The sequence below is a fragment of the Rattus norvegicus genome, chromosome 7, assembly GCF_021556685.1.
Source record: "Rattus norvegicus strain SHRSP/BbbUtx chromosome 7, alternate assembly SHRSP_T2T, whole genome shotgun sequence".
In the NCBI taxonomy this organism is placed as follows: Eukaryota; Metazoa; Chordata; class Mammalia; order Rodentia; family Muridae; genus Rattus; species Rattus norvegicus.
Window position 1 is genome coordinate 120,478,696 of NC_141540.1, and position 130,340 is coordinate 120,609,035.

A 130,340-nucleotide genomic window follows, 5' to 3' on the forward strand; every position below is an offset into this window, starting at 1 on the left:
CTGTGACTCAGAGTTTGGTAGATGGGGTGACAGCATGTAGTCCTTGGAGCTGGCAGGACAGCAGATGGGGAGGCCTCAGCTCTCGTCTTCGTTCCACCAGTCCCTCTTACCAGAAAGGTCAGTGACATGGACAATGGTCTCACTGAAAGGTAAAACGATGTGACAGATCCCAAATAATGCTTTCCTCCTGCTGCCTGGGCTCGGAAGCCCAGAACCTGTTCTTTCAGGACACCATTTTTTGTGGAGGTCTTGTGACTCTGCCACTGGAAAGAGTGTGAGAAAGCCAACCCCACTGTTGAATGCAGCATTGCACAACATTGCTTGGCCATTACCAAAAGATCGACTTCTGTGGGCAGCAGGGTGTGGATGCTGAAGGCTGACTCCCTTGTCCTCTTAGGCTGAGGATGAGGGCAATGGATTTAGCCACATGGGGTCCCCACTGTCATCAGGTCTACTGGATTTCTTCATTAGTTAAGCATCTACTATTTGCCAGGCATGGCCTCAGCTCTTTAGAAGGTAGAAAAAAAGGGGTTGAACAGGATTGTCTTTTCTAGACTTGAGAACTTTTCTAGACTTGAGTTCAGAGGTAACTTTTTGAAACATCTTTTTCTTATAACTTTTGTGATTATCTTAAATTTACCTATTTGTCTGTGCGTGAGTGCCCTAAGTATGTGGAGGTCAGAGGTCAGCTTTCAGGAGTCATCGTCTACTTCTACCATGAAAGTTGTGGGAACTGAATTAGGCATCAGAGTTTAGTGACAAGCACATTTACCCACATGGAGTCACTGGGGTGAGTGCAGGTAGGGTTGAAGAGCTGGAGGTGACACCATGTGAAGGCCAGGGGTAGGCAATTGGCTGTGGCTCTGGGAATACAAACCTAGGACTCACGGTACAGCGATGGCACTTAAAACCACGAGACTGGATGAGGTCATCTGGGCAAAGGATTGTAGATCGACCAGAGAAGAGGCCAGACTGTAAAGTAAAGCAAATGACACCTCCACCCACGCCGGTCTCTAGAGGTGTCACGTGAATGCATCCAGAGGACACAGTTCCAGCACTGAAAACCCTGGCGGCTCTAGCTGTGGGCCCCTAGAGCGGGGCTTACTGGGGGCGGGGCCTTACTCGGGCGTGGGCGGGGCCTCGGCTCCCGGCGGCCGCTCTGGGGCTTGCTGGCCGCTGGGGCGGTGACGTCACTGCATGACTGGGTTTTTATGAATGAAAGGAATCCTGTGCGTGAGTAATTCCGGGAAGCTCGCCTTACAACTGCGCGCGGCTCCAGCCCCTTGCGCCGCCTGCCCCATAACAAAACTCCGAGCGGCACTGCACGGAGCCGGGTTCCTAGTGAACTGTGGTCCCAATCGGAGAGGAGTGGGGCTCGAGAGCGGTTTGGGACCACCAGCGACAGCCGCGACCCGCGCGCACTGAGCGCCCGGCCTGGCGGAGAGCGGTAAGGACGGGTCAGGGACGGAGACGGAGCTCTAGGAGTGTGCGCTCCAGGTCCTGCCTGGGCCGCGAGTGGTCCTGCCTCTTCAGCGGCCCCTGAACATCAGCTCACCTAGGGGCCTCTGAGGGGCTGGCTGGGAGGCGGTGCGTGGGCCCCGGAGGAAGCCCGGGCGGGGGCGGGGGCGGGGCGTGCACGTACGCGACTCGATGAGAACAGTCCCTGGAGCCGCGCCCAGCACCTTGTTGCGCGGTTTGTTTACGTCTCCCGGTGGCCTGCGTGCGCGCGTGTGTTCTCTGGGGAGAGCCCTGGGCTCTGCGGACTACGTGCACACGGTGTACTTCGCGTTGTGTGTGTGTGTGTGTGGCCGCACGCGCTCCCTGGAGACTGATACTAGCCCAGTGTATGTTGAAGTGGGTGCGCACCGGTGTCCACTGGAGCAAATGCGGAATAAGGACCCGAGGGAAGGAAGTAGCCCGGTCGGTGGTCACACCAGGTCTGGAATTTTTCTCCCTCCCCTTCCACCCTCCGTCATCCTCCCCCTTTCCATCAGTCGGGACTGCCCGGCCCCTGTTGTCTCTGGAGTTTCCCCTGGCTGGAGCCATGTGACATCAGTGTTTATTCCTCGCCCAGCTCTGGTGCCTGCCGCTTAGAATAGAGCAGAGGTTAGCGAGCCAGTCTTCTCCTGGCCACCTGGTGGATCTGGTAACCTAGTACATGGAAGTCCTTCCTTAGCTTCAGGTCTTCTGGCTCTCTTAGTATGGACTGTTCATCCCTAGATTGTCCCGTTCCTCCAGTCTCAGGAGAAACAGGGAGGGCCAGAAAAGCCTGGACAGATTGGGGAAGGCAAGGCTCCCAGACTATTCTGGTGGCTACTGAGGCTGGTCTGGGCGTCTGAGGCTGGGTCCTGGAGGATGAGGTGAGGCCGGCTGTCATACTCCTCAGATTGGACTCCTTAGACTGAACCTCTGTGTGGACTACTGGACCCCAGGGGTAATTAAAGACCCCAGAGGCCAGCTGGCACATCTGGAGTCTACCCAAGACCAGTAAGATCAGCAGCCAGTGCTAACCCCTGGTCTTCCTGAGGGAAGGGTTAGTGTGGAGGAAAGCGCTGCAAGAAAACACCTGTTCTGGGAACCCCATGATCCCACTCAGACTTTCCCTCTTGGTCCCCGGCCCCCACCCGCACCTGAGGGTTCTCGAATCTGAGGAAGTGTCAGCTGAGCTTGTTAAGGGGGCGGAATCAATGATATTTTAACTTTGAGCCCAGTGAGTTCTGCTACCACTGTGAGGACTCCAGGGTCGTCCCCCCTCCCCCACTTCTGCAGCAAGATGGCAGGAGAGGCTTTGAAAGCTGAGATGCACAGCCTGTTTTCCAGGGGAAAGCAGAGTCAATTCCAAGGCCTGGAGCTAGAGGTGTATGTAGAGTTGGGGGTTGGGGGTTTGCAGCCATTACCACAGAAATCATGTGGGTCCATCCCCAAACCTCATCAGGAAACACCCCCCAGTAGTAGAGCTGGGAGTCAGAGGCGAGGGGAAGTGGCTAACTGGCTCACCGACAGATGGAAGCTTAGTACTGGAAGATTCTGTTTCCCCTTGAGTCCCTAGGGGTCTGATAGGGCCCAGGAGTCCTAGATCATACTTTTTTTTTTTTCTCTCAGAGCTGAGGACCGAACTCAGGGCCTTGCGCTTGCTAGGCAAGCGCTCTACCACTGAGCTAAATCCCCAACCCGATCATACATTTTTTTTTTTAAAGAGCATTTTGCCTGCATGTATATGTTTGCACCGGGCGTGTGTGTGTGTGTGTGTGTGTGTGTGTGTGTGTGCGTGCACACGCGCGCACGTGCCTGTTGCCAGCAGAGGTCAGAAAGAGGGTCTTGGGTCCCTTAGAATTGTAGTTATGGCCAGTAGTAAGCTGTCCTGTGGTCGCTGGGAACTAAACATGAACCTTCCTCTATAGGAGCAAGGATCGCTCTTAACCACTGAGCCATCTCTCCACCTTATTTATTTTGGAAGGGAGGACAGATTTATTTGAGCTCATGGTGTGTGTGTTGGGGATATCCACTCACTGTGGCAGGAAGGTGCTGTGCTAAGACCTGTTCATCTGTGGCAGTGGTGGAGCAGGCTCGCTGGCTCCCATCTCAGCGCACCTGGAAGCTGCTGGGCCAGGTGCTGGGCGCCAGGCTGAGAGGCTGACCCAGAGATTGCCTTCTAGGAAACAAAGGAAAAGAACCAAAGTAGATACAGTGTAGCAGCCGGGATAGGATGGGAGAAAGGGAAAGCCACTGTTGCCAAAGTAGCAACCGGGCTCCTACTTGAGCTGGAGTCAATCATGGAAAGTTTCTGTTGCGATGTGTCTAGGGACTAGGTGGCTGGTGGTGACTCTGGAACCCTGAAGACAAGGGCTATGATTCCTCTTTGGACCTTCAAGGCTCAGCACAGGACCTGGCACACAGTAGGTGCTTCCTGGATATGTGGCTAGTTGAAGAAATAAGCAATGGACCCATGTCCTTGAGCTCTGTGACACAGACAGAAGGAATTTCCCCCACATGAGCAGGTCCTATAGGGTGCAGGGGAGTTCGTCCTTCACACACACAATGCCTGTCTTCCTTTTGGCCAAGTCATTAGAAAATCCTATCTGCACATTTGTTGGTTGTAGTGAAAAAGATGCTGGGAGAAGGGGGGAACATGTCAGCAGCCAGAGGCTCCTCTGTGGCCTCTTGCAGCTGGTAGCATGAGCCCTGTGGTTTTGATTTTTTTTTTCTCCCCAAAGATTTTTTTTTTCTTTTTTCTATTTTTCGGAGCTGGGGACCAAACCCAGGGCCTTGCGTTTGCTAGGCAAGCGCTCTACCATTGAGCTAAATCCCCAGTCCAATCCCCAAAGATTCTTTAAAGCTCATTTTCTATAGATGCTTGTGCCTTAGTGAATGTATGTGTACCACATGTGCAGATGCCTTCGGAGGCCAGAGGGTGTCAGGTCCGTCCCTGAAACTGTAGCTGCAGGCAGGTGTGTGATCCACTTGAAGTAGAGGGCAGAATGTAGGTCGTCTGCAAGAGCAGCGAGTGTTCTTGACCACTGAGTGACTGATTTAGCCCGATTTTTTGTTTTTATTATTTTATTTTATTTATTTATTTATTTATTTATTTATTTATTTATTTATTTATTTATTTTTTTGGTTCTTTTTTTCGGAGCTGGGGACCGAACCCAGGGCCTTGCGCTTCCTAGGTAAGCGCTCTACCACTGAGCTAAATCCTCAGCCCCTTATTTTATTTTTGATAGAGGGTCTTTCGTAGCTGAGCTGGCTTTGAACTTCTGGTGTTCCTAACTCTGCCTCCTGAGGGCTTCGCTCATCATGTATGTGGTGACCACACCCCACTAGCACATGGTCTCAGAACATGCCAAACATGGTCAAGTTTGTAGGTTTGTGTCTCGAGTGACCCCTTTGATGCTATTGGAGCTGGAGGTGGAGGCAGAGAGGGTGTGTGCAGCAGTGGTGAGGCCACTGTGGTCTTGGTCTGGCTGGAAGAGGAAGTGGCACTAGCTGAGCAGGTGGAGGAGAAAGATCAGGGCTCATAGGCTGGTTGCTTGTGCTCTCATGCTTCTGCCTCCAGGAGGCCCTCCCTGGTTTCCTTACCTTTCCTTTCCTTCCCATCCATGCCTCATTCTGCTAGGGGCTTTGGAGCTTTATGCCGGGCCCGAATCTGACACTTTAAACTCAGACATTGCCATTGCTGGGTGGTACCTTAGGCTCAGGGGAGGTTGGGCATGTTGGGAAATCCAGGCCCAAAGAAAGGGAGTTGACAACCTGAAGTCACAATGTGAGAGTGTGGGTAGCTGAATGGGGCTGGACCCAGGCTGCTGCTTCCCTGTGGTGCTGCTCCGCTCTCAGTCTTGCACCCTTCCAGCAGGGAGGAGGCGCCCTGCGCTTGCTGCCAAGACCCAGGCAAACACATTTTTTCCCTCTGTCCTCAGCCAGTAAGCAGTGGCTCAGCAGCCAGAGAGGAGCCCATGCCAGTGGGTGGGCCGTCTGCAGGATGTCTCGGGTGTACAGCAAGGGGCCAGAGACAGGGGACAGGAAGGCCATGGCCCCTGGCTGGGCCAGCCGTCATGTCCCTGAGAATGAGCTCACTCCTGGGTCTCCAAAGAATACTAGGAATCTCAGACCTGGAGTTGGCCCTGCTGGCTTCCCCAGGAAGAAGAGAAGCCTTGAGGGTGGGGTCCCTGGGTCAGGCAGACTGGTGGTAGTGGGCTTTCCTCGATTTGTCCTGGAAACTGGGACCTGCCTCTGGAGGCCAACAGCCAGAGGTGATGGGACATTCCCCCTTCTCTCATTGGGACATTCCCTGTGTGACTGGCTGATTGCTGAGATGGGACATTCATGGGCAAGTGTGGGCCTCCAGGGATGTCCAGGACGCCACTGAGGGGCCTGAGGCTAGAATGGGGGTTGGCAGGACAGAGGAAGAGGGGCAGGTCCTCGGCCTTCCTAAGGCCAAGCACTCATTGTCTCTAAAGAGTATGGCTGCAATTCCATCTCCTAGGGGAGGTGGGTGTGATGGTGCAGGGGACTGGCTGTGTAGAGAGGGATTCGGAGGTCATGTGGAGGAAACAGGGAGGGTTTGAGAGACCCTGGCTGTTACATCTCCCTGGAAACAGGTGACTGGTTAGAGCTGTCTATGCCCAGCTACCCAAGTCCGACTCTGACTTAAGACTCATGCACTTCACATACTGACCCCACTCTACAAGCAGAGAGGGAGACCAGGCTCAAGTGAGGAGCCAGACTATGCTGCCAAGGTTCTGGAACACGCACTGCACCCCAGTCCTCTGCACTTAGTAGGTCCTTAGTTAACCTATGCGGGAGAGACCCTCTTTTCCACCAAGTCTCTTGACTAAAGCAGTTATCCTTACCCCCACCTCACCCACCTCCACCCAACTGGCAAGAAGGCCTGGCTATGCATCATTTGCATATCCTACCCCTAGCCAGCCTAACCCAGGTTCAGGCAGCACAGGCAAAGTGGCTTCCTCTTCACAGAGGTGAGGAGACCGGGTGCAGATAAGGGGCTGTACAGAGGGTGTGAGGTGTCTGGCTCAGTGGAGCTTCAGTCTTGGGCTCTGCACTGTGTGACTGTGTCCCCTCTTTCACCCTCTCTCACCCTCTCTGGGCATTTCTTGACAATGTTATCAGGAAGACCATGAAGATGATGGTGGGTCAAGAGTCAGTCCCGAAGCCAGATAGTGGTGGCCCACACCTTTAATCCCAGCACTTGGGAGGCAGAGGCAGTTGGATCTCTGAGTTTGAGGACACCCATGGCTACACAGAGAAACATTGTCTTGAGGAGGGGGAAACCCAGCCAGTCCTGAGGTTTTCCTGGAGTCAGGATTCTACTCCCATTGCAGATAGGCAGCTAGGTGGCTTCTACCAAGTAATGTCCCTCTCTGGGTCACTACCTAGGGCCTTTCGTACATGCGGTTCTGTAGGTGATTCTTGCTGGCTATGCTGGCTCAGAGCAAACCCTCAGCTGGTCACAGCCCTGACAGCTGGTCAGGCTCAGCAATTTTACTAAGTCCTCAGCTGTTTTCTGTCCCTCTATATGACAAGTTCTCACTAAAATTGTAGAAGAAATTGTCCCACTCTGCAGATGGGATAGTAGAGACTCATTTATTATCTGCTGAGAGAGAAGTAGCTCTCCCCAGGTTGCACAGTCTGGAGAACACAGACAGGACTCTGGGCTTGCCTCCTGGCCTGTGCCCCTTTCCCTGTTTCCTGTGCCCTGATCTGGGCCAAAGCTTGCTTGGGTGGGGTCCTGATGCTTGTTCCAATTCTCCTGGCGCCTGTGACACTGGCTCCACATGGGGCTGATAGCGAGGAGGATGAGGAAGCTGCCTAGCAAGTTTCACTCACACTTTGTTCCCCTAAGCTGGTCTCAGGGCTCAGCTGGGTGACTACCACAGAGACTCCAACCAACCCCCACCCCACCCCTGTTCACCTGCTCCCTGTCCCTGTTGGGTCCTTGCTGGGCAACCTCAAACACCTAAGGCTGACTCAGCTGTTGGGTGTAGGGACAGCGAGGAAATGAACGGTGACACCACTAAGGGAGAAAGGCTGAAGCAAGAAGAGCTGGGGGTGGGGTGGGGTGGGGGGGAAAGGCTGGAGAGATGGCTCAGCGGTTAAGAGCTCTGACTGCTCTTCCAGAGGTCCTGAGTTCAATTCCTGGCAACCACATGGTGGCTCACAACCATCTGTAATGAGGTCTGGTGTGTCTGAAGACAGCTACAGTGTACTCGTATACATTAAATAAATAAATAAATCTTTAAAAAAAAAAGAGCTGGGAGACAGAGGACAGAGGACACCCAGCAAGCTTCCTACCCTGGGACAGAGGTAGCAGGAACCTGGCAGATGAACTGAGGGGGGAAAGTGGAGAGGTATCAGAGGATGTCGGTGGTCTGGAGGGGAGAGGGCAAGAGTGTGAGATGAAGTGGAAGATTGGGGTTGGGGATTTAGCTCAGTGGTAGAGCGCTTGCCTAGCAAGCGCAAGGTCCTGGGTTCGGTCCCCAGCTCCGAAAAAAAGAAAAGGAAAAAAAAAAATGAAGTGGAAGATTCCCGGAGGCTGGAGGTAGAATGGAGGGAGGCAGGTTAGTGTTCTAGCTACATCTATCATAATATCATAAGAGGCACGGTGGCTCTTTTGTTCTGTAGAGGTAGGGTATTGCTGTAGCCCAGTCTGGCCTTGAACTTGCTATGTGGCCAGTGGTGAACTAAAATCTGATCCGTTCCTGCTTCAGCCTCCCCAACCCTGGGATTACAGGGTGTGGGCCCTGCTTGGCCTGGAGGCTCTTGTTTTGTTTTGATTTTTTTGAGATAGGGTCTCAGGTAGCCCAGGCTGTCTGTGTATTCACGACCTTCGACCCTCCTGAATGTTGGGGTCACGGCTTTGCTTTGCGTCTCAACTCTCCAGCAGGCCCCATAAAACCCTGTTAACCCTGGGGCCACAGTAGCTGTTTCAGTCGAAACAGTGTCTTGAATGGCCAACTTCCCTTTCCTGCCCAGCTCCTTCCTGCTGACTAAACTGTTAGACTCCTGACCTGGTAGGAGATCTTCCTTAAAAGCCCCAGACTGTCCCCACCTTGGCCTGAGTCACACTGAGAATTCCACAGTTGACACGTGAGCATCTTCTTTAGCCAGACACTGTTCTCAGCCCTGGGGAAACCATACAGGATTCAGCAAGGTCTCTGCTGTTGAAGAGGGGACATCCTCACAGAGCAGACACTGGGCACAGAGCTGCATGCGTAGGCTAAAGATTCAGTGTAAGATATGTGTGTTAGCACGTGTTAGCATGTAGGGTGTAGGTGTGTCTGGAGGCCAGAGGTTGGTGCTTGGAGTCCATGATTGCTTGTGGCCTTATGTGAGTCAGGAGCCTCAGTTCCAGCTAGCCTAGCTAGCTTGCTCGCTGGGGAATCCCACATTCACCCCTGTTCATGCTGGAATTACAAGTGGGGTACCACACATACCTTGTATTTACATGGGTTTCTGGGCCAGAAACTTGCCCTTTTACATTTTTAATATTTATTTTTATTTTATTTGTATGAGTATTTGGTCCGCATGCATGTCTGGGCACTGTGCGTTCTATCCCCAGTGCAGAAAGAAAGCAAAAGGGTTGGAGAGATGGCTCATGTAACCCAGTCTGGCCTTGAACTTGCTATGTAGTCAACAACTGGCCTGGAAAGTCCTTCTTGATCCTTTATCTCCAGGGTTCGGGATGTACCACCACACCAACTTCCCGCCATGAGTTTTTACCAACTGTCTCCCCATTGCCCTGTACATGGCAAACTTGGTCACTGAAGGAATGTAAGCCTCCTAGGCTCATGAGGGGGACCTATGGGCTGGCTTTAGGTTAGGGGACAGCTGCTATTCTCTCTAGAGCAGTTGTTCTTAGCCTGTGGGTCTTGAGACCTTTGGGGGTTGAATGGTCCTTCACAAGGGTCGCATATCAGATATCGTGCACATCAGATATTTATACTACAGTTCATAACAGTAGCAAAATTACAGCTACGAAGTAGCAATGAAAATAATTGTATGGTCTGGATTCACCACAACATGAGGAACTGTTAAAAGGTAGCAGCATTAGAAAGGTTGAGAACCACTGCTCTAGGACCGTGCTGAGTTTGGGAAACCTTTCCAAAACATGACTTGGGTGCTGTATCTTGGTAGAGTGTTGGATGGATTTTGGTCTTTGATGGGTGCTCACTGACCCACACACACATTTTTGGGCACATTTCTGTAGATAGCCTGTAATCCCAGCACTCAAGAAGCAGAGGCAGGGGGATAGTGAGTTTAAGACTAGCCTAGATTACATAGTAAGACCATGTCTTTAAAACAAGGCCGGTGAGATGGCTCTGTGGGTAAAAGGGCTTGCAGCCAAGCCTAAAGATCTGAGATCAATCCCCTAGAACCCACAGGTGGAAGGGAAAAAATGACTACTGCATATTATCCTCTGAGTTCCACACAACTGTTGCAGCTCTGGTGTAGCTGACTGAGGTACACATAAATGTAATAAGAAATTGAAACAAAGCGCTTGCCTAGCAAGCCCAAGGCCCTGGGTTCGGTCCCCAGCTCCGAAAAAAAGAAAAGAAAAAAAAAAAAGAAAAAGAAAAAAGAAATTGAAACAAACCCAAAACTTGCATGCCCTGGTCCCATGTGGGAAGGGTGAGTGGACACACTAGGTACTCAACAAATGTGAACTGAGGGAACAGGTATAGGCACTGACCTGGATGTGGTGAGGCTGTGGTGAAACTGGCACGTTGGTGGAGAAGGGGGTGGGGAGGGACAAACCATCCATTGGGATGGGATGTAGTCAGAGAGGACATCTCTGAAAAGGTGACAATGGGCAAAGACCTAGATAATGAGGAGTCACTATGGGAGCTGGGGACATACTGGGACAGCCAGAGCAAAGGCCAGACTGTTGGGATCAGAGGAGGTTGGCATCAATTCTGAGATCAAAGCCTTGAATGCTAGTATGGAGATTGGATTTTACTCCAAGTAAAACATGAAGAAGCCAACCAAGGTGACTCTGAACTTTCTCTCCCAGGCCTCCAGCCCTGAAGGCACCTTCTGCGAAAATGTCCGTGGATCCCTTATCCAGCAAAGCCCTGAAGGTGAGGCTCCTGTGATCTCTCTCTCTCTGCTGCTGCAACATACCATTTCCACCTTTCCTAACTGGAAGCCCCAAAGGGGACTCAGCACCTACCGACCAGGCTACAAGAGCAGGTTACTTCCTGCTGAGCGGGCTTTCACCATTGCATGGGGCTTTCCAGGCTGGGTTTCTCAGATGGGTCCTGGACTTTGACGCGTGGTTAGTTTGAGCCCTGGGTGGCCTCCTGTGTGCTGATGCTGGTCCTGCTCACCTTCAAGGTCTTGGCTCAAGTTCAGTAACCGCCAAAACGGGGAGGAGGGGGGAATGGGAAGTGGGGCAGCATCTCCAAGCTGCCGTGCTTCTTGTTTCCTCACGACCCTCATTCAGGTCAAGCGCGAGCTGAGCGAGAACACGCCGCACCTGTCGGATGAGGCGCTGATGGGGCTGTCGGTGCGCGAGCTCAACCGCAACTTGCGCGGGCTGTCGGCGGAGGAGGTGACGCGGCTGAAGCAGCGGCGTCGCACACTCAAGAACCGCGGCTACGCGGCCAGCTGCCGTGTGAAGCGCGTGTGCCAGAAGGAGGAGCTGCAGAAGCAGAAGTCCGAGCTGGAGCGCGAGGTGGACAAGCTGGCGCGCGAGAACGCCGCCATGCGTCTGGAGCTCGACGCGCTGCGCGGCAAGTGCGAAGCGCTGCAGGGCTTCGCGCGCTCGGTAGCCGCCGCCCGCGGGCCCGCAGCACTGGTGGCGCCGGCTAGCGTCATCACCATTGTCAAGTCCGTGCCAGGCCCCTCCCCTGCTCCTGACCCCGCCCCCTGCTCCTAGTGCCCGCTCCCACCCAACACCACCTCTCGGAACCCACTCCCGTCCTAAAGAGCCTGAGTGCCTTCTGCTCCCTGTCCCTTTTCTCTGCCACGGCTACCCGTTGTAGTGATTACACATTCCTTTCCTGGGCTCTAACTATTGCAGGCCCCCAGACTGGACCTGATGGCCCTGGGGCAACTTTGCTAAGTTGGGGGGAGGGGGGATGCGTTGGGGTTCTTGGTTTCCCTGGGCTGAAGGTCCTTTTCAGAGTGGAAGAGAGGGCTGGAGAAATGGCCCGGAGGAGCGCTGTTGGGAGAGGATTCGGATTGTGTCAGTATGGGCTTCCGACCCTCCCAGGACTCAGGACTAGGTGTGGCCTTGTGAGACTGCCCAGCTGGGAAGCAGAACTCAGTGACCTCCCAACTGTGCGTGGGACTTGGGAATGTCAGGCTTTCCCTAGCTAAGAATGAGTCTTTGGAACGGATCAATGAAGCTCAGTTGACACAAGGGGAAAGCTGTCAAGCAAGACGCCCTAAGGGCACTGAACACTGAATAGTTGAGCTGCAAACCCAAGTGGGGCCTTAATGAACATTCCAAGCATGGCTTTCATAGGGGGAACAGTACACAGGAACTGAACAACGTGGTAGGCAAGCCTCCCTGGCCTGGGAGACAGCTGTCTGTGTAGTGGGAAAAGAGAAGCTGAAGGAGAGAGGAGGTGACAAAGGGATGAGGTGAGGGGCTGGCCAGCCAGAGACGGGCCGACAGAGATGATGACCACTGTGGCAGAGACAGACACTACAGTCCTGATGCGGGAAAGGGGTGGGGGTGGGGTGACTTGGAATTAAGGCTTCCGCTTTGGTCCCGAGTATCTGTGGTGGTTCTGGGGGGCTGACCACTGTTCCCCCTGGGAAGTCCAGCCCTAGCACCTTCCCAACACTGTAGACAGCTGATTCTTCCACACTTATTTATTGCACGAATCTAAGTTATTCTCACCAGCCAGAGTCCGGCTCTTCTTCCCTGGGAAATACGTGGGCGCCGAGCTGGGCTTATATTTTATATCTACAAATAAGTCGCATTTAATCTTATATTTAGGGAAAGCTGGACGGCAATAATTGTTTTTTTTTTTTAAATTGCCCAGCTCCCAGAGTTTATTTATTTTCTGACTTCAAGTGAGCCAGTTATCTGTCTTGAGTATTTTGTAGACTTTCTGAATAAAGTCAAGTTCTCTTTTTCCACAAGAGAAGTGCATATCCTGGATTATTTTGCTTGTACTCTTAATGAGTGGCCTCAGATGTGTGGGAAGGGACTTTGGGTCAGGGGAGGCTATATCCCTTTGCTAGCAAGTGTGGATGGAGACAAGTCAGAAAACAGCTCACACTGCAGTCCCTGGCAGGGGGTCCTAAGCTTTGAAAACTCTTCCTACTCTGTTCACATAGGTTTGACTGTCTACAGCACCGTGGGAGCTACTTCCCAGCGCACTTAACCCAGAGAGAAAGAGGAGGGGGTGTGAATTGCCGAGTCCTAGGAGATAGGCTTCAGTCTTAGTCAGGGGAGGGGACTCTGCTGTCCCAGGTGAGGAGTGGAATCCTCTGGTCTTCAGCCAGCGGAGTAGGGTCTTTCTGGCGTGGTACTTCCTACGTTCTTGTAGCTCCAGTTTACTTTGAAACAGTGGTTCTCAACCTTCCTAATTGGGGGGGGGTCTTTTATACAGTTCTTCATGTTGTAGTGACCCCTAGTTGTAACCTTGCTGTTATGAATCATAATGTAAATTATGATATACAAGCCCTATGAAAGGACCCCCAGTCGCGCCCCACTGCTTTAAAATAAAGGCGCTGAATGGTCTAGAAAAGCCAGACGGGCTGCAAACCCTAAAAGCACAACAAATGCTAGTCCAGAGGGCTAGGGCGAGAATCTTGTATGTGGCTAGTCAGGGAGAGAGAGAGAGGCCAAGGAAAGGGGCAGAGGGGAACAGCCAGATCATGTGGCTTGGCTGGACCCACAGAACTTTCTCCCCCTTAGACTGGGGTTATGCCAAGACTCCTTCCTGAGAGGCTAAGCTCAGGCCTGGCAGCAGGAAGGAGTAAACGGGTGGGGGTGGGAGTGTGCGCTGATGACGTAGGCTGTTTACCTTCAGGTTATAGGCTGCTTAGGAAGTTCCCCCACCCACACGCATTCCAGCCATGCCTGTCGCCCATAGGCCAGGCTCTGTGAGAGGCGTGGTGCAGGCAGGGAAGGTACCCGGGACCAGGTACGCCTGCCCTAGGCTCCTAATTCCTAAGGATGGAGGATGGGCTTCGGAAAGCTGAGGTGGGCAAGTCTTTGATCTTCTGGAAGGTATCTATAAAAAAGGTCACCACCTGCTTCGGAAAGAAACAAGGATTGAGGCCCAACGCTCTCGGAGACAGGGAGAGGAAACTCCTTGTGTTAGGCTGCCTGTGAAGAAAGGAGAAACTGTCTAACAGGGATGTGGAACCTGATTTTAGTCCCAGAAAGTGTAAACACCCCCATGACCTACATCCACTTCACACACAGGAAGAGGGTGGACGCCTCTGCTCACAGCCACTATACTTCTCCCAGACAAGAGGGGGAAGGAAAAAAAACCTCGCTGGCAGGCGAAAGAGATTTCAATACAATCTATATTATCTCATATATATTTCTTCCTGACTTTATTTGCTTGCTTCTGTCACGCATTTAAAATATCACAGAGACCAAAATAGAGCGGCTTTCTGGTGGAACGCATGGCAGTCACACGACAAAATACAAAACTAGGGGGCTCTGTCTTCTCATACATCATACAATATTCAAGTATTTTTTTTATGTACAAAGAGCTACTCTATCTGAAAAAAAATAAAAAATAAATGAGACAAGATAGTTTATGCATCCTAGGAAGAATGGGGCAGTTGGGTAGATTCCTGTCCCGTCCCCAGGGACCACTAGCTTCCTGCCACTGAACTTCCCCATGGCCTCACCCATCATATCTGCAGGTAAGTGCCAGGGAGGATGGGGACCAGTGGGGACAGGAACCAGCAACATACTTTGGCCTGGAAGATAAGGAGAAGTCTCAAACACACCGGTGGAAGCAATCCCAGGGGGGCGCCATGGCCATGCCCCAAGGAGCTTCCACCTGTCTGCTGCCTTCCTGGGCAGCTTGGGACCTGCTGGCCAGGCCCTCTGGGTGGGGCTGAGAGCTGGCCTCTGGGCCATGAGGAAGAAAGGAGGCTAAGAAGGTTGCTAGGATACAACAGCCCCATGAGGTCCCTCCCCATGGACCCCAGGGAAGGAACCTGTTTGTTCAGGAGGTGACCGAGGGGAGAACATCCAGTGAAGGCTGTAAGGTAGAGCACGCTTCCCTACCACTCCGCCTACTGGAGCCAAACCCAAGTGCTGCTTGAATTCTGCTCACCAGGCCCCCTGCCACCCTATCTTGGAGGTTCCAGCCCTGGGAGGCAGCTCTGGGATGTGCGTGTAGAGGGAGCCAGGGAGAGTGGGTGGTCCCAGACAAGGGTGCCCGACCCAGCGCTGCAGAACCCTGAGTGCTAGCAGCTCAACAAGGAGTGCCTGGAGCAGACGGGAACTGGGGAGGGGCTTCCATATGTGACTAAGGCACAGAAGAGATGGGCCAGGGGCCAGATGGAACAGAACACCAGGCCCTGTATGGTCAGGAGACCCAGGAGGGTCTGAGATCACCCCTACCTGGCCTCGCTGCATAACCATCCCTCCAGCCTCCCTCTGGAAGTGACCTGCAATGTGGAGACTCGGACTTTTCCATGACCCAGGAGGATAAACCTCAGGGAGACCAGGACCTAGCAGAAGTCTTGACTGCTCCACTGAGGAGGTGGTGGGGAACCCAAGCCCTGGCACAGTCAGGAAATATGGGAGGGAGGGGCTCTGCCCCAAACTATCAAGAACTGGACCCAAGTGAGAGGGCAGTGTGGGCTGCTGGCTGTCCTCAGCAGAGTGGCCACGGTGAGAACACCTAAGGATCCAGAGCCCCACATGTCACCAAAGGGCCCATAGGCACAAGGCATCCTTCCCTAGGTGGGCCCTGAGGCTCCTGGGGTCTGGCTCTGATCCTCGAAGCATGCCAGACAGGCCTAGGTTGGGAGAGGGGGAAGCTCCACAGAGCATTCGCATCTCTACCTGCCCAGAATGTGACAAAACTCACATTGGACAAGGGTGAACAGGGAGAAGCAGGCAGGTGGGAAATGACCAAGTTGGGTCTGGATATTGCACGGTGTAGGGTGGGTTGGGCCAGTCAGCTCGGCAGATATCCTGTTGGGGAGGGGGCTTAGGATGCAGCTTCTGGCCAACACACAGTACAGGATGGGTAGCAGAGATTTGACAGCTACAGCCACTGCCCTCTGCTCCTGCCCCAGGTAGTGTAGGGTTGGCCAGGTAGAAATATTCCTGAGGCCTGTTCCTCTGGAAGTGATATGCGAGTTTCTGGTCCAATAAATAAAAGGGCAGCAGACATGCCAGTTGCTGGATGCTCCCCAGCCTGGCTGGGGACTGGAGGAGGCACCTCTCCTTCCCCAACAGTGCCCACACCTAGAACTCATCATCAGAGCTGAGCAACAGAGTCTTTTCATTGTCACGTGCACCACTAAGGCTGTGGGACCGGGAAAGGCTATGGGTGCCACCACGCCAGGTGGGCCCAGGCTCCAGAGTGGACTGCTGCGTGTACTGCTGGTAGGCAGGTGAGAAGTTGTGGATGGCATCCTGCACAATGTCGTGTGGGTTCATAGTCTCTTTGAGGCTGCTGGAGATGCTCTTCATGGGGGCGCAGCGGCCTGCAGGGAGGAGACAATGGGGCAGGGGGCCAGAGCAGGAAGAGGAAGACTTGATCAGTCCCTGCTCTGGGAGAGACCCCACCCCAGTGTTCACTTGTTCTCTCTTGGAACATGAAAGGGTAGGAGACCAAGACTGCTGCTGACGAGGAGAGTCCTGGGGAGCTGTGAAGGAAGCTAGGACAAAGGGACAGGGCATAGCACTCACAGGGGGAGAGGACAGGGCAGAGACAGGGAAGCTGCAGGCACTCACTTGGCTTTCCAAGCCCCAGTGCCAGGCTATGGACCCTGCCTGGGAGGGCTACTGAACCAGAGGCCCCACAGTAGCAGGCTGGCCTGTTGCCTGTCCCTCCGAGAGGGCAGGAACTCAATACCTCACATGCTTCTAACTCATCCATCTGAATATGTGCCCCACAGTATGCAGGTAGAGATAGGGGCACAGTATAGGCCACCAAGCCACTGTGGAGTGATGAACTCAACCCTGGGCCCAGGCCTTGAATGGGACTCATAGTCTCTCCACCCTGTGTTCTGGCTTGGAAATACTGCTAAATGTTCCTGCCATTACTTAGTGGGGCACCGCCCCAGAACCCAGCAGGGTGTATGCTAGGACCAGAGACTGGAGTGGAGGCACCAAGCTCTACAGAGGCAGCCCTCGCAGTCAGGTGCTCAGGGCTCTCGCCCAGGAGTGCCAGCTTGGACGAGTTGGGGACACAGAGGCTACAAAAAGGCATGCCAGTGACAGGAGCAGACTGACGTGCAGGACAGACGTGCAGACAGAGCAGATTGCAGACCTACCGTACGGGCCGTATGTCGGCACTGCCCGAGGCCAAACCCAGGGCAAATGCAGAGTAAAGGGCAGGGAGAGACGCCGGAGGGACAGAGAAGACAAGAGATGGCTGAGTGAGAACTGCCTGCTCACCCCAGGTCCAGTACCAAACACCCCAGCCCAGCCCTAGACACCAGGCTGCCCCTGCAGGACAGTATTCGTGCTAATGGGGTCACCCTGATGGCAGTGGAAGGTCCGCCCCACATCTGAGGGCCCCTCTTCCCACTTCTAGGTCCGCTGGAGCCACGCCTACACAGAGCCCTGTGTTTTGCAAAGCTCACTCCAATGTATAGCTTTGGAAATCAAGGCTCAGGGGACGATCACAGAGTGTGTTCACCCAGCCGAATGTGAGGCTGCAAGGGACGGGGTGCCATGGTTAAGAGATTGGAGGGGTTGGGGATTTAGCTCCGTGGTAGAGCGCTGGCCTAGCAAGCCCAAGGCCCTGGGTTCGGTCCCCAGCTCCAAAAAAAAAAAAAAAAAGAAAAGAAAAAAAGAAGAGATTGGACGACAGCCCACAGCAGCAGCAGTTTGTCCTGGGTGGGCTGTTTCTTCTAGGGTGGGTGAACCTATGGGGGGGGTCCCACCTGAGGGAAGTCTATGGCAAGACCACTGTCACAAGTATGCTCCTGCAGAGCCACCACAACACAACACCCCTCTGTGCAAGATAACCTGGCTTGCTCCTAGCAGCCTGGCTAACTAGGTTTAAGAGGCATAGATCTTTCCCAATGGGGCCTAGCAGGAAGTGGGTTGGGGGGGCACTAGCCAGCACAGAGTAGAGATGCCCTCAAACACCAGGGTGGCAGCTAGAACACCAGTGTGTCAGGGGGCACAGTCCAGCAGAGGCAGCAAGCAAGAACAGCAGAGGGACTGGGCAGGAGTCCGGTGCCTGTGGATCCCAAGTCTCCCATGCCAATCCCAGGGATCTACGGTGGGCACTGACGCTTGGGGGAAAAGTGTTTCTGTCCTTCAGCCATGAGGTAAAGCTGACAGCAACTGGATGGCAGATGCTTTAGTCAGGAGGTGTCCCTTTCCTGACTCTGTAGTCTCACTGGATGGCAGCCTCAGGCATTGCCCTCAGGGACAAGCCTCTGCCCCTCTGGCCCACTGCTTCTCCAGACACCTGCACTAGCCAATCACAGAGGTGCCCAGGGTGGGCCCTACCCACCAAGGTCTTTCTAGGGCTCTCCTGTACACCAGGGGCTGTGGAATACTGTCTTAGCGACAAGGGTTAGAGGCGTGAGGAGCCAGTGCTGGAAACTGCCTCCTGACCCTGCTTCTCACGGGGAAGCAGTGCTTCTGTGGTTTGTTCCTTGAAGACCCTGAGCAGACAGAAGACAGGTCAAAGCAGAAGCTACACAGTGGAGGCCACCAGTCTCTGTCCCGGTTTCCTTTTTTTCTTTTTTCCCCAAACTCAACAGTAACCCTCCTGCCTCAGCTTTCTGAGTGCTGGAATTCTAAGTATATACCCTTCTATAACATCTGTGGGTCTCCACGCTAGGACCTACATAGGTGAACTGAGCTTCTAGAAGCAAACTGGGGGTCCTTCTGGACTCTGACAGCCCTTCTGCTCTGACCTCCTCTTCTAGTACAGTCAACCCTTACACGATGCTGGGTGGTGGAGGTCTCATGAGACTGGGGTCCCGCCCTGGGTAGGAGCCTGGCTCATACCTTGAGCGTCCAGTCTCTTGTCAGCGTAGACCTTGTAGGTGAAGGCATGGCGCAGGGCCAAGGCTGCGAAGAACATCTCAATACAGATGATGAAGTCCTGGTAGCCGGCAGCCACAGTGCCCTCGCCCACTGACACACGGGCTGAGTTGATCTTGGGGATGGCCCCACACTTCTCTAAGATGGCCAGTAGCATGCCTGGACAGGGAGAGGCACTGTCTGGTCACACACTGAATCCCTTTCTGTGTTCTTCATTTATGCAGTGCCACCCAAATAGCCACACGCTCCAGGGTACAATAGGTCTCATTTGCTCCCTGGAGGCAGGGATGACGACCCCGAGCCAAGGCCTTTGCAAACCCCACTCTCTCAGCTACCTGTCAGTCAGAAAACTGGGACATTGCTAACTATATATGGCTCCACAGGAGTTCCCTGCAAGCTTTACCCCTCCCAAGTGCCCAGTGGCCAAGGTATCTCTGAGTTCCAGGCCAGGATCTTAAAGGACAGCACTTTGGCTTGGACAGCACCCACAGTTCTGGAACCATGAACAGGAATGGGAGGTAGGACTGAGACGGAAGTGGGCTGTGGTCACCAGGCTGAGAGGAGGCTGACCTTGCCAGAAGGAGAGAAAGATGACGGACTTGACCATGAAGAACTTAAGGACTGGGCTGTAGGGACTGAGCAGCTCCCGTGTGGCGAAGTAGAAGAGGAAGAGGGCGTAAAGGGCCAGGCTGACGGAGATGTTGTAGATGATGGTCACGTAGAGGTATCCACTGGTGACACTGTGGGATAGGCATGCTGTGGCTGGGATCAGCCCTGTGAGGGCAGGCTGCTCCCTCCTCTGCCCTGCCCACAACCTGCTCCCCATGGGTCCCAGCTATGCTCTCCAGCAAGGTACAATGCGCCCCCCCCCTCCCGGAAGGAGGGGACAGGGAATGGGGACACAGTGGGAATGGGGACAAGGGTGTGCCTACCATTACTGCTTTCCCCGCTCACATGGAGGCCCTGCTCTGAGCTCACTCCTGATGGAAGACACTAGAGGGAATCTGGGGCTCTGCTGGAGGTGACAAGTGTCAACAGTGGGTATCCTTGCTCTCCTCCTGATCTTGGAGGAGTCACCTGCCTAAGTGGCTGTGGTACAGGTTACAGGCAAGAACTCAGAGCACAGGGCCAGCTGTAACTAACCACAGGGCCATCACTAACCCACAAGTGAAAAGGTGTGGCTGGTTTACACAGGGGGACCTTTACATCTGGGACTGAGGACTGCTTCCCAGGGCTCCTTTCAGAACGTGCCTTAGAGCAGCCACCACCTTCTGAGACTCACCCAAGGTTACCACTGTACATTCTGAAATGGGGATGACTGGCTAACAGCTGGCATCTGGACCAAGAGCAAGATGGCCACTGCCACGCTCAGGCTAAGAGATTCAGGGAGGTCTGAGCCCCCATGCAATTAAGGGAGACCACAGTGGGTTCTGCCAAGGTAGGGCACCCATCTGTAGGCCAATATCCCACCCTCAGATCCCAGGGAAGGACCCCTGCTTACTCAAAGTCCCCGTCCCGGTACTTGCCAAAGGCCTGGAGTATAACAGTGCTGACGGCCATGAGTGGCTTCACCACACAAAACTGCAGGGTAGCCTGTGGGATAAGGAGGGGTTCTGCTTTAGCATCTCTCCTGGTGGCTGGGCCTATGCTGGTTGCTAGGAAGGAGCAAGAACTGCCTACAGGGGGAGCAGAATGTGTAAAGAGATAAAAAGATGTTGGGGACTCAAGGACTAAAACCACTGGACCCAGCGAACCAGGAGCAGAAGACATCTCAGAGAGAGCTCAGGGGACGAGAGGCCTTCAGGAAGATGGCAAGGACAAGATCCAGCCAGAGGGAGCAGTTCTAAGTCAGTGAGATGCTTCAGGTGAAGGCACTTGTTTGCCAAGCCTGCTGACCTAAGTTTGATCCTCAGGACATGGTGGAAGGAGAGAAACTCCTGCAAGTCTTTGCACATGCAAACAACACACACACACACACACACACACACACACACACACACACACCCCCCAAAGTATATAAGTAAATAAACAAACAAACAAACAGGAGCCACTCATATACAGGCTCACTCAGGGCACAATGTGAACAACGACAGGGTGGCCAAGTGCAGCAGCAGGGAAGGAAGACCTTGCCACACAGAGAAGGAAACTGAGGCACAGAGCTGACTGGCAGATGCAGCAATGGAGCCCAGGCCAACAGCAGGCTCCAGAGCCTTTGTCCAGCTACACCGTGGGTCGCTGTGAGGTCCACAGACCAGGTGAGATGCCAAAACGAGTCAGTCCCAGAGTGGGCAGTCCTTTCTAGAGCTCTGCTGGGCTGGGTTGGAGGTGGGGTAGTCACTGAGAATCCCTACTCCCCTCCCTTTCTCTCTTACTCCCCCCCATGTCTCCTCATAGGGAGAGAACCCAGGAAAACACACGCACGCGCGCGCACACACACACACACACACACACAGTGCTTTTCCACCACATTGCAGCCCCAGCCCAGGAAAACACACACACACACACACACACACACACACACACACACACACACACACACACACACACAGAGTGCTTTTCCACCACATTGCAGCCCCAGCCCAGGAATTACCCCTTTTAACAAGTGCTCCAAAAGACTCAGACATTGGGCTCTGGGCCCGGGGACATCCTGGCCCACCCTGTGGCACTGGAATGAAGACAAGACTGAGAGCACAGGGGTGCCTGCTGGGAGCCTTCACATGTTCCCTTCACTCGCTGCCCTCACTGCCCTGTCCTGTCGAAGTCCAACAGCAGAGCCCAGGAGGGAAATGGTCTGTACCTGGTGTGGTACTGAGGCCAGCTGTGCTCTGTTCTGCTCCTGAAAGCACAACTCTGAGGACAATGTATGATCAAAAGCGGCTGTGAGTCACTGCTGGGCCAGGACTGGGTGGCTGAACCACATAAACAAAGGCTCTGCAAGCCCCACCCTGACCCAGAGCAGTGTTAACCCCTTCTCCATGGGAGAGAACCTGAGGCTCTCTCTGGGAGGCAGGACCAGTAGCAGAACTGAAGCTTGGGCAAATCTACTGACTGCTGCTGTGCTTGCAGTCATGCCGTGGGCCCTGAGCCCTCTACAGAAGCTGAAAAGAGGGATAGGCTGTAGTGCCCCTGGCAGTGGGAAGGTCATTTCTCTCTTAACTACTTGGCCATGTTGGAGGGACTGACAGAGGCCCTGCAGAGGCCCAGGGCAATTATGAGGTCTGGGTGTGGCACTGGCAGATGCCACCTCCCTGAATGAGCCAGAGCTGTGCTAAGGACAACATCCTCTGCCCCATCTGCCCCTTCAGTCACCTCTTGAGGTGAGTATGGCCACCTCTACTTTATAGAAGGACAAACAAGCAAATGGTGAGGTCACACAGTAGCTAGGAAGTGGTGACCAAGGAGACCAGCAGCCAGGGCGCTGTGACTGGAACGTTGGAGAGGGTGAGGCTGCACATTCAGGTCTCTTTTTTTGTTGTTTTTCCATTCTTTTTTTTCCATTCATTCAGGTCTTTAATGCCTAAACCTTCTTAGCCTAGAAACAGAGGTGAGTTTTCAAACTGATGTCCAGAACCTGTGTGCTTCCTGGTTCCTGAACACAGCAGGACTCTGGACCAGTCTCTCTGGCCCCGGGCTGCCCCTGATACTTTCACGGTGTCTCCAAAACAGCTTGGGGACAGCTGGGGGTCCTGGGGACCACAGGTATGGTGCAGGTCAGCATGTATACCAAACACCTCCAGGACAAAGGTCTGAACCAGGGCCCCTAGCCTGTTCCCCAACCCTGGGGCTGTCACATACCTGTTTACAGAACCGCAGGAATCCGATGGAATAAGTCTTTCCCCAGAGGCAGCATGTGCCATACATACAGCTGGACCTGGAAATGACATGTAGAGAGGGCTGGGGCCAGGGATGGGGTGGTCTGTGTGCCACCCAGGGGGTGGGTGGTCTGTGTGTACCCAACAGGAGGGGAGGTGCCCACGCAGGGCTCAGGAAGCTCATACTCACTCGATGGCCTTCCCTCTGATCTCGGACATGATGGCGCTCTCTCCCCCAAGGTACTCATAGCACAGGCTCAGGAAGTTATAGATGACAAAGGCTGTGAAAAGTCCAGAGCAGAGCATCTGGGTCAGCAGAACGAGCGGCCACTCAGAACGCAGCAGCAAGCCCAGGGCTGAGCCGCAGAGACACTCAGCCCTGCAGCCTCCTGATGTCTGACCCCTCAGGATACAGAGCAGCGTAGAGGTGGGGCAAAGAGACAGGCACCCCTGGGCCACCCTGCCCAGCTGTGGACCACGGCTCTACTACTTAGGAGTGTGTGGCTTCGGCAGGGCTCTCAAGCTTTGTGGCTGTTTCCTCCTCTGTGAACTTGGAACAAGTGCTTCCTTAGCCTGCTGTGGGGAGAACAGCCACTATATGAGGCACTACTGAAGGCTGAAGTACCCAGGACACGCTCCCATGTGGTCAGTAAGTGGTGTGACGCTCATTCCAGAACACCCTGAAGGGAGGAATGGAGTCCTACCCCAGTACCAACCCAAAGCCCCGGTACCCACAGCCAACACTGAAGGGATGAAACTCAAGGAGGTGGACATGGCACCTAGCCCCAGAATCAACTATGGCAAAGGCCAGGCCAGGCCACAGGCCTACTCTCAGACTGGCTCTCACAGGACCCTTCCTGTGGCAGGACAGGAAAGGAACCTTTCTTCAAATGGATCCCCCAGAGAAGCCACAGGGACCATCACCTCCTCCCCCTTGCCCAACAGTGTCTGCTTTCTTTCAGAAGACCTGCCACCGAGCTTACACCGTTCCCTTTCTGTGCAGTGTGTGCCTGGGCTGCTGGTCAACCATAGCCACACCCAGCTCTGACTGAACTGCTCAGAGTACCACTGCCTTCGGCTCTCAGCTCAGGACTGTCTATCTTAACAAGCACACAGAGTGGCCAGCACGCTGTTCATGGCAAGCAAGCACTAGTGAGTCACTAATAAACTCATCAATTCTCAGAGAAAGGAGACGAGAAACAACCTTCTCAGACATGCTGATCAAATCAGGTCCCCCGACCATCTGGAAAAATTTAACTCCTTTAGTAGCAAATATTTAAATCCTTTCCAAGGTTTCTACCCTGCCTTAGATGATTTAAGTTCCCGGATAAAAGACACACACAGCCTTTATACTTACAACATGCATTCATCCGTATAATAGCTGACCAGAGAGACATAGGTGGGGTTTAGGTTTGGCGGGCTTGGAGTCAGAGGAGGACCATGAGGGGAAAAGAGGAAGACAGGAGAAGTGGCCACTGGTTAGGTGAGCTGTAAGAAAATGGTCCTGAGGGCCGGCCAACTGGAGCTAAGATCAGCCCAGGAGAAACCCAGCACTAACTCGGGACTGTTCATAGGAAAGTAGGCTCTCACAGCACGGAGGGCAGGCAGCCGCCCAGCTTCTGAGCTGCTTAAGGCTTATTAAAATATAAAGGCTGTGTGTGTCTGTAACCCGGGAACTCAATAACCAAAGGCGGGGCAGAAACCCTGGGCCGGGATTAAAGTTCTACTGCACCTTTCCTAGGAAAATACAGGCTCACACAGAACAGACCCAACAATGGCATCGACACAAGAGCCATCTACACAGGCCAGGGACAGAACACAGAGGCAGGCTGACACGTGACCAGGAGTGGGGGTAATTCAGGCTGGGGCTACCATCTTGCCACAATCTCAATTGTGACTCCAACCTGGTCTCTAGAAAAGCAATACCTACCACAGCCTGCATGCCAGGCCGTGTGCTAGGCCCAGGGATACATTAGTGATCATGGGACCCACAGTCCAGAGTGATGGTCTCACCTACTCCTGCCCTGGACTACTGGATATCTAGAACTTTCTGCTTCAGTCCAGATACCACGGGTAAGGTTACAGACAAGAGTATGCCATCAGGAAGGGAGGATGAGGATCAAGATGAAACATGGAGGCTTGCCCACACAGCAGACGGGCACCTTGCAGTCTCATGGCAGACCCCACAAGAACTTCACATCATGAATGAACACACTTTTCTCCCTTCCTGCTTTTCAGGACTAGGCTTCATCATGTAGCTGAGGCTGGCCCCAAACTGGCAGAGGTCCTTTGGCCTCTGTCTCCCAAACAGGCTGGGTAACAGGCAGGTGCCACCACACCTGATTTGGAAAGAGTATTTCCAGTGAGCATCATCATCAGAGAAGGCAGTCTGAGCTCCTGGCTGGCTGTCAGAATCAGCATCAGAAGCAGACCCTCAGCAGAGACTGCGGCCCACCAGCCCTCAGTGGCAGCTTCTCTAGACACCAACTACCCAGACAGGAGACTGCAGTCTGTGCTACTGCGGCCCACTCAGTGTCTTAGCTGTGGTCCTTACCAACAGCCACAACGCTCAGCCTGGGAGCTCAGGACTTCAGTGAGAACCTGCTCAGAAGTGTCCCTGGAGCTGCGCCCCAGGCCGGGAGTTATACACTACTCAGTATACACCACTACCACCTACGGTAGGTACCTTGTATAGAACTGATGGTCCCGAGTGCATCTGGCTGCTCCAAGCTCTGTCCTCTGTTAAACTTGAGCACCTCCCCCTGGCCTCTGCCTCTCCTACACAGAAACTCTTAGTGGATCTGGAGAGGCCAAGCTATCTGGGCCATTCCAGATAACCGAGGAGGATATGTTTAGAAAACGACTGTCAGCTGTGGACTAAAGTACTTTCTGCTTGGTACACCGAGCCTCAGTATATCCCTTCCCATCTTTCAGGGGCACTCGGGCAATCACAGTACAATGGACCAGCCCTGGCGGACAGGGGACCTGCCTTGTGTAAACCTGCCCTCTAAGCTCCCCCCACACCCTCCTCCCTGGTGGTTCCTCATCCGCTCCCAGCGCCCCACAGGCTGCTTCTGATTCTTCCTCCCTCAGCCTCTCCCTTTACTCAGACCCACTGAGCTCTTTCTTACACGTCTTGTTTGTGAGCTGTGGCCATCAGGGTATCCTACTGGCAGCAAACTGCCCTATGGCTCTTAGTAAATTGCATTCACTTATGTATTTGGATGGGTGTGGACACGTGTGTGGAGATCAGAAGAGCTCGCCTTTCATCACATGGGTCCTAGGAGGCACTCTGGGCATCAGCCTTGGCGGCAAACATCTTTACCCACTGAGCTCCCTCCCTACTCCCGTCCTAGGCCCTTCGTTCTTTCACTGTACCATCTCTGTCAAGAAAGATTTTCATTTTGGGCCACATGTCAAGATTCGGTGTCTAAAACACAAACTCTGGGGCCAGGTGTGACGCTATATATCTGTAATTCTGTGCAAGGGAGGCTGAGGCACAGGGATCACGAATTAGAGGCCAGCCTGGGCTACACAGTGAGACCTATCTCAACAAGAATCTGAGCTCTGAAGTGGGGTGAAGGACACTGCGCTTCCTAGGCATGTAAAATCTTCCCTCTCCTGCACCAAGCCTGGCTGGCACGCATCAAATCCTGGCTACAAAGAGCCAGGCAGGCACCTGGTGTTTCACCATCATCACGTACGTCCTGGGCAAGTGTTGACACTACCTGAGCCCTGTTTTCACACTGTGTAATGGCTCTGTGATGCGTACCCCGTCTGGTGCCGGGGAGGGAAGAACCTGGGGTAAACTGTGAACGCCACACAAACATCTGTACAAAATACACTGTAGGGAACAGAGGAAGCCACATCTCCATGTCTGGTCATTGAGCCTCCCAGGCTCTTAGCTCACCCCAATACCATCAGACACCAAACCCATGGTGATTGGTTCTCACTCTGGCCTCGTGGCCTATCCCAGCTTGGTGTGAACTATAGCTTTCATCAGGTGGGTGCTAGATGGAGCTGCGGCATCCTGGAAAAAGTACTCGTTATCTCTGAAACTCAGCCCTCGCCAGGCTGCTAACTAAACTTTATGGTTTAAATAACTAAATAATTTTTAAAAGGAAATATCAAAGAGAAACAAGAAAAGGTCTCGGGTCCTGAATCAGGGAGTTCGAGCCCACAAGGCCTCCCCCAGCACAGTGATGACTACTCTATCTTCAGTGAGATTTTGGAACTTTGAGGTTAAAAGCAAGATCTTAAAAGCCAGAAGAATATGCAAGCAGCTGGATCAGAGTCCATCAGACTCCCTAAGAGCAGCAGCAGGAGCTGAAGTCAGTGAGAGGAAGCCTGCAGGACCCAGACAACAACCTCGAGGTGTAGACCCTTCCAAAAGACGCCAGTCACAAAGCAATCCACTGAAGACACTTCAGGCTTCCTACCAGCAGCCCTAGGGCCAGCTTTCTCAGGAGACTGGTGGAAGATGGGCCCTGACTAATGGAGAGAACCATAGATGAAGAAGAAATGGGGACAGGTGACCCAGGCAGCACAGGAAAAACCAACACAGGTCCCCAGAATGATGGTGACTGGCAGCCTGGGTGACGGCAGAGGAGGCCTTGATAGCAGGCAGCGCAGACTGCTAAGGAGAACCAGTGCTAACAGAGCCATACACGGCCACCTTAGGGAAAGCGGGACTGGTTATTAAAAACCCAGTTGTAGTGTTCAGGTATAAACCAGTGATAAGCACAGAAAACTGGGCAAACCCAAAATTAAGACAAGTAGCAAAACCCAGGCTTCTACACAGAAAGGATGGGGGTGGGGGGAGCTGCAGGCACAGCACTCAGGAGTGGTGGCAAGAACGCCCCGATGTATAAGGCCCCCAAACCAAAGGAAATGAAAGGAAGAGTGGGGGCAGCGCACAGCTCAGCTCTGGACAGTACGTAAGCACAACACGCAAATTCTGAACGCACACCTAGGGAAATCTATAGTCCAGGTGCCCGGCATGGTGAGGATAAGAGAAGAGTGTGAGTGTGTGAGTGTGTGAGCATGTGCCCGTGCGTGCGCCCGTGCGTGCATGTGTGCTTTTTTAGGTTAGAGCCAACAGAGATCTGAAAGGAAGTACGGAAGGGACAGGGTGAGAATGAGAGGGTCAGGTGCTGTGTGCTGTTTGAAAACACCCTGGGAGAAGATAGGCCGGAGACAACAGCGTTGCTAGGAGATAGGTGGCAGACTTCCTGAGCTGACCTTTCTGCTGGCAGTGGGGCTGGTTGGGGCAGGTTAAAGGAACAAAGGGGCTTCTGAAGTGGAGTGCCACCCTCTGTGCTCTGGGGTGTTGAGAGAGGACAAACTGGTAGGCCCCCCTTCCCATGTCCCCACTGTTTACTACAGGTCCTATCTTCAGGGCCCCTAGACTACACTGGACACACAGACAACCTAACACACACACACACACACACACACACACAGAGAGAGAGAGAGAGAGAGAGAGAGAGAGAGAGAGAGAGAGACAAAGACATATTCGCAGCAAAGAACAACTTTTTGCTTCTGAAAGAACCAGGGGAGCAGAAGCTGGTTCAGGTGCCCACTTGAGGTCCAGCAGCTGCAGGGAGGATACTTGAAACCCCCCTCCCTGCCCCGCCCCCAGAAAGGCTCCCCGGGGGTTTTCTGCTTTCAGGAATATCAAGCACAGTGGAACACCTGCCTCCATGCTCTCTCCTGGAAGGAACTTTTGAGAGCGCCAGCTGGGAGGAGGGTGCCTGGGAATCAATGCAGCCCACAGAAAGGCTGGGCAGGGCTCAGTGAGCTACTAAGTCCCTTTATTCAAAAATTATGGGGTTGATTGAGGTGTAGCACGTGCCTATGATATATGAGCCCCCCATTCCTCCAAAACACACACACACACACACACACACACACACACACACACACACACACACACACACACACACTGGGTTGAGGATGTATTTTTAGTTGGCAGAGGGCCTGCTTAGCACCTAGAAAGTCCTGGATTCTGTGTTAGCACTACATAAAACCAGGCGTGGTAGCATATACCTATAATTCCAGCACTTGGGAGGCAGGGGCAGGAGGATCTCTGAGTTCACCACCAGCCTGGGAGGGCTACACAAAGAAACCCTGTCTTGGGGTGGAGGAGTTTAAGGCTAGGGCTGGAGAGATGGCTAAGCAGGTAAGAGCATTGGCTGCTCTTCCAGAGCCTCATCCCAGTTTTCCACTCCCAATGCCTTCTTCTGGCCTCCTCAGAATCCAGATCCATCCTTGTGAGGTTGGTCCAGAGGCTCCCGAGGGACTGAGGAATGATGTGCCAGCCTCAGGTCCTAGAGATGAATGGGGGGTGTGCACCCCTGGCGCCATGGCCCTAGCTCCCCAGCCTTCCCTCAAGCCCCGCTCCACAGTGTGCTCACCCTCATAGCAGTCACGGACAGTGCCGAAGTACACATAGTACTGGTCGTTGGTGAAAAAGAGGAGGCTGAGCCAGGAGTCGAAGGCGTAGATGGGTACGATGAAGAGGATGCGCACAATGTGTCGCTGCTCGTTGGGGCGGCTGTAGCAGCGCAGATGCATGTAGATCTGTGTGGAGGGCACCAAGTCAGCCAAGGCCCATTGCTACTACACCTGCCCCCCACCCACCTGTCTGCCCTACTACGCCTGCCTCCCACCTACCTGTCTGCCCTACTATGCCTGCCTCCCACCCGCCTGTCTGCCCTACTATGCCTGCCTCCCACCCGCCTGTCTGCCCTCTTCCTCCCACCTGCTCCATGGGAAGAGAAGGCTGCTGACATCTGTCTCTATCCTTCCTTGCTCTATGGCCTGATGCAACTTACCTACTCTGAGCCTCAGTCCTGCTCTGTAAAAGCAGATGATAAGCCTCTCATCATGAGAGTCCAATCAAAGGGACCGCATAAAGCTGGTGTGGCACTATCTACAGCCACCTTCAGTTACAGGGGACAGGAAGGCCACAATGTGGTTGAAGTTGTGGTTCTCAATGTGTGATTCTCTTCATTCTGTCTCCCCAAAGTCAAGTTCCCAAAGTCTGTACTGAGTTAGCTGAAGGGCTGATCAAGGGCGAGTTAAAGCCATCTGGCTATGGCCACTCTGCCTTGTCCCTTCACAGATGCTAGAGAGAGTGGGGCAGCCGAGAGCCTCCCTCTGGAGGACATGGACACACTTCCGGGCTATGTCCTGTGCTCACATTATGCCTAGTTCCTCAATCTGCTGAACTAGGGCAGCACTGCAGTGTCCCCAGGGAGGTAAGAGAAGGCAGTGCAACTCAGAGGAAGCAGAGCTAAGAGCACAGCCTCAGTGCCTAGGCCCGACTCTCATGACATCACTCTTGGCCCAGACCAGGCCAGCCCTAAGGAAAAGGACAAAATATTTCCATCTGCTGTGAGCCAATTTCCTTGGACACTAATGGATCTAAAAAAGACTGAGATGAGGGGCTGGGGATTTAGCTCAGTGGTAGAGCGCTTACCTAGGAAGCGCAAGGCCCTGGGTTTGGTCCCCAGCTCCGAAAAAAAAAAAAAAAAAAAAAAAAAAAAAAAGACTGAGATGCACAGCAGCTAGTGAGGGGATGCCAGGGGCCTGAGCAGACTCACCCAGTCCTCTACATCCTCATGTAAGCCTCCTCCTTGGGCACCCAACCTCCCGAGGCGGTAAGGACAGGAGACAGGCAACCTGACTTCTCTCCCTGAGCTGCCACCCACATATACCAAACTGCTTCTCTGCCACCCCCTCAGGCTCCCAAGACATGTGTAACAGTAACAGTTCCAGGCTTCTGCTGGATATATGCATGGCCAACTGACTCTGAGCAGAGGATCATAGCAGACAAGTCTATGTCTTCTCAGAATCTTGATGCTTCCCTTGAGCTGGGGTGTGGGAGAGAAACCCTAGGAAGCAGAGCTTACACTACTGTAGCCTGGCTTACCTAAAGCATGCTTTGTGGAATTAGAACCCCCTACTCCCCAGGATACTTGGGATGATCCCCCATCACACCTAGGTACCTGGTGGCAGGTGATGAGTAGAGCTGTCCACACAAAGAAGCCGGAGGTGGCCTGGGCGGCAGTGGTCATCAGAAACACGGGGTGCTCCATGGCTGTGGGACTGCCCTCGGGGGTGGCAGAGACACTAGGTGAAGCTGCTGTGGTTGTGGGTGATGCTGGGTCTGGGGCCAGCGCAGCCCCCCTCACTGTCATGGTTCCCAGCCGCAGCAGGCTCCCTGAGAGAATCTCTTGCAGTGAGTGGCGGGCTGGCCTAGAGAAGAAACGGGAGCGAGGTGAGGTGAGGTCTGCATCACAGGCTCAGCCTGGCGTCTCTGGGCAATCACAATGGCCTTGTGATGGTCTGAGCCCTTAGTCAGACCAAGACCCTTGTCTGCCAAACGTCCTAAACATTCCCTAGGAAGTCAGGAGGCCAGAACACGGCTCGGGATGTAGGGGTACAGAAGAGTGCCGACGTACAGCTGTCAACAACGGCTTCCCTATCTGCGACCCTGGCAGTCCCTAAGTACTGCTGCCGAAGCCCTCCCATGGCACACAGAACCACCCCACAGGCCTCTTGGCACCCTCCTTTAGAGGCAAGGTCTTGCTATGTGTAGCCTAGGCAAGCCTTGAGCTCAAATCCTTCTGCCTCGGGTTCCAGAGTACCAGGATGAAAGACATGTACCACCCTGATGTGGGCAGAATTGTTCTTGTCTTTCTTTTTTTCTTTCTTTCTTCCTTTTTTCTTTTCTTTTTTTCAGAGCTGGGGACTGAACCCAGGGCCTTGCACTTGCTAGGCAAGCGCTCTACCACTGAGCTAAATCCCCAACCCCTGTTCTTGTCTTTCTTGCTGTTTCATTTTTGTTTTTGTTTTTCTGAGACAGGATTTCTCTGTGCAGCTCTGGCTATCCTGGAACTCACTCTGTAGACCAGGCTGGCCTCCAACTCCCAGAGGTCCCCGTCTCTGTCTCCCAAGAGCTGAGATTTAAGGTGTGAACCACCATCACCCAGCTTGGCAAAACTGTTTTATTGCTATGGGAATCTACCTGAAGGACTTGGCTTTGGGATTTAATGGCTTACAGCCACCCATCCCTTTGGGACCCAGCTGGGCTATCATGGAGACTTTATGATTCTTCCCAATTTGTACATCTTCAAACTTCAAACTATAGAACCCAGGACTTTACACAGGCCAGGAAAGTACTCTACCTCTGCCCCCTATACAACCCCCCCAAAAATCATCTTCGAACTCAGTGTAGGAATCCTCTTCCCTAAAACCCTGCCCAGACACTTCCCTGACTGTATACTCCAATCCATTTCACATGCCCTAACTATTCTCTAAGGAACACATGGTCCACATTCTGTCCATGAGCCTCTCTTCCTATCCTGCTCAGAGGCAGTGGGTCCACTATTCCCGTCTTTGAATCTCCTGCACCAAGTCCAGCACCCAGGCGATTTATCATACTCAACCTCATTACCGGCTTTCGGCCGCATTTCCAGAGAACATGAGTGAGGTGGCCCCACAACAAGGAACATGGCTGAACTGAGGAAATTTCCAGAGGGAAAGCGAAGCAAAGGGTAGATGATGTCTCTGTGGAAGCGAAGCCTTTCTATTTCTAGATGGAGCAGGGGTCCCATTTGCCATGGAGAAGTGATCCTCCTACAGCCCAGAGAAGAGCTGCTGACAGGTACCCACTGGGTGTTGGCCAACCGGAGCAAGGCTGGGCCAGAGACCGGAGCTACTTTCAAAGCACAAAACTTTCCAGGATCATCAGAATGTGCTCTAGGAGTGTGATGCCCCGGAGTGACAGCTGCAGTGACAGCATTGGGGGGGGGGGTCTTTGGAAGGTCAGGAGGGTGGGGCCCTCATGAAAGGCATTAGTACCCTGATGTGAGGGCCCTTCCCTGCAACTTGAAGACAAACAAGAGTTGACTATGAACCAGAGGTGGGCCCCACTGGACAGTGTGGTCAGAGCCTGGATCTCAGCTGCCGAGCCTGTAGAACAGGGAGAAACAGGCTGGTTTCCAGCATTCTGTTATAGCAGCCAGGAATCCAACTGTGCCTTCTACCCAGGAATCAGAGCCCTACGAGCCTCACCCTCCTCAGTGCTGCCACCTACTGGCAGAAGTCAGTGCTACCCAGCCATCAGGTGACCTGGAGGACCTGGAGGGCCCAAACCACTGACTGATCCACACTGCACCAGTGCACGCATGGCTGAAAGGGGTAAGAGGGGCCCAGCTTGATCACAGTCCCTTCCAAATCTCAGAGCTGGCATCCAGGCCACAACGTAGTGACATCCCTGTCTTTGTGAGGTCCAGACAACTCACACCTGCCCTATGGTCCAGAAACCGCCCTGCCTGCTGCTATCCCTGGGCACTCCTCCTTGGCTCCCACTAACACCCTGTTCTCCACATCTAGCTGTCAGAACACTGGGACCCAGGCAGAGACCTTGAATTGCTCTCTTCCACAAAAACAATCCCTAACCACCAACTAAAAGACAGATTCCAGACTCAAAAAATGAGGAAGGCATCTAAATTGGGAAACTGAAAAGCAGAGAAGGTGTCTGTGTGTGAGGATTGGTGGCAAGCTCTGGAGAGAGATGCCGTGGCGGCCTAATAACAGCTGCTGTCGGCACGGCTGCCAAGTCGAAAGCTAGCGAGCGCCAGAGACGTTTCTTTAGAAAGGTTTGTGCTATGAATCAACGTCTTTGCCTGTCACCCCAGATTAAAAGGATAAACATGGAGTGGGCAAAGATACCCCTAAATCTCCAGCATTTCCCCCAAATATTATCTTATGTTTGTTTTCTTTTCCCCCATGGCAACTCTGAAGTGATATCATCTACATCGGAACTAGAATAAAGATGTGAAACTTGGCTTTCAGCCCCCTACCAAATGATTTGAAGGTTTCTAGAACATTTTCTCAGACAACAGTTAAAGCAATGCCATCACTCTTAGACATTTGGTCCCTGGTCCCCTTAAAAGCTCCTCCACCCAGACCCAGACCCGAGACCCATGTGGAGGCTGCCAACCACATCTGCAATCCAGTCTGCATCACTCTAAGCTCTGCAGGACTGCTCACAACGTACACAGGGGGTGAGGGGGGAGTAGATCCTGGGACCCACTGCTTACAGTGTGTAGAGGAGAGTTGAGATCCTGGGACGCACTGCTTATAGTGGGTATAGGGGAGGAGAGATACTGCGTCCCACTGTCCCACACCCAAGACAGACAGATGTCCCCCTGGGAGAGAGCACTCCTGGTCCAGATCCCACAGCAAAGAGAGCATTGGCTTGGCGTAGCACCTGGTCCTCAGAGAAGCAAAAGTGACTGTGGTTGGGGGACCTGCAGCTGGTGTAGCACCCTCTAATCCACATGGTCTCTGTGGCTTCCCTTTTAAATATAGTCCATGTTCCTCAAGGTGGGGAGGAGACATACAAGACAAGGCTTGGATTCCAACTGCTCTAGCAGGTTTCAATTCTTTTTTGGGGGTGGGGGTGGTGTTTCACCTGTGTGCAGGTGTGCCTGTGTGTGCCTGCAGTTGTTTTTGAGACAGGATCTCTCACTGGCTTGGGGCTTTCCAATGCAGCTACCTCTTGTTTTTTTTACATGGGTTCTGGGAGCAAACTCCAAACCTCATTCTTGGTGGTTAGCACCTTAACTAAGAGCCATTCCCCCAGCCCATGGTTCCCATTCTTTTTTTTTTTTTTTTTTTTTTTTTGGTTCTTTTTTTTCGGAGCTGGGGACCGAACCCAGGGCCTTGCGCTTCCTAGGCAAGCGCTCTACCACTGAGCTAAATCCCCAGCCCCATGGTTCCCATTCTTAATTGAGCAACTGTCAAAGTTCTGCTAATGGTATGGCAGACGGTCGTAGGGATACACCAGAGTCACCTCTCTGAGGAACATATCCTGAAACCTCTGGACCTTCATGGACTTGGGAAGATCCGGCCTTGACCTTGAGGAGCCCAGAGCTCCATGCTCCTGCAGCACCACACTGCAATGTGGAGGTCACATCCCACCATGTTATGGACAGGCGGCAGCCTGGGGCGCAGTGTGGTCAGGCGTCTAATGGGCAAGGGCTTACTAGCAGCATCTAAAGACGGAGGAGTCTGAACATACTGCAACTCACTTCACGCACACTCAGAAGACGCTGCCAAATGAGTTCTATAGTATTTCAGGGCAACTACGTAAGTGATGAGGGGGTTCTAGTCTACAGAAGTCCCAATGATAAACATGCCATTTTTGGACGCGCAAGATGCTTGGGTAAAGGCACTTGCTGCCAAGCCTGATGACCTGAGTTCAGGTGGAAATTAACCCCTGATATCACCCCCCCACACACACACACACAGAGAGAGAGAGAGAGAGAGAGAGAGAGAGAGAGAGAGAGAGAGAGCGCACATTAAATGAGTTTGGGCGTAACCGTGGGAACCCTGACACCCATCAGCCTGGATAAAGGAGGAGAAACCAGGAGATGGAGGGCAGCATCTTGCAGGACAATACTGAGGCTGGCTGTCCTCTGCTGATCTACAATGACTATTGTTTAAAAGACTCTGGTGTGCATGACATGACTGTGTCCAAATGTAAACAACCACCAATTAGTTTGTTCCTGCTTTGTCCTGTCCAATTTTTATGACTCGGTGTGGACTTGTAGTCAGATAAATATTTGCATTACTTCATGCTAAACCTCAAATAAATGCTTTCTGGGGCTGCTGCTGCCACTGACAGAGTATGACTAGGTGGCCCTGGCTGGTCTCGAACTCTGAGTTCCTCCTGTCACTGCTTCCTGAGTGCTGAGATTAAAGGTGTGTGCCACCATGCCTGATCCTAAATAAATGCTCAGGTGAAAATTTAGTGCAAAGTGGACTGTGGATTTTTTATTTGGCACAAGGTCTTAACATGTAGCACAGGCTAGCCTTGGATAAGCAGCAACCCTTCCCTGCCTCAGCCTCTCCAGTGCTAGAATTATATATAGGCATTACCCACCATGTTCACTTGGATTTTAAAATGTATAAATTGCAAGAGTATTTTGCCTGCATGTATGTATGGGTACCACATGTGTACCTGGTACCTTTGGAGGTGAAAAGGGCACAGATCCCCTGAATTAGAATCACAGATGTTTGGCTGTAAGCCACCATATGGATGCTGGAAACCAAACCAAGGTTCTCTGCTAGAGCCATGAGTGCTGGTAACTGCTAAGCCATCTCTCCAGCTCCAGACCCAGGTCTTAATATAAAGTGTAAAACTATAAAAGAGAGGCTGGGTGTGGTAGCACATACCTTTAATCGCAGTGCTCAGGAGGCAGAGGCAAAGGCAGAGGCAGAGGCAGGTGGATCTCTGAGTTTGAGGCCAGCCTGGTCTGCAGAGCCAATTCCAGGACAGCCAGCCCTATACAGAGAAACCCTGTCTCAAAAAACAAAGAAACAAAAACCATAAAAGAGGAAAACCTTTGAAGCTCGGAGGTAGGCAAGACTTAACCACCAGAAGCATTACGCACAGAAGGAAACTTACAAAATTAACTGTATACAAAGTAGAAACATGCAGGGAACCTTCTCAAAAGGCTGGGGCAGAGGAATCTCTTAAACAACCACCACCAAAAAAGAAGCCATTTTGTTTTGTTTCTCTGTGGAGCCCTGGCTGTCTTGCCTCTCTGTAGATGAGGCTGGCCTTGAGCTAAGAGATCTGCTTGTCTCTGCCCCTGTGCAGCCGGGTGGTGCGCGTGCCTGGGGCACAGACCTGGGTAATAGCCGGTGTCCTGGCAGAACAGAGCAGTCAAGAGCTCAACTGTACCATCCAATCTGAAAAGAGACTTGAAGAGCACTGACTAGGCTGATACGCAGCCAGCGAGCACATCACATCATCAGACAATAGCAAGGAAGATGAAAACCTCAGAGAGGTACCCCCCAGAACTACACAGTGAGAGACGGTGCTGATGCAAATGCTGATGAGAAGGCGGAGAAGCTGAACCTCACACATACACTGTCATGAAGATAAAGCAGATTATCACCAGGCCATTTCTCACACAACCATGCAGCCTGGTGTGGCAACCCAGCCCAGTAGTCTCGGTCCTCAGGAGGCTGGGGCAGGAAGATCGCTTGAGCTTGAGAGTCCATAACCACTGTGCCAGGCAGAATTAACTGTCAACTTGACAAATCTGGAATCACCAGGAAGATGGGATTTAAACCAGGCTGAAGGGGATTATCTTGATTCTGTTAACTGATATGGGAAGACTTGCCCACTCTGGGTGACACCATTCCCTAGGCAGGAGATCTGAATGGTAACAGTAGAGAAAGCAGCTGAAAACAAGCACACATGCACAAGTACACATGTATTCACTGGCTTCTTCTGACTGCTAAAATATTGATCGGCAGCTCCTGATGCCTTGACTTCTTTACCCTGATGGACTATAACCAGGAACTCTGAGCTATAATAAGCCCCTTCTCCCTTAGAAAGCCTGAAATAGCCCAAGTGTCTGTCACCAAATGAAGCTCAAATAAACCTTTATATCCAGACCTTAACACTATTTCTCAGCATTAAAAAAGAGAGTGTCTGCCTGGTCCTGGGATAAACTTCTTTTTTGTTTTCTTTTTTTTTTTTTTTTTCCAGAGCTGGGGACTGAACCCAGGGCCTTGCGCTTGCTAGGCAAGTGCTCTACCACTGAGCTAAATCCCCAACCCTGGGATAAACATCTTTAATCCCAGAGTTTGGGAGGCAGAGACAGGTGGGTTTGAGGTCAGACTGGTCTACAAGGTGAATTCCAGGACAGCCAGAGCTACAGAGCTAAACCCTATCTTGAAAAACAACAGCACCAACACTAGGTGAAAGGAGCCCTCTCTGTTGGGCAGGGCTACTGGAGAGATTCCTAAAACATTCATCTATCACTACTGCCCTCCAGATATGGAAGTTAAGCCCCTACCACTAAAGACACCATACACCGCAAACACAGGGCCCAGAGGTCCTGAGCTGGAACTGGCCCATATGCCTCAAGAACTAGCTTCCATGGAACCCGAAGTCGTTATACACGCTTTCAAAAGAGGACATGGGGGCTGGAGAGATGGCTCAGAGGTTAAGACTGCTCTTCCAGAGGTCCTGAATTCAATTCCTAGCAACCACACGGGGGCTCATAACCATCTGTAACAGGATCTGATGCCCTCTTCTGGCACATAGGTAAACATGCAGATAGAGCACACATACATTAAACAAATAAATATATTTTAAAGATTCGTTTATTGGGGTTGGAGATTTAGCTCAGCGGTAGAGCGCTTGCCTAGCGAGCGCAAGGCCCTGGGTTTGGTCCCCAGCTCCGAAAAAAAGAAAAGAAAAAAAAAAAGATTCGTTTATTTTAAGTATGTGAGTACACTGTAGCTGTGTCTTCAGACACACCAGAAGAGAGCACTGGATCCCACTACAGTTGGTTGTGAGCCACCATGTGGTTGCTAGGAATTGAACTCAGGACGTCTGGAAGAGCAGCCAGTGCTCTAAACCACTGAGCCATCTCTGCAGCCCAAACAAATAGATCTTAAAAGAGGGAGGGGAGACGTGACCAACAACAGTCTTACACAGCTATGATGTTCATGAATCACAACAACCAGCATGGCACCATGACCCTAAGGACTCAGTGATGGCATGAATACTGTGGCAGTGCCCAACAGCTTTCTAATTGAACTTAAGACCTGCTCGAAAACAGAGAAATCACACTGTACTGGAAACCTAGCCAAAAGGAGGAAGTATCCATACACACAGCATTGGCTTGCCTCAAGGGCGTTATGCTTAGTTAAAGTAGTCAATCCTGAGTCAGAAACTGAGTCCATTTACAGAGCATTTTCAATGTGACAGAGCCAGGGGTTAGGGAATGTGCTGCAGGAGGTGGGTTCCTTCCAGCGACAAGAAATCATGATGGGTCCACAAATGCACATGAGATGAGCCATGCAGAACTACATAGACACATGCCCTCCCACGGGTGACAATACAGAACTGTGTGAGCCTCACAGCCCGGTCCCCATTGTGCTGCCCTCAGGGAACCACTCTGAAATAGTTATAGCCAAGGAGGATGTCACCATGGAAGGAGCCTGCACCTTGTACGCTAGGTCTGAACTTCCTGTGGGTCTCAATTTGTTTCAGAGGACTGGTTTTTGTATTTGGCTTTTTGTTTTCTGCTTTTAGATTTTTAAAATTATATTTTTTTATGTGTATGAGTATTTTGCCTGCATTAGTTAGGTGCACCACACGTGGACCTGGTGCCGTTAGAGGCCACAAGATAGTGTCAGGTGCCCTGAAAGTACAATTATAGATGGTTGTGGGCCCCCAGACGGTTGTGGGTGCTGAGAAATAAACCTAGGTCTTTTGCAAGAGAAACGAGTGCTAACTGCTGAGCCATCTCCATAGCCCAAAATAGATTTTTAAAGTCTACAGCATGTAGAGATGCATATTGGCATGCTATATGGGTAAAAGAAATTAGCATGGTGCTATATCCTGACCTCCATCCCCACTGCCCAAAGTTGGCCTTAAACTCTTGTGTCCTGTATTCAAGGAATCCTCCTGGGCTGGGGGTGAGGCTCAGTTGGTAGAGTGCTTACCTAGCATGCCTGAAGCCCTACGTTCAGCTCTCAGCCTGCACAGAACTGGGCATACATGATGGTAATCCTACCATTTGGGAGGCAGAAGAAAGGGTTCAAGGTCAACTCCTGATACAAAGCCAGTTCAAGGTCAGACTGGGTGATATGAGACTCTGTCTCAAGAGGGAAAAAGAAAATCTCCCTGCGCAGTCTCCCAGAGTGAGCACAGCATCTGGCTGGGTGCTTTTAAGGGAAGAGAGAAAGGTGAGAAAGGTCGGTCATGTAGACAGCTGCAGAAACCCAGGGTAGGGTGAGGAAGAGACGGCTCCTTAACACGGAAGGAGTCTTCCACAATGAAACTTCCGCAATGAAGGCAGAACATCAAAACCTCCACTGAGGCTGAGACCCAGTGACCGAGGAAAGGCCCAAAAGAGAGACTGTCTCCCTACCTTGCAGAAAAGCAATCTGAGTGGTCAAACTGAGCAAGAGGGAAAGTGAGGCTGGCCTCAGTGCTGGGTGCTTCTACCTTAACCACTGAAAAGGAAGGAGCAAACTGTCCCAAGCAGGTTTACACTGCCTGCCGGAGGCAAGCTCCCTAGAACTGCCCTTAAAATGTCCTCAGACACATTTGTGACATTCCTTCACAGGACAGAGCTGTTGTTTGAGAGGCCCTCCCTGTGACAGCACCATCAGAAACATCAAGCAAGGAAGGCTCTATGCAGGGCTTTGTGACCCAAAACAGTATTATCTGGCATCGATTAAAAAAAAATAAATATGGTAGAGCGCTTACCTAGGAAGCGCAAGGCCCTGGGTTCGGTCCCCAGCTCCGAAAAAAAGAACCAAAAAATAAATAAATAAATAAATAAATAAATAAATAAATAAATAAATAAATAGAGGTTGGGGATTTAGCTCAGTGGTAGAGCGCTTGCCTAGAAAGCACAAGGCCCTGGGTTTGGTCCTCAGCTCCGAAAAAAAGAAAAAAAAAATCCTAAGATACTATGAAATAGAATTTTTTAGCTGGTTTAAAAAAAATAAATTCCCAGTGAATCTGAGTGTGTTCTGAATGCCTGTGTTAGAGACTTTGAAGCAAATGCCTCTGTCTGGTTTACAAAAGCATCTGACTGACAGGAAATGGAAACATACCAACTAAATTCTGATGGTTCCTTTGTACAGTCAGCCGCTGAGATGGAACAGTGAGTCTGAGGGAACCAAGGAAGAAGCACTGTCCGGTGATGTGGCCTGCACGAGCGGGCAGGGAGGTTTGTCAGGGAAGGCAGCAACGAAAACTGGGCACAGGAACTCAGAAAGCAGGATCGGGCCTTCCAAATGCTCCCTCCACAGTGCCAAAGCCTGTCTACCCTGAGCACGACAGCCTAGGAAGCCGGAAGGCTTGTGTCATCAATGACTCCGACTTTAAGGCTCATGACATCAGCTTGTCCTCTGACCTCTGTGTGGAATGGATCTTACGACAAAGAGTTACGGGAAGGGTGAGTTTGCAAATACTCTCTAGTACATCAAAACCCACACAGAAAAGCCTGGGTTCACATCCGTGAAATGTGCCATGTGTGTGTACCCTTGTGCACATGGGCAGAGACCAGATATATGAGGCTATCGATCAGGTGTCCTCTATTGCTCTCTGCCTTATTCCCTTGGGACAGGTCCCTCAGTGAACCTGGAGCTCACTGTTTTCTGGCTAGGGTGACAGCAAGCCCTAACAATCTCACCTTACTTATGCTGAGGTGACCGGTATGTACAGTCACATCAGGCCTTTTACATGGGTGCTGGGGAGCCAAACACAGGTCCTTATGATCGCAACAGAAAGGTCTCTACCCACTGTGCTATCTTTTTGTTTGTTTTGTTTTTATACCAGGTCTTACCATGTAGACCGGGCTGGTCTGAAACTCAGAGACCCACCTGCCTCTGCCTCCCCAGTGCTGGGATTAAAAGTTTGGGGGTTGGGGATTTGGCTCAGTGGCAGAGCGCTTGCCTAGGAAGCGCAAGGCCCTGGGTTCGGTCCCCAGCTCCGAAAAAAAAGAACCAAAAAAAAAAAAAAAAAAAAGTTTGGCAAGTTTGGGGTTTGTTACTGTTAAAGGTGCATAATCAAACAGTACAGTGAGCCAAGGGCCACTGACACCGTGTCTTTCTGTAGTCTCTGTGCTAACTGCTCCCAGTACAGTCCCTTAGCCCTCTCAGTCCCAGATTTCAGATCACACAAAAAGTAAAGCCAAGCACTTGCTTGGTCCCCCAGTGGCCCAGTGGCTGTAAGTGCTGTCACCCCACCACCCACTGTTCACCTGGCAACTCTGAAGAGGCCAGGTCTCAAGCTGGCGCTTTGTCTCAGACCCTGAGTCGGCTGGTGGAGCTGGAGCCTGAACCTCGCCGAGCTGGACCTGAACACAAGAGCAGGCTTTTATCTTGGGAGCAGAGCAAAGGTGCATACTGTCCTGTTGCCATGGCCTTTGAGCCAATAAGCTTAGCAACCAGGATTGTCCACCCTTTCAAAAGGGTGTAGGGCTAGAAACGGGGCGCAGTGGGTAGAGCTGTTGCTTAGAACAGCACCCTAAGTTCCATCCCTAGTACCATACAGGCCAGACGTGGTGGCTCATGTCTGTAATCCCAGTAGAAGGCTTGGAAGTTTAAGACTAGCGTTGGCTATACCGTGAGCGGAGGCCAGCCGGGGGTGTATAAGACTGTGTCAACAAAATTAAATACGTAATTAAGTAAACAGACTACAGCACTGCACACGGTCTGGCATTCACACAGGGGTCTAGGCAACCCCCAAACCTCCCATGCACAGCACCCCCATAGAGAAAAATGTAGCTCACTTGCCTCGGTAACACCTTTAAAAGTTATAATTAGTCTCACACCAATTCAGGTCAGATTTTGGCTGCAAAATGAGTCTACTGCTGACTAAGGAGGAACCTCTGGGGTTCCTGCAAGATCTGGAGTCTACGTGGTGGAGAAGGGGCACGGCTAGGGAGGCTCTTGAGCACAAGGACTGACTTCTTCTCTAACAATACCCCCCCAAAACCTGAAATCTACTCAGCACCGGCAGGAGTGGGCTCTAGTCTTGACTCCCCGCGGCCTCCTTCCCGGCCTCCGGCCTCCTTCCCAGCCTCCTGCCTGAGCCTGAGCAGCAGAAGCCCTGTCGCCTTACATGTCTGAGTGCTCAGGAGCTCCTCCTCTGCCCTGATCCTCAAGGTAACAAGATCACCAACTCTCACCTCACCAAAAACAGCACCACCACCTTGGGCCCCGCCCACTGGAGCAGAACCTGGCTGGTGCTAGCCACTCAGCACTTAGGCCAGTGTTACTGTTTCCCACATCTCTAGGCCCATGATGCCAGGCATGCAGCAGGGACACGGGAAAAGGCCACTGTGAGTGACTGAGCAAGACGGGGCCTGACCTTGGAGCCACCCAGCACACTCTGTGGGCTCTGTCACCTGGACCCTCCCCACTGCTGACACTTTGCAGTTTGGCTTGAGCAGGAGTGTTCGGCTGGAAGGAGGTAGGGAGAGGGCAGATGATGGAAGCTGGGTCACATCCACTGTCTTCCAGCCTGAGAAGGCCACACCAAGGGGAGCCAAGGACTATTACAGGGTTGGGGGAGGGGGGGCGCGTACAACATGAAGGCGAGTCTAGGAAGACAGATGCTGTCACCAGCTGTCACTAGCCAGGGGCTAGTCACTGTGGGAATAAGGAAGTCCCCTGAGTTAGAGACACCAACATAGGGGGACTCATGCCTGCTTTCTCCGTGACAACACTGTGAACTCCTGGAAATCAAAGTTCATGCTTCAGGGCACCTGCTTTGGGGTCTGCAGTGGTCTGTCATTCTCACTTCTGAACTCTGTCCCCACTGCTTATACATGGCCACCTTCTGTCATATCCATGGTTTCTTCTCTCACGGCTATATTGCTATTTGGGTGGACAGCGACGAGGCTAGAATGTGTCTGCTGAACACTGATTTGGGGACAGGGGACACGGCGTGGACAATGGTGTGGAGCCAGCCTGCACCCTCCTGATGTTTCAGAAGGCTGTGCCAAGAAGGCCTCACACAGGAGCAGTTGGACAGGCCACATGTGGCACTTCATGTGAAGTAGATCTTATCTGGTCAGAGCACCCAGACCAAGGAGTATCCTCCCTGGGCAGAGACCCTTCAGGGCCACCATGATACAAGGACAGGGTTCATGCTAAGTCCCAGGCCTGTGGCTAATGGGAAGGAAGGAAGCAAGCTTGGGAAACCCAGTTCTCAAAACAAGGAGTAGGCAATACAATATCCCCTCCACCTTAGGGAACTCAGGAGTCAGGGAACTGAGTGTGACCCAGAAGAGGCCAGAAAGCATAGTCAGAGGGGAGTGGGAAGGAGGGTCTGGAATACATTTCAACCTCACCCTGGGCAATGAGCTGTGTCAAACCCAGGAACCCACACAGTAGACTTCCCCTCCCCCAACACAGGCCACGTCTGCAGCCTACTCTGGGAAGACAGGCCGCTGTCACTCTGTGAGGACAGCCTCCTTACACTGCCTTCCTTCATCATACTGCCTGGTCTTTGAGCCCTGGAGCCACATCACCTACACCTGACTCTGAGCTCTGCCACTCTAGCTGTGTGTCGGAGACAAGTTATGCAACTTCTCTCTGCTTGGCACAAAGGGCACATGGCCACACCCAAGCCAGAGGAGCTTCCAGGAAAAAACAAGACTCAAGTTCCTATGTGCACACTGCTGTCATTACCATACTGCTCTCATGCTACCGCATCCTCCCATCATAGAGGGGTGTGGTGGGGTGGGGGTGTCACATTCCCACCAGCCTCTGAGCCCAGGCTGGCCCTACTTCTGGTCTCTGATTCTCTTTAAATCTTGTGTGTACACAGTAAGCATGTTTTTATATGATAAATGTGTGTATGATATGTATGTGGGGTATATATGGGGTATTTATGCAATGTGTATGGTGTGTCTATGGTGTATGTATATATGCATATGTGTGTACGTGGTGTGTGTGTGTGAATATGGTATACCCATGCTTAGCATGTGTGTGTAGCATGGTATGTTTGTGTATGCTCTGTGTGTGCGTATATATTACATGTGTGCAAGCAGAGACCAGGAGGGTGTCGGGTATTCCTTTGAGGAAAGGTCTCTCTCTGAACTTGAGTTCATATGCTTGGGTTTGGGCTGGAAGCAGCAAGCCCCAGCAATCCTCCTGGCTCAGACTGTGACCCCCTTCCCCCAGCTCTGAGATGACTTGTGCATGTGAGACTTAAGTCTCACACTAAGTGCTTGTTAAATAGGTGACAGGATATGAACTCAGGTCCTCATGGTTGTGCTTGCAGAAAGCACTCGCTAACCACCTAGCCCTCCCTCCAGCCTCACTTCATCTCAAACTCCACCCCGCCCCCCGCCTCCCCCCTGCTTTGAAACAAGGTCTCACTGTAGCTGAAGCCAGCTAAAACTCAGGGTGATCCCCCTGCCTCAGCCTAAGTGTTGGCTTTACAATCAAGAGCCACAATACGCAGGCAGATTTCCATTCATTTCACTTCAGGTCTGAACCCTGCCAGGCTGAGCTGTAGCCATGAGGAGCATGCTCAGGCAGCGGCCACCCTCAGGCCAGGCTGTACTGGCAACAGGTGGGCAAGCGCTTGCTTCTCTGGAATGTGAATGGCCCAGAGGGAATGTTGTTCTTGCTTGTCCTTATCCCCTGGGGGAAGGCCCATTTTTACATGCCTCCTCCACTCCCTCAAAGGGGCTCACTTGAACACTGCATCTGGGCTCCTTTGTTTCTGGGCCTGTAGTCTGGGAATGAGGAGCTCTTCTTAGACCTGGGGTGTGGAAGGACTGAAAGCTCAGCTTGACCAACCTCCAAGCCGCTGCCTTTGCAGGGAAGCTGGCCCACATCAGAGACAGACATCAGCCCACAAGCTGGCCCTTCTCCAGAGGGGATTAGAGGAAAGAGTGGCTGGCCAGCAGCTGGCAGCTTTGCTTGGTGAGCTTTCTGAAAAAGGTCACATGTCTCACGACAGGTCAGAGGTCCACTTCTCCCACAATACTGTTCCCATCAAGACACCACCAGACAGGCCACTGTGGAGGCTCCACAGTCCCCTTCTCCCAGGCCCACATTCCCATCGAAGCCTGAAGCAGAGAGGAAAACTTACACAACCCTGGCCTGTTTGTGCTTGGCGAGTGGGGACATCAGAAGCAGAGGCTGCAACAGGGGGATCCAAGCCCTTCAGTTCCTGGGGATCACTTAACCCTGCCTTGAATTCAGTGATTTTGCTCTGGGTTTCTTTGGGGTTTCGCTGCTGTTTTGTGATTTTTAGGACTGTATGTGTGTGAGTGTTTTGCCTGCATGTTATGTCTGTGTCCCACTTGCATGCCTGGTGCCAACGGAGGTCTGGAGAGGGCAACAGCTTCCCTGGAACTGTTAGGATGGTTCCCAGCTACCATGTGGGTGCTGGAAGTGGAACCTGGGTCCTCTGCAAGATCAACAAGTGCTTTGAACCACTGAGCCATCTCTCCAGCCCTGAATTTAGTGGGGTCTTTTGGTTTGGCCTGTTGGTTTCTCTAAAAAAAAAAAAAACAGAGTCTAACTATGGAGCCTTCTCTGACCTTGAATTCTCTATGTAGACAAGTCAGGACTGTCTCTGATCTGACTGTCTCTGCCTCCAGAGTGCTGGGATTAAAAGTGTACACCATCATGCCCAGAGTTCAGTGTTTTGGGGTTTAGGCTGAATTCTGGTTACTAGTTCTCATGCACGCCGTGCAGACAGATTCATGTGTGCCTGTGGGGCAGAGGCTTTGGAGCCTCTCTGATGAGTTAATATCCCGGCTAGCACTGAGAACATGGCTGCAGAATCCTGAATCCCAGCCTCCTCACTACCTTCTGGGAGCAGGCTTTCTTTTTTTTTTTTTTTAATATATTTATTTATTTTATGTATGTGAGTACACTGTAGCTTCAGACACACCAGAAGAGGGCCTCGGATCCATTACAGATGGTTGTGAGCCACCATGTGGTTGCTGGGATTTGAACTCAGGACCTCTGGAAGAGCAGCCAGTGTTCTTTAACTGCTGAGCCATCTCTCCAGTCCCCGGGAGCAAGCTTTCTAAACAAAGACTACTGCAGGTGCCTTTCCCTGGGGTGTCAGCACAAGACTCTGTGCAGGGTCACTAGATAGCCAACCCCAGACAACAAATTCCATTCACAAGTACATAGTGAGCAGGCGGTCCATCCTGGTGAACGTACACAAGAGTGTGCAAGGGCCTCAAGACAAGAGCAGAAGAGGCCACAGCACAGATGCCTGTCCACACAGGGAGGGCTACACAATGTCATAAGCAGCCAGTAGACACCTCTACAGCAGTGAAAGAGAACAAAGGACTATTCTACAAAGCTAGATGGCCTCCCTGACACGAAGGGGAGAAGCCAGGCACCACAGAGACCAGAGGGGCCATGCATCAGATGCTCAAACCAGGCAGAATGAATCCCAGGTGCTGAGCTGTGAGCATCCTTACCTGGGAGGGTAAGTGACCACAAGGAGTCCCAGGGAAGTCAGGTACCTGGGACACAATGCAGGAAGTCCCAAGTGACAGCAGCAGGGACAGCGATGGCTGTGGGAAGGGCAGAGGGCAGCATAGAGCAAGACACTGAACTGATGCCTGGAGCTGCTTTAAAGGGCAGCAGCCAAGGAGCTGGGTGAGCACAGGCGAGGAGGTGGGGCATTAGGAACGCCAACAGTGCAAAACCCAGCTTCTCCAGTAAGCATGGATCAAGAGCCACCACAGAGGGAGGGGTCTGGGACAGCCAGGGCTTTAGCTGCCCATGGGGAAAGCCCTCAATGTTTCAGAGGAAGCACACTGACCACAGCAGGGATTTAAAAGTGCCAAAGCCAGCCAACAGCAGCGGAAGAGCTAGAGGTCCTAAAGAACCCCAACCCTGCCCAGACCCTTCTGTGAAAACCAGGGGTATGTTTTCACTGGATGGGGTCAGGGCCTAAAGTGAGGCTGGCTGCCTGTGAAGGGTGGCCTGGCCTTCCTACACTGGGCAAGCAGGGAGTTCGTTTAAACCCGTGTGATTTTCTTCAAGGATGTAACATTCACGTTTCAGCCATCAGAAGCAGCCTGGTAACATTCAGGAAGCTGAGGTCGGAAGATCACTGAACCTAGGAGTTTGGAGGCCAGTTTGGGAACCCCTGTTCTTTTTGCAGGCAGAATGAGGCACATCAGCAAGCAGTGGCCAGCGCCAGTGCCCTCCACCCCAGAGGTGTCACAGTCCTGGCTTCCTGGGACTGCCTAGGGACCATCTACACACAGGAGCACTTCCCTCACTCCACAGAGGGCTTCTGGGTGTGGCACCTTCTACCTGCTGCTTTCATTCAGCCGCTTGTCTACAACAGCCCCGAACCCTCCATTGCCTCTGCCGTGACTGCACAATGGTGCACAGGCTGTAATTTCCCTGGGTCTCCCTGTACAGAGACAATGAGGCTGAGTCCAGGCCTTGGATATTTCAAAGCAGCAGCAATGCCCGATGTATGTGTAACCGGTCACTCTGCTCAGAGTGACACGTCTGCAGGCCAATCCCTCACGCAGCTTCCAGGGGTTCGGAATTGTACGTTCAGACAAGTCAAGCAGAGGTGGCATACACTCAAGTTGTTCACCTAGGAAATGAACTTAGTGTTGGCAATGACACTTGAGGTAGGGGCAGAAATGGCAGAGAAAAGCTGAGTTTTCAACAAACCCGGCTCTGGGTGAGAAGATAATAATAGACCCAGATCAGACCCAACTCACTCAATGTCCTGCCTATGAACTTGTTCCCCTTACTTATACATATGGGGAGACTCGGGGATGGGGTGCAGCTCAATAGGCGAGCCCATGTCTAGGAACACACATGCCCCAGGGTCTCTCCCCAGCTTGGCCACAGGAAAAATGAAAAGACTAGACCTAGGTTGTCAGCCCTTCCCAGCTCCAGCTCGGATGCCCTGATGGACATAAATGGGTCACCAAGATACCTCGCTCTAACTGACGTCCTTGACTGAAGGCACCAGTATAAAGGGGGGTATCTGGTAGGCCTGGGAGGGAAGAGTGGGACAGAGAACCGAGGGTCTCTAGCTGCCAGTCTAGCCTTCCCACAGGAAAGAAAAGACCTCACATCACACTCTGACAGAGCTGTGGGGACATCACAGCTATGCAAACACTCACGTTACATGACATCCACCGTCTCTGCTCCTGGTCCATCACTAACGTTACATAACTCATGTGCCCAACAGCCATCCTATCTAAGCACCACCCTGTAGCCAGCCAGTCCTGAAGGATGGGGGCTGCTTCAGGCAGGAATCAAGTGTCCTCCCTGAGAATGAGGGTGGCTGAGGACATGTAACCAGCCGGACAGGGCTCCCTCCTCTTCCCCAAATCAAGCCCAGCCACTAGAAAGTGTGGGTGAAAGGAAAGGCCTCCTGGCCCCAGCTGAGTGGGAGAGATCTCTGCGAGAGGGACCCAGACAGTCCACACTCGGGCTCTGCTCCCACAGAGACGTCTGGGGACTTTAAAATATCAAGTCCCGTTAACTGCACCAGAGCAACTGCTTCACGAAGCAACGATTCATCCTTAGCAAGCCCAGAATGTCACGTTCCTGCAGCCTTAAACCCCTTCGGAACACTCACACATCATACAATGTCTTCTGGATGTGAGGCAGGACCCCAAACCACTCAAGATGACTCACTCTACCTCAGGGCTATGTCCCTGGCCTCTGTGAGCATTCCACGTGGACCCACTATCTGAAAGTCCTCCCTTCTCTCCAACTACCATGAACCGCATCCATACAGTTTTGGCTTGACTGCCTGTCAGCCCACCCCAGGCAAGAGCCACACACATCAACCAGTAGCTTCCTTACAGTTTCCCACCTCTGGCCACCTGGTATGCCAGGCTTTCCAAGGGGCGGTGGTCTCTCTCAGGAAGAGCAACACTGGTGGGCACTCAGGCCAGGGAGAGCCTGCTTTCTTCTGAGGCCCATAGGCAATTTACCCTCTGAGTCCCTGCCTCCCATCTAGAGAATTCTCAGGGCCAAGGGAAGTGTAGCCTGCAAAGCCCTACACAGCTCATAGAGAGGACGGCATTATTACACGGCAATGTTAATAATATAAAAACGACCACACGTTTTTGCCAACACTCAGCACTGTGCAGTGTAGACACCTACACTGAGTCCTGTGGGATCCCCCTCACTGCTCACAAGATGAACAGAGATGGAGGCCAGAGGCTACGGCAGCTACAGCAGTGCCTTCAGAGCTTTTCTAAAAATGGCCATGGGTCCTGGAGAACAGCTGCGTTCTGCAGAGTGGAGGTCCTCTGCCATTTGCCACGGGACACAGTCTCTCTTGATGTAGCATGTCCAAGGGGGAGTTCATCAGAAGAGAGATGTATGTCCCTCAGGGTGGGGAGGCTGTGTGACCTGAAAATCCCTTTTGGGGTGACAAATGTAATTACCTCAGGAGGAATGGGGAGAGAGGGGAACAGCCATCTTGGGATGGACCATGATAGTCTCAGCAAGAGAAACATTCTTCACAAGATCCCTGCTCAGACTTCAGGCTGTGAAAGAAACAAGGGGTGCATGTACGGCTTTCTTCACAACCATGTGACCTGCCAACCTGGCCCTCACCCTAGTGACCAGCCTTTTTGTCCTGGGAACCCACCCAGCACAGGAAGGCGAGCAGATGCCCACTGTGAGCTTAGAAACAGCAAGTGGCTTGCCCAAGGCCATCACTCCAGTTTTGCTGCAGCCAGGATAGAGGCAGGGGACCGAATTCCTCCCACTGAACTTCAAGCAAAGCTCGAAGTCATTGTTCTTCACCTGTGGCCAACCTAGGCAAATACCCATGACCCATGCTCAGAAAACAGTGAGACAGAGTAAGCTCCTACCGAGAATGAACATCAAACTCAACGGCAAAGCCTTCTTCTGCGGGGAAGTGTAGAGAAGTTGAAATGGAGTCCGGTGTAGCCCAGGGTGTCTTGAATCAACAGAAGCCGCTCCACTAGCACTGGCAGCACACAGGCTACAGCCCAGACTATTCTCATGCAGAGCTTCTCACAGTTAGTGTCGGCCCTTCATGTGGGACTCCAACACACAGGAGAGCCGGAAGTGACTCTGCTCAGGCACAAAGGCTTTCTGGGTGGGATCTTCCCCTCTGGTTTCCAACTCAGAGAAGGAAAAGGAGGTGTCTGCTAGGCTTCCTGCCTTCACTGGAGTCGGAGACTTCCCTCACCCCCTGCAGGCAGACACTGGGCACTGCTGGCCTCCAGTGACACAACCTCAGTCTTAACAGACCATCCTGTTCTAAGTTGAGCATGGGAGTACACACCAGCACTCAAATGTTAAAGGGAGGAAGATCAGGAGCTCTGAGCCAGCCTGGACTACATACGCCTTGCCTCGAGCAAACCTCAAATCCCAGTACTTGGGAGGCAGAGACAGGCAGATCCGAGGCCAGCCTAGTCGACGTAAAGAGTTCTGGGCCAGCCAGGGATATACAAGGAGACCTTGTCTAAAATAAATAAATAAAACTGTCGAATAAATGAAAACTAAATTGCTGGACATGGTGCCACATGCCCTTAATCCCAGCACTCTGGAGGCAGAGACAGATTATCTCTGTGAGTTCAAGCCTAGCCTGATCTACACGATGCATTCTGGGATAGGGAGGACTATGCAAAGAGACCCGACCTCAAAAATAAATAAATAAATAAATAAATAAATAAATAAATAAATAAATAAATAAATAAATCAAGGAGCAAACAGGACAGCCCTATTCTGGTCGCCACGGAGGGGCCATCACATTTCAAGGATAATGTCCGCTTCATCCTGAGCGGCAGTGCATTAGCCATCCATCTGCCCACTGGAAATTCTCCACGCTGCACTCAGTGCAGGTTTCAAGCCAGACAGACAGTGGGGCGCTGCTGACTGAAGGCAGGGGGATTCCAGTGTGTATGCTGCTGTCCAGCCACAGCTTGGGCCACGCGATCACAGCAGCATCTAGGAATGTGAGCAAATGCTCCCATGATTGCTCAGGCTAAATCCAGCTCCTGAGTATCCCCTGCATGCGGCTTTCTCCTCTCTGGGCCTTTGAAGAGCAGAGTTCCAGGAATGGCTGTTGAGAATACTGATGGCTGGGGGCTGGAGAGATGGCTCAGTGGTTGAGAGTACTGGCTGCTCTTGCAGAGGACCCGGGTTTAATTCCCAACAGCCGCAGCTCACGAGTATCTATAACTCCAGTTGCAGGGGATCCAACATCCTCTTCTGGGTATGCTGGACATGTGCACGCACGGGGCAAACACTCATACATACAAAATAAAAGTCAATAAATCTTGAATCTGGCCTCCAAGAGGCAGAAGTCACGTTCAGTGAACATGAATGACAGTCTTGCTAGGGACCGGTTTGTACGGCCGCGATTGTCTGTAGGGCTGCGTGGTTGGTTTTGTGACGTCGATTCACGTCACTGTGTAAGCCCGCGCCTCTGCCTGAAACCCACTTTCTCCACCTTTCCACATGGTGGCATGGTAACTGTCACTGCCCTCAGAAAAGCGCCTGCCCAGGTAACAAGGACCCCTCAAAGCATCCCTGACAACTGTAATTGTCCTGCGGTTGGTGTCTCTCTCTCTAGATGGATGCAGCTCCCCACATTACGCCTGACAGACTGGACTCCTGAAGAAATTGAACAGGAAAGAGAGCTTGGGCCACACAAGCCTGAGGACCTGAGTTCGATTCCCAGCATCTGTGTGAAAGGCTTGGCGTGCTAATGCACGCTTATATTCCAGACTGGAGAGGCAGAGACAGACAAGTCTCTGGGGCTCCCTGCCAGCCTACCTAGCCTGAGAGTCCCAGGTCCTAGGGAGAGACATTGTTGTAAAAAACAAGGTGGATGAAGAACAAAACACTCGAGCTCCATTCCGCACACTGTGCGCTAACCAGAACGCTGGGTCGCCATAGCCCTGTAATGTCTATGCGGCTGGTACTTGCATTCTACAGATGAGGCAAACTGCAGCTTCTGTCCTTCCCCAGGCTGGCCTCAAACCCATCCTCCTGCCTCAACCTCCAAAGTAAAAGGATTACCTAATGTGCAACAATACCACCACCTTGATTTTATCTATTCATTTATTACTTTATTGTTTGAGACAAAAGCCTCACAATGCAGCCTGGCTGTCCTGGAACTCACTATGTAGACCAGGCTAGCCTAGAACTCACAAAGATCCATCTGCTTCTGTCTCCAGAGTACTGGGATTAAAGGCACGAGCCACCATGCCTGGCTACCTTAATTTTAAGAACCATGAATTATACCTGTTAAGCAACCCGTCCAAGGACACGGTGCTAATAAAGCAAGGATTTGACCCACAATTCCTAATTCTCTTTCCAGGTCACGGGAACTGCTTAGCTCATTAACCTCCTCTCTCCTGCTCCCTCCCACAATTCAATGTGTCTGCAAAGCCTCTAACTTTAAACTTTAGTTATTATTACTATTATTAGTCTGTGCGTGTGTACATACATACACACACACACGCGCACACACACACACACACACACACACACACACACACACACACACACGTATGCTACAGCGCACATGTGGATGTCAGAGGACAACTTTCAGGAGCTGGTTCTCTCCTTCCACCACAGGCTCTGGGGATCAAAGCTGGGTCATCAGCCTTGTACAGAAAGCGCTTTACTCACTGAGCCATCTCCCTGGCCCAGATTCCTGAACCCTCAACTGCCTACACTCAGGCACCCACTGGGCTTCCTCCCTCAACTCTCATGTTCACTGCCTACAGCCCATCAGCCCCCACCTCCTGGAATAGCTGTGTTCTGCAGGATTCTGCAAGATCCCCTCTAGAGACACGAAATCTCACAGCCTCTGTCCAGAGACGGGATGACTGCAATTCCTCATACAGGAAGGACCAGCACTGCATCAAATGCAGCCACCCCGGCACCTGGCAAAGTAGAGCAAGAAGCCTTCATGGAGCTCAAAGGAAGACACAGCCGTTATGCCCAGCTTGCCTGGCTCCAATACTGACTCCATCCCCTGCTCCTTCTGCCCATGTTCACAGACCTGAGGGGTCCATGTATGAACGGTGGGTGACTGACCGCCCCTCCCAAGGTGACAAGAGAAGCTAAGAACCCAGGAGATCTGGGAAAATCAGAGGTTTGATCCTTAAGAAAGCAAGTTCAGGGCTGGCACCTGATAAACTGGGCAGGCAGTACATGCCTATAATCCTAGGCATTGTGAGATAAAGGGAGGGTCAGAAGTTCAAGGTCATCTTCAGCCACATAGTACATTCAAGTACTGCCTAGAATACCGGGAGACCCTGTCACCAATTTAAAACAAAACAAAACAAAACAAAACAGGTTTAGTTCAGTGGAGCCGAAAGACAAAGACGAGGCCAGCAGGAGAGCAGAGCCTAGAGCACAGTGACCTTCAGCCCAGAAGGTTAACAAAGGAAAAACAGAGCTGAGACTAAAGAGACGCCAGGCTCCAAAGGGGCAGCAAACAGGAAGGAGGGAGGTCATCTTGGAGTTATGGTCCAGAATGAAGGAAGCAAGACGCAGGGTGAAGATGCACAACACCACTTCCTCTCAAACTTTCAAAGGCTTTTTTGTTGACCACATGGGGATCAAATCAAAACCCTCTGAGAGGGAGACACTGCAGGACTCTGTGTCTGCTTGGGGCTCCTGTTACGTGGAACCCTCCTCTCCTCCTCGTTACTGCACCTCTAACTTCAGGACCAGGAAGGCACTGAGCACACCTCAGGTCAGAAGGGAAGAACAAGGCTTGGAGAGCCGACCAACTGACCTGTGATGAGACCGGTTGGCAGCCCCACCTCATGGACGGAGGATGATGGAATGGGACTCATGAAAGCACTTTGAACTGTGCCTACACACGGTAAGTGTTCAAGAAACGAGCTGCTGTTCCTATTGTCCTCTGGGTCCCTTCAGAGCCCTCTCCCCACCCCAAGTAGAACACTGCCTCAAATGTATTAGTTATGTACTGGGCTACCTCAGCCAACCACAGCCTTTGACAGGGGACAACCCAGGTCTCTGGCCTCTCTTACCTGATGGCCAGCAAATTCAGGGCACACAGGAAATATTCAGGAAGTACCTGCTGCCCCCCAAAGCCTCAGCCAAGGTCCTGGGGCAGACCCCACACCAAACTCTGAGCCTAGCTCCAGGCTTCCCAACACTCACACCAAATCCCCAGTCTCATTCGCTGCTACTCACTTTCAAAACAATAAAAGCCTGGGCCCTGCCTTGCCTAGCAGTTTCTACTCCAGGGAACATGCTGAGAGAAATGCCACAGTGGGGACTGGAAATAGCACTGAGCCCCTCTTGGGGAGAGGCCTGGGCAGGCCAGCTGGCAAACAGGAGCAAAACCTCAAAGGCAGAGAGTGCTAGAGGGCTGAGGACATGGCTCGGTGGCACAGTGCCTCCTGAGTGCCTCAGGTCCTGACCAAGTGCACACGACCAAAACAGAGGAAAGAATGGGAGAAAGCAGACTGCAGACAGGAGGCCAGGGCCACAGAACTAGGACAAGCTGGTCACTGACGCCCTCCCACACAGAAGCTCTTCTCTCCTTCTTAGTACAACCCCATCACCCTGGGAGCAACTTACCAGTCATCCCCCAGGACTGCACAAGGACGCCCAGGTCACATAAGGATCTTAGGGGAGTATTTAGAGCCTCACCACCGACACTGGCCAATGGGGTCACAATCTATATTCACCTCCCCGGCAGACTGGGAGCCTCTAGAAGCAGGTACTAGATCCTGTTCCTCCGTGTTCTACATCAGGAACATCAGGGAGAGAAATGGGCCAGCAGGGACTGGAGGCAGCCCTGAGCACACAGTAGATTCTCAGTACGTTACAAGGCAATTTGGCATACGTAGGGATGAAGGACTCTACTAGAGCCTACTAGTACCACACCGACAAGTGAGTCACTAATCTCCATCCCACCCCACCCACCTTGACCTGCTGCCTCAGTTTCCTCTCCCGTAACCATGCATGATAATTTAGTCATACAACTGCTGTGAGAACAAACTGGGATAACATGGATAGCAAAAAGCCTATGAGGAATGTCAGTCGCCAAACTTTGGCTCAACTATCCCTCTGTACTGAAGTCTTGTTTTGTTTTGTTTTTTTCCTGGCCTGTTCCCCCCTCCCATCTCCCCAGCATTGAATCCACCTCTGTACGCCTCTGCCTTTGTCTTGTGTTTCTGGAATCCCTGTACTTATTTCCAATTCTGATTCTGCCCAAGCCCCTGAGGGCTCCTGGATGCCTAGATCCTCACATCTATGTGCATGTGGGGGCACCAGCCTGGCTTCTGGGGCTCCCCCACCCTAGGGTTCCAACTTAGGCACAGAACAGAACTCTCAAGATATTCAGCTGTACAGAGCCCAAGGGCCCACCAAACTTGTTGACACGGAGGGATGCTGCAAACAGCCCGTCAAGAAAGCCAGACCTCTGAGACCTGCACCGTGTGTGTGTGTGTGTGTGTGTGTGTGTGTGTGTGTGTGTGTGTGTGTGTGTTGGCTGGGTCTGAAGCACTAGCCTCCAGGGCACAGATTGCTACTTCTCTCCTTACACAAAGCACCTGGCATCCGGATGAATAATACATGGACCTTCACCTCACACACAGGTATCAGGCAGGACGACACCTGCTTTGCCCCACCAAGACCTCCAAGGGAAGGATGGATGCGATGTCTTGCCTCATACAGTCCTCCAGAAAGGATACAAACTAAAACTCCGAGCCCATTCCCCAGACTCCTTTGCTTTGCCATTGCCTGGAGCTCCCTAGCCCTGAAGTCCTAGTCAAGCAAGGTGTCCAAGGGCGTGCCCCGGAAAACAGGCACAACACACCCAAACAATCTCTAGGGTTCCTTTGAGCATCCAACATCCTGGGGGCCCCGGATTCCAATCTGTCCCCCTCCAAATCTACTGACTTGTGTGCAAAACGCGCGCACACCCCCCATTTACGCATGTACCGCCTCAAGGGCCGACCACCCGGCCAGGTCAAAGCCACTGCACTGGGGACCGACGCCTCTCCGCTCCGTTCAGTCCTGCCAGGATGCAGCACATCCACCGCGACGCGCACAGTCCCATCGGTAAGAGGCTGGGCCCCGCGCCGCCCACCCCGGCTCCCCCACGAGCAGGTCGGGTTACACTCAGGGCCCCGCCACGCTGGCGAAGCGGGCACACCCACGGGCTGCTCGGGGGGCCTCTAAGTCCCTTCCTCCCTGCGGGAAGTCCCCAGCGTGGGGTTCTCCCCAAAGTGCAATCCCCGCCTGGCCCCAGTTCATCCCGCGCATCCCTCCGCCCGGGTACCTCAGGAGCCCATGGCGCTGGAGTCTGCAGGCGGAGCAGGCGGCGCCGCAGCCCGGTTTCTCAGCCGCCGCTGGCGCGTCCCGAGCCCCGCCGAGTACCGCCGCGACGCGCCTGCGCACTCGGAACGCCGCTGGCGGGGGCGGGGCCGGAGCGCGCAGCTGAGGTCACTCTCTGAGCCTTAAAGGGACCGCGCACTAAGAAGCACCACGCTCAAATCTCCAGCCAGGAGGATGGTGCTGTCCTCTCGCAACTCGCAAAGGCACCGTGAGAGACCCAAGGCCCAGATTCCCGAGTCCCATCCACTACAGTCCTGGGATGCAGACAAACTGTCCCAGACACTCGCGGGCTAGCTAGAGTTTCGATTCTCTGAAAGCCTTGTGTGCGTCAACTCTGAAGGTGAAACGAGATCCAGTTGTCCTTTGAGATAGGGAGGGTGAGTGTGAGGCTATGGAACGGACTTCCACGGAGCGTTTTGTGTAGTTGTACAAAATGAATCTGATCCGGTGGAGCTGCCCCGCCTCGTTCCTGGCTGCCTAACTAACCGATTCTGGAGGTGTCATTCCAGCCCCTATCCCATTTTGATTTGTGAGGTCCCCACGTCTTACCCAGATGACTGAAATGCGTAATATGCAACCAAGTTTATTTTTATCTCCAGCTCCAACTGTCTGCCGACGCTTCTTAGCGGGCTCAGCTGCTTCCCCTTCCACACACGTTTCTTCACAGCATTCCCCAATCCTGCTTCCAGTCTCCAAGTCAGAAGGTCTGGAATCATCCTTGAGTGCTCCCCCTCGTCCCATCAGCGTGGACAGGACATCCTGCATCCCTAGACTCTAACCTCCACCCTACCATACTGCTGCCATGTGGTCCAGGCTCTGCCCAGGTGCTTTGGACATCCACTAAGACAGCACCAATTTTCCAACCTTGTCCTCTGCAGGTGTTTGTGTCGATGTGAGAATCAGGGATTCCTTAAAAATCTAGGTCAGTGGAGGAATGCTTACTAAGCATTCACCAGACCCTTCTTTTGATTCTTTGCACCAGAATAAAGAAACCCATCCAAAATATAGCACTTCGCTCAAAACTGCAACTAGTTCCCCATGTCATGAAGTGGAGCCAACGACTGCAGATCTCTGCACAGCCTTGATCAGCATCTCCCTCGGCAGGCATGCCTGAGCCCGTCTCCCCCTTTTCCTGGACACTGGCCTCTTGCTTTCTCTATAGCCAGGTGTAGGCATTCAGCTTCCATGCCTTTGCACCTGATGTCCCCTCTGCCGTGGTTACAGTTTTTCAGGCACCTTTGAAGGTGTCTTCAAAGGTTTGCTCTGCTGGTTTTTCTAGGGAAGCTGAAGAGGCAGGACTGTTCTGAGACAAATATCTCCTACCAGAGTAAGACTGCTGAGCCCCTCACATGCAGTCCATATTCAATAGCTCACTGTGCCCTGTCCTCCCAATAAAATTGAATTTCTAACATGCGTCGATCATTTTCCTATCTTCTCATTCATCTTCCAGGAGAACCCGAGTTCCAGAAAGACTGTTGCATTAACTTTGTCTGGGGAGATATATACCCCAAGTAGGAAGGCACCCAAACAGATCAAAGATTCTACTCAACTCTCCCTCCATGAATCTGTGAGTTTTGGGGGCTTTCCATGGCAAAATGGGGGAGGGATTACTGGTAGCTGTGATGTGTAACTCTCCCCAACCCGCAGTTGAATGGCCTTTGGGAATTAGAGTTCTTGGGAGGTAGAAAATTATAGAAGGGGGAGCCATTCCCATGAAGCTGTGGAGAGGTATTACCCATGCCGGACTGGGACTCTTTTCTTTTTTCATGTTGCTTTTTAAATACCCCTAAGCAACCGTTCCCTCTTGCTCCTATAAGCAGCTGTAATAGACACATTGAACATTCATTCACCAAGCCAGATTGGGTAGGATCATTCCTTTTTTCTGTGGCTTAGTCCCTTACCTGGGATGAGCAGATGCTTGTTTGCATCTCCCCAGGAAAAGTGAATGCAGCAAGATCAGAGATGTCTGATGGTTTTTTTGTTTTCTAATGAAAGCACCTGAGTACTCTGCACCCGGGTTGGCATGGCAAGCATGTACGGAAAGTGTCTGTAACACTGACAAATATAATTGCTAGATCCTGAGGGGAAGCTCAGGGTAATGGTACTTGGCCACCTGAGTTCAACCCCATGACTACATGACCTAGAGGCACACAGAGTGACATGAACACACACACACACACACACACACATACACACACACACAGAACACACACACACACTAATAGATATATATTTTTCAAAGAAAAAAAGACTAGTAGCCTTTAATTGCATCGTATAGGAAGCAGGAGCAATTAGATCTCTGTGAATTCAAGGCCAGCCTGGTCTATGTAGCAAGTTTTAGGCCAGCCATGGCTACATAGTGAGACAGTCAGTCAAAAAATAAATTAGCAGAGGGACAGTGGTACACACCTTTATTCCCAGCACTAGGGAGGCAGAGGCAGGTGGATCTCTGAGTTCAAAGCCAGCCTGATCTACAGAATGAGTTCTAGGACAGACAAGGCTATGTAGAGAAATCCTTTAGATAGATAGATAGATAGATAGATAGATAGATAGATAGATAGATAGATAGACAGACAAATGGGTGGATGGATAGGTAGATAGATGATAGATAGATAGATAGATAGATAGATAGATAGATAATTGATAGCAGATAGGGAGATATAGATGATAGTTGATAAATGTATGGATAGATGACTGACAGATAGATAGATAGATAGATAGATAGATAGATAGATAGATAGATAGATGAATGGATAGTAGATGGAATGATCTCTTCTGTCTTAGGGTTTCTATTCCTGCAAAAAACATCATGACCATGAAGCAAGTTGGGGAAGAAAGGGTTTATTCAGCTTACACTTCCACATTGCTGTTCATCACCAAAGTAAATCAGGACAGGAACTCACACAGGATTGGAACCTGGAAGCAGGAGGTGATGCAGAGGCCATGGAGGAATGCTGCTTACTGACTTGGTTCCCCTGGATTGCTCAGCTTGCTTTCTTATAGAACCCAGGACTACCAGCCCAGGGATGGCACCACTCACAATGGCCTCGGCCCTCCCGACTTGATCACTAATTGAGAAAATGTCTTAAAGCTGGATCTCATGAAGGCATTTCTACAAGAGAGATTTCTTCATCTGTGATAACTCCAGCTTGTGTCAAGTTGACACACAAAACCAGCCAGTACATTTTCCCAACCCAGATTTAAAATTCACAACTTCCCAGTAGCCCCGTCAGAGTTGCTAACCCTTCTAGGCAAAGTCCTTGCCCCAACTGTCACCGTGTCTATACCACTTATAAACCAGTTCAATAGTCCCTGCTCCATCCAGAGCTGTTAGGCCAAACCATATTCAAATCCAGATTCTTAAGTCCCTGCACCCCAGGGGTACTCATGGTTCTCAAGTTACAGCTGCCTTGTCTGGCAAGGCACAGGCAGGTGCTGGGTATTTTTAGGCATGTGTTGCCAGAAAAGGGTCTCAAAACAGAAAGTCACCTGACCTGGTGACAGAGCCTTTGACAGGTGCCACTTGGAGCCAGGAGTTATTCCCCTCAGCACTTAAGCTTTCTGAAAAGGTGAGAGCCAGCGAGCTGGCTTGGTGGTGAACGTATTTGCTGCCAAGCTTGAGGACTGGAGTTAGATCCTGTGGACCCACATGATGGAAAATAGGGCACTGTGTCCTGTGAGTCCCTCCCCCACCCCCACATCATACACTCACAAATAAATGTATGTAAAAATGGAGGTACATCTCCTCCCCCACTCTATGCAATTTTACTCTCAGCCTTCTACCTGTCCTTTCTACTCAAAGATGTCTCATCTCCTGCCAGTCTGTGGCCACCACCCTGCTTCAGCCTGCTTCAACTTCTAGACCATTCTCCTCACACCTGCTCATCAATGCTGAAGGAACATCTTTCCCCACCCCCTTCTATTCTTGCTCCTTTTCCCCCTTGTTCATCTATTTGCTGCAGTGACTAGAACCCGGGACCTCTGCATGCAGGACACGCTGCTGTTCCGCTGAGGTAAGCCACAGCTACTAGAGCGCCATTTTTGTTTTTTTGTTTTTGTTTTTGTTTTTTGTTTTTTTTTTTTTTTCTTTTTCTTTTTTTCGGAGCTGGGGACCGAACCCAGGGACCTTGTGCTCGCTAGGCAAGCGCTCTACTGAGCTAAATCCCCAACCCCCATTTTTGTTTTGAGACAGGACCTCGTTCTCATTCTGTTGAAACTTACTAGGGAGCCCATGCTGGCCTCAAACTTCCTTAACTTCCCAAACTGTGGGATCATAGATAGCTCCCTGTTTTGATCAATTTGTTTTACCATAAGGAAACCTTAGAAACAACTTGACAGCCACTGAAGAAAATTAAGGAAATGAAGTGATCCACATAACGATGGTCAATATCTATTAAATAATAGTTAATAACAATTAATGATAATAATGATAAATTATTAATATTTACTATCTGATATCTAATAAAATAACCTCTCTTGGTTTTTTATGATTATTATTTGTGCATGGGTGTTTTGCCTGCATGTACATTCCTGGTGCTCTCAGAAGGCACAGGGGCCCTGAAACTGGAGTTATGGTTATGAACTGCCATATGGGTGCGAGGAGTTGATCCCAGGTCCTCTAAACTGGCAATCAATGCTCAATGCTCTTAACAGAGGAGCCGTCTCTTCAAACCCCTTAAAATAGTCTCTGTCTCTGTCTCTCTGTCTCTCTGTCTCTCTCTGTGTCTCTGTCTCTTTCACATGTACGCATATGTGTGTGTGCACGCGCACATATATACAAAATTACACAATCTAGAAACAATTACATAGGCTGGAGAGATGGCTCAGAGTTTAAGAGCATTAACTGTTCTTCCAGAGGTCCTGAGTTCAAATCCCAGCAACCACATGGTGGCTCACAACCATCTGTAATGGGTTCCAATGCCCTCTTCTGAAGACAAGCGTTCTCGCATACATAAGATAAGTAAATAATTCTTTCAAGAATGAAAGTCATTACACGATCTAAAAGCATGGTTTCGCAACATGATTGGTCTTGCTATGGAGGAAATGATCAGGACCAATAGTGTATGGTGAAGGCAGGGAGGAGTTTGTGTGGTCGCCTGGCTTGAACTCTAGTTTTAAGAAGTGCTGAAAGGGGGCTGGAGAGATGGCTCAGTGGTTAAGAACTGTCTGCTCTTCCAGAGGTCCTGAGTTCAAGTCCCAGCAACCACATGGTGGCTCACAACCACCTGTAATGGGGATCCGATGTCCTCTTCTGGTGTGTCTGAAGACAGCTGTAGTGTGCTCACATATGTTAAATGAATAGATAAATAAAATGTATATTTAAAAAAAAGATTTACTTTAAAAAAAAAGAAGTGCTGAAAGGAAGAGATTGGCAGGAGTGTAAGCAGATGGGCTATCAAAGGAGTCTCCTAGGCGGCAGGGTTACGAGTTGTTGTTTTTTAATTTTCCAAAATTTGTTTTCAAAAGCCTGTGATATTTTCAAACTTAGCAAAGCGTTATTTAAAGAAATGATGTATTGTCCCATCTGGGTTTCTGTCTCGTCACGCATCACCATCCAGCTGTCTGCTGGGGGAAGATCAGGGGCTTTCTGCAGGGCAGGGATGCAGGGTCAGTTCATCTTTTCATTCTCCCATGCCTGGTTCAGTAAACAGCCACAGACAAAAAGTCTACCCCAATCCTGGGAAGGAGACCCAAGCTTAGTGTAAGGTTACCCCTCTTCTAGGCTACTCCTAGCTTCCGGTAGGAAAGTGTGGAGGAGGGAGCTGAGGCCTCCGATGTGCGTGTGCACGTGATGAGGGACCCAGCTCCATCCGCAGCCTCCATGCTATCACCCTCTCTCCAAGTACGCTGTAGGAGATCCGGTCATGGGCCCTAGAGAGCCTGTGTGAGTAGCAGGCAGAAAGTGCTTCCTGGCAGAATGACCTTAGGCGTATAGCTTTGTTCCTCTGAGCCTCAGTTTCCCCACCTACCAGTATTTTGCCACTGTGTCTAGAGCAGTGGCTGCTGAAAACCCCAATTCAAGCCCTGTAAGAATCAGACCTTCTGGTTGTAATAGGCTGACATCTATTACAAGGCTTAAGGAGGAAGTTCAAGGTGGGGCATTTGAGGGCTCATGCCGGGTCAACAGGGTGCCTTTCTTTAGTCCTTCTCCCTCTTGCTTACTTTCTCATCCCACCCCTATGGGGTGTGTGTGTGTGTGTGTGTGTGTGTGTGTGTGTGTGTGTGTGTGTATGTCTTGGCTGCATTCCCAGCTGCTCTTTCACCCCACTGACTGGGAATGCTCCTCTTTCCCAAGAATTCCTGTTTGTCCCAGGATTGCCTGATTGGCCCAGCCTGGGATAAGGTTCCCTCTCTGAGCCAATTGCTGGAGAGAGGAAATGCCATGGCTTGGATGAAGACCTTGCCCTGAGAGTCAGTGGGTGGAGAGAGTGCTTCTGAGCCCAGGGTATTCAGAATGGATATTAGGTAACTGAAGAAGGTGGCTTCACAGCCAGAAAGGAGGCACGCTGGGGAGGAAGCTCAGAGGGGAGGAGATCAGAAGGGTGGAGATACTCTCCTAAGGTCACCCAGAAATGAAGAGCAACCTCTCACCCAGAGCAGAGAAATAGGAAGTAGGACCGAGCCAAGCGGCCTTGTTTGAACCCCAGCTCTAGCACTGACAGGCAGGGGAGCAACCTTAGGCAAGCACTTAAGCCCCAGTAAACCTGTTTCCCTGGCAGTACCATAAGCCCTCTTTTGGGGCCAGTGCCAGTCTGGTTAGAAGCTGGTTAGAGCTGGTTAGGCTGGTTAGAGGCTGGTTGGAGATTGGAGGCTGGTTAGAGACTGGTTGGAAGCTGGTTGGAGGCTAGTTGGAGGCTAGTTGGAGGCTGGTTAGAGGCTGTTTGGAGGCTGGCTAGAGGCTGGTTGGAGGCTGGCTAGAGGCTGGTTGGAGGCTGGTTGGAGATTGGAGGCTGTTTGGAGACTGGTTAGAGGCTGGTTGGAGGCTGGTTGGAGATTGGAGGCTGGTTGGAGGCTAGTTGGAGCTAGTTGGAGGCTGGTTAGAGGCTGTTTGGAGGCTGGTTAGAGACTGGTTGGAGGCTGGTTGGAGGCTGGTTAGAGGCTGGTTGGAGACTGGTTGGAGACTGGTTAGAGCTGGTTAGAGGCTAATAGGAGGCTGGTTAGAGGCTGGTTGGAGGCTGGTTAGAGGCTGGTTGGAGGCTGGTTAGAGGCTGGTTGGAGCCACGGAAGCATGCCTCTAACATCAGCTCTTGAGAAGTAAAGGCAGAAGGCTGAGAATCTAAATCCAGCCGTGGATACATAGCTCATTCAAGGCTAGCCTTTGGCACATGAGACCCCGTCTCAAAAAACTGTAAAATGAAAAGAGAAAATCTCCATGTGGTGGCTCACACCTGTAATCCAAACACTCCTGCTGAAGCAGGAGGATTGCCTCAAGTTGGAAGCCAGCCTAGGTTACATGGCGAGTTCAGGTTACCCTGGACTACAGAGTGAGATCCTGTCTTAAAAGAGAGAGGGACAGGCGAGAGGGCCCAGTAAGTAAGGGTGTTTGCTGCCCAAACCTGATGACCCGAGTTTACTCTTGAGAACACACAAAAGGTGAGGAGAGACACCTGTAAGTTGTCCTTTGACACACGTGTACACACAAAATTAATAAGTGTAATAAAAAGCAGGGAAAGAGACGAGACAAGAGGAGAGAGAGAGGACTGGGAAGATACGAGAAGGAAGGAAAAGAAGAACTGGGTTTGGCAAGAAGTTGAAAGTTGAAGGCTAGCCTGGCCTACAGAGTGAGTTCAAGGCTAGCCTGGGAAACTTAACAAGATCCTATCTCAAAATAAAAGTGAACTGCTAGGGATATAACTAGTGGTAAGGTTTGTACTTGCTTAGCTTGTACAGGGTCTTAAGTTCAATTCCCAGGACAGAAAGAAAGGGGTTGGAGAGATGGCTCAGTGGTTAAAAACACTTATTGTGGGGTTGGGGATTTAGCTCAGTGGTAGGGCGCTTGCCTAGGAAGCGCAAGGCCCTGGGTTCGGTCCCCAGTTCCGAAAAAAAGAACCAAAAAGAAAAAAAAAAAAAGAACACATTGCTTTTGCAGAGGACTAGAGTTCAGTTTTCAGCACCCAGGACAGGCAGCTCATAGCCACCTGTAACTCCAGCTCCAGGGGATCTGAAACACACACACACACACACACACACACACACACACACACACACACACAAACACACACACACACACATACACACACACACACACACACACACACACACACACACACACACTAAATACGTCTTTAATTTTTTTTTCTTTTTTTTTCAGAGCTGGGGACCGAAACCAGGGCCACTGAGCTAAATCCCCAACCCCTTTTTTTTAAAGATTTATTTATTTTATGTATATATATATATAAGTACATGGTCACTGTCTTCAGCCACACCAGAAGAGGGCATCAGATGCCCATTACAGATGGTTGTGAGCCACCATGTGGTTGCTGGGAATTGAACTCAGGACCTCTGGAAGAGCAGTTGGTGTGCTTAATCACTGAGCCATCTCTCCAGCCCTTAATGTTTTGTTTTGTTTTGTTTTCCCCTCTGGAACTTGCTCTGTAGACCAGACTGGTCTTGAACTCATAGAGATCTGCCTGCCTTTGCCTCCCAGGTGTTGGCCTGGTCACCACTACCTGGCTAAATAAATCGTTTTTAACAAAAAAAAAGATGTTATTTATAAAATACACACTAGATGTCTCATTTGTGCAAATGCGTATACAATGTAAAGTATGTAGGCAATTTCTTTAAGATATTTTATGGGCACTCCTTTAATTTCAGAACTCCAGAGGCAGAGGCAGGTGGACCCCTGTGAGTTGGAGATCAGCCTGGTTTACATAGGGTTATGGACTGAGACACTGTTTCAAAGAGAAGAGTATTTCTTATTTTCTGAATTGTGTGCATGTGTGTGCATGTGTCTCTGTGCCCTTGTCTGCAGAGACTCAGGAGTCAGATCCTCTGGAACTGGACAGTTGTAGACAGCTGTGAGCCCCCTTCCCTTCAGGGGTGCTGGGACCCGAACTCAGAAGAGGGCATCAGATCCCTGGGACTGGAATTACAGATTCACAGCGCTTGGCAAGCGAGAGTGGCTACCATTTGGCAGATGAGGGAGCTGAGGCACAAGGACACAATGTTACTTGGCAAAGGTAACCCTGAGTGGCCCTGTCACACAGCGAGTCTAATGGTTAATTGTGAAATGAATCTAGGACACTTTCCCATCACTGGAGGTGGAGACTAGTCAGCAAGAGAGAGCCCGGGCAACAAGACATCTTATGGAGTTGTGACATTCAGGACACTGGTGGTCATCAGGAAGCAGAATGAGGCCAGTCCTGGGGAGCTATCTGGGGTATGCGTGAGTGAATCGGTGATAAGGGCCTGGGGTGGAGACCTCAGAGAAGAACTTCACATTCTCTGTGTCTCCCAGTTGTACCCATCCCTGTCCCTATAGCACTGGAGAGGTGAAGCCCTCTGCAAACCGACAAACCACGCTAACAGAAACAGGTCTGGGGTCAGATCCTTTACACAATCCCAGGCCGCAGCAGGTTGACAGCCAGAAATACTGCCTTCAGGAAAGGAAGCTGATGGCTAATCCTTGTCAGCTTGAAGGGATTTAGAACTTCTGGGTGTAACTCTAGACACCTCTGGGTGTGTCTCCAGAAAGCATTAACTGAAGAGGGCAGCATTGCCCTGTAGGCTGAGCTGAGGGAGCCGGCAGGCGAGCTGAGCACCAGCATCCTTCTCTCTCTGCTTCCTGACTGTGGACACCATGTGATCAGCCTCTTCCTACTCCCGATACCCCAACCATGACGGGCTATACCTCCCCCCCCAATAGGAGCCCAAGTAAATTTTTCCTTCCTTAAGCTTCTTTTGTTTGGTGTTTTGTCACAACAGGAAGAAAAGCTAAAGAGGACTTGCAGGGAGCTGAAAGGCTAGTCTTGGAGGCCTGGGTGTCCCAGGTCTAGGCCTGCCTAGGTCTAGGCCTGCCCAGGGTAAACCCGGATGATTTGACTTCAAAGGCAGGGGTGGGGCTCACCAGAATCACAGGTGCTTTGAAGGTGCAGGATGAAAAGCCCAGGAGATATAATTACCTGAGAAGCAGCTCCAAAGGGCAGGGAGGAGGCCCCCTGCCGCCCGCCTACCGGCCCAGTGGTAAGGGTCTCCGGTAAGGTCTCCTTAAAGGGTTGGCCTTCCTCCCTACAGCCCCAGGATGGGTCTTTAACTTCAGCACAACTGCTGTTTGTGGGGCATGGCCTGTCTGTGTAGAAAGTGAGGTAGAAAGCTGGAAGGCCAGTCAATCCCCCCAGCCTGTGGTGTATGGGCACCTAGCTGTCTGAGAGCCTGTCAATAGAGTACAGTGGTCCAGAGGCTGGAGACCTGGCTTAAGGGTGCCTTCCGCTCTTCCAGCTGACCTGAACTTGAGTCTCAGCGTCCTCTCCACCTTCAGGGGATCTGATCTGACCCCTTCTTCTGGCCTCCGAGGGTACCTGCCCACACATGTGACATTCTCTCACACAGACACATACACTCAAATAAAAATGTGCATGAGTGTGTGTGTGTGTGTGTGTGTGTGTGTGTGTGTGTGTGTGTGTTTTAAGGAGGTAAAGGAAAATGGTCAGTAGAGACTTCCCTTCCACCAGGCTTGATGCTATTTGACCCCACTGACCACAACCCTTATTCCAGCCCCTCCTAGCCACTCTGCCCCTCCCTTACCTACCTCCTAGCTTTCTGTCTCTGCTTTCATGGCTTCCTCCTCAGCTTCATCTCCCCCCAAAGCCCCCAGACTGCTCTCTCCCAGGCTGCTGGCAGTTCAAGCCGCCTTGCCTTCTGCCTAGGTGGTGAGCATAACCCTTCCCCCAGTCTCCCCTGCCCACTGTTGTCCCCCAGTGATCATCCATCCTGACTGTTGCAACTTACAGAGGCCAGCGGGGACTGAGCTAGCCAAGCAAAGGGAGAGGGGGGCCCCTCACTTTACAGATGCAGAAGCTGGGGCTCAGGGGAGATGAGCTGCCCAGGGTTGTTCATTCATGCCTTAACTAAGATACAAGACTGCTGTACATTTTGTTAACTTTTACTTATTTTTATTTTATGTGCATGGGGTTTTCTCAGATGCTCTGGAAGGGGTGTTGCAGATTGAATCTGAGTCGTCTGGACGAGCATCCTCTGGTTAAGAGCAGCCAGTGCTCTTAAGAGCAGCCAGTGCTCTTAAGTGCCACACCATTTTTGCCAGGATAGTTGTATATTTAAGAGGCTAGCCTGGGCTACAGAATGAGACACTGTCTCAAAAAAAAAAGGAAAAGAAAGAGAAAAAAGAAAAGAAAAAGGAATAAAAAGGTAAGCTGCAGGATAGCTCAGTGGTTAGGTGCACTTGCTGCTCTTGCAGAAGGCAGGAGTTTGGTTCCCAGAATCCACATTGATTGGCTCACAGCTGTAACTGTCAGCTCCAAGGGATTCAACACTGTCTTCTGGCCTCCATGGGCACCTGCATGAACATGTACATACACACCAACATAGATATAACTTTGGGGGAAAAAATTCAAGAGAAAAAGAGTCAGAGGAGACGGCTGTCAATAGAGCGTCTGTTGCCTGAACTTGAAGGCCTGAGTTCCATGCCCAGCACCCATTTCTGGGCAGGCCTGGCAGCATATTTCTATAATACCAGTGCTGGGCGGGTGGTGACAGACTGGTGTCAGGTGGCCATTTGGAGAGGTCTGAGTTCAGTGACAGACCCCCTCAGAAAATAAAGGGGAAAGCAATAGAAAGAAGACACCATCAACCTCCAGCCTCCACACTAGGGCATACATACCTGCATTGCTCACTGCTCACACATTTACACACACACACACACACACACACACACACACACACACCACCATGCCCACACTCACGTGTCTTTGTTTTGTTTTTGTCTGGCTTGGTTTTTAAAGATGATCTGCTTGCAGAGAACAGGAAGTGCGAGAGTCTTCCGGGTTCAGGTCCACACCTGCACAATGTGACCTCAGCGTCATCCTCCTCGGCCGCTGTGGATTGCCTAACTTCTCCACTATCTCCCCCGCCCCCAAACGTCCAGTTGAGACCAAAGTTCTAGGCTTTTTCTCCCATGTGGTTCTCCCTGGTGGGAACAATGCTCTTCTACTCAACCCCAAGGAACTTCTCCCATTCCAAGGCTCAGGTCAAACATCTCCATAGCATCTTCTCCACACACCTTCCCTTCTTCCTCTGGGCCTGCTTGACTGGAGGCTACCCACACGATTCTCATGCTGCTGACAGAACCCAGGGCCTCAAAGACTCTAGGCAGGAGCTCTATCACTGAGATACATGTCCAGACCGGCTCACAGTGTGTTCTGTGGTGAGATAAGCCAATATACTCACCTGAGTCTGTCCCCTTGACAAGCACGAGCAAGGCACCTGGCTAGAGTGAAGGCTCAGAGACTGGGCTGAGAAGCAGGGACTATTTTGATGCTTTGGTGTCTGCATCCACATAATGGGGATTAGAGAGACTAGCCAAGCTGGGTTGTCATGGCTCAGCCCAGGTGCCCTCTGAGAACTTTTAGCCCCGTGTCCCATTTTCCCTCTTGTTTTGTCCTGACTATTCTTGGAAGCAGAAGAGGGCATCATCAACTTCACCTTGCACAAAAGGAAGTTCAGATGGTGTCCGGGGTCACAGAGGGCCACTTAGTTCTCTGGAATCCATCCCTGGGCATCCTGCTCCTCCTCTGCCCAACACATGGCAAATACCTCTGAGCCCCGCCATCATGCTTGCTAAGTGAGTGACAGTGACTCATCAGGTGGCATGGCTGCCCTCGGTTTGAGTGCAACTTCCTGGTGTTTGTTTATTTGGTCCGAATACCGAACTATAATTGCTGCTGCTTCACTTCCTCTGGCTTTACTTCCCCCCTGTCAGCCACTGCCCTTCCCTCGTACACAAGGGTGGGACAAACAGGGCTGGTTCTGACTGCAACTCTTGGGTTTTAGCTTTTGTGTTTTGGGGAAGACAGGGTCTCCTCTCCTGCACTCCAGAATCATACTATCCTGCTCTTGTCACCAGAACCCACCTTGCTTTGATTATGGCTGTTTAATCACCTCCAGGCAAATTAAGCCAAATTGGGGGGTGGAATACTACTAACTCATTAAAATGGATGAGACAGTCACAAGATGGATGACTTCAAGTTCGACTCTGACAACACATCCAGATACACCCTAAGGGCAAGCAAGTAAGATTTTTCAATCATGTACTCCATGCGTGTATCTTTAAATTAATTTATTTATCATCAAGGTCTCACTATGAAGCCCAGATTGGCCTCGAACTCACAGAGATCCACCTACCTGTGCTTAGCAGTAGGATTATTTTTTTATGGTAATAGTAATATTAAAAGTGTTCTGGATCTTTAAATTTCTGACTATATTTTGTGAAGTTTGTGTCTAGAGAGCTAGAGATAGACGGATGGATGGACGGATGGATGGATGGATGGATGGATGGATGGATGAATGGATGTAGTCAGATAGATGATAGATATAGATAGATAGATAGACAGACAGACAGACAGGTAGATGATAGGTAGATGATAGGTAGATGGATAGATAGATAGACAGGTAGATGATAGGTAGATGGATAGATAGGTAGATGATAGGTAGATGGATAGATGGATGGATGGATGAATGGATGGATGGATGTAGACAGGTAGATGATAGATAGATAGATAGATAGATAGATAGATAGATAGATAGATAAATAGATAGATAGATAATAGACAGACAGGTAGATGATAGATAGGTAGATGGATAGATAGACAGGTAGATGATAGATAGGTAGATGGATGGATGGATGGATGTAGACAGGTAGATGATAGATAGATAGATAGATAGATAGATAGATAGATAGATAGATAGATAATAGACAGACAGGTAGATGATAGATAGGTAGATGGATGGATGAATGGATGGATGGATGGATGGATGTAGATAGATAGATGATAGAGATAGACAGACAGACGGATGGATAGAGCAAGCATGACATGGCACAGACAACTTTCACGAGTTCAGGAGTGGATTCTCTCCTTTTACCACCGTGTGGGTGTCCTGGGAACTGAACTCAGGTCGCCAGCTTGGTGACAGGTACCTTTACTCTCTGAACCACCCACCCAACTCCACCCCACCCTGGTCCGGCTTTGAATCTTAGCTGTGCTCAAGAAAATAGCAAAAATAGACACATTCCTGTCATTAAGAACTACGATTTTGAACCGGGCATGGTGGCGCATGCCTGTCATCACTTGGGAAATAGACAGGAGGTGAGGAGTTCAAGACCATTCTTAGTCTCATATTGAGTCAGTCAGGGACCAGCCTGGGCTACGTAAGACCCTGTCCTCTAAAGCACCGCCTCTCCTCTAAAACAAAATGCGCTCCACAGTTCCCGCTGTGGAGAAAGAACAAGGGAAGCAGGTAAGCTGCATCTCTCCAAGGTTTGTGCCAGCCTCACGCCTCCTGGGCAGGGGCAGGTGGGGCCGCATCTCCCAGTCAGCAAAGGCACATGAGTGACATGCACTTCAAAGGGCAAACCCATCTACCAACTCCCTAAAATCTGTGTTGTCTGAGTAGTGATCCCTATCCCTGACACCCACGTGACAGGGGCTGGCAGGAGAGCCTCTTCCAGGCCAGGTTGTGGGAGGTCATAGAATCTTGGCCTTCAAGCTAAGCCCGGGACCCTGAAAGACCTGGGGAAAACTCAGGGGGTTGTCACCTGTCATCAGACAAGTTTTGCTCTTTCTGGGATGAAACCTATCAAAGTGGCCCCTGCGTTGAGACTCGGACATATGGTTTACAAGTGGTGAGACCAAGGGAGTGAGGGTGGAGACTCCTCCATCAGGACCTGGCCAAGGGACACGGCAAGCAGGGATCATCTTACAGGACATCATGGTCAACCGGAGGACAGGTCCTATGGCCTGGGCTCTACCACTAAGGCTGTAGCCCAAGGCCAGTTTCTGGTTGGGAAGCAAGTATCCCAAACCCTCAGAACTCTCCTATAAATAACAAGGGGCCAGCCTCAGAGCCTCACCTTTCACCCTGTAGACCTAGGTCTCGCTCCACCTAGAGTGCTCTCCTCACCCAGCGGCCAGAGGTCAGAGGTCGCACTGTGTACCTTGAGTTCTCAAAGCCCCCTGGATATACCGCGTTAAGAGGTCCCAATAGCCCCAGCCCCCGCTTCCTCTGAGGCTGTTTCTTTGGACTATACTGTCCCTGGTAAGTCAGCTGAGGAGAAACCCCAAGAGCAAAGAGGCGGACAGAGGGTGGTCTACATCACTTTGTCCTTTTCTACTTTATTACTTCAAATTAACAACCACAATAAAGCTCAAAAAAGTCCAATATTTACACAGGAAAAAAGTACAAAATTCCCCCCAAAGTTCTTCAGTAATTTTTTTTTCAGTTTTTTAAATTACAAAGTAATAAAAAGTTTTGCTCTTTAATTAAAAAAAAAGAAAGGGAAAAAAGAGGTAAATAAATTAGGAAATACACACACTGAGAAAACAAACAAAAATAAAATAATAAAAAACCAGGTGTTAACCAGGAAGGGTAAATTCAACACTTAGCCCTGACCCAGGGTCCTACTCAGAAGTCAGGCCTGGGAAGAGGGGTGACCACAGGTGACGCTCAGGACCAGGGAACTAACTGGTAACTCAGAGCCGATGCCAGCTGGGAGCAGACTCCAAGAGCTTGCCTAAGATCAGGAATGGAAGATGGGGCAGGGGGTGCCAAATACTGGCATCTGGGGACAGGTGGTGGCAAGGACTCTATGCCCTGAGGGATGTGGAGATCATTGTCCACCCCACCTTGACTTTAGGAGAGGAGAACAAAAACTTGGCCAGGCAGGTGTGGCAGGCCACCTGCAGCTCTGAAAAATACTAGTCAGTCTCTCTCTCTCTCTCTCTCTCTCTCTCTCTCTCTCTCTCTCTCTCATACACACACACACACACACACACACACACACACACACACACACACAAGGCATCATGGTCACCATCTCACTGCACCCTCAGGATCTCTGCAGAGAGGTGAGAAGTGTGTGTGGTGACCGGGATGCTCAGGGAGGGGATTGTGGGAAAGTCCAATACAAAGCTGGCCACTGTCATCACCCGAGGGCTGATGGCGCGTCATCCAAGGCTCGATGAAATCTCCTAGGACTTGTCTTTGACTGGCCAAACCACTCCCTGATGCAAGCTCTTCAGGCACCTCCGATGGCGGCCCGGCACGTGGTGGGCGGTGGTGAGAACAGGTGGCTGGAGTGTGACCCAGTGTCACCAGAGGAGTGTTGGCAGCCTTCAGGTTGGGAGCAGTGGGCAAGGCAAGGGGACAAGCATCCTCAGTGCTAAGGACGTCTTGTCTTTTTGCCATTGGCAAAATAAATCAAAGAAACAAAATCCATTGTCGACTTTGTGCTGGGTTGTGGTTTTTGTGGTTTGTTTGTTTTTCCTTCGTTCGTTTGAACGGTTCTCTCTGTCCTCTCTCTTATCTGTTTTTAATTTGTTTAAATAAAATGCAGTGAAGACACTAGAAGTGAAGCAAAGACAACAGTCAGGTGCCTGGCTGCCTCAGTTTACCCAGCTTATGTGATCCTCTGCCCTGGTGGGCTGAGCGGCCATTCCAGCCTCCAGTCTGTCTGAATGGATTAGCCATTTGTGGGAGAATTTCTACAGTGTGAATTCTGTTTAAGAAACCCTGGTGTGTTTAGCTCAGTGGTAGAGCGCTTGCCTAGGAAGCTCAAGGCCCTGGGTTCGGTCTCAGCTCTGAAAAAAAGAACCAAAAAAAAAAAAAAAAAAAAAAACCAAAACCAAAACCCTGGTGTGAAGCTGTATCCCTTAATGGGTGGGACACTGCCTGCTGACATCCTCTTTCTCCAGGGAGCCCAGGTTCCCAGCCCATACCACCAGAAGGGCTGTGGCCTCTTTCCCAAACCAGGCTATGGGTACAGCCTCCCAAGCCTCAGACAACCACAGGTAGTCTATCCCGAACTCGCCTTGGCCAGAGGGCCTTTCCTGTGTATAAAAGCACCAAGGCCCTTCTACATTCTGGTTCCTTTTTGGTTTTGTACAAATCATCTTATATAACAGCCAAAGGGAGGTAGGCTTAACGCCCTGGAAACCCATGTGTGGCCAAGAGCCTGGTCTCTCCTAAGAACCAAGAGGACAGGAGAATCAAGGACTGAGAAAGGGTTTCCCAAAGTGTCACTGTGTACAGACTCAGGACTGTTTGTGAGAAGCCATGCCTGGGTGGCCGGCTTGGGGTGGGGGTGGGGAGGCTCCTGCTTCCCCATCATGTTCCCCGCCACCCCCAGAGCCCTCAGGAGAAGCCAGCACTCACCTACGCAAACACTGGTCTGTGGTCGCACTCCTCATTTCCCAAGATGGTCAAATGGCACGCTTGTCTTTGGGGGGGGGGGGCAAAGAAATAGGAGGGAGTCTCAAGACGAGTCCTTAAGCAGGCAGCCACAATGATTCCCCACTCTCTCCCCCTGGAGCCCCATCCATCACAGCAGGCTGCTCAATCTGGGGAGTTTGAGGCTGCCCCTTGCCCTAGAGCTGGAACACTCCTTGGAGGCCAAGGATGGCTCAATCCCAGGTCTGGGTCCACAGAAGTTCATTTCCCACAGGCAGGGGCGGGTAGATCTACCTTTGCCAAGCCCCTCTCCCTACATTCTGAGTCCAAATATGGCCATTAAGTAGGATTACCAGACAGGACCTCCACCCCTCACTGGCATCAGTGTTCATGGGAAACCGCTGAGAGTCGCCCACCCAGACTGGGTCCCGGCAGTGAGTGCTACGGCTTTCTGGGCTGTTATTTCTTTGAGCCTCAGTTTCTCACTTTGCTCAACAGAAGTGGGCTAATTAGCTCCAGCGTGATCAGAGACAGGGGAGGAAGGAAAGGTGCCGAAAGGTCCCCTATGTCCCAGAGAGGCTTGGAAGAGTTGACTCACCTGTGAGGCTGCAATTCGGGAGACCTCTTGTCGCCCAGTGAGGTCTGAGGATGAGACATTGGCAGGCGCACCTCTGTGGAGTCTCATGCTCACCTTCCTCTCTCGGTCTGCCCGTGAGATCGCTCTGGGAGAAGTATTGCCTGGAGGGTGGGGGAGTGGAGGGGAGGCTCCTTCAGTATGAACACAAGCATCCCCTAACCCCACAGGCCCGGCCCAAGCCTCAGCGTCCCTACTGACCAGCTTGCTGGATGCGGGAGGCCGGGGTGGAAGCCACAGGCTCGGCTGCACTTCGGAGTCGGTTGGCGGTAGCCCCTGTTGGTGGGCCAGGGGGCAGGGCTCTGGTCGCGGACCCTCGCAACTGTCCCATCCTCTCTTCCCGTTCGTGCTCTCGTCTCTCCCGGTCTACGTCCTCGGGATTCCGGGCTGCACCCTATAGGAACATGAGAGGGGATTCCAGTCAGCCCAGGGAGGATGCTACTCTGTAACCCGGAACCCTAACAGGATAGCCTGAGGAAACCAGCTCACCTTCCTCCCCATACAAAGAAGGCCAGAGCTTACCATCTACCACAGTGCACAGGGACCAAAGCTACCCAATGCCCAGAAGAGGGAGCTGCCACGGAGGTGGAAAAGCAGAGAGAGCTCAGCCTGTCCTGGCTGATAACTCCAGGATGAGCAGGGGTAAACTCTTGGCCCTTCCAATCTGGCCCCCTCTGTTCTCAACAAAGCAGAAAGGGCATTCAGAGGCCCAAATAGCTGACAGACAGGCCATTACCAGAGAAGAAAGGGCGGGTTCAAACTCTAATGAGGGCAGAGACAGCACTGTCCCGAGGTCCCCTGGTGCCCAATCACAGGGCCACCTTCCTCGGGCTCCTGGACCTGGCCATTACTCCTATTATGGAGCGACAGCCAGGAGACCTAGGGGACCCCATTAATGCTGTTGCCTGGAAGCCCAGGGGAAAGGAAGAAGCCAAATGCTCTGTGGAGAAAAGAGGTCCTCAGGCAAAGCAGGAGAAGGTAGGTGCCTCGAGCCCCACAGGGGCCCATCCTCTAAGTTGCCGCCCCAAGTCCAAGAGGAAGGGAGAAAGGATCAGAAAGAAATGCAGCGTGGGAGCAGCGCCTAGCTGAGTTACCTAGCTGGTCCTGGGGCCGTCCACAGGGAAGGGCAGGGGGCCGCATCTGTGGAGGAGAGAGCTATAGGCTGAGTTGGGAGCCTGCCATGGGCTATGGGGGGCGGGGGGTATAGGCTCTGCAAACCCTCATCTTTCCAAGTACTGGCTAAGAAGCCCTGCTGCTCTGGAAAATGGGGAAGGAGTGGCTTGACTCAGAATGATCCCAGAGTCCTACGGGAAGGAGCCAAGCCAGATAGGCACATCCCCACCTCACCCCATTAACTGTCTGGGGCCAGTCTGAGGTAGAAACGCTGACAGGCTTTGGTCTTACTCGGCCTGGCCAGAGCCTTGTGACCTGCACAGAGTTACAAAGTTCATACAGATCTGGGGATAAACCTAGTCCTGCCGCCGAGTCCTATTCGTCCCTCAAAAGGACACTGTTCAGATACCGTATCTTGGACATCCCGCCCAGAAGCCAGGGCTCAGGACTGCCAGGGTTCCACCCACTCACTTGCTGCCTGGATCAGCCAAAATACAGCCAGCCCAGCCAGAGAAAAAAGGCTGCTGCACTGACAGCCTCTCCTGTGGTAGCAATGGGAAGCAAAGGCTTAATGAGGCTAAGCTAAGAGCTTCACTTAGGGGTGCGGAGCCCAAGACAGGATGTCAGTCTGTTGTTGATGCTTCAAGCTTGGCACAGGGATAGCCAAATGGATGGCTCAGGTCTCAGCAGTTCCAGAAGGCTCAGGACACACCTGGCCCCACGGGGCATCTACCCAACGTGACAGACGCCTCAAGGAACGCACACCAGAGAGTTGTCACGGCCTTTATTTGCCCAGAAGAAAACACAGAAGTCAGTGCAAAGCCACACAAGGGTCTAGCTTTATCTTACAGACCCCAGTCCTCGGCTGTATGGAGTCTCCTCCTGGCTAGAATAGTGGTTGTGTTCTCAGAGAGGAGCATCCGGGGATTCCGGTTCCCTGGGGTGGAACACAGGTGGTCATTTCAAGGTCAAGCGGATCCTTCCGGTCTGTTGCCCACAGAGAGTCTTGTGGCTGATGGCTTGTTTGTCCCAGGGCAGGTAGGAAGGCCTGGTCTCAGGGTGACGGCTGTGAAAGTTTCTCCTGTGAGTTCTGCAGATGGCCAGCCTTGGCAATGAAGCTGGCCACATGGTGACAGGCTCACAAGAGGCGGAGTGAAGGCTGTCCAGCTTTGAACTCTAGAGTCTACTTCCTCCAAGGAGACTCCAGGGAGGGGATCATGGCACTGGCGGCTGGGCCAGGAGGGTGTTTATCTGGCCTGGTGTGAAATTCTGTCAACTGGCCATCCACACAAAGGGCACTGTGCAGGAAGCATCTCCTGCAGCTGTCCATAGAGTCTCCCAGAGGACAAATGTCCCCATCTGTCATGCTGGATGTGGCAGCCACTTGTCGTTTCTTAGTGAAATCTGGTGACTGACTGAGGAGCTGGCAACTGTTCCCAATGACTTCAGTGAATGAAAGTCAGCACTATGTGGCTACGACAGAGGGATGCCGAGGTCTAGAGAATACAAAGTCTATTCTTTTGAGCTTCACTGAGAAGGGTCAAAGCCCATCCCCAAATTAGACGTGGGTAATTTTCTGTAGCAAATGTCTGGTGCCCCAGGCCTTGAACATCCGGTAATAAAAGAGCTAGCTGCACGACCAGGCCCTTGGCCTACATGATCTGAGCTGGAAGGAGCCTCACTGCCCACCTTTTTCACTCCAGTCCCAGACATAAAAAGCCACAGAGCTTTGCCCCAAGGTCCCCAGCCTGTGATGCTTCCTTAGAGAACAGGCCCAGGCCACTGATTGGGCCCAAAGAGAAGAGGCCAAAAATCAATGTGCCCATCTTGGTGCCCAGAAGACAAGGCCTATCTACGTTCATTCTTAACACTGGATGGAGTGGGGGGCCAAGGGCCGCTCTGTGAAAAGAGAGGCACACGTGGACGAAGAGGAAGAAGTGTTTTAATGAGCTCAGATTCAATACATAGGCCGATAATGGGGTCTAGATCGAGCAGGGTCCTGTGATATGCCACCAACCCCTCCTAGACAGTCACTGCTCCTTCTTCACACTTGTCTAGTCCTCAGGCAGCTGGTTTACTCCTCAGAATCCCATGCAGGGGCTTTCTGTCATAACCTTTCCACTGGACAGCCACCTCAAGCTTGGCAGAGATGGCTGAGACACCCTGGTGGTATCAGAACTGGGGCCCTGGAGTCCAGACCACAGGCCAGTATCTTTGAGGGGGCAGCTGTTCCACCTCCTCCACCGGCCTATCTGGGGGTCCTTGGGTGCCCAGGGGCGCCGGGCACCTGGAAAGGACAGAGAGAGCATTGCTGAGGCTAAGCCTTCGTGCCTGCTGGCTAAGTCACACATCTATGAAGGGCCAGGCCTTGGAAGATCCTTACCAGTAAGTGGGCGAGTAAGTGGGCCCAGCGCAAGGCCAAGGGCGGGGGCAGGGTGACGCAAGAGCTTCGTTGTCTCGGGGCTGAGCCTGGCTCGATGAAGCCCCCTTTTCCAGAAGAGATGTGAAACAAGACACACAATTTCACGGATTCCAGCGCTTGAGGCATTGATTGGTGAATGCTTCTCCCTACCTCCCCACCCCAGGACCCTTAGAAGAGGGAGACAGAACTACCTAGTAAGACCCAGGGTCCTATAACCAGGAACAAAGAAGCCACTCTGATAGGATCCAGGCTGGCCAGGGAGGCCTCAGAAAGGGCCACCACTTGGGATATGCACAAGAGGAACAGGAGAATACAGACAGCTATCAGGGCTGCAGAGGGTCCAGCCAGTGCCATCCATTGGCCATAGGTACACAAGAGGAACTGGAGGCCACGCCAGGTCCTCTCCCACCTGGCAGGAGGTGGTGCCTTCCCAGGGCCCTGCCCCCCATGGCGACATGCCCTGTCTATGCCAAGGTGGCTGGAGACGAGGGGTTCTGGGACCCCTGTGACGTCACTCACACTGTCCAGCTCATATCTCCCGTTTAACGGGAGCCCCGCCCCCCACCAGGTCACTCTGGCCTTATGAGTCAGGGCCTGCCCTGTCCAGTCCCCCAAGCCCGCCTTGGCCTGCCGGTGACTCACGAATTTGAGCATGTTCCAGTCGAAGACGTAGTCATAGGAGAAACCCTGCCGGTGAAAGAGATTGCGGAAGAGCTGGCGCAGGTAGGAGTAGTCAGGTTTGTCATCGAACCGCAGGGAGCGGCAGAAGTTGAGGTAAGTTGAGAACTCAGCTGGTGGGTCACAAGGACAGAAGAGGTGGCTGTGAGGGTGAATCTCCTGGCAGCCTCAGCACCACCACTGTCCTAGGTACCCACTGACCCTGCAATGGTATCAATCTAAGAAGGGCGGGATGAGAACAGAAGTGTTCGCCACCTGTCTGAACAAGCGCTCTGGGGTCACAGCCACCAGGACCATGGCCGTAAACACAAGGGCTATTCAGAAAAGCCACACGGGATGCAGAGCCCCATCGTGATCTAAGCCACTTCCTCAAACTGTACAAGGCCGAGAGTGGACCTCTGGGATAAGGCAGGAGGTAGGGCTGGGGACACCCAGTATGTAAGGGTATAGGGGTTCTGGCATCCAGCTCCCAGGCAGAGAGATCCCTTTGAGAGACTATCATAAACACTCTGGGGTCAAGATCAAGAGAACCCCATCTAGGCACGGGCCCGGTCTTGCCCTTAAGAGGGAAATGTCACCCCCACTGGCTACTCACAGGGGTAGCCTTTGCAGAGGACCTCGATCGGCGTTGACATCTTCTTCTCGCTGATCCGCTCGTACTTCTGACGCTTGGTGGCTGCTTTGAGGCCTTGCCAGGGCAGGGAGCCCAGGTTGAAGTACATGAGCACATAGCCCAGGCTCTCCAGGTCATCTCGACGGCTTTGCTCTGCACAGGTCAGGAGGTCAAGGGGCCAGTCAGGCTTCGCTTCTCACTATGCACCCCGCCCTCGCCCTCCTCAGTGCCCATTATAACTAGCACCCACCCACGTCCTCCTCCGGATTGCCTGAGGCAGAACTTTCTCATGTCTGCTCCAGCCAGTTTTTCCAGCCCAGGTTCTGTTTCACTCAACAACTGTGTGTGGGCACCACCGCCCCCCTGCCTGGCCTGTCTCGAGCTTAGGGCTCACACGGTAGCTTGAGACATGGCTGGAGTCAAAACCAGCTCCAGAATTCGTTAAGCTGCATGCACGGAAAGAGCCATGTTAAACCCCTGGGCTTGGGGTTGGGGATTTAGCTCAGTGGTAGAGCGCTTGCCTAGCAAGCGCAAGGCCCTGAGTTCGGTCCCCAGCTCCGAAAAAAAGGAAAAAAAAAAAAAAAAAAAAAAAAAAAAAAAAAACCCTGGGCTTGCATTTCCTAGACAAACAAGTGAGAAACACTGCCACCCACTCAAGATGGCCAGTAGACAAACTCTGCTTATGAAGGGGTCCATGTGAAACAAGTCCAGGCCTGGGCCTGGTAGAGTAGAGAACCTTCTCAGTGAGGCTCTCCAGAAGAGTCCGGAGTCTTCAACCCAGGCAGGGACATGGGCCCATCCTGGCCACAGCATGTTTGCTCGGGCTCTGCTCACTCACCAATGCCCAGGTGGGTGTTGATAGAGGCATAGCGGGCAGTGCCGGTCAGGTTCTTGTTTTCCCGGTAGGGAATATGCTGGTGTGTACGGGCATCCCGGTACTTCTTGGCCAGGCCGAAGTCAATGATGTATACCAGATTGCCTTTCTTCCCCAGGCCCATGAGGAAGTTGTCAGGCTTCACGTCCCGGTGGATGAAGTTCTTGGAGTGGATATACTCGATGCGGCTGATCTGAAGGAGGCAAGGAGACGGCAGGTCACTCAACAGAGAAGGCAAATGTCCACCTGGCCCTGCTCTGGCCAGGAAGGAAGACCTAGTCTCAGCATGAAGGGGAGTTCAAGGCTGGGCCTTCCCAAGCAACAAGGAAGGACTTCAAAGGAGTTCATAAAACATGGCGTGAGACAGACAGCGAAGAATTAGACCAAGAAAGGCAGCTGGGTCCTAAGAACCCCTGACTGGCTCGACCGTCTCAGAACCTGGGCCGCCACATGTAAGGGCACGGAGACAGAGGGAGCACAAGATGGGACTATCCCTACCACCCGGCTTCCAAACGCCACCGAAAGTCAGGCAGAGACTCCTTTATGAGATTTGTTTACTTTTTAATTAGTGAGTGATCCCCACATGTTCAAGGCCAGATTGAAACCCTGTCAGAGACAGAGAATTTTTAAAAGCTCAAACGAATAATCATGCACATGATATATCTTCTGGGTTTCACGCGTGAGAATCTGACCGTTCTCCTCTGCATGAACGCACGTGAATGGAAAAATGCATGATGGACGGCTATATACTAAGGCAAGATCTGCGCCTTCCAGGGCAGGTGCGAAATTCTGAGATCCCTTATTATTTATTGTTTTCACATCTGCCTGTGGACAGACACGGTGCTGTGGTATGCCTGCGAAGTAAGTCAGTTCTCCCCTTCCACCATGTGAGTCCTGGGGATCCACCTTAGGCCATCAGACTTGGCAAGAAGGAATCTCACCACTGAGCTATCCTGTTAGCCTTATGGCTTCATATAGGTTTTTGCATACGTGTGTACAGGTTCACATGTTTGGGTGATTTTTTTTTTTTAATACCACTGCCAATTGGAGGGGGTGCCTCTTTTTTTTTTTTTTTTTTTTTTTTGGTTCTTTTTTTCGGAGCTGGGGACCGAACCCAGGGCCTTGCGCTTCCTAGGTAAGCGCTCTACCACTGAGCTAAATCCCCAGCCCCGGGGGTGCCTCTTAAGTACCAGGTGAGTGTTCCATCACTGGGCTCCTCAGCTCTGGTTTTTATCCTGGAGACAGAGTCTGAACTACGCATCCCGGGCTGGCTCCAAACGCCTGGCAAGCCTCCAGCCCCAACCTCCTGAACACTGGAATGACTGACATGAGCTACTACAACCTAGGTCTGAATTTGGATTTTCTTTATCGTTGGTTTCTTGGTTTTGTTTTAAGATAGGGTCTTACACTGTACTTCAGGCTGGCCTTGAGCTTACCGTCATTCCTCTGCCTCAGTCTCCTGAGTGCCGGAAGGACAGGCCTGAGCCCCCGCATCCAGATTCTGGTTTTATCTTTTTCTTTTCCTTTTTTAAGCGAACCAAGTCAAAGCTCATTAAAAAGAGGTTTCAGGGGGCTGGAGAGATGGCTTAGCAGTTAAGAGCGCATATTTCTCTTCCAGGCGACCTGAGTTCAGTCCCCAGCACCCACCTCGGGTAGCTTACAATGACCCGCAACTTTAGCTCCAGGAGACCTGACACCTCTAGCCTTAGGAAGCATCAGCACAGACCCGCACTTGTGGAATAAATAATTACTCTTCTCTTTTGGCCTCTCAAGACAGGCTTTCTCTATGTGTAGCTCTGGCTGTCCTGGAAGGATGGCCTCAAACTCAGAGATGCAACTGACTCTGTCTCCCAAGAGCTGGGATTAAAAGTGGGAGCCACCACACCTAGCTTTTTAAATAAATCTTAAAAAAAATAAAGTGAGAAAAACTGAAGACACCCAGCGTGGGACTTTGTACCCCATCCCTCTCTATGCAAGCACTCTCAGGTATACGTACACACACACACACACGCACGCACGCACGCACGCACGCACACATACAGCCACACACACGCACCCCAAGAGGCTATTTTAACACAAATCTAAGCAGGAGTCTAACAGAAATGGGGGTGCTCAGGAAAAGGGCTGTGCTGGCTGGTTTTACATCAGCTTGACACAAGCTAAAGTCATCTGAGAGAAGAGAGCCTCAACTGAGAAAATACTTTCCTAAGATCAGGCTGTAGGCAACCCTATAGGGCATTTTCTTAAGGATTTGATGGGGAAGGGCCTGGGCCATTGTGGGTGGGGCCATCCCTGGGTTCATGGTCCTGGGTTCTATATTAAGCAACTGAGCGGGCTGGAGAGATGGCTCAGTGGTTAAGAGCACCCGACTACACTTCCAGAGGTCCTGAGTTCAATTCCCAGCAACCACATGGTGGCTCACAACCATCTGTAAAGAGATCTAATGCCGTCTTCTGGTGCGTCTGAAGACAGCTACAGTGTACTTATATATAATAAATGAATAAATCTTAAAAAAAAAAAAAAAGCAACTGAGCAAGCCATGGAGAGCAAGTCAATAAGCAGCACCCCTCCATGGCGTCTGCACCAGCTCCTCCAGGTTCCTGACCTGTCTTCCTTTAATGAACAATGAGGGGAGTGAGGGAAATAAACCCTTTCCTCCCTGAGTTGCTTTTGGTCATGGTGTTTCCTCATAGCACCAGTACTCCTAAGATAGGGGTGGACACAGCAAAGAGTGGGTGTGAGCTCCCTCAAGGGAGAGTGGCCTCCCTTTTCCTTTCTGAGAGAGCTTTCCTCGGTGCACCATCTCGGGGAGTCACCTGAACAACTGGAGGGGCGGGGACTCACCATCTGGTCGGCCAGCAGCAGCACCGTCTTGAGGCTGAACTTTCGGGAACAGAAGTTGAAGAGGTCTTCCAGGCTGGGCCCCAGCAACTCCATGACCATCACGTTATAGTCACCCTCAGCCCCGCACCACTTGATGGATGGGATCCCCACTGGGCCCATGGGAGAGAGATTGGTCAGCAGTGGTCACTCCCCACGCATGTCCTCTGCGTCAGGACCACCATCCCCCACCCTACCCTAGCCTGGGCGAGAGATCCTCTCCTTTCCTCCTCTCCTTGGGCACCTCCATCTCCCCACCACTCCCAGCCCCATCCCTGCCTCACCTCCCCCACCCCTGCCTCACCTCCCCCACCCCTGCCTCACCTCCCCCACCCCTGCCTCACCTCCCCCATCCCTGCCTCACCTCCCCCACCCCTGCCTCACCTCCCCCATCCCTGCCTCACCTCCCCCATCCCTGCCTCACCTCCCCCATCCCTGCCTCACCTCCCCCATCCCTGCCTCACCTCCCCCATCCCTGCCTCACCTCCTCCCTGCATCATCTTGTAGAACTTGCTCTCGATGTGGAGCTGTGGGTGCTTCGTCTTCACACATTCGAGCTTGATGGCTACTTCCTCACCAGAGGCAATGTTGGCACCTGCCCGCGTCAGAGGAGGTAAAGGACCAGCATCAATCTCAAGGGACCGTGGGGTACCTACCATTCAGCATTTGCGGTTGCCTGAGGCTGTCTGGGGACCAGGAGCACTCAGTGAGACTGAAAAGGGGTCACAGAGGAACCAGGGAGTGTGTGGGTGGGCACTCCAGAGGCTTCCTGCGCAGCCTATGAGAAGTACATGGGAGGGAAGGAGATAACACACCCTAAGCTGCTTAGAGGCCACAGGTCAGGCGCACCCACATAGACTGACACACCTGTGGGGGTTGAGGGGTAGACGATGACGCACAGAACTTAATCCTAGCGACTGGCAGGTCAGTGCGTGTGTCGACTCTGAAGGGTCGCAGAGAAGAGGGTTTGGGGGCCCAGTGAGGCTGTGGGCATCCTGGGATGCCCCACGACAACTCCAAGTGTAAGGGAGCTCGGTAAGGAATCAGCCTAACCGCCAGTCCCTCAGTCACAGAAAAGGCAGCCCTCGCATTCCACCCCAGCACGTTCTCATCCGGTTCCCAACCCCATTACACACAGAAGAAACAGGCTCGGCCAAGACCACATGGCTCGATGGAGAAATGGAATGTGGATCCAGTTCTCTGAGCTTCTGAGTCTGGGCATGAGGGGCCTGTCTGCATCTCTGCTCCCCCACCCACTCCTGGTTTCTCACAGCTGGACGCAAGATGCTCTAACTAGGAAATGATACACTCCGAGGCCTAGCTCTCAGCCTGGGGCTGTGGCTCCAGAAGTCACACGACAACCTGGACACGGCACTCACACCCGCAGTCCCAACTTGGGGGAGGCTGAAGCAAGAGAACTCCCTGAGTTCAAGGTCAGCTAGGTTTACACATGAATTTCAGGCCAGCCTGGGCTACAGAATGATTTCTAGCCTAGGCTACAGAGTGCTTGGAAGGGAGGTAGAATAGCACATTAGTGTTCTGTCTGCTTGTTCCTGTGTGTGACGGACCAGGGGAGGGGAAGGGGAGGTGTTCCTCAGGGAGATGGCAAGCTGGCTCAGAAGATAAAGATGATTGCTGCAAAGCCTGATGACCTGAGTTCAATACTCAGAACCTATGCAGAAGGAAAGAACCACCTCGAAAAGCTGTCTTCCGACCTCCACACACACAAGCATACACACATACTAATAAAGATAAGGGGGAAACGTCAAAGGCTCCCTCTCCTTCAAAAACATTCTGAACCCCTTCACACTGGCCAAAGCACAAGACATAAGGCTGAAAGAAAAACATACAACTCTTATCACAGGCAAACAGCTAATGGACAGGAAAGACCGGACAGGAAACAGACAGAGGACGTGAACTGACAGTGCCCACAGGGGAGAGAGCGGCCTCCTCCAGACACAAAAGACCCTGAAGATGGTTCCGTCTAGCACAGCCACAGGTCCCACAAGGCTTACGCTTTTCACAGGCCCGGCTAAGGCCACTGGGCTCTCCTCCCCTACACAGTTAGCGGGTGACTTTCCATGTCCCAGCTGTGACAGGCACCTCTACCTCAGGAGATTGGTCGACATTCCTTAATGATCTTTTAAAAGATTTTAATTTTTGCTGGATGTGGTAGTATAAGCCTCCAACCCAGCAGAGACAGGCAGATCTCTGCTGAGTTTGATCTGGTCCACATAGCAAGTTCCAGGCCAGCCACGGCTGCATAAGGAGTCTTTGCCTCAAAAAAAGGAAACTTCTTTTTTTCATATGTGTGTGTGTTTCAGGGGAGCAGCATATGGATTTGAGCACAGGTGCCACAGAGGCCAGGGCGTCACACCGGATTTCCCTGAAGCTGGAGTCACAGGCAGGGTGAGCCACATACCGTAGGTGTTGGGAACCGAGAGCCAAACTCCGGTCCTCTGCAAGAGCAGAATAAACTCATTTTCTTTCTTATTTATTTATTTTTGTTGTTGTTTTTCTTTTTGTACAGGCGGGGTTTCTCAGTGTAGCCCCTCAGTGAGGTTATTCTGGAACTCTCTGTAGACCAAGCTGGCCTCAAACTCAGAGATCTAACCGCTAGGCTCAAAGACACGCACCCCCACCGCCTAGCACTTTTTTTCTTTAAAGCAGGGCCACACTACGTAGCCTGCCTGACCTGGAACTCAGAGATCCACCTACCTCTGCCACTTCTCCAGCCCCATTAGCCAGCAGCCTTGTGTGGTGTGAGCGCCTGGCCAAGGCTGTCCACTGTGGAGTGTTTGCAGTAAGTAAAAGCTTGGAGCCACCCACATGTCCGTCTTTCGGGACTGGCTAAATAAAGACTAGCTGATCCGTAACAGAGCACAATGGTGAGGGGAGGAGGAAGCTCGCTCTGTGTAGCGGTGGAAGATCTCCAAGACACAGGAAGCGAAAACGAGAAAGCACAGACCCGCACTCTGTGCTCTTTCAGACGGGGAAGCGTCTGAGCTGCAGCCGAATGAGGAACAAGAATGGTCGACGGGGGGGGGGGGGGGGGGGGGGGGGGGGGCACTTCACAAACACCTTATCGCATGTCGCTTTTTACTGGCGTGCTCTTGCTAAAATGTCACGTGTAAACTATGAGATAGAGTCACAGGCACTTTGAAACTGTTTACGGTTTAGTTTAAATGTACGGACAATCTGAGAAAGTGTCCACCACAGCCTCAAAGGCCCATGCCCTTTAGCAATCCACCCCAACCCCCACCCCCATTCCTTCCCCCAGCCCCTAGTGACCAGAACTACTTTCTGCTAAGGTCTTGCCTAGTCTGGACATGTCAGTGAGATAAAAGCACGTGCTATGTGTTCTTCTGCATTCTCTCACGTAACACGTCATTCTAACTTTTGCATATGCATTTTGATTTCTGAGCCACATAAAAGAAAATCAGATTAGATGGCTAAATCTAAGAAGCAACTGGAGACTGGTTTGCAAACGACTTTAACAATTTCAACGTTTGTCAGGCAGTAGTGGTGCACACCTTTAATCCTAGCACTCGGGGGCGGGGGGGGGGGGGGGGCAGAGGCAGGTGGGTCTCTGAGTTCACCGTCAGCCTGGTCTATAGAATGAGTTCCGGGACAGTCAGAGCTACCCAGAAAAACCCTGTCTCGGGAAAAAAAGTTTAGGATCATCATCTTCATCACGTGTGTGTGTGTGTGTGTGTGTGTGTGTGTGTGTGTGTGTGTGTGTGTGTGTACACAGGCCAGAGGTGTTGGAAGTTTTCCTCAACCACTCTCTGCCTTATTTTTTAAGACAAAGGCTGGAGAGATGGCTTAGCTGTTAAGAGCACTTAGCTCTTCCAGAGGCCCCTGGTTTGGTTCCCAGTGCCCGAGTGGCAGCTCACAGCCATCATCGGAAACTCCAGTCCTAGGGGATCCAACAGAAGCACAAGCACAGCACGAACAGAGCGCATGACACACAGGCAGGCCGACCCACCCCAACGCCAAAATAAAGAGTAAATCAAACTTTGGAGACAGGGTCTCTCACTGAACTCGGAGCTTGCCCAGTCAGCTAGACTGGCTGGCCAGCAGGCCCCAGGGGTCCTATCTCTGCCTCATCGGCATTGACTGGGATTACAAGTTTGAGCCACCAGGCCCAGCTTCCTTTCTTTTTTAAAGCTGTGTATGAGGAGGGTGCAGGCTTGCCCAGGCCCTCAGGATGGTGGGGCAAGCACTTCATTTTCTTCCCAGCTCCCTGTTAAGGTCTTTGGACATATCAACAACCACTGTTCAATAGAGCAGTTTTCTGGGGGCTCTTAAGGATACAGCAAAAAAAGGGACCTGGGGTGACATGGAGTCCTGTAATACCCTGTCTTGCCATGGGCATCAAAAGCAGGAGAATGTGGTGGATGAGAGTGTGATACTTGTAATTGTAGCACTTGGAAAGCAGAGACTGGAGGATAGTGAGTTTGAAGCCAATCTGGTTGTACACCATGAGCCCATCTCCTACAGACCCAAGCTGCTGGATCTTAGACCTTGATCCTGCCACCTCCTGGCCAAGGGATGATGATGACATCATCACCAACACCATCATCACCATCATCACCATCATCATCATCATCATCATCACTATCATCACCATCATCATCATACCACCTCTCCATCATCAACATCATGTGTATGTGTAGTTACATAGACATCTATACAGAAGCCAGAGTTGATGCTGGAAGTTTTCCTCAGTCCCTCTCCATTAGAGATGGCTCTGATCTCCTACTTCTGAGCCCAAGAGGCTGCTGCAAACTGCTAGCTGACTTAGTTTCTGGGGCTGTTCATGACAGACAGCAGCTCAGCAGAACCCGAGCGCACAGCAAGCAGTCCACTGTGAGGGCCGATGAGTGACCCATCCCAGCCAGAGACGGAATGAAGCGAGGTGGTGAGGGGTAAGAATTGCCCGCCTGGGAGTGAAGGAGGAAGTCCCTGTGAGGAGCCTAGAGAAATGGTTGCTTGTTGAGATCCTGCCACAGGGACAGGCAAAGGCAGGAAGAGTGCAGCTGAGGGGTTTGGGGCAGTGAGGACCAGGGGCAGCTGAGAGGGGAGTGGCAGAGGTCGGCAGGGTGAGGGCTGAGACCTAAGGGCTAAGATCCTGCTCACCCAGCTGAGGGTCACAAGCAGTACAAGCATCCAGTGACGTGACGGAGTTCTTAGTCTCGACAGTCCTGACATTCGAGGTTCGACAACTCTTTCTGAACTGTCCGGAGTTTGGCAATATTCTTGGCTTCTACCCACTAGACGCCATGGTCGCACCCACCCGCCTCATGTTGTAAGAACCAGAAATGTCTTCAGAACTTGCCAAATGCCCTCCAAGACACAAAAGTCACCCCTCGCTAAGAACAGACAGTGTATAAGAAAGGGATGGAGGGAACTTATGGAGTAAAGGAAAGTCTGGGCGGCCACAGCAAGGTGCAGAGATGACCCCTAGGGTCATTGATGACTCAGCAGACACAGAGAGCAAAGGCGGGGCTCTTCATTACTTTGAAGTCTGAGGCCACCCTGCCAGTGCCAGGGCAGTCTCTATTTGACACGGGGAAAACCCAACACATCAAAGGTCGGATGACCATATGTCACAAAACTTCCCAGGCCAGCAGCCTGGGACCTAAGCAATTAGGCAAAGTCTTCTGACCCCCAGACAAGAGCCACTGCTCCCTCCCCACCTACCGTCACACCAACAGGTCTTGGGCAGTCTGATTCCTAGCAGGAGGCAGTCAGGCTCTTCTCTGACTTCCCTTAATCCTGCCAACCACTAGGAAAAGGTTCAGTGAGGCTAAGTGGCTGGCCTAGGCCAGACAGAACTGGCTGGAGCAGAGCCAGGATTTCAAATCTCCCAACTCTGCCTTTTCCTCTGTAACAGCTTCCAAGCACACTGTTCGTGTATACTGCAGGCAGCGCTGGGTCTGCTAGGGTTGTCCTGACACTCTGTCCACCTTCTGTGGGGGTGACAGAGAGCAGGGCAACCACAGAGGCAAATGGCACGTATGGGTGCCTCGCTGAGGGGCTTCATATGCAAAGGCTTAGAAACCAGAAGAAAGGACCTGCCTCCTGACCCATAGTTCCACTCTGCACCAAAACGGAGGAGCTGACTGGTCCCCAAAACAGTTTTGGAGGAAGTGTGAACCTGGTTGGCTCCAGACGGACTGGAAACCCGGAGAGAAGCTGGAGGCAAAGAGGGAGGGGTGAGCAGCCCCTTTAGCTAGCTGTGGCCACCTATGCAGGCACAGAGACCCAGGGAGGGGTGTACTGAGCCCATTCATCCTTGCACCAACTGCAGCAGCAACTCTGACATCCGTAAGAAAAGGCTGAAGCCTGTGCATGGTAACACACACCTTTAATCCAGAACAGGGAGGCAGAGACACTCCACCTCTGACTTCAAGGCCACCCTGGTCTACATAGTGAGTGAGTTCCAGGCCAGCTAGGACTACTCTGTGAGACTGTCTCAGACAAACTAAAGGCCATCTCTATAGCCACCCACTCTCTACCCTTTGTAGGGTTGAAGCTCAGAGCCTCCCCTCATTTTAACAGAACTTAAGAGCTCCTGCAGGGTCCAGTCAACCTTAGACCCTAAAAGGAGGGAGACGGATAGACAGGAAGGTGGGCTGAGGGCTTCGCAACCACTCCTCAAGGCTCTCATTCCAAGACTTCCTTGAGGTCAATCCTGGAAAGGAGGTAGATGTGGAAGCCTAGCCTGGCCCCACCTGTAGAGGCCATCTGGAGTCAGCCCCTGGCCCAGCACCATGATGAGAATGTGGCCAGCACTCTGAACAAAGCGTGCCAGCAAGGCCAGTCAAAGGGGGACCTTCCGTCACCACCATTCCCACACAGGCAAGGGGTTCATGCAGTGCGGCCCTACTTCTCACAACACTGTCTCAGATGGGGAAGTCAAGGCCAGCAGGGAACCAGAGTTTACAACTAGCAAAAGCAAAGACCCAGGGTCAATGCATTCATTCCAGAGCTGACACAGGCAGGAGTAAATCTGGGCCTGGCAGTTAGCATCATCGAAAGACACCACAGATAAACAGGAAGTCCTCCCCTCCCAGGGAGGCAGACCTCAGGAACAAGGGACACTGGCCTTTCTGAGTGACCTTGCACTGTGCTTCTCCATCCACAAGTGTTCATATCCCTTTTGCAGAAGAGGGGCCAGCACAGGGCACTCTTGAATAGCAGATTAAACAAGTCAAGAGCTGCATGCATGCATGTGCACACACACACAATACACAACACACATTCCTCGAACCTATGCCAGGCTCAGAGAAAGGGACAGCCCAAGTCACACAGTAAATGGGGAGCACTGGGAACCAGAAACAGGCCCACTCGGTTCCCACATCCCTGCTCTCTCCTATCCTACCACATAGAATATTTTACAGCCTTCATCGGATATCTGCTGTGAACGGGCCACATTCTGGGCACTGGGGTGGGGTTGGGAAGCAGACCCAAGCATACACCAGCTCCTTCTGAAAGGAATGACAGGACCCAGACACACCTTGACTTCGCGTTACTTATTCTTTGAACAGTTATCTCACTACTTGGAACAATCTTCCCGCCTCGGCCTCCAGAGTAGCTTTGTCTACAGGTGCACACCACCACACCCCATAGAGAAACAGCGAGCGGTCGACAGGGCATGGGATCCACCTGACGCTGGGCACAAAACTACTTCACCGCTGTTCCATTTGTGACCTGCGACAGTGCTTGGTCATCCGGGACAAAGATGGGGACACTGAGGTCCCAGGGCAGCTGCCTGAGATAAGGTCTAGACTCCAGGGATGTCTGTGTCCCATTCTCTCTTCTACCCTTGCACTCAGTGGAGCTGTGGTGCCAAGGTGGCCCCAGCTAGTTTCCCTAGCAGTCACCTTTGCCTCCTGCCATCAGAAGAAAGGGACAGCCTGGGTCACACAGGAAATGGGGAGCACTGGGAACCAGAAACTGGGGATGCCTTGAGGGTGACAATGCCAAGAAAGGGGCTGTAGGTAAGAGCTAAGAAGGCCTGTGCATCCCCTGCCCACTGCCCTGAGGCTTGCGGGATGACAGCATTCGTACTTGAAATGGACAGGGGCTTGGAGCACCAGGAAAAAGAAATCCTTGACCAAACCGATTAATGACTACAGTGTCTCTAGTCTCTGTCCAGGACAGAAGTGATTCATTTTAGTTCTCTGAGGAAGAAAACAAGAGGCAGCTGGGCCTCCTCCTGAGGAGACAGGGCAGCACCAAGGATGACCTGGGAGGCTTGTCACCACACTAGCAACTCCAAGACTCCCAACTCCATCTATGTGGTTACCACGCAAACTCTCCCCTCCAGGCCAACAACACTCAAAATGGCACAAGGCCAGGCTAGGAAGGCAACACTGGAGGGAGGCTGGGGACTCGTTTCTCCCTCACTAGAGGCTGAGGTACCCAGCAATCTGCTTAAAATGACATCAGAGGGGGTTGGGGATTTAGCTCAGTGGTAGAGCGCTTGCCTAGGAAGCCCAAGGCCCTGGGTTCGGTCCCCAGCTCCAAAAAAAAAGAACCAAAAAAAAAAAAAAAAAAAATGACATCAGAGCAAACCCAGATTTCTAAAAGGCAGCACATCCAGGGACAGGGAGCTCCCAGAGGGATGAGATCCTCTCTCTGTCATTCCAAAGGAGGCCCAGACTGCATTCCAGAAAGACACATCTAAGGGAGAAGCCTGGACTTCCTGGGAGCCTCCCAGGGGTCCAGGATAGCCAAAGCATTTTCTATCCATCAGTATTCTTTTGCCAGGACCCTAGGGGTGGGAGCGCCAACCCAGCCAGGGCTTTCCCATGCCTCATAGAGACCCAGGTCAGCGGCAGCTGGAAGTCGGCTAAATATACCTCCTCTGCTCTTATGGCCTGCTGAGGCCCTGCCTGCCTGGCAGTGAAAGACACCCCCAGACCACCTAGGCTCCCTTCTGGATCTGGGATGACCCCAGGGGGCTTGTAGGCCATGCCACACAACCAGAGCAAAGTCCTGCTCCCAGATCCCGGGTTCCCCCCTCCTCCTCATGCCAGAGCTGCCCCCAAGGGCCACAGCTGGAGGCCCAGTCTCTTACCCAGGTAGATGTCGCCAAAGGACCCACTGCCGATCTTCCGGCCCAAGCGATACTTGTTTCCCACACGCAGCTCCATGCTTCAACCTTGCTGCGGGGAGAAGCAGAAACAGGTCATGGACAGGACCTCCCGCACCAGAGGGCCTGGACCCTTCCTCCACCAGAGGCAGGCAGTCTCCTTCTCCCTCCCACTGTCTGGGAAGCAATCTGACTTCACTTCGCTCAAGGGCAGCCAGGTGTCGGGTAGTCCTCATGCCCACACACCTGGGCAAAGCCGAGGCAGGTTTAGAACAAGTTTCACTCAGTTCAGAAAAGATGGGCTCTGAGCCAAGGCCCAAGAAGGGAACGCCAAGCAGACCCTCAGAGGAAGGCTGGCTGGCTACAAGGGGCTCAGGCCCTAAGTCAAGGACAAAGGGTTAACAGGAAATAGACAGGAGCATGGTCTTGGGTCTTGTGCTCAGCAGTGAAATCTCCACCAACACCATCAGGTGAAAGGCCGAAAGTCTCTCCAAAATGCTTTCTCTGCAAACACTCTGGAGACACTTAAGATACCCTAGGGAACCTGGACCCCAGAAATCTGACAGATAGGAGGAACAGGGTCCACAGAAATAGACCATCCTGAAAACTGTAATAGCCCCTGACAGCAAGTTCCAACCTCCAGGATAAAGGGAAGAGCCCCACAGAGCTCCTTGGCACTAAGAGACTCCTGAGGCCACAGGGTACCCACCTCTATCCCTCCCTCTGGGCTGCTAGGCTCACACAGGGCTAAGCTGACCGAAAGTTCCAGCAGGCCCCACATAAGAGGGTCTGGTCTCCACTCAGAAAGGGAAGGCAAGGTACCTCCCAATGCCTCTCAGGCCAGTACAGAACCATTTCTCAGGCCTTTCTGCACACATATCTTTGAGTGGACTCTCAGGCAGACTTTCCTGAAGACTAGAGGAAGGGTTTCCTGAGACAGGTCCCATCCCTGTGGAGTCAGCTCAATAGCTTGCTCCTTCCTCGGATTAGGTGGAGGCCTCAAGCCTGTGGATAATAAGGATTGGGGCACCATGGAAGGGACCCCTCTGTCCTGGCCTGGTAGAGGTCTGGGTAACTGTGTTCCAGGCCAGCAAAAAGGAAGACTCGATGAATGGGGGATGAGGAGGCAGGGAATAGTAAACTATGAGACAGGGAATGGGGTCCTCGACACCCCTGCTTTTTACACATGAGCTAGTGTAGGTGAACAAGAGGGCATTCCTTTTGCAGACGGGAACCCAAGCCTGGAACGGCCTTGCTACCCTTCCCATACCACCCAGCAGCAAGGCAAGGGCAGAAACCTCACCTAGAACCAAACAGGGCCTCCTACCCAGAACATATTTCACTCCAGGCTTGAGAAGTAAAAATCGAAGGTGAGACAGTGACTGTGCTGCCCCTTCCCTGGGCCAAGCCTGCCCCCAGCTGCCAGGCCTGGAAGGAAGCCGGGAGAGATTCACTAGGGCTCCTTGATCAGCCCAAGAGCCAAGAGATCCAAGCCACGAGAGACACCCTAGCCTAGTACTAGCTCCCAGAGAGCCACCACAGTCTTTCCACCAGCCACAAGGAAGTGGCTGCCACTGGGTGCCAGCCAAACTCTGGGCTCTCCATCATGGGTCTCTGCCCACATGGCTGGCCTGGCCCAGCTGAGCTGCCCTGGATGCCAACAGCAGTACTGCATATCTGCAGAAAACCCACCAGCCTGGCACCACGGGTCCACACATGGTCCAGCTTGCTAAGTGCACCCGCCAGGGGAAGACGGTTGTAGAGGTTCACACTTATGACCCCTACAGGAAAGGGAGGACTGACTGTGTACTCACAAACAACCCCCCCACCCCCCAAAGCCGGGTTTCCACTAACGCCAACTCAGAGACCATACATGGCATCTGGGAAAGCCACAGGTTAGGAAAGGAACATAAATACACTGCATCCTATATTACATAAATACCCACGCCAGGTTATATAAATACCAGTGCCCTCTGTCTGGGAGTCTTACATAAATACACTGCACATGACCCCCAAGCCCCTCTCCACTCACGGCTGTCTGCTCAAAAGGGGAGAGAGCTATAACCACCAACCCTGCAAGACCCGGCCAACGCCAGGGTCTCTCCACCCTGGAGACCAGAGCCCTGGAGAGAGTCTAGCCTGTCCTAACCCTCCTCCACTTAAAAGCCCCCCCCCAAAGAAAACGACTTCCGGATAGGGGCTTCTTCAGGGAATCCGAGTATCTTTCCAATTCTTCACTCAGTCCCTTCCGGGAGGGTGGGGGAGGGGAATAAACAAAGTTAAAAAAAAAAAAAAGATGGTCATGAGGAGTCAAGACTTCTCAGCTGGTTAGAAAAATTACAACTACAACCAGCCGGGCACATGGGCAGTCCCGTGTCACACACACACACATACACACACCCCTCCTGACACACACACACCACCCACCTTCTGCAGGACCAAGACCATGGTCAATGAATCAGTGGGATAAAAACTGAAGGAATACTCTAAACCTAAGAAAGGCGTCCCAAACGCCAAGTACTAATTGCAACTGCACCCCTTTCTCTTTCTCCAGACCCCCTTTCCAGGGGGAGGCTATGCTAAGAAATATGTGGGAAAACTCTGGACAAAGTAGGGGGAGGGGGTGGCCTAAGTCGCAGCCCTGCCTCTGAGGCGCCCAGGCACCCAGCTTTCAGAGGCTTGAAGCACAAGGCTGTCTCGCACACCGCAATGAGAATCCAAGCGATAAATAACCCCCTCCCTTCTTCTCGCCACAAAGGAAAACAAAGCCGGTGGCCCGGGTGACCACGCACCCCATCACTTAGGACCCCCGCGCGCCCCCACCCTACAGGAGAATGGCTTCAGTGACCCGGAGCCCAGGGCACAGAGGAGGGACCGCGGCCGGCTGGAACCCGAGCGCCCCCGGGACCCCAGCCAGGCCCTTGCCGCAGATCCCCCGCCCCAACTCGGGGCCGCCTCGGTGCACCCGGCGGCCTGCGAAGCGCCCGTCCCCTCCGCGTCCCCGGCCGCGCCTTTGTCCTCACGGGCGGCGCCCCCAGCCCTGCGCGGACGCGCGTGTCCGCCCCGCGCTCGCGCAAAAAGAAAACACAAAGAGGCGGAGGGAACCCCGCTTCCCCGGCCCCCGATGCTCACCGCGCCGGGGCGGCCCGCCGGGGCGGATGCCAGAGGATTCGCCGGGCCGCGGGCGCGCCAGCCTCTTCCCGGCCCGCTGCGCTGCGCTCGGCCCGGCCGGGCTCAGGCTCCGCGCTCCGCCGCCTCCCGCCGCCCGCCCCCGCCGCCGGCTCGCGCGCTCCCTGCCCGCGCGCGCGTCCCCGCGGTTCCCATTGAGCCCCGGGCCCGCCCGCTGATGTCATCCCCCGCCCGCCGCCGCCGCCCCGGAGGATTTAAAGGGCCCGCAGCCCCCAGGAGCGTGCTCTGACGCTGCCGCCCTGGGTGAAGGGGCACACAAAACTAAGATTTCCTATACTCCGGCCTTCGTGCCCAATCTCCAGCCAAAGCTGCGGGGCTCCAAGAGAATCAGCTGAGACTCCTGGCACTGCAAAAGAGACGTAGGACTCGGCGGCGGGAAGGCTGTAGAGAACACTAGCCCAGAGCTTTGGGGCTAGGGACAGAGGGGCGTGGACAAGGACCAAGGTTGTAGCCAGAGAAAACTCCAGGCAGACGCTTTCTTTGCTAGGTCCTCTCTGCTGCTCAGCTCCACTGTGACAGTCCCTCAGATCCCAATGTAGTTTCACACATGAAGCCCCCTGCCCCCACTAAGAACCCACATGTGAGTCAGGGGCCCAGAGATGCTCATTCAACCAAGTCATCCCTCAAACAAGGCCTGGCTTTCCTTAACTGCAAACGAGGAAGAAGGACCATAGACTTCCCAGGTCACGGGAGAGTTAATGAAGGCTTCCCACCAGCTTCCAGCACAGCCATGAAAGGTCCCAGCACAGGGTTATTAAAATGATATTTACATTGGGTCATGCAAAGCTCCAACTTATGACACACCCACATTCTCTCTCTCTCTCTCACACACACACACAACTGTTACTGTGGACACGGTACCTCTGATCACCCCGGAAGCATGTCTTGGAAAGAGTCACTTCATAATAACTGCAAATTCTCCCCAAGGCTGAGGGACTTAATCAGATGATCTCCAGATTGCTGGGAGACCTAGAGACCTATATATAGACCAGGTCCTATCACAGGACCAGAGACTGTGGCCCAGAGAGGGCAATAGGTCTGCCTGGGCCCACACAGCCCAGCAAGATGGCCATGTTCTTTAGTGGTCCTGGAGATGCTGATCAGAAGAGCAGCAGAATGAGGAGGAGCCGCCTCCAGAGGCGTCTGTGATGGCAAACTGGGCACTGGCTCTCTGTACCTGCTTTGCCCAGGCAAGGGCCATCAGCCAGATGGTGGGCTAAGCTTGGCCTGCTTGGTGCTTTTTGGCTTTGGGTCTGTCAATTGATTCACAATTGGCAGATTTTGTTTGACAGGCCCACGTTCTCTCGTGAAGCCTTGGCCACATGGGGCACAAATCCTCACCAGAGGCAGCTGGTCTGGACAGCACTCAGTCTCTGTGGTCAGAGTCCAGGCAGTGGGGCCCTGGCAAGACTGAGCAGAACACAGCAAGCGCCGATGTCCTCCTAGCAATGTCACCACCCAAACCTTCCAACCTGGGCCCAGGTTTCCAAATGTGGGCCTGCTCTTCTGCAGTGCCAGGAGAGGCATCTGGCTCATTTAACCCTCTCCAGGGAGGACAGAGCTGGTGCTCACTCTGTGGTTTCCAGAAAGGGAATTGGAGGTTCCTTAGCCCTCAGTCAGGGGTATGGATCAAGGGTGAACCTCTCTGGAGATGGAACCCAGCCAGCTCTGCCTAAAGTCACTCTCCTCCCCTTCTTGGTCATCACAGGTCCCTTGGAACAAGTCTTCTGCCTGTAGTTCACTGTCCCGGCTTCCCTTCCTCATCCTGTCATCTGCTCTCCATTTCAGGACTTGCAGCCTCTCCCTGGCCCACACCGGCTATGGAATCTCCGCTGGGTATTCAGGGGTAGCTGATCTTAAATGTTCCTAATTCCAACACACACACACACACGCACGCGCACGCACACGCACACACGCACACGCACACACGCACACGCACACACACGCGCACACACACACACCAGACCTGCTGAGGGGTACAGGGGTGGCTGGGCTCTTAGACTCCCTCTCCCAGATCTACCCCCCTTGGAAGGATGCTCCCCACAGTTGCCTGATCCCCTTCCTTCCTACACCCCCATAAGTCCAAGCTGTGAGTCCTCTACAGAGCTTTGCAGCTGAGCTCGAAGGGGAAACAGCCGTGACGCAAAACCCAGTGGAGGAGAGAGAGGAAAGGAGGGAGACTTCTCCCAAGCAGAAACCCTGCCTAACTCTAACAGCCAAGGGCTCGCCTTCAGCTCACTCTGCGTTACCTCTCAAACATCCTCCCTCCTCAACTTCCAACTTTCAAGCCCAAAGGTGAAGCTGGATGGCACCTCCCAGCTGCCCTCCAGTCACCCACGAGATGCAGGCAGACAAACCCACTCACCAGGGGCCACACCAACTTTGTACAGTTCTGTGTGGTCAGCAACAGATTTCCCCTCCCCTACCCCTGCTCCTTTCCGAACTGGACATTAGTACTGTTTCTTACTTTCACACCCCTCTTCACCACTGGGCACGCTAGAGCACTGGCCCAGGGGCTCAGGCACAGCCTTAGACATGCAGCACAGTGGGGATGAGCCCAGGACTTAGCCGAGGTCTATGTCCTTGACTATGGACCAAGTGTTCAGGTCCTAAAAACAACCTTCCCGGTCTGGAGGGATGGCTCAGAGGTTAAGAGCACAGACTGCTCTTCCAGAGGTCCTGAGTTCAATTCCCAGCAACCACACGGTGGCTCACAAACTATCTGCAATGAGATCTGATGCCCTCTTCTGGTATCTGAAGACAGTTACAGTGTACTCATGTACATGAAATAAAAACAAAAACAAACAAACAAACAAAAACCTTCCCTTGCATGTCTCTACCTATGATTCTCTTGATGATCTGGGTGCTTCTCTGTTAGAGCTCCGGGCCCGCTCTGGCCTTGGCCATTCAACTGCCTGGTCCGCTTTCCTGAGAGCCATATGCTCACCATGCACTTCTCTGGGGTTCCATGTTCTGGCTTTTCAAGAGGCTTCCCTGTCTCCTGATTCACAAGTCTATTGCTGGCCTGCCAAGATGGCTGACCCGAGTAAACTGCTTACTCCAGAGAAAACCTCAGGATCTGAGTTTGATCCTCAGAACCCATGTTAAAATAGAAGACTGATTTCACAGGATTGTCCTTTGACCTACATGGGCTCCATGACCTCTGTACCCCTACCTACCCATCATCAAACAAAGTTTAAAATCAGTTGTATAAAATCCTGCAGAACACTCAGTGCTACGGCACACTCCAGGGACAGTTTTGTTGTTGTTTATCTTCTGCTCCCACTTAGAGGACTTCGGTCCGTGGAAGCAGGAAGTTGGTGTGTTTTTTGGCCTCCACTGTGCTGTGGATATCTATAATAGTGTCTGGCACTTAGGATGCGTTTAATAAACAGCTGATGTAAAATGGACAGCAAAGAGACCTCTGTCCCCTGCTCCTGCCCCACCCCCCTTCTGTTCAAACATGAAGCAGCGCTATCCCCTCTTATCAGGCCCTGGCAACAGACCATGATGCCAGCCTTGACTCATAAAATGCATCCATCTCCAGAGGAGACAGTGACCTGTCAGAAAGCTTCTTCACCCAGACCTGTGAGGGACTAAGCCCTTGGCACCCTCCTTCTGGCTCCTGGTCCAAACTGTCCCATGAAGAAGCAAGTCCAGAGCCATGGAGGTGGCATAGGCACCTGACCCCTAGCCTGACAACCTGCAACTGCTTCCTGGGACCCAACTGGTGGGAGGAGAGGGCTGACTCCAGCAATGTGTCCTCTGTCTACTGCGGCAGTTAAGGACCACCAGGGCCATTTCTCCAGTCCCCATAAACATAAACATTTTTAAATTAAGAATAAATATTTTAGGGCTGGAGAGATGGCTCAGTGGTTAAGAGCACCCGACTACTCTTCCAGAGGTCCTGAGTTCAATTCCCAGCAACCACATGGTGGCTCACAACCATCTGTAAAGAGATCCGATGCCCTCTTCTGGTGTATCTGAAGACAGCTACAGTGTACTTATATATAATAAATGAATAAATCTTAAAAAAAATAAATAAAAAATAAATATTTTAGGGGTTGGGGATTTAGGTCAGTGGTAGAGCGCTTGCCTAGGAAGCGCAAGGCCCTGGGTTCAGTCCCCAGCTCCGGAAAAAAGAAAAGAAAAAAAATAAAAATAAATATTTTAGCCAGTCGTGGTGGTGAATAATCCCAGCACTCTGGAGGCAAAGGTAGATGAATCTCTGACTTCAAAGCCAGCCTGGTCTACAGAGGGAGTTCTAGGACATCCAGGGCTACCCAGAAAAAAAAACAACAACAAATAACAACAACAATAACAATAGTAAATATCTTAAATGTCTGGTCTCCCAGTGAGAGAACTGCAGAGTCCAGAGACTCCTTACCTCCCTCCACTGACTCCCACCCCTACAGACTGATGTCCGAGGAGGCTGGGGAGCTGGAAACAGGAATCCTCGTGATTTTGAGAGGCTGGCTTCTGGACGTGGGTGTAGTGAAGCATGCTTGCTTTCCCAGAGCTTCAGAAGCAGAGGCACGAGTGAGTTTGAAGTCAGCCTGATCTACACAGCAAGCTCCAGAATGGCCAGGGCTACCTGCAGAGACCCTGTCTCAAACAACAACAACAAAACCTAGAGACTGGAGAGATGGGTCTGCAGTTAAGAGCTCATAAGACTGCTCTTGTGGGAAGAAGCCCTGGTCAACCAGCCCAGTCACCTGTCACTTCAGCCAGGGGATCCAACACCTCTTCTGGTCTCTGTGTGCACATGTACTCTGTGCACATAACTGCCCTACACATATGTACGTAACTAAAAATTAAAAATAAGTACTTAAAACAACAACGACAACTAAAGAAGGAAGCTGTGTTCAAATGCAGACTTTTCTACTTTCTAACCAGACAATCCTAGGGAACTTCCTTAAAGCCTCTAGGCCCCATTCGTAAAATGTAAGATGTCTCAGATTAAAAATCCACAAATTGGCTGTGTGTGGCACACACCTTTGAGCCTAGCACTCAGGAGGCAGAGGCAGGCAGATCTCTGAGTTCTGAGGGCAACCTGGTCTACAGAGTTCCAGGACAGCCAGGACTACACAGAGATAATCCTATCTCAAATACAAAACCACAAAAACAACTTTATTCAGAAGAAGGCCGGAGTAGGAAGCAGTTGTAGGTCATTTTCTTGTTCTTAGAAGAGTTTGACTTAACTAGGTTTCCTTTAGTACTGTAAACTATGCCTGGTCACTTCCTGCCTCCCTCATCCCTCCTCTGAGCAACAACCGCCAGCCAGCCCCTTCAGGGGTGGACCAGGTTGGAAGGCTGGATCACTAGTCTTGCCCGTCTTGTTCTGACCTTCAGAGGTACCAGCAGGCAGCCCCTGGGAGTCTTTCCCAAGGCCCAAGGTATATCTCACCCCAGGGGCTTGCCAGTCTGTGGATGCTGCCCCACTGTTTAGTAGGGCCCCAGCTCCCAGTCCCTAGATGTTCCACAAAGTTCACTCACTTGTTCTTGCTCTCTCACTTTGTCTCTGTGTCAGTGTGTGTGTGTGTGTGTGTGTGTGTGCATGTGTGTCCGTGTGTGTGTGTGTGTGTGTGTGTGTGTGTGTGGTGTGTGTGTGTGTGTGTGTGTGTGTGTCCAGCCACAGTTTGGGTCTTTCTTCTAGCAGGCTATTGGTAATCCCATAATAAGCCACCCAGGTCAGGCCTCTGGCAATGGCTCCTCCTTCAGAGCCAGGAGGTCTGGCTGCAAGAGTCCTAGGTTTGAGTCCCATCTAGTTTCTGGACTTCAGTGGAATCTTGCAGAGTTCAAGTCTGTCTCTCTCTGAGGGCTGAGATGACCTGCATAGGTTTTCAGTCTCCCTGCCCTATACCCTGGGGTGGGGCTGGATGGGAACCAGCCGTGTTCCAGATCCAGGGTTCCATGGGGAATTCCCTGAGGATACATGAGCCTGGCTTCAGTGGGAAGGGCTTGCCACTTGCTACCCCCACTCAAAAGTGACCTCTCTTCTCTCTGGCCCCAACTCTACTCTGAATCCTGCCTCCAGTCTCTGCTTTTCACTTGGACATTCCAGTAGCCAGAGAGCCGCTGCCACCTTGTCCTCAGCTACCAATACACCTACCTATCCACACACAGAGCCGGGCAGATGTGGTGCACACCTTTAATCCCAGCACTCAGGAGGTAGAGGCGGGGGCGGGGGCAATTTCTGAGCTTGGGGCTAGCCTGGTCTACAGAGCAAGTTCCAGAACAGCCAGAGAAACCCTGTCTCTAACCACCACCACCGCAAAAAGAAAAAGAGAACCATCCACAGTTGCTCAGGGCCATGGTGACCTGGCTTCTAAGTGCCTTAGGCCCCATTTCACACCTCACATGCTGGTTGGTCTCTGTGCACAGCACAGCCTTTGCTTAGAATGACCTGTCCCAGACTCTCAATGGCTCCTGTACCCACGGTTCAAGTCACTTCTCAAAGACTTTCCTTGGCTACACCCAATTCTGGGACTGTGGAGTGGAACCTAGGGCCTCACAAAGCTATGGTCTGAGCCTCCTTTTACCTTTTGTCTTGAGGTCGAGTCTCACTAAGTTGCCCAGGCTGGCCTTGAATTTGCAATCTTCTTTGTCTCTTGAGTACCTGGGAATCCAGGCCTGCATCAAGAGGGACTTTTTTTTCTTTAAGATTTATTTGGTTTTTTTTGTTTTGTTTTGTTTTGTTTTGTTTTGTTTTGTTTTGTTTTGTTTTTCCGGAGCTGGGGACTGAACCCAGGGCCTTGCGCTTGCTAGGCAAGCACTTTACCACTGAGCTAAATCCCCAACTTAAGATTTATTTGTGTGGGGTTGGGGATTTAGCTCAGTGGTAGAGCGCTTGCCTAGCAAGCGCAAGGCCCTGGGTTCGGTCCCCAGCTCTGAAAAAAAGAAAAGAGAAAAAAAAAAAGATTTATTTGTGTGTGAGTGTTTTGCCTGCAGGCATGTATGTGCCTGTGGATGGTTGTGAGCCACCATGTTGATACTAAGAACTGAACCCAGGTCCTCTGCATGAACAGTTAAGTACTCTTGACTACTGAGCTATTTCTCCAACCCCCAGCCACACGGTCACAAGTGGGCTTCTTCTCTGACCTTTAGAAGCCAGTCTGCTTTATTTTCTTTTTCACACTACTGAGGCAGACTGAAAGACTGTTTTCCAAGGAGAAATCTTGGGGCTGGAGAGATGGCTCAGCAGCACACGTAGCTCTTGTGGAAGCCAGAGCTCAGCTCCTAGCATCCTCGTCAGGTGATTCACAACTGTCTTTGGCTCCTGGAGATCTGATACATCTGGCCTTTGAGGGCACCTGTGCTTTTATGCGTGCGTGCGTGCGTGCATGCGTGTGTGCATGCATGTACGTGTACACACACTCCCTGGTGGCTCTTTCCTTCTTCCGGTGGCTATCAGCTTGCTGTGCTGGGCCAGAGGTGAGCGAACCTTACCAAGCAGCTATGGGTCTCCTTTAGGACATCAGTTTCTAGAGGGGCCAGGAGTATTCACCACAAGGAACTCTAACATCTTCCACATACCCCAAAGACCCTTCACCCTACCCTCAGCTCAGCCCCATCTCCTCACCCATTCAGAGAGATGCCCCCTTTCTCGTAGGCTGTCAACAGTCTCCAAACATGCTTGCTCTCCACTCTCTGGGAAGTGAGGATTCGCTTCCCAAGGACTCACAACCACTTATTATCTGGGCTTGGGATGAGGATGAAGATGATTTCTCCTCTTCCTCAGCTCAGCGACTCATTGACTCATGGTCTGGCCATGTCACATGCCTGTCCACAAACACTTCCTGATGCCAGCTCCTTTGAGGGGCCCGAGAGTCCGCTCCAACCTGCCCACCCAGACTTGAAGATCAAACACAGGACTTGTCACTCATAAGAAAGACGGGCAAACAATAGTGCGAGAACATTCTAGAGAGGAATTGCCCTCTTGTTCTGAACCCAGGGCATTCTGTGTCACCCTCTGCCCCAGCAGGCTAGTGTCAACACTGTACTACACCCCAGCGCCCATACTGGTCTCACGGTCCTACACTCAAGGACACCTCTCCTCAGACTCCTGAGTGCCCAGACTGCGGGAATACCATTATATCCAGTGTTGTTTATTCTTTTTTTTTTTTTTTTTTTTTGGTTCTTTTTTTCGGAGCTGGGGACCGAACCCAGGGCCTTGCGCTTCCTAGGCAAGCGCTCTACCACTGAGCTAAATCCCCAACCCCCAGTGTTGTTTATTCTTAACCTGCAGTGGAGACTGTCCAGAGCTCTGACTTGTTTCCACAGTTAGACAGTGCGGTGGGAAGAAGCTGGTGCAGTGGGGGAAGGTAGGATTTGAGAGGCTGAGGAATTAGGATAAACCCAGCAAGCTCTCTTCTCCAGCCATTTCCCACTCCTGGGAAGCTGGTCAGCTGAAACCCAGGACCCTCTCACCCTCTCCTTGGGTGCAGATGGTCATATGCTCCAACAACCCCAGGACTCTGAGGGAAACATCTAATAGATTGCTCAGGACAGTTTTGAACCTAGTGTGCAGACCAGGGTTGGGGGAGAGAGGCAGGGGGAGTGACAGAGTTGGTATGGGTGGGTTAGACAATGTGTCTGGCTGCCTCTTGGACATGTCTCAGGCATTTGGTTTAATTCTGCAGCAGTCCTGTGAGTGGGACAAGCTCACGAGGGACAAGAGTCCCTACCTATATACAGGAGAAAGTCAAGACTCACAGAGCTCATGAGAACCTGAGTGCCTACATTCAGGGAACCGTGAAAGCCCAGTGAGCTGAGAGACCCGTCTTGGAGCCTAGAGCTGCTCTGCCACGGCTTCTGTGGTCCTTACCAATAGGGAACTGCTCCTGGTACCTGAGGTTGCCACTCAAAAGTCCCCTTTCACTTCAGGACACCACAAACCCACTCCCCACGGATGCTGGTGAACACTCAGGTAGCTGTGTCATTGAATGTGGCGCATGCCTTGAAGCCCATCTCTCAGAAGGCAGAACCAGGGAGGATCCTTTTGAGTTCCAAGCCAATCTGGTCTATGTAACAAGTCCCAAGCCAGCTAGGGTACATAGTGAGACCCTGTCTCAAAAACAAAACAAAACAAAACAAAACAAAAAACCCCTCAACAACAAAACACACACACACACACACACACACACACACAAATACAAAATTAGCTGTGCCCATGGTTGAGCCTCTGCAAGAGCCAGTGAGCATACATAGATAAAAAAAAAAAACAAAAAACCAAATCCACATTTGTGTTCTTATGCAGCTCCCCACGTGACCTTCCAGGTGTTACTTCTTCGCATGTGCATGCAGGGTCATGCTCCCATGAGTGTGCATTCAGGTGCAGGGCAGGGGCTGACACTGGTCTTCCTCCATCACCGACCGCCTTGTTAGTTTTAGAATCTCTTCTCTTCTTTTCTTTTTTCTTTTCCCTTTCCTTCCTTTCCTTTCCTTTCCTTTCTTTCCTTTCCTTTCCTTTCTTCTTTCCTTTTCCAGGCCTTACTGCCTCTGCTGAGAACTACCTCCTTTTAGGGGCCACCTTAATTTTGACATGGGGTCTGTCAGTGAACCTAGAATTGTCCAGTTTTGTCTAGACCGGCTGGTCAGCAAGCCCTAAGGATCTGCTTCCCCTGCACTGGGCATAGAGGATAGCAGCTACTCCTGCCTTTTCCACTGAGTGCTGGGGCAGGAACTCAGACCTCACATCACATGGTAATCACCTCACCAACAGCCGTCTCCCCAGCCCCTATGCAGTCTATTGTAATATTTATAATACGTTATAAAATTCATGCTCAAAGTACTTTCACAGGGCAGACAAGTAGGCCACATGTGAGGACACAAATTCTTCACTGGCTATTCCAAGGTCATGCTGGGAGGGATTAAAGAATCTTTCCGGGGTTGGGGATTTAGCTCAGTGGTAGAGCGCTTGCCTAGGAAGCGCAAGGCCCTGGGTTCCGTCCCCAGCCCCGAAAAAAAAAAAAAAAAAAAAAAGAATCTTTCCAAACCTTAGTTTCCTGTCTCAGAAATGGCCTGGAGGTGAGATGACCCAGTAGGTAAAAAGCCTGACTATTTGAGTCCCATCTCTGGAACTCATAATGGAAGGAATGAACTAACTCTACAAGTTGTCTTCTGAGACAAGTATGCTGTGGCACGCACTTGCACACACACAAACACACACACACACCAAATGTCTCGAAAATTGTGGGGCTAGAGAGATAGCTCAGTAGTTAAGAACACTTGTTGCTCTAACAAAGGACATGAGTTCGGTTCCCAGCACCTATATCAGGCAGTTCACCACCACCTGTAACTCCAGTTCTAGGAGATCTGATGCCCCCTTGTGGCCTCTGCCAGCATCAGGTGTCCAAGCAGCACACAAACAAACATGTAGGTAAAACACTCTCCCAGAAGAAAGAGGCAACCAGCACAGAAAGAGGAACATACTGGTGCCCTTGGATCCTGGCTCTACCTGGGGCTAATCCACCCCTCTGTGCCTCAGTATCCTATCTGTCAGATGATGACATCCCTATTTTGTGGCATTGCTTTGGAAGCTAGGATATTCTCCGTGCTAAGGTGCCTGTTTAGCAACACAAGTCCCTGGGTTCAATTCCTAGCACAAGAGTAAACTTCAGACTGGGGATGGAGTTCGTTTGGTCCGTAGGGCGGCACTTGGCAGCCTGCAGGAAGCTCTGGCCTCAAGCCCCAATACTACACATATCAGGCCTGGTGGCAGCACAGGCCTGCGTTCCCAGCACACGAGGATCAGAAGTTCAGTGTCATCCTCAGCTACATGACAGGCTCAAGTCAAGCCGGACTATGACTCAAAAACTAAAAACCAAACTCACCAGTGCTGTGAAGGACGCTGAGGTGGCCAGGCACGAGGCTGGTACTCTGCTGCTTTTGTCTCTTGAGACAGGCAGTGCAGCTAAAGGTAGTGTGGAACTCTCAAGCTCAAATCTTCCTCTCACCTCCACCTCCCAAGGGCTGCTGGCATTACAGACCTGTACCTCCAAGCTTGACCGGAGGTCTGGGTCTTGATCAGATCAGTGGAAGAGAAGTAAACGGGTCCCAGGCCCAAGGTAGGGACTTGATTCTGAGTTCTGGACCTCATAGGCCCTCTAACTGTTAAAAATGTGACTACGACTGGGTGCTGGTGGTGGGAATATCTTTTTATTTTTAGCACTCCAGAGACAGAAGTGAGTGAATCTCTGTGAGTTTGAGGCCAGCCTGGTCTACAGAGTGAGTTCCAGGACAGCCAGGGCTACTCAGAGAAATCCTGGCTCAAAAATAAATAAATAAATAAAAATGTGGCTACAAAATGAAACCTATTGGGGCTGGAGAGATGGCTCAGTGGTTAAGAGCACTGACTGCTCTTCCAGAGGTCCTGAGTTCAATTCCCAGCAACCACATGGTGGCTCACAACCATCTGTAATGAGATCCGATGCCCTCTTCTGGTGTGTCTGAAGACAGCTACAGTGTACTCACATGTATTAAATAAATAAACTTTTTTTTTTTAAAATGAAACCTATTGGCTGTGGAGGGGGAGCCATCGGCCCTAACTCTCACAACAGAACACAATCCTCTTCGATTTCCGGGTATAAGGGGACCTGGTTACCTACCACCTGGTTACCTACCACCCCGAGGCATCAGACCAGGTGGACAGGGACACAGATGGACCGTGAGTCCTAGCTGCAGGCCCCTGACACCTAGGTGCTACCCCAGGGCTCTCAGCCTCTGCTTCTCATCTGTGGAAGCACAGTGGAGGAGATCCCAGGAAAGCTCCAAGTCTCAGAGGGCAGCTGCAGGGGGTGGGGAAGAGAGGGATGAATGTAACTGCCCACCCTAACAGGAAGCCACAGCTGCCCCACCCCTAGTCCTAACACTTAACATCTGAAGGCAGTTAGGAAGCTCAGAAGGGGAGAGGCAGAGTGGGGTGCATGACTAGCCGTTGACCCAAGGTAGGAGGTGTAGTGAGAACTCCAGAGTTTTGATTTCTTTTAGTTCTTTTTTTTTTTTTTCGGAGCTGGGGATCGAACCCAGGGCCTTGCGCTTCCTAGGCAAGCGCTCTACCACTGAGCTAAATCCCCAACCCTTGATTTCTTTTAAAACCAGAGAACTGGTATAAGAATGCACTTCTGGGGGTTGGGGATTTAGCTCAGTGGTAGAGCGCTTGCCTAGCAAGTGCAAAGCCCTAGGTTCGGTCCCCAGCTGGGGGGGGTGGGGGGGTGGGGTGCGCTTCTGTTTTAATCCCAGGTGTGGGACACCGGGCTGCTTCAGACTGTCTATAGCAACTGACTGTGATTTGCCTTGTGCTCTAGGGCATGGTTTTGCCAGCTGCAGACAGTTTCTTCGACTGCGACACTTGGAATTCTGGGAAATTTTCAGGGTGTGTGTGCAGTTAGTTAGCAGCCGTGCTCAAAGAAGAAACAAGAAGAAATTAGGTTCAGAGTTCTCTCCACCACCACCCCCCATCCTTCCTTCTCTCCTATCTAGTGATAGGGGGTGACGGGGGGGTGGAGGGGGGCATAAAGGGTGGGAAAAGGAAGAACCCACACAGTAACAAAGACTGGCTATAAGGAGGCCTGGTTTCTTATGCACTGACAGGTAGTGAATGGATTTGGGAGCTGTCAGACCCATTTCACAGAGGAGGAAGTAGAGACTCAACAGAGACTCCTGTTTGAGTCACCCTTGACCCACACTCTCTTATCCCAGTCAGGCTCTGAGATCCTGTGTGCATGCACACAGCAGGCTCTGTGGAGGCCAGAGGACAAACTTTAGGAGTCAGCTTTCTCCTCCTACCATGTGGATTCTGGGATCTTCAGCCTTGATAAGCCATTTACCTTCTGGGTCAACTCACTGGCAAACCTCTCTTTATTCTTATTTTATGTTTGTTATTCTTATGTGTTTGGCCTGCATGTGTCTGTAGGAGGGCGTCAGATCCCCTGGAACTGGAGTTACAGACAGTCCTAAGCTACCATGTGAGTGCTAGAAATTGAACCTGGGTCCTGTAGAAAAGCAGCCAACGCTCTTAACCACTGAGCCATCTCTCCAGCCCCAACCCTGGGGTCTGCTTTTAAGACAAGGTCTCAAGTATCTTAGGCTGGCTTCAAACTCAAAAGGTAGCTGAAGTTAACCTTGAACTTTTGATCCAGTTCTGCATTCACATCTGGAGTGCTAGGATCACAGGGTTGAGCTACCACTAGAGGCTGGAGTAGTATGAGGGACCCAACACTTTGTAAAAGTTAAGCTAGCACTCTACCAATTTATCCACTCCAGCCCTCCACCTCACCTCACCCCTGCTTTTTGATATTTATAAGACAAGAACTCATACAACCCATGCTGTAGCAGAGTTCACCTCGAACTCTTGTCTCTCCAGCCTTTACTTCCCCAGGGCTGGGATTACAAACCTGTTCTACCCTGCCCACATGACTCTTGAACAAATCTTATTCTCTAATGCCATGTCTGCCCTGGAATTGAGCTCAAAGCCCCCCTGCACCTTCTCCTTTCTTTTCTTCCAGTCTGAATCTCTTCCTTGGGCGCATACCAAGAGGCTGACTCTACATGTCTGGTGGTCACTGGCCCTGCCTCTGGAACATTGTGTCTGCCCCACAGTGTGGGCCTATACTGTCCCCTTTGGAGCCTGTCCATCTGTTCGAGACCAGAGAACTCCACTCTGGGAGACCTCCCTCCTCAGCACCTTCTCTAGGTCCAAGGCTCTGAATGCACAGCGCCGTTCTGCTCACATTAGCCCTTTATGCCTCAGACCACACATCTGGGAAGGAAGCTCTCTGTCTCACTCCTCAGAACAAGGTGGTCTTTCCCCACTGTCTGGCGGTAGGGCTCCTGACCTCTCCTCTCCAAATGCGGCTTTCTACATTACCTTCATCTCCCCTCACTTCCTTCCTCTGGGGTTCAGAACATTGCCCAATCACTGGCCATTTCTCATTTGTAACACTATCCAGCCCTTAATAAGTGATTACACACACATACCGGGATGAGTAACAGCAGAAGATGCTCATACAATGTTGAGAGAAAAGCAAGACATAGAAACTGTAAATACAGTATAGAAAACGACGGCCAAATCCCCTGAGCACAGAAAGACTGCAAGGACATACACCCAAATCCCACGGCAGCTCCGTTTGGGTCTCAGGAACGCTGAGAACGTCGTCCTTAGTTTTCTCAGTTTAACAACTACTCGTTCAGTGCACACTTCTAAGAACAGCATCATATAAAACAGTAATAATGTATTTGTGGTTTAAGCATTTCAGACCAGCTCCTTCCGGCTTTACTTCCCGAGCCTCGAATACCTCCAAAGCCTACGTTTTCAAGTTCAGGTAAGTGAGAGACCAGAAAGGAGTTTGGAAGCATAGTTCCTCCAGCCACCAGCACCCAGCTCCTTCCATGCTTTGCCAAGCCTGGCCTCTGAGCTCCTCCTGTGGGGCTTACCTGATGCAGGGAGGTCAGCCTCCGCAGCTCGGCTCTAAGACGCGCACACCTGTCACTCTAGGTGAGGACTCGCTCGCCAGCCGGGAGCCCCGGAGGAGGGAGTCGGAGGGGGCGGGGCGTGACGTCACCAAGCCCCGCCCCCGACTCTCCTGTCCCGCCCCGGCTTCCCAGCCCTGGGGGTTCGTGGTTCTCATGCTTGTTGGGTGTCCACACTCACGCCCTGCGTGCCTGGGCTCTTGGCCATCTGCCCTGCCTCCTCCTCCCACCCACTCCTGTTAATGTGGAGCCGTCAGACTCTAGGTTGAAGCTATCTGGGACCGGGAGCAGGGATCTGATGCCCAGTGTGTTTTCTTCTTTTTATAGATGTTCTCTACCCCTCAACTTTCCCCTATCCCGCCTCCCCCTGCTAAGGGTTCCGGGAGAGGGGGTTATGGAACCCTGTGGGTTGGGTAAAGGTCGCCTGGTTCAGATGCTCCTACAGTCACATCGCTACACACAGGTGACTCAGGAAAAGAGGTCTCATTGGAAAGGTGCTAGCTACCCCAAAGCTTTAAAAGACAGGTTTGCTTTGGACCAGCCAGTTTTCTGAATTCTGTCCTAAGAAAGACATCTGCGATACATATAATTGTGGGTTTTGTTTGTTTTGTTTTGTATAATGGTAAAAACTGGGGTGAGTCTAAAAGTCCAACAAAGTGGGGAATTGATGAGTAGCCAACTACACAATAGAAGGTTATGCAAGCATCAAAGGCTATGTTTACAAACAGCTTATGATAATATGAGGAAATATTATAATATTAAGGGAATTAAAAGCAGGATGTAGACACAGTCACAGTTGAAAACAAAGCACAATTTGTGCATGGGGAAGAAAATGCTCGCTGTGCCCTTGGTGGGTGGAGGCATGGCGAGGCTTGTTTGGATCTTTCTTTTCAACCTTTAATGGGCTTATTTCACTGCACGGAATTCTTTTACTTTGCTCTTGTGCGGAGGGCTTTGTGAACGTGAGGCAAGCACCCTTCCACCAAGGCTTCACTTCCTGAAAAGTCCCCATTAGCACAGCCCCTCGATGCCCTCCCATAGGCCAGGGGGAGGAAGAGCTACACTTCCCTGAGTTAGAAGGAAATGAAGATCTGAGAGGCCCTTTCTTCAGTCACATGACTAGGAAGGGTCAGAGAAGGGCTACTCTGTCCCAAGACCCCTTAAACTGACTTTTAGCAAGTTCCCAGACCAAAAGTGCCACCAGCTTCAGTTGGGCTAAAGGAATTGGGAGGTGGTCATCCTCTACGATAGCCTCAAAGGAAGTCCATGATTCCGGGAGCCACTTTGTGTGGGGACAGTCCCAGCTTCCCTCCTGTAGCGAATGAGCCTCTCAGGACCCAGGAGACCCTGGGGTGACCACTGTAGCAATGGGACAGAGGCTCCCAGGGGAAGGTGTGAGCTGAAACGTCGCTAGAGAACTCTGCTCCATCTTTAATAGCTTTCATAAGCTTTCTGACTTGGTGTGGTAGTAAGTTCAGTACTTGGAGGGGCTGAGGCAGGAGAATTGAGTCGGGGACATCTGGAAGGAAAGGGGAACATTTCAGACATGCTTCAGTGAACATCTAAGACTCCAACACCAAGTACAATACCCCATCACTCCATGCTCCACACCACGTACCTCTGTTCCGTTGCTTCAATGTGCACACCCCTGCAACAACACCATCACCATCACCACCACCACCACCATCACCACCACCATCACCACCACCACCACCATCACCACCACCACCACCATCACCACCACCATCACCATCACCACCACCATCACCACCACCACCACCATCACCACCACCATCACCATCACCACCACCACCACCATCACCACCATCACCATCACCACCACCATCACCACCACCATCACCACCACCATCACCACCACCACCACCATCACCACCACCACCACCATCACCACCACCACCATCACCACCACCACCACCATCACCACCACCACCACCATCACCACCACCATCACCATCACCACCACCACCATCACCACCACCATCACCACCACCACCACCATCACCACCACCATCACCACCACCACCACCATCACCACCACCATCACCACCACCACCACCATCACCACCACCACCACCATCACCACCACCATCACCACCACCATCACCACCACCATCACCACCACCATCACCACCACCACCGTCATCAGCGTCATGACCACCACCAAGTGCCCCTTAGGGACAGGAGAGGTAGCTTAGCAGTTAATAGCACTAGCTGCCCGTGCAGAGCCTCAGGTTCAATTCCTAGCACCCACACAGCTCACAACCATCTAGAACTCCAGACCCAGGGCATCTGCCACCCTTTGCTGACGTCCATGAACACTGCATGCATGTGCAACTCCAGGCAGAGAACCCAAACAACTTCAACAAGATAATTTTAATAATTTTAATAATTTTTACATTAGAAATAAATACATGGGGTTGGGGATTTAGCTCGGTGGTAGAGCGCTTGCCTAGCAAGCGCAAGGCCCTGGGTTCGGTCCCCAGCTCCGAAAAAAAAGAAAAAAAAAAGAAAGAAAGAATACATAAGACCCCCTCCCTGATCCCCACTCTCTACTCTCCTGTAGGAAGCCACCACGTTTTGCCGAAGATGATTTAGTGACACGTACAGGAGAGTTGGGTATGGTCCCCAGGTTCAGCCTCCATCTTCTCCCTCCTCCCTCACCCTACCCACCCCTCACACAAACACTCCCCGGCTCGGCTCCAGTCTGCGTTTTTCTTACTTTTCTTGTGACTGGCTGCTATTCTTAGTTGTCTTTTTTTTTTTTCCTTTTTCTTTTTTTCTTTTTTTTTTTTTTTTTTGGTTCTTTTTTTTTTTTTTTCGGAGCTGGGGACCGAACCCAGGGCCTTGTGCTTCCTAGGCAAGCGCTCTACCACTGAGCTAAATCCCCAACCCCTTCCTTTTTCTTTTTTTTTTTTTCGGAGCTGGGGACCGAACCCAGGGCCTTGAGCTTCCTAGGCAAGCGCTCTACCACTGAGCTAAATCCCCAACCCCTCTTAGTTGTCTTTACATTACACTGTTTTTCTTATTTTTCCCCTAGGGAATTCTTTACATATTAAAGAAAGCATGATGTGTTTAACCCACCCCCCCTTTTTTTTTTCTTCTGGACCCCTGAAAAGATTTTGCCGGTGGGTGCTTCCCACTGGAATTGTGGGTTTCTTTTCAGAACGGTGGTCCAGGGATCTGGATTTCGACTCAGGGTCCAGAGCTATGGTTGAGGTTCTGGCCTTGGGCCTTTTCCTTTTCCGGGATAGGGCTACTGACCAGCTCTATTTCCAATGCTTCTTGGTTTGGTTTGGTTTTAGACAGGAGGCCAGGCTGGGCTGGGATGCATCACCATCTTTCCGTGTCCCCCCTCCCACACCCCCCCAGCGCTGGGGTTATCTCTGTGTGGCTATTTTGTGTCTCAAGACAACCTGGGAGAGCACCCAGACTTCACCCTCAGCGTGTGGAGCCTCATCCTCTGACACCTGGCCAGGCCCTGTGTACTTCTCACTCCATAACAATGTCAACTCGCCCTAAGCATGCCATGGGTCTGTCTCTCCAGCTTCTTCTGCCCAAGGGCAGACATCTGTGCTAAGTAGTCCTTGGCCACAGCTCAAAGCACACCTCAGGCCTTACTCAGGTGGCAGACCAATTCCTCTGCCTCTACTCCATCTCAGCAAACTCCTACACATACCTTGAAGGCCAGCTGGGGTTCTCCTTCCTCTGGGAAGACTTTGCTGTCTTCCTTCTTTGATCTCTGATGGCCCCTCCATGTCAGGACTCACCAAAGCAGGAGCTGAGCCAAACAGTAACTTCTGGGGTGAATTACCAAATTCACCAAAGCCCCCCGGCCCTGTTCATGTGTCCTCATTTGAAAAGGACTACCCTGGTGTAAAGCCAGGCACAAGAGCTGTGGGACAGATTTGACCAATAAGCCAGTTTGTGTTAGGCACTCGGCCCAGTCTCAAAGTAGGGAATAACAAGGCCTCTCTCCTTGTTGGGAACTGGTTTAAAGAGCAGAGTGTGGCCTGTTCCCGCTTCCTCCTGTCCCTTTCTTCTGAGATGGCTCAGCAGGTAAAGGTCCTCGCTGGTGAACCTGACCATGTGAATTTGATATCCGGATCCACATGATGGAAGGAGAGAAATTCAGACTGAAGAAAACGGGTGCCAGTTGTGTAGATGACCAAGCCAGCTTATCCACTCGAGTAGCATGGGAGTCTACCAGAGCCAGGAGTACAAGCTGGCCCGAGGGGTCAAATGAACCCCAACAAAGACAGCAGGATCAGAAGCTCAATCGAGGTTTGCCGACCATTTGCCGCAAGTGGGCCAATGTTTACCTAATTCATACCGTAGTTTTGAAGGGCTAAACAGACTGTCAACAGCGCTGGGGTGACTGGCCCAGCTCACCAGGAACTTCATCCAGCAGCAGTGCTCTGGAGTTTACACCAGGTCAAGACAGCGGGTTCCAGTTTCCTGACTAGGACAAGATTTACCAGGAAATGTAATAAACTGGGGTTTTTTATTTGTTTGTTTTTAGTTTTTGTTTTGTTTTGTTTTGTTTTTTAAGGAAATCATCAGGATTGCTTTCTGATTGAATCACAGCTCCTCCTTTCAAGATTTGGGTTTCCCCCTTCTCTGGAACTTTTCTAGATCTTTCTAAGGAGCTCCCAACATTTCCTTGGTTGGTTCTGAAGGCTATGATGGCCTCCCTGAGCTGCCCCACCTGGCATCCTGTCTAGGCGCTGAGGCCTAGGAAGTCAAGGAAAACCCTGGGCTATGGGAGAGAGAGGAGCCTCTCCTCTCTGGAATTCGAATACAGAAGCATTGGCTGTGAAGGTCATCAACACAGAGAGTGGAGACCAGGCTGTGCCTTGCTCCAAGTCACTCCCGAGTGTAGAAAATCACGGACTTGTTAGGCAGTAAATTACCCTAGTCAATGCCATTTTCTAAGCAGCCTATTTTTTTTCTTTAGACAAGGTCCTAGCAATCTAGTCTAGCTGTCCTAGGACTCTCTGTGTAGACCAGGCTAGCCTGTGTTACAAACATTCGAAGGACGAATAATCTTAGTGTCCCACAAAGGAACACACACACAAAGAACATGGCAATTCTTTACACAAAACGTGGGTTCCAGAACTCCTGTGGGACCAGCAGCACACCAGGACCAACATGGCTTCTGCTCAGTCTCCTCCCCAAGGCAGGAGTTCAACATCACAATCTGTCCTGACTGGCACAAGAGGGTTCCAGAAATACGATTTCTTTCTGGGCTGAAAACTTTCTTATGCCTGGAACTGTCTAGCTCTGGCCCCTGAGTACTGGGGCCAAACGTGTGTGCCACCAGCTGGCTAACAACAGGGGCAGGAGGGTGGCAGCCCCTGGTGGACCTGGAAACAGCACCCCCTGTGAAGCAGCACCCACCCAGCACAGACTGATAAATGGCTGGCCTATTCCTGGGAACAGAGAGGGGGCCTCCCTACAAGTTTATTGAGAAGAATTGAAATTCTAGGGTTATATGGGTCTACTAAATTCGTATTAGGGAAATCAGGCCTGGGGTCTCATCAGACACCCCAGACCATGGATAGAGTATATCTCCCTCACCCCAGCCACATACAGTGATGGACGCCTAGCTCTTCCGATGGCATGGCCTCGCCCTAACTATGATACCTGGAGTGTGTTCTGAGTACATTAGACTTGGTTCCCACTATTGGTGATGTCTCAGTAACCGTATCCTGGGCTAGACCTGGGCCTCAGTCTTCTCCTCCCGGCTCTGAACCCATTCGGCCTTTTACCTTGCAACCGAATCCTGCCGCTTCCTCAAACCTAATGCCAGCAGCGTGTTTTCTGGCAGTCTCTGGCGGCAGCAGCAGCAGCAGCAGCAGCAGCAGCAGCAGCAGCAGCGGCAGCAGCGGCTCCCTCACAGACTCTCAGCCCAGTGTGAACCCTCAGGACTCACCAGTTCAGCCTCATCAACTCAGGTTCGTTCTGTAACCCGTATACGTGCATAGACACACATGGGTGTATTTATTGTGTGCTGTATGACAGGAGAGTTAATATTGGCCATTAAGATTGGAATAAAAATGTACACGTGCCCCCGACAGGCTACCGAGGCAGACAGAGTACGTGACAAGTTGCTGCCATTCAAACCTCTAACTTTTGTGAATTTATTTTTATTCAAACTGTGTCCCTCTGCTTCTGGAATCGCATGCTCAGGGCATAAAGCAAGTGTTTTCTATTTCCTTTCATAGACAGATACTTTATGAGAAAATAGCAATGACCTAGGCTCCAGACCTTGGGGCGGGTCTAGCCCTTTCCCAAGATGTTTTCTGGCCATCCCGAAACAGGACTATGAATTTTCTTTACATTAAAGGCAGACCTTCTCACTCCACCTCACCAACTGCCCACCCCTCCGCACACCTATGCTTGGTTACTTCTCGCCTCGAGAGGTTAAGGGAAGTGCAGGTTGCAGGGCAGGCTGAAAGTAAGACCTATTCCCCCCATGAGGGTCCCAGGTCTCAGTTTTCCCACCTGTAAGTTGGGGGTAAGAATCCCACCTTGAGGACCCCCCCAGAGGTGAGGCCCAGTGCAGGCATCCAGTGGGGCCCTCTCCTCCCTTCCGCCTGAGGAGGCCCAGAGTAGTCTGAGAAGTCTGAGGTCCATGTAGCCTGCCCTGCCAGAGATGGGCCCTCGGATGCACGGCTGGAGTCACTCTCCAAGAAGGAAATTCTTTGAACTTCCTAAGGGTGATGGGACGAGGATGGAGGTGGTGATGTCATAGCTCTGGCCATGCCTTCACATTCCAGGAGCTGGGGCTGGTTGGTTCAGTGAGTGCTGAGTAAGCACCCAGCCAACTGCTGCAGGGATGATGACCTTGGTGCCGTCCCCTGGCATGCCCCACCCACAGGCTTTGAATCTGGATGACACCCTCTCCAGCTGACGAAGCACATCCTAGGGGAATGACTGCTCAGTAGGTCACATTTTTTTCGTGATTGTAACTGAAGCCCAGAGAAGGGGAGACACTTACCTGTAACTGAAGCCCAGAGAAGGGGAGACACTTACCTGAGGTCACACAGTAAATGTGGGACAGGGCTGGAACACAGAGGATTCTCCTGGTCTTGCCTATATATTTAGTGCGCTGTATTTATATGTAGGCAGTGAATGCTGGGTAGGATCTGGAATTTGAGCTGGAAAGCGCCAGGTGTCCATGTGGGCAGCACTCAGAAAAAAAGCAGGATCACCGATATGTAGACCGATAGAGGGGCATCAGCCTGGAACTCACAGAGATCCACCAGTTTCTGTTGCCCCAGTGCTGTGATTAAAGGCATGTGCTACCACAGACAGCTCAACTTTTCTTTTGAGACAGGGTCTCCTGTAGCCCAGGCTGACCTTGAACTCCCGATCCTCCTGCCTCCACCTCCTAAGTGCTGAGTTTGCCGGGTATGCGCCACCACGCATGGCTTCTGTTTACTTCTTGTTAGTTTTTTTTTAAAGGAAATAACTATTAAAATTGTAATGAAGCAGATGCACGTGGGGCTTGCTATTTCCACGGTTGAACGATGCCCCGCCCACTCACGGCGCTGTACAAACATCGCCACCATCTGTCTCTGGAACCTTCTATTTCGGCGAACCGAAACTGCACCCTAAAGCGCCATCTCCACGGCCACCTCCCCCGCCCCGCGCCGCCCCCAGAACTCACCCTTTCTCTGTCTCTGGGGACTTCTCCACTCTAGGTTCCTCACACAAATGGACCCTGATACACAACCCCTCTTTCTTTGTTTTATTGGGGAAGGGAGCAAGGGGGCCTTGTTAGGGTTCGATCCTAGGACCTTGCAGCAAGTTGTCACTGAGCTATACAACCAGCTCGAACCTGTTCGTTTCTTAAACTCTGAGGCAGGTGCCCCCTCTAGGAATAAGACCAGGGGTTCAAGCAAGAAGTGTAGGCCTCACTGGCCCCAGTCCAGAGCCCAACTCTGGCTGAGGCCCCAGAGTTCTTCACAGACTTTGATCCCCCGCTCTCTACTCCCAGAAGAAAATTCCTCCCATTGTTTTGAATTCCATGATGATGATGATGGTGGTGGTGGTGGTGATGCTGGTGCTGCTGCTGACAAGGAGCAGGAGGAATCTCAGGCTCTCATTGGCTCCCTCTCTGGAACTGACATCCTTCTTGGCCAGGATGGGGTCCAGAAACCAGCATCATATCTTTGCCACCCTCTGGCAAGACTGAGCCCAGCCGAGTTTGATGCGAGGTGGTGGGAGAGGCAGGCCTCAGTTCTCACCTTAAAGGCACCAGCTCATCTCTGCCCCTTCACCCACAGACACCCTGATTGTCTCTGCCTTTCTTTCCTTCTCTTCTCAACCAGGGGCCCTGGAATCCTGGGATGCTCCCAGCCCCCCACCCCCACCCCCATTGCTGACTCTGGGTTCCTGTGGCTGAAGGGCCTTCACAGGCTTGGCTTAGTCACCTAACAGAGGAAGTTGCTCACACACAGCCTTTCCTGAAATCCCAGCACTGTAATCATCACCATCATCACCTGATACCTGGGCCACTGGGGAGGACTAAGAATGCCGAGGCGTGGAGCAGACGGTGCTCTAGGTCAGCTTTGATAAATTCACTCTCCTCGACAGGCTCGGGGCTCAGGAGACACCTGTAGTGTCTGTCCCTGCACAAGGTGATGCTACCCGAAAGCTAAGCAGAGGGGCGATCAGTGGGCACCTGTCCAAGGTGGTGGCTAAGCCTCAACTAGAAACAGTGTTCAAGATGGCCACTCCCCTTCATGGGTGGAGCCGAGGTACCCAGAGACCCAGACAGGGCTCTGTGAACATCTCCCCTTGTTTTCTTTTCTGTGTGAAGTGACAGCATAATGTGGGCAGGCCCAGAGATAGGGAGGGTCAACTTTGTGACTCCGGGATGGACAGGTCACCCTGGTGTTGTCCTTCCTTCTGAGGAGAGCGATCGGCGCTGGTGAAGGCGGTTGCCCTCGGGTTGGATGGAAGAACAGGGGGCCTCCGCGGTGTTGAAGCCTGACAGTGAATGAATCCAGAGCCGTGAAGCGGCCCTTCCTGTGTGCACCGGGTCTGTAGGGAGGGCTCTGACAAGATAAAGGGCGCCAGGTCCTTAGATCTTGATGGAGGCATGAAGCAACCTCTAATGGTCAGGGTGCCTTAGCCTGTCCTCGTGTTAGGGGTAAGAGGTGGCAGCCCCCTGCCCCTTTCAGGACTCAATTTTGGGTCTTTCTTGGGCCTAGTCCTAAGCCTGTGGTTGTGAGGTCTACAAGAATCGGGCTCCCTCCCTCAGCTCCTCCTCTCCCTCTGGACATAACTGGCTTTTGTGAGAATCCCTCTTTGTGAGCATAGACACCGGATCAAATCCTCTGGAATCAACATGTCTAAAATAATCTCTCACACAGCATAGCTCATTTGATACATGGAGAAACTGAGGCTTTTGGGGTCAGATCATGCAAAGGTTTTAGCACCAAGAGTTTCTTTGCTTCCTGTACTGTGTGTGCCGGTTATGGCCGGCCCAGGCTGGAGCACCCAGGCAGCGCTCGGCTGCTGCCCCCGTGTGGTCACCCTGGGAACTACAGGCAAGTTGCGACGCCAGTCGGTCCTGGCTGGAGCTTGTGCGCCCGTCATTCCCGCAGGTGTTTTCTGAGCCAGTTATAGGATGGAGAAACACCCACTGTCTTCTCTCTCTCTCTTTTCTTTTCTTTCTTTCTTTTTTTTGCGGAAAAGAAAGCTCCTACCCACGCAGGTTGCAGCTAGATGTGTCCATTCTGGAGGAGTGTGACAGAAATGAAGTTGTCCGAGTAGTGGCCAAGTGGTGCCTGCTAGAAAGGCCCGAAGCCAGCCAGCACACCCTAGTCCTCCAGAATCTTGATACACAAAGCGACACCTTGGTAACCTGATACGAAGATGCCATTCCCCCCATCCTGAGTCCCCTCCACTCTCCCTTTTACAATTGCTATGCTTGGAACTGAACCAGCCCTGCAACAGCAAGACAGATTCTGGCTGGAACTCTTGCTGGGACTCTTGCTGGGTGAGGCTTCAGCACACGGGGACTGGGAATGGAACCAGGAGAAGATGGCTCCAAGAGTGCACTCAGGACTGTGGTACTGTCCCTGAGAAGGGGTGAGCCCAGAGGAAGGATGAGAGATTCTGGTATCCTTACAACCCCAGACCTGGCCATACGCCATTGGCATGAGATCAAGGTCCAGAGCTCTAGGGGAGAGCAAGCCAGGCCAGGCACCCAAGGCCACCAGTGATGCAGATAGCTGAGCCTCACTATCCCAACCTCTTGCCCTATGGCGTTGCTGCTGGGGAAACCGGGCAGTGAGGCAGGAACCCACGGAGAGGACAGGGCAGGCTCAGTTCTAAAAGGATAAGAAGTGTGTCCCTCTTTTCAGGAGAGCTGGCCCAGCCCTTCACCTGCTGCTGACCCAGTCACTTACCTGCTGCTGCACTCAGGAAAACAGACCCTGCACCTTACCTGGGCAACACAGTAGTCCTTGGTGGCCTGGACACAGGTGAGCCAGCCCTGAGGGCAGGAGAGCGGGAGAGCTGGCTTTGCCTCTTGCTGGCTTTGCCACTGGATGAGCTAGCAGGGGCAGAGCCTGATGGTGTGGGTTCAAGAGAGCTGGCAGGCTGAGCAGCTCAGATACCTCCCAGGCCCATATCCAGGGCTCTGAGTTGGCCCACGCCAACATCTGCCCCATCAATGAACTGCTGGGGTGATGAAGGAACGGCTCCTGGTCCGAAAGTACAGGATCTCCAGGACACAGGGCAGCAACAGGACATCTGAGAGGAGTCCCAGCGAGGAGCCAGTACGGTTGGTATAGCAGAAGCCAGAGGCCTCAAACCAGACCGAGGACTCATTGCAATAAACATTTGCCAGCAAAGCAGTGTGGACAAAAGGGGACACCCTGGGACACACTACAAATTCTTCAATGAGACTCTTTTTTCTTTTTTGGGGTAGGGAGGTTGCAAGGGTGGAGGGCAGGTATGAGGGGACAGGGAGATGAGTGGGATTGGGGCGCATTGATGTGAAATTCACAGAGAACCAGTAAAAAGTTGACATTGTTGTTTTTAAAGAAATGCCTCTGTCTAAGGAGATTGGGAGGGTATCCAAGTGTGTCTGTGCTGTGCCGAGACCTTTCGTATGCCAGCCAGTGCTGAACCACACTCCCAATCCTTGGGTTGGGAGAATTAGAATTTTTATGGTGATGTTTAAAATACTTAACTAACTACTTCATTTCCTGTCTTTTTTCTTTCTTATTTTGAAACAGGGTCTCTCTCTGTATACAGCCCTGTATATCCCAGAACTCACCATGTAGACCAGGCTGGCCTCAAACTTATGGAGATTCCCCTGCCTCTGCCTCTGCCTCTGCTTCCTGAATCTTGGGATTAAAGGCACATTACATCTGGTAGTGGGCTTTTATGTTTTTAAAGATTTTATTTTATTTATGTGTATGTGTATGTATGCATTATACACACATGTGTGCAGGTACTCAAAAGGCCAGAAGATGGCATCAGATCTCCTGGAGCTACAATTACTGGCTGTTGGGAGTTACCTGACATGGGCACTTGGAATCAAACTCCACTCCTGTTCTGTGCAAAAACAGCAAGCTGGGCCAACTCTCCAGCCTCCTCCCCACGTCCTGTTTTTCCAGACAGGATTTCGTGTGTCAAAGGCTGATCACAAATCTTTTATATAGTAGAGAGTGACCTTGAACTTTGGTTCCTCCAGATGACCCTTCTGAGCGGCATAACTATAAAGACAAGGGATTTCATCTGGTTTATGTATGTGCTGGGCAAACACTCTAGAAACCAAGCTATCTCCCTACCCTGGTTCAGGAAATAAAGACTTTTTTTTAAAAAAGATCTATTTTTCTTTTTTATCATATATATGTGCGTGCTCCTGTGCTGGTGAGAGCAAGTACTCTCGGAGGCCAGAAGGGGGCATCGGATTGGAGTTACGAGGGGTTGTGAGCTATCTGAAGTGGGTCCTGGGAACATGGGCAGTGCATGTTCTTAAATGTTGAGCCACTGTTCCAACCCAGTGGCATGTGGTCAGGAAGCTTCCCTCTCTCCTTCCATTTAGACTCGAGCCAAACTCCCCTCCCCATCCCCAATCCATGGCCAATGACCTAAGCCTTCTCTTTGAGGAGGCATTGACTGACAGAAGTCTTCTCTGCAGTAGTGGAGCGCAGGAGATCTTGACCCACAGCCTAGCTGGCCTGGGAGATAGGGACACTATCCGTCTTATTAGTCCTGTTTCTATTGCTGTGGTAAAACACCAAGACCAAGACACCTTAGAGAAGGAAAGGTGTATTTAGGCTCAGGAGTCCAGCAGGGGAAGACTCCAATGCCATCACCAGTGGGACTTCAGCAGCAGGCAGGCATGGTGGTTAGAGGAGAAAGCTAAATGCTCACATCTTGCACCGGGAGAACAAGCAAAGAGAAAACTGGGAGTGGTAGCTGTCTTTTAAACTCTCAAAGTCAGAGAGTGACACACGTCCTTTGATGGCCACACCTCCTAGGCCTCCCCTAGCAGCAGCACTGACTGGAAACAAAGTATCAAATGCTGGAGACCACAAAGGACATCTCATTCAAACCACCACCCTCCCTGAGATGGAGTGACAGTTGCGTGGAACCCAGGCATCCCGGCTGCAGGACTCTAACCATCAGAAGGCTTTGCCTGTGCAAACACTTGGCTCCCTCTCCAACTGGACTCCTGGGAACAAGACTCCAGCTTTCTCTCTTGCCCAGCAAATGTGGCATTCTGCAAGCCCCTAGGAAATTCTGAATGAATGGTCAAAGACACAAATGAGTAACAGTTTGGCTTCAGAGTGACACAGAGCCTTCACTCTAACACTCCTGAGAAGCTGTGGGTTTCAGAGACCAGAGGCTGAATTATGTGGGAGCCTGCAAAGAAGCTTCCAGAAGGACACACCTTCTGGAACTGGTACTGGTTGTTGCCTCTGGGGACCGGGGGAGGAGAATGCAGAGGAGGAAGGCTTGCTTTTCTGTTTGAATGTTTATATTATATATTGTAATGTGCGTAGATCCTAATGTGTTATAATTATAATGCATTTCCATGTGCATGTTTAATAAATGGTTGCAGAAATAAACACTCACCTGGCGAGCTCCCTAAACACGGGCTGCAGCCCCAGCAGGTCTGGGGGTGGCAGGCAACCAGGATGAGCTCTCCAGGTGATGCTTGTCACAGGTGGCCCTGGACTACACTTGAGGAACAAAATCACCAGCTGGGTCCTCTTCCTGCCGGCCACTCAGCCAGGCTAATTTGCATTATTTTTGCATATATTTGCATGACTTCCCTAGTTCCAAATAAAGCCTGTATTATCCTTTATGCTTACTTCTGCCACCCTAAGGAACACTTCCCTCCTCTCTCCTCCCCAAGACCTAGTTGACCTGGACCACCCTATAGATCCCACTTGGCTGGGTGTCGGAGAGGCTTTAGAAGAAGTGACATTGGTGCCAAGTGTCTTCAGCTCTCCTTTGAACTGCCTCAATGCTCCTCCCACTTTGCTATGTTTGCACACTTTGACCTAGGCTGGCAGGGACTGATGCAGCCACAGCCCATTAGCTTCATTCTGAAGAATCAGAAACTGGACTTGGTGAGGTGACCTAACCCGTCTCCAGAAACGGGACTCTGACAGCACCCCTGCATTCTTCTATTCTTTTTTTTGTAATCAACCTATTTGATTTTGGGGTGCTCACGTGTGTCACAGTGCATGGTAGAGGGGGTCAGAAGTCAGAAAACAATCTTTGGGGATCAGTTCTTTCCTTTCACCAAATGGGAGTCCTCAGGGTCAAACTCCCATTGTCAGGCTTGGCAACACGTGGTTTTACCTGCCGAGCCATCTTGTTTTAATTATTATTTTTATTTATGCATGGGGTGTACAGCATGTGTGTGTGTCTTTGTGTGTGTGTGTGTGTGCGTGTGCGTGTGCGTGCGTGCGTGCATGTGCACATATGAAGACCAACACCAGTTATTTTCCCTCGATCGCCTTCTTGCTTTATTTTTGATGTCTATGGAGAGGCAGGGTCTCTCAGTCTGAGCTTAAGGGACCTTTTTTCTGATTTATTCCAGCTTTGGGGTTCCAGGCTTGCCCAGGTTCTTATATGTGTTGTAGGATCTGAACTCAGGTCCTTTGTTTACTGGGCAGGTACGTTACTGACTGAACCATCTCCTGGCGCCATCCTCACCCCCATCCCGCCCCCTTTTTACTCCTCTGGTTGGTGTGTCTTGGATTGCTGGGGTTGAACCTAAGGCCTTGTGTACGTAAAGCAAGCGCTACCACTGAGCTCCATTTCCAGCCTGGAGTCAATGTCATTTGGATTTGTTTTCCTCTACTTGATTTAATTAGGTCTAAAATTACCAAGTCATTCACACTTAAGTAAAAATATTCCAGCCCTGAAATAGCTGGGGGGAAAAATAGACTCCCTTCTCTTCCCCATTCTCCCCCAGCCACACTCTCTAGGATGAACCACCATACAGTCTTGGGTCTCCTACCACACCACAATTGCATTTATGTAGAGATGTGATGTATGCAAGTGTATGTAAGCATAGCGTTTTATAATAAGATACGCATACAAAAGACATATGAAAGACATATGAAGACAACATAGGGGCTGGAGAGACTGCTCAGCACTAAGAGCAGGTGTCTCTTTCAGAGAACCCAGACTCAGTCCCCAGCACCCACGTCAGGCAGCTCACGACCTGTAACTCCAGCTCAGTGGTATCTGATGCCCCTTCTGGCCTCTGTGGGTATTGCATGCATATTACCCGCTCCTGAATACATAAAAAAACAATACAATAAAATTTTTTAAAGAGATTTGTTCATTTTATGTATGTGAGTACACTGTCGCTGTCTTCAGACACACCAGAAAAGAAGGCATCAGATCCCATTACAGATGGTTGTGAGCCATCATGTGGTTGCTGGGAATTGAACTCAGGACCTCTGGAAGAACAGTCAGTGCTCTTAACCACTGAGCCATCTCTCCAGTCCTCCAAAAATGTTTTTTTTCTTTCTCTTCATTTTAAGATTTCTTTATTTTATTTATAGATGGTTGTGAGCCACCATGTGGTTGCTGGGAAATAAACTCAGGACCTCTGGGGTCAGTCAGTTCTCTTAACCACTGAGCCATCTCTCCAGCCCCCCAAAAAATGTTTTTAAGAAAAAGAATAAAGATACTCACCTATGTGTTCATAGCTCCTGAAAATTCCGATCTTGGGAGCACATTCCTGAGGCCCTCTACAGAAGTGCCTCCTCCTCCCTCCTCCTGTGACTTTTTCCTTACAGATGGACCATAGACTATATTTCCCTAAATAATAAATTTGAGATGAGAATTGCTAAATTAGCATGCGTGCAACATGTTCCACTTTATTAGGCAAGACTGAACTATTTTCCAAGGAGGATGCAGCAGCCTACACTCCTACCCAGTGTGGACGAGCGTCCCCGAGGCTCTCACATCCTCACCAAATCTGGCGCTCCTCAACTTCATCATTTCTGCCAAACTAGTGGGAGAAAGATTCCAATCGCTGTGGCCCTGATTTGCATTTCCCTGATTACTAATGATACTGAGTTTCTGGTTTGTTGATATCTTCTATGTCCTTAGTGATTTTTTCCCCCACATTTTGCATCTGTCAGTCACTGAAAGGCTTGCGATGAAAATCTGTAATTTGTGCTGGGTTTGTTTATGTCGCCTCGTTTTTCTCCTACATATACATTTAAAAACATTTAATGCTGTATGCAGTTCCTGTAGCGGCCAAAAGGGGGCGTCAGATCCCGTGGCACTAGAGTTAAAGGCGCCTGTGAATGGTCCAAGGTGAACGCTGGAAACCGAAACCGCACACCAGTCTTCTGCAAAGAGGGTGCACCCTCTTCAGCCCGGGGCCATCTCTCCAGCCCCATGCTAATGTTAGGAAATGTGTAAGAGTTTAGAATTGTTACAGCTTCCTGGCATCGTCTTCCCTTATGTATTCTAAAAATGCCTTTGCCTTGAAGTCTAGTTCATCTGACATCATGATAATGACAGTTCTTTTGATCTTTTTCCAAACAAAGAAGGGCAATTCATTGCCGCCTCCTCTTCTTGTCTGAGTCAAATCACTTCCAAGTCGCCAGGTGGCCTTACTAAGAGGTGACTCAGTTTCTTATTTAAAAATATTTTTTATCTTAGAAAATTTCAAGCATATACAAAAGAGAACAGTGTGGACTGAGCCCCTAAGTAAGTCTGCAACTTAGACCCGACACCTCTGGCTCCCATACTGACCTCAAGCAAATCTCTTGTCAGGTAGACCAACTTTAAAGACCTGAGTATCAGCCTCAAGAAGTATATTTTTGTTTATTTCTGAAAACAGTGGTCACACTATTATATGTGGCTGGCCTGGAACTCACTGTGTAGACCAGGCTGGCTTCGAACTCACAAAAATCTGCCTGCCTCTGCCTCCTGGCATGCTAGGATTAAAGGTGTGCTACTGTGCTCAGCAGGACCCTTAAAGAAAAAACCAAAAACAAACAAACAAACAAAAAACCCTCCACCCCACCACCATCTAGGAGAATCCCCTAGCGACATCTGATGTCGGCTTTCAGCAAGCACTGTTTACTTTGGAATGTAGGAGAAACCCAGAGACTGTGGCTGGTGATCATCCTGTCCCACCGACTACACTGTGAAACCACCGTATTGCCTTTCTCGGGTAAATAAACTGCACCTAGAGGCAGCCTGGTTAAATGTGGTAGAGCACACACGGACATTAAGTTAGGACAGGGACTTTTAGTAGAAGGAAGAGACTCCACAGGAGGGTGGGGACAAGAAAGGACAATGGAGTGGGGAAGATAACCAAACCCTTTCCAGCTCCACAGTCCCCCACTCCACCTCTTATTATCCTTGTGATTAGGTTGTTGAAGCTAAGCTCTCAGTGCTTTATATGAACACATGTCCTTTAAAGAAATCACACACGACCATCTTTAGGAGCAGATAGGATCTGATGCAGGGAGGGATTAAACCCAGGTGTGCTGGTTAGTTTTGTCAACTTGACACAAACTGGAGTCACCCGGAATCAGAGAACTTCATCAGCTTGGTCTGGGGGACCGGGCACATTTTCTTGATTGATGGTTGCCATGGGAAGCTCCAGCCCACTGTGGGTGGTATTATCCCTAGGCAGATCGGGGCTGAGTGAGCCTAGGTGCAAGCTAGTGTAAGCAGCATCTTCCAGTCTCTGCCTCAGTTCCTGTGTTCAGGTTCCTGCCTTAAGTACTTCCCTAGTGGTAGAATTGAAGGTGAAATAAATCCTTTCTGCTCCTAGTTGCTTTTAGTCAAAGTATTGTTTGTTTTTTTGTTTTGTTTTGGTTTGGTTTTGGTTTTGGGTGATTGTTTGTTTGCTTGCTTGCTTTGTTTTGTTTTTGAGATAGTGTTTCCTTGTGTAGCTTTGGCTGTCCTGGAGCTTGCTCTGTAGACCAGGCTGGCCTTGAACTCACAAAGATACACCTGCCTCTGCTGGGATTAAAGGCATGTGCTAACACCGCCCAGCTTGGTCAGAGCATTTTATTACAGCGATAGGGAGCAAACGATAATTCAAGACTTCACCAATATCCTGCAAGCATTCCACCACTGAGACTAATTCCTAGCCCGTGTGTGTGTGTGTGTGTGTGTGTGTGTGTGTGCGTGCGTGTGCGCGCATACATATTACATTTGTCTTTAATACCAAGTCTTTAAAATCAGTAGGTATCTTCCATGCATGGCACCTTTCAGTGAGAAGAACTGTGAACTGGGTTTCGGCTATTGGACGTCGCCTCTCATTTGGCAGCATGGGATCAACTCAGGGAAAGTGCAGGCATTCCTAAGAGGGATGTAGTCACAGCTCTGCTAAAATCCAGTCTCTCAGCTGCCCAAGCCTTCTGTGCCTCCTCAGAGAGGGGTAGGCAGGCAATCTCAAGACCCAGAGACCACCACTGGGCTATGGTGTGGGGAGGAATACCTCCCCAATATTTCCTTCTCCCTTCCTACCCCTACCTAGCCTGCCACATTTTCCTGATTACTAAACACTTTGGCGGGCGAACTTTCCCTGGAAGGAGAACAAGAGATCATTCTGTGACCCTCTGAGGCAGGAGCAGAAACTGAGGCAAACCACCCCTGAAGTTGAGCTGCCGTGGCTTCAGTGTGGAGGTCTGGCAGCTGAGGGTCTCCAGATGCCCCTGAGGTGGCTGGGCCTGTTCCTCACCCAGCAGACTGAGTACCAGACTCTCTCCAGGCAGGAGCCAGCCACTGCAGAAAAGGACTAGAAAGAGCCTTTGTGGTTGTCTGGTAGTCTGCCAGTCTACCTCAATTGAGAGGTGAGTTTTGAAGGCCGGAGATAAAAATAACAGCCATTAGCTGGGCTGGTGCTTCATCTGGCCACTCGGAGCAGCCCCAAGGTGGCAGTCCTCATGTCCTCCTGCAGAAGCGGGCAGTGCTTCAGCCAGCTGTGGAGAGGCTCGCCTGCCTCCACGCAACCCAGCAGCGCTGTCCCCAGCTTCCAGGTTCTGAGACCTCTGGCAAGGTCACCCAGAATGGACCTTTGTGTGTCCCCTCGAACTCCCATCTCCCTTCCTCAGCCCCCTCCCAGGTTTGCTGGGTCTCCGGTCCCCCCTGATTCTCTAGGTTGCCACAGCTAGACCCTTCAGGACTCTGAATCAAACCGGTGGTTCTTCCTGCCTGCAGCTCATATTCAGAATGGCCCCAGAGAGGGTCAGCTCACGCTTGGGCAATGTGGCTGGGTCTGGAATTGCCTTCAGGGACAAAATCCCTTTTAAAATCAATTAAATAGGGGAAGAGATGTATTTCGAGGAAGGTTTTGGGGAGGCGGTGGGATGGGGAGAAACGGGGCTTCAAGCAGCTTAAGCCATCCTTAAAGGACTTCGGTAGTTAAAAATAACCTTAAGGGGCTGGGGATTTAGCTCAGTGGTAGAGCGCTTACCTAGGAAGCGCAAGGCCCTGGGTTCGGTCCCCAGCTCCGAAAAAAAGAACCAAAAAAAAAAAAAAAATAACCTTAAACTCTTGATCCTCCTGCCTCTACCTCTCAAGTGCTGGGATTACAGGTAGATACCCCACCATCCCCGGTGGGCACTGGGAATCGAACCCAGGACCTTTGTGTCTCAGGCATGCACTCTACCAACTGAGCCACAGCCTCTGCCTAAAGGGTATATTTTGGTTCTTGGTTTTCAAGGTTCCCCCCTGTAGTAAAAATTCCTGTTAGGTCTCTGGACATCAGATGGTGTGCACACACAGCAAATGTTCTACCTCAGGGCGGTTTTCAAGACCATACCCCTAAGGACCTTCCGATGACCCACCTCCCTATGACCCAGCTCCTGAAGGTTCCACTGCCTCTCTTTCAACACTCACATACGGGCACCAAAGCCTTTAACAAAAGGGACCTTTGGAGGAACGCTCCGGCTGTAAATCCTGTTATGCTCATAGGCTGAGATGCTATGAGCCCAGAGCATGGAGCTATGACAATAATGCTGTGGTGTCCACGCTTCGTCTCCAGCTCTCTAGCTACCCCACCTGCACCTGTCACTCACTGCTCACCTCCCATTGTCCCAGCACCCCTCAGTAGACCTAGCATTTCTTGCCCCTCAGCCTGAGTCCTGTGCCAGCCACCATTGTGTGGCAAAGCCCACCGAGGAAGGAGAAGCCTCCTTACCCATGCCTTCCCTACAGGGACCAGGCCATAAATAGCCTCTTTCCTTTTCTCCTCTGTGAGTTTAATTGCCCATGCCCTGCCTCCCCTCACCTGTCAGAAGGAACTGGAACCCATCCATCCCTTCCACTCCCTGTCATTAACCTGTCTGCGCCTCCCCACTGCCCACCCAGAGACTTCTCACAGGCTTGGCAGGTCCAGAGCCCCAGGCTGTCCCCTCCCTTTCCCGCTGTCTCCTCCAGCTTCCTTCAGGGGCCCTGAGACGTGAGGATTGACAAGGGTCTGTGAGCTCTCATCGCCCACCCCACTTCAGCCCACTCAGTCACCAGCCAGAGCAAAGCTTCCTGGATCCCACCCTCCTCCCTGCTTCTGCTCCCAGACAGCCTGCCCAGCTCCCGCTGTCTGTAAGAAGAGGTTCTAGTTCTTCAGTCTGACACTTGAGCCCCCCGTCCTGTTGTCCCCATACCACATGGTTTATCACCCCCTACTCTGGCTCTGGCTCTGGCTGAAGAAAGGTCTATTGGTGCACTGGCCCAGGCTCGCCCCCTCCCCATACCTAGGGTCTCACAGTGTTCCTGTCTTTCCTCCCAGCATGCCACTGGACATTTTGACATGTAAGAATCTGTGGTCCCAGGCTAGAGACTGGCCCGAGGTGTTTTTGAACACTGCACCCCATCGTTGAAGGGCAGTGGGCCAGGTTCCAGGCATAGCTTTGATTTAGTGCCAAAGCCCCTTGCCTGAAACGAAACCTCCATTGCTTAAGGCAGGGACTCATAAATTATTCGTTAGGTGAATGAGCTCTTTAGAGTCAGTCATGGTCAGTTCTGGGCCATGCACTAAGGTCAAGG

At 51.6% G+C, this 130,340-nt stretch overlaps 3 protein-coding genes across 30 annotated transcripts; 1 reads left to right on the forward strand and 2 right to left on the reverse strand.

Annotated features, from left to right (window-relative positions):
* Positions 1-1,236: 1,236 nt before the first annotated feature.
* On the forward strand, positions 1,237-12,611 carry Maff (MAF bZIP transcription factor F). Of its 2 annotated transcripts, none has more exon segments than NM_001130573.2 (3): positions 1,237-1,447; positions 10,526-10,592; positions 10,958-12,611. In NM_001130573.2, coding segments are annotated over 2 exon segments (471 nt in total). In that variant the 5' UTR covers positions 1,237-1,447; positions 10,526-10,556; the 3' UTR covers positions 11,393-12,611.
* A 1,378-nt stretch (positions 12,612-13,989) lies between these two features.
* Tmem184b (transmembrane protein 184B) lies at positions 13,990-56,474 on the reverse strand. Of its 8 annotated transcripts, XM_087558218.1 has the most exons (11): positions 49,926-50,132; positions 49,494-49,595; positions 30,513-30,762; positions 28,917-29,082; positions 22,691-22,781; positions 22,484-22,559; positions 20,190-20,281; positions 19,259-19,428; positions 18,653-18,847; positions 16,954-16,974; positions 13,990-16,161 (listed from the first exon to the last, which is right to left on the reverse strand). In XM_087558218.1, exons 3-11 carry the CDS (start codon positions 30,702-30,704, stop codon positions 15,920-15,922), a joined length of 1,245 nt encoding a protein of 414 aa, XP_087414344.1. In that variant the 5' UTR covers positions 30,705-30,762; positions 49,494-49,595; positions 49,926-50,132; the 3' UTR covers positions 13,990-15,919.
* A 15,264-nt stretch (positions 56,475-71,738) lies between these two features.
* Csnk1e (casein kinase 1, epsilon) lies at positions 71,739-109,831 on the reverse strand. 20 transcript variants are annotated; one of them, XM_087558825.1, is made up of 12 exons: positions 109,761-109,831; positions 92,121-92,208; positions 83,514-83,624; positions 82,994-83,142; positions 80,114-80,342; positions 79,258-79,428; positions 78,627-78,775; positions 75,544-75,589; positions 74,651-74,843; positions 74,414-74,553; positions 73,801-73,864; positions 71,743-72,759 (listed from the first exon to the last, which is right to left on the reverse strand). In XM_087558825.1, exons 2-11 carry the CDS (start codon positions 92,194-92,196, stop codon positions 73,848-73,850), a joined length of 1,281 nt encoding a protein of 426 aa, XP_087414951.1. In that variant the 5' UTR covers positions 92,197-92,208; positions 109,761-109,831; the 3' UTR covers positions 71,743-72,759; positions 73,801-73,847.
* Between the last annotated feature and the right edge of the window lie 20,509 nt (positions 109,832-130,340).

What these genes read in the sequence shown, in the direction of transcription:
- Maff (XM_087558525.1), top strand. Translation starts at nt 1,885, where the DNA reads ATGCGGAATAAGGACCCGAGGGAAGGAAGTAGCCCGGTCGGTGGTCAC. An exon ending in CCGGTCGGTGGTCACACCAG is followed by an intron (nt 1,938 to 10,525) that starts GTCTGGAATTTT and finishes TTTCTCTCCCAG; the next exon opens with GCCTCCAGCCCTGAAGGCAC. An exon ending in TATCCAGCAAAGCCCTGAAG is followed by an intron (nt 10,593 to 10,957) that starts GTGAGGCTCCTG and finishes ACCCTCATTCAG; the next exon opens with GTCAAGCGCGAGCTGAGCGA.
- Tmem184b (XM_087558216.1), bottom strand. Translation starts at nt 30,704, where the DNA reads ATGACAGTGAGGGGGGCTGCGCTGGCCCCAGACCCAGCATCACCCACA. An exon ending in TGTCCGTGACTGCTATGAGG is followed by an intron (nt 22,782 to 28,916) that starts GTGAGCACACTG and finishes GACTTTTCACAG; the next exon opens with CCTTTGTCATCTATAACTTC. An exon ending in ATCAGAGGGAAGGCCATCGA is followed by an intron (nt 22,560 to 22,690) that starts GTGAGTATGAGC and finishes TGTCATTTCCAG; the next exon opens with GTCCAGCTGTATGTATGGCA.
- Csnk1e (XM_087558825.1), bottom strand. Translation starts at nt 92,196, where the DNA reads ATGGAGCTGCGTGTGGGAAACAAGTATCGCTTGGGCCGGAAGATCGGC. An exon ending in CAAGATGATGCAGGGAGGAG is followed by an intron (nt 83,143 to 83,513) that starts GTGAGGCAGGGA and finishes CCATGGGCCCAG; the next exon opens with TGGGGATCCCATCCATCAAG. An exon ending in ACGGCCCCAGGACCAGCTAG is followed by an intron (nt 74,844 to 75,543) that starts GTAACTCAGCTA and finishes ATGTTCCTATAG; the next exon opens with GGTGCAGCCCGGAATCCCGA.